This window comes from Mustela erminea, chromosome 8 (assembly GCF_009829155.1).
Source record: "Mustela erminea isolate mMusErm1 chromosome 8, mMusErm1.Pri, whole genome shotgun sequence".
Taxonomy (NCBI): Eukaryota; Metazoa; Chordata; class Mammalia; order Carnivora; family Mustelidae; genus Mustela; species Mustela erminea.
The window spans coordinates 31,692,991-31,821,910 of record NC_045621.1 but is presented as its reverse complement, the minus strand read 5'-3'; the positions used below and the strand labels follow the sequence as shown (position 1 = coordinate 31,821,910).

Below are 128,920 nucleotides of genomic sequence, written 5' to 3'. Positions count from 1 at the left end.
AAAAGAGGCTCACCGTCATTAATCATCAGGGACATGCAGATAGAAACCACAATCCAAATTAAAATGGCTAAAATTTGAGAGACTGGTTCATACCCAGTATTGGTGAGACCAAGGCGTGGGACCTCTATGCCGCACTGGTGGGAACAGGAGAAAGTTATATAGTAGCTACCACCAAATGTTCATTAGCAGCTGAGTGGATAAATTCTACTACATCTATATTATGAGTATTTCTTTCCTTTCTTTCTTTTTTTTTTTTAAGTGAGTATTGCTTGGTAATAAAAAGGAACTGCTGGGTGCCTGGGTGGCTCAGTCAGTTAAGCATCCAACTCTTGATTTCATCTTAGGCCGTTCATTGTCTTATGGTCATGAGATCGAGCCCCGTGTCAGGTTCCGTGCTATGCATGGAGCCTACTTAAGATTCTCTCCTCCCCCTCCACCGCTGAGAAAAGGAGAGGGGGATGAACTACTGAAGAAGACGAATGGTTCCCAGGGCGCGCTCAGCAAAACAAACAGACCCGAGACTACCTGTGATTCCACATGCGTGAAATGCTAGAAAAGTCAGACGCAGTTTGGTTGGCTAGAGCTTGTGGAAGGGAAGGGACTGCAAAGGGTACAGAGGAAGCCCTTGGGGACGATGGAAAGAAGCTATTCCCTAAGAATTTTATACAACAGATATAGATGCATAGGGTAAAAGAGCATGAATTAATTTTTTTTTTTTTTTTAAGAGCATGAATTTTAGAATTGGTATGTCTGCTCAGAGTGGCTTACTGGTCCACTGCTATGAAGGAGATACTTTGCCCCGGTTTCAGGTTTGCTGTGGGTAGTCCTGGTTTGTGGGCCACGTGATCACCGCGGTTGAAGTGAGTGGGGCCATTTGCTCCGTTGGCAGCCAGCCACCTGGGTGTGTGTCGCTTGGTCAGAAACTACTTGTAATGAAAACCCGCTCATCCCTGATTGTTGATCCCAGCATGAAAGGGGAAAGATCAGCTCCATCCATCATGGGGAAGTTTCTGCCCTCTGAAGCAGGAAACCGTAAGAAGAAACACCACGTCGGGAACGTGAGAAGAGACGAACCTCCAGTCTGGGCCTTGAGGTTCCGCAGGAAGATCACGTTACGCTTGTCCTGGCAGAGGCGTTTGGACTGGAGCCGGGGCAGTCGGTGGGCTCTGCCAAAACCTTTGCTGGAGAAGACACACGCCTGCCTTCTTAAGAAAACCCGGGAGCCGTATCAAGAGGGAAATTAGAATTGGTGTCTTGTGCTAGCTTACAGAGAGCTTCCACTGAAGCCTGATGTTCCTGCATCGCTCTTCGGTTTACAAAGTCCTGATGTTCCTGCATCGCTCTTCGGTTTACAAAGTATTTTCACATATGAACTTGTTTCAGCATTATTATTATTTTTTTTTTTTTTTAACAATTAGAGGAGGTAGTCAGAAATAGGAATTCTCGCTGATTGATGAGATGAGAACCTTAGCCCTCAGAGAGATTAATGATGTGCCCGAAAGTCCCATGGGTAGTAAATGGGATTGTGACAATGAGTACAGATTCAGTAGATTACAGTGTTCTGTGTCATTTTCCTACTTTTCCAAAATGTTGAAATTTGAGTTTTCTTTATAAAAAATTACTGAAAACCACAAAAAGTTAAAAATATTAACTACTTTAGGAAATTGTACAAAGTAAAACCTTCCCAAGCTAATCTACCTACCCTTCCTCCTCCAATCTCCTACTAAAGTAACTAACCCCTGCTAATAATTTAGCTTGTGCTCTTTCTGACATTTGTCTTAGTTTAGACCGTCACACCCCTTCTCCCCCTGACACACACATGCACGTGCTCTTGGTTTTTGGGTCATACACTACTGATTTGCGACACGTTTTGATTTCTATTTTACATGGTATGTCTCACGACATTTCACTTAGCATGTCCCATTTTACTAGGTCAGTCCCTCTAGACCCAGCTCCTCGTTTTAAATGATGCACTACTGTATGGCTGTCCATAATTTGTTCAGCTTTTCCTCTGTTGACATTCTCTTGTTTCTAACTCTGTAATTACAGTGACCAATGGACTTCCATATGCCTCCCCCTAAACCAGCACTAGCTTGGAGGCCACAAAACCCCAGCCCTACTGCGGCTGGCAGACACATTCTGAGAGGCATGGGGTTGCTTAGATAGTTCTTAGATGTGACTTCTGCACTCGAGCAGTGTCTTATCCCAATAGGTCAGAGTCCTAGATGTAGCAGATGCTCAATTACTATTACCTTTTGAACAGGAGTAGCCCAACTAGGAACCAGCTTGCCCAGCTGCCCTTCTTACCTTCAGCCGTTACGGAGCTCATCAGGTAGGTAAAAGAGCTCTGCTTACGATCTTGTGTCTCAGTCTTAGCTTCCGTTCATGCTTGATGTTTTCTGTAAATACCACAAACCCCAAGTTCCTGAGTTGGCTCTTTGGTCCATTTTATCCAAAATTGGCAGACAGTTGCCTTAAAGGGACACAAGTGCCTTAAGTGAAATATGCCCTGAACACAACAAAAGCACTGGACACATCTGCTGTCTTCCAGGTTGTGGCTTATAAGGAGCTTGAGTAATATTACTTTTAAAATAAATAAATAAATAAAGGCTGTCATACATAGTGAAATTTGATGTGGCAGTACACCTCTGGGACAGTCAGCAAGCAGCTCCCAAAGGCCCCCGAGCAAAGTCAGCACGAGGCAATGGGCCTCCTTGGATAAAGGGGGAGGACCCAGGCAGCCAATCCTTCACAAACAAGCGGGGCTGCGGGAAGGCAGAGCAGACCCAAAGTGATTTTAGTTGCCATCACTGCCCGCTTTGTTGTCAAGTATCATAGTCTCTAACTTTCTAGTAAACTGAAAAGGATAATTGCAGACGTGACAGCCCCACTGTGGGTTGAACAAGTATCTCCAGCAAGGAGTTCAGTTGAATTGTGTCTGGCTAAAGCCCTGTACGACTTTTCCTCCCCCGTGTGACTGATGGCAGCGTGCTAAGAATATGGTCACGTTCTCCATTCAAGTTTTACACTCGTCTGTTTGGCCTCTGTCATCTCTTATTTAAGGGGCAGGAGTTGATTCTCCATTAGAAAACATTTTGAATTGCCTCCCGACCCTTGCTGTAGGAGGAGGCCCTTGTAAGAGATAACCACTACAGTGTTCAAATTACAGGACTTCCCAGCCATTCAGAGCAAAGCTGTCTTTAGGACAGAAAAGTGAAGATATGAAGGAAAGGCACTTGATACCAAACCTCGTATCAAAAGAAATTTCCTGCATTCCACAAGGCACAACTTTTTTGTCATGAGGCATGAAAGTATGTCTGAAAACACCCCACATGCTTCGGGCCAGCTGGAAGGCAGCTGCAAAGGGTGCAAACCTGGTAAACCCGAACGTGAATGCTGGACATAGAGCGAGTAGAAGGCCAACCAGAGATGGACGGGTGTAGACATTTCTCAGGTATGCAGAACACCTAAATGGAGAGTTTGGTGGGGGGGGGGGGGGCAAGGCAGATGAAGCAAGGTCAGCCAGATGGAAAGGCGCCCTGTGAACGAGCTGCGCGGTAGGGAAGAGAAGGACCCCGTAGGAAAGATGCCTTCAGGAAGTCACTAGACCCAACCTTCTGCAAAGGCCCGTCTCCAGGGGAGTCGCGGTCAGCCTGTCACGTCTCTTACAGAGGAGACGGCCTCTAACCATCCACAGAGACCTGAAGGAACTGACGGAACATTCCCAGAGCTCGCTGAGGCCAGCCACAGCTAGAAAACCTCAGATGTCACAAGGCAATACAGAGAAGTCCCAGAAGGATTTTGCCTCAGTAGTAGGGAAAACCAACTCTAGACCAACCGCCGCTCCAGTTCCACCTCTTAAAGCTTAAAAACAAGACCCAAAGAAACTATTTGCAAGGAATGAACTGCATCCCAGAACAAAGCTTAAGAATATTTACAGAATCACTAAATATCCACCACCCAACAATGTCAAAGTCACAGTATTTGGCATCCGATCAAAAATTACCAGGCAAGCCAAGAAGCTGGGAAATACAACCAATAATGAGGAAGGGGTGGGGGGGAGAATCAGAAACTGACAGGGCAGAGATGATAGAATTAATAGAGAGGATATTCTTATTTTAAAAAAAGATTTTATTTATTATTTGACAGAAACACAGCAAGAGAAGGAACACAAGCAGGGGAGCAGCAGAGGGAGAAGGAGAAGCAGGCTTCCCTGCTGAGCAGGGAGCCCGATGTAGGGCTCGATCCCAGAACCCTGAGATCATGACCTGAGCCGAAGGCAGACACGTAATGACTGAGCCACCCAGGTACCCCAAGGGAGGATATTCTTCTTCTTTTTTTTTTTTTTTAAAGATTTTATTTATTTATTTGACAGAGAGAAATCACAAGTAGACGGAGAGGCAGGTAGAGAGAGAGGAAGGGAAGCAGGCTCCCTGCTGAACAGAGAGCCCGATGCGGGACTCGATCCCAGGACCCTGAGATCATGACCTGAGCCGAAGGCAGCGGCTTGACCCACTGAGCCACCCAGGCACCCGGGAGGATATTATTCTAACTGTATTCCATCTGTCCAAGATGCTAGAGGAGAGACGAACACGTTGATAGAAGATACATATTTTCACCTTCTAGACATAAAAACTAGGAGGTAAAGGAATAAAGCGAAAAAAAAAATAGTACCAATACCTACATAATAACTGCAGAATTGACTTCATGAAAAGTTGACATTACGCTATGGTTTTCCATTCACCACAAGAATAACTTTCCAGCGATGTATTCTTACTGGCACCAACTTAAGATGGCTCACGAGGGCGGCTCGGTGTGCCCCGGGCATCCTTTGCCTCCCTCACAGCACCGCTCAGCGGGTCCCCATGTGACCGAGACACACCGCAGACCCGAATCCCAGGAGGCCCCAGCCCTTTCAGATCGCGGCTGCAGGTCCAGCGCCTGAAGGCGGCGGCCGCTGAGCACCCTGCCCCGGCCTCAGCCATTTGATGCTGGCTTTGTCAGGAGGCACGTTCTTTGAACACCTCCACTGGGGTCCCCCGGCAAGGGGACCCCGCTGTCCTAGCAGGGAGCAGCAAGGCCAGCAGCTGTGCTTGAGTGTGTGCATTAAAGGAGCGTCACAGCCGGAACTCCTCACTGCATCCTTGCTTTTCTTGTTTGTTTCTGCATGCCACATAGACAGGCGTGGAAAAGGAAAAAGGATTTTTGGCTTCATAGAGCTCCCTTGTCTCATGTGGCTACAGTTTTAAAATGTAACATTCTATTCATGGTCCGCATCCAACTCTTATTCTTCTTCATATGCGTCCTGTAAATAGTCAAGTCTGTACTACAGGTGCGCCCCGCTGTCAGAGAACAATGGACACATGGTGTACCCCGAGCAATCCATTGAAGAGCCTTATGTTTACAGAAATGAAGGATTGCCATATGATTAAAAATGCCATTTATAACCAGCAAATCCCTGGGTGCACTTAAAATTCAAGTTTAAAAAAAAATCGAAACAGCTTTTAGGCAAACATCGATCCTCTAAAACTAGATACATCTACGCCACTTGGTTCTGGTTAGCCTCTCATTAGATCGCGGATAGAGGGATGTGAGCGAGCACATACACAGGTCTCTCGAAGAGCCAGGATCAAGGTCAAATACTTTTAAATCAAGTTCCACAGGAGAAGTTTGGGGAACTGAACCAAGAGAAGAGGGGGAATGGGGCCAAGGACAGGGATGGAGTTCCTAGCAGCTGTCACCTCTGCTGAATGCCGAACAAGAGGCCCCGGGAATGAAGCTAAGCCTGAGGGGCCAGGTCCAAGATGGCGGAAGGGGAAGGTGCCCACTGCCGACTGTTCAATATTGGAATAAGAAATGGTGGAGGAGATTAGGAAATCACCTCTGGGTGTCACCTCTTCTGGAATGGTACCACGGGGACATAAAACGGACTAAGGGGTTTTCTCACCCTTCCTTCCTGTTCTTGTGATTGGGTTCTGCAGGGTCAAGCCCCTGGCTCATCCCTTGTTCCAGCACCACACACAGTCGCCAGCCCCTGGGATCGGTTTGGATTCTCCTTCTAAGAGCTGCAGGTGTTTGGGGGAAGTGTCTCTGGCAAGCTGCCCCTTGCCATGGAGGATCCTCTCCTATCTACTTCTCATCACGTCCCTGTGCACACCCCATCTGCTCCGTAAGCCTGACTCACACACTGCCTCTCCCCGGAGCCTTCCTTGAGCTGCTGCGGGCCCCGGGCAGGAATTAATCTCACCTTCCTCCCCTCTTCTCCTTTCCCCGAGCCACAGTCCCCTCTCTCCTGGAAGAACTACACAGGGCAGATCAGGTCCCATCCAACATCCTATGTCCATGGTACCCAGCAGAGCAGGTATTAAAAATACAAATAGGCTCCTGGCCCTGACCTTGCCAATGAGGGTCAGCTCTCTGTACCATTTCAAGTAGCAAATCTGGGATGCTTAAAGACAGAATATATCACTGTAACCGTGTGAATATGAAATCGGGTCATGTTCATCTGGCTCAGCAGTGGACTCATTCATGAAAACCTTTAAGTTACCTTAACTAGCAACACCCTAATATTAACTTTTCAACACACAGTAACGTTTATCTCTGATGACACTAAGGTAAGCCGATTCTTTTTAGCATCAAGGAGTTATGGGAGGTGCTCACTCCTCTTCCTGTTCACATCGATGGTGGCCATGAGACTCCCCAACACCTGCACGCGATTGAATTAGGACAGCAACATAAAATTAGATAGCCTGTCGTTTCTTTTTGCCACTTCTTTTCAACTCAGGTCCACTGAACCCTGAAACTCAGGTCCACTGAAACCTGAAAACCCTGAAAAGTCCAGGGGAAAAATCCAAGGAAGCCCAACATTGGCCTTCGAAACATTTAATAAGAAGTCATAATCAAACACAAAATGATTTTATTTTAAAAAGAATAAATTTACATACAGTACATAAGCAAGACAGCTGAAAGCTTCCAAAATAGAAACCAGGAGCATATGGCCCCGAAACACCACATGCTTTGATTACACCCGGGAAGCAGGAGATGCCTACTTGGGGGAGAAAAATCCCAGGTTACAGTGCGACCCTCAGGCATGTTGTAGAGTGACTTCGGCCACAGTCATTTAAGGGTTTTTAGTTCAGGGTCCCATCTGTGTTTCCTTCTGCATATTCTGTTGTGGTGCAGGCCTGAGCAAAACCAGTAAGACAGCTGGTTCTAAGGACGTTGCAGGAGGGCCTGGCCCAGAGTGGGAGGGGCCTGGGAGGGCCAGCCCGTAAGGACGAGGGCATGTTCTGCTGAGCTCCTGGAGGTGCCAGTCGTCTTGAGGGCTTTGAGGGTTCCAAATGCAGGGTTGGCCAGACCCCAGGTCCTAAGTTTATCTTGGATACATCATGGTGAGTTTGACTTTTAAGTCTTAATCTCCAAGTCTCCAGCAGGAGAAGGGCTCTGGACCACGAGTGAGGCTACGCCAGCAGGGGGCAGTCTCTCCCCAGAGAGAAAATCCAAATGTCTCCAAGGAGCCAGTAGGCCTGCTCTTTGAAGGGACAGGGGTCGGGTGTGTGAGAGAGACCTCAGGCCTGGGAGGGTATAACAAGTGCCAGAGGAGGGCCAGTGAGCAAGAGTAGGAAGCAGGTAGTGACTTTTCCAGTCCGTTCCTGCAGAGCAGTGGAGCTCAAAAACTAAAATGGTCATCACTGATATACACTCTTTTAATTTTCCAGTTGCAAAACGAGATACTTTAAAAAACTGACCAACCACGACAAGCCCTTGGGTCGTTCTTTAAGATCCAAAGCTAATCATCCTCCATCCAATCGTGTAAATACAGCCTTAAATACATGATCACAGCTGATTGCTGTCCTATTGTTGGGACTTAAAAGGACAGCATTAAAAATCACACACACACACACACAATTGAGTGAATTGCCAACACCCACTGCTGTGACAATTACAGCCCAAAAGATGTAAGTGGAAAACCCTGATCCTTTTGCTAATTAGCTTCAGAAAAAGCAACTAAAAATGATGCAGGAACATGCCTCGTCCGCGGCATGGATGGCGGGGGCTGGCCCAGGGCAGGGATGCCTGTACGTTGCCCCCCACCCCCACCATGCTCCATCCTGTTGCCACAAATACTAGGCAGAGTTTGCTGTAAGAACAGTCAAATAAATGTCCTTTTGATTCCTGCCTCCTCTAACCATGAAAAATGTCAGAAGGATTCGAGGGAAAAGCAGAATGGTTTCCTCAACATTGTTCTCGGTAGACTGGAGCACTGAGCCAAATAGCAAAGGGGACCTCGAGAGAAAGCTCAGGGGCCATGTTTGAAATCAGGACCAATGGGGTTTTCGGTTTTCACACTGGAGGCAGACGGAAGAGCCCAACCCTGAAGTAAGTGCCCAGAAACCAGGTGCTGGGATTCGAGTCCCTGGTTTCAGTGGCCCAGGTACCACACTGCAGAAGAGACTTCCTAACCACGCCTTTCTGCTAACTTTTCAGAGGACCGTCGCTGCGTGCTCCTGGTCCTTCAAAGCTGAAGATGTGCCCCCGGAGGGCGTGCTCCCCTAACACGGCCTGCCTACGCCCCGTGAGGACACACGCAGGCTGAAAGGCTGTGTTGTGTTTGGTCAGCTTGTCTTCCCGAGAGAGGCTGACCCCGCTCTTGCATTAATTACATTAATTGCATTAATTAACACTGCCGCAAGATAGGTACTGGGGAGATGGAAAGGGAGCCCCCGATTCTATTTAGTAGGTGAAAAAATCGGTTTACAGAAAGTAACAGGAATGCAGGAGCAAGGTCCGGGAGGCCACTTCCCTCCTTGTCGGGGCCCAGGGAGCGTTCAGTTCACGGGCTGTATGGGGCCACTCTTACAGGCAGATGATAGTGCCTCCCCAGTTTGTAGGGAAGCATGAAACACCCAAATACGGGCCGAGGGCTCACCCCAAGTCATGGTGAAGCAGGAGAGAGCAGGACACCCTGGGAACCCCGATGTACAGAGGTGCGGGCAGCTAGTGGGTTTCTTGGATCAGAAGAGTGGGGAAACACGACCAGGAGTTCTGCAAAACGCACAGACACAGACAAGCAGATGCCCCCAGAAAGCGGGACTCCGGAGGGAAACAGGCTCCTGCCCACGATCTCCCACGGGTGCTCCTCTTACCACCCCATGGTAAATGCTCTTGCCACCCGTGTGGGCACAGTCGAGTCATAACAAAAATGTCCTCCTGTCCAAGGAAGGCAGTTCTACACGACGCCACCCTTTCTCCGGACCCTAGTTCCAAGTTTGGACATGAGGCTCTGTGCCAGGCAAGGTCATAAAGGAAGAGAAACACCTGACCTCCAGCCTCTCAGATCATTCCTGTCTCTCCTGGATCGCCCAAACCAGGCCGCAGTTCCTGCCGGCCCACAACTAGGCCCAAAGTCCGTGTAACAGGGCGGGAGGCCCTTAAACAACAGACTGCGGGGTTAGCCTGGCTTCCCCTGTGTCCAGATGCCTACAGACTGATGGTCCTAGGACACAGTACTTCCTTTCACACGGCAGCAACATTGATCTCAGCTATCAGCAAAACGGACATGTAACTTAGGAGTTCTTTTTTTTTTTGAAAGAAAAATGTATTGTCAAAACTTGCCCACCTATCCCTTTCCTGTTTGGGCTCCCTGGTCCAGGGGACTCCCTTCCAACTCTTTGCGGTTCAGAGCAGTCCCAAAAACCTGTGCAGCATGGGCACAAAGGTCGTAGCACAGAGTCCCACAGACGTGTAGGTGACGAACTTATAAGGCACTTCGATCTCTAGTCTCTGCCTGGCCTCCTTGTTCCTGGTGACCACCTTGAAGCAGGAGTACAGCACCTGCAGGGAGAGGTTTTGTACCAGCTGACGCACTAGAAGGATCAACACGATCCCCACGGCAAATTTGGTCAGTCCCAAGACCAGCATGTTGGCGGTGAGTGGCGGGATGTTCTGAACGACAGGGAGAGCCTCGGTGGGCGCGGACGCGAGCTGGAAGAAGTGATTGATCCAGAACCCGAGAGTCACCCCCGCCCCTGCGGCCAGAATGGTAGTGGTGTCCGCTCTGGTGGGGCTGTAGCAGTCAGACACGGGGTAGTTGTAACACAGGAAGAAGGGCACCACGATGACACACACGGGGAAGAGGGGGCTGGCCGAGTCCAGGCGGTCGATAAGGGTCCAGGCGGGGTAGGTGAGGACGATGAGGACCGCAGTGACCAGGATGCCACCCAGCACATCCTGTGGGAAGGAGAGGAAAGAAGAATGTAAGCCCCCGTGGTCCGGCATACCCATGAGTCAAGTGCGGCCGCTTTGACGTCGGAAGTACAATTTTGGCATTGCTTTACTGGGCATTGCTTTGAAAAGTATAAAGCTGCAAAGATTTGAGAATGGGAAGAACACCTGTGGTGTTCACGTTGTGTATTTTCCAGTTTCCTCGTCCTGTGGACAGATGTTTTCATAACGCGCAGCTCTAATCCCATTTTTCCTCCATCTTCTATCATTTAACTTTGGGTCGCAGGGTTGTCACAATCTTTGCAGGGGTGGTGTCACCCTTCCTTGGCAGGCCAGGGGTGCGGGCTGGCGGTGGTGGGGGGGAGAATTAGCTGCTGGGGGCGCCGTGTGCATGCCACCAGCGGCTGCCGTCCCTTCTAAGGTACATTGATTGGGGGTGGTTTGGGAAGACGTTCTGGATGGGGTACTGCCAGAGCGCCACCTGCGCTGGCGCCATTTTCAGAGACGGAATTTCAAACAGCACGCAGGCCGTTTCAGTGAATGGCTGTACCAGGCTTGTCTTCACTAATCCTTCTTTAGGACATTTTAGATTGCAGTCTTCTTCCTTCCGTTCCTCCCTTTCTCCTCCCCCTGTGCCCTGCCCCATTCTATCCCTCCTTTCTTTTCTTAAATGCCTATTTAAACATCTTTAGGGGCGCCTGAGTGGCTCAGTTCCTTAAGCAGCAGCCTTCGGCTCACGTCACAATCCCAAGGTCTTGGGATGGAGCCCAGCACTGGCATCGGGCTCCCTGCTTGGTGGGGAGTCTGCTTCTCCTCTCTCCTGGCTTATACTCTCTGTCACTCTTTCTGTCTCAATCTTTCAAATAAATAAATAAAAATCTTAAAAAAAATTTAAAAGCTGGTGGACTTTTTTTTTTTTTTTTCCCTTTTACTAAATGCCATTGTTGGGTGTCTGCTGCTGTGTGTCAAGCAGAGATCTGGACACTTACAGGCTCCCCGTGTACCCCTCCTCCGCCGCCCCGCAGTAGGCCGGGACTGCACCTCTCGCCTGCAGGCTGTGACAAACCAAGAAGCCTGAAAACATTCTGTGGATGAAGCAGTAGAAGGGAAAGGGGACTCTTGCTCACGCAATTGTATGAATGCAAAATGGCACAACCCTCACGAGGAGGAAATTTTGATTGAACCTCTGACCTACAATCTCTCTCTGGGACTTGACCGTAGAGATACACCTGCCCACATCCAAATGAGGTGTGTATTTATAAGTGGTCCTTGTGGCAGTGTCTGTGCTAACCAGGGACGAGAAAAATGGCGCGTTCCCCTGAGAGGGACCGGTTAGATGTTACCGTGGTATCATCGGTCACGCAGGGCAATATGTTCTGTCACTGTGACATGGATGAGGAGGTTTCATTCGGGACATAGGATTTTTTTAAAGGACTTGTTTATTTGAGAGAAAGAGCAAGAGAGAGAGAGCGCGTGCGCGAGCGCATGAGCATGTGAGGGAGGGGCAGAGGGGGAGGGAGAGCATCTCAAGCAAACTCCACACCGAGGACAGAGCTGACGTGGGGCTCCATCTCACAACCCTGAGATCACAACCTGAGCTGAAACCAAGAGTCATAAGCTCAGTCAACTGGGACCCCCAGGAGCCCCTCTGATGTGGGATTTTTAAAAGCACGGTGCAGTGTGTGTGGATGCTACCGTTTCCATTTTTAAAAAGACGGGAGAATATAGAGATACATTCTTTCATGGATACGCCAAAAGTTCACTTGACTGGCAGAGGACACAGTGGGCAAGGAGACTCTTCACAGGATGCCCCCGTGTGCATCTGGACCTTTGTCATCATGCAAACACATTGCCTCCTTTAAAAATTTTAAGTGAAGGGCGCCTGGGTGGCTCGGTGGGTTGGGCCGCTGCCTTCGGCTCGGGTCATGGTCTCAGGGTCCTGGGATCGAGTCCCGCATCGGGCTCTCTGCTCAGCAGGGAGCCTGCTTCCTCCTCTCTCTCTCTCTCTCTGCCTGCCTCTCTGCCTACTTGTGATCTCTCTGTCAAATAAATAAATAAAATCTTTAAAAAAAAAAAAAAAAAAAAAAAAAAAAAAAATTTTAAGTGAAATAATTCAGTCTCCCCTCTACCAACAGGATCTGCCTTGGATTCCCATATGAAGTGGGGATCCCAGGTGAGCCCAGCTGTGTCCCCCACAGGGGCCTTGGTATATCTGTGAACGGGGGGAGGGGGAGAGAAACCACCCGCCAAAATGTCACTTGCTGAGGACTGAGAATACTTTGTGTGTTCTAAGGGACACGTGTTTTGAGGGAAGGAGGAGACCCAGGTACAAGGAATTCATTGAACTCAACACCCCAAACAAGCCTTTACTGTTAGTGGGGAGAGAAGATTCTACCACTCAGAGGGTCTCCTGGCAGCCCCACTGATGTCCCATCTGAGCTCTGAAGAAGTCAGGACAAAAGAGTCCTTTTGTCTCAATTTATAAAACTCAGACCTGAAGAAGGCTGTTTTGGGACCGCTCTGGCCAAGGAATCTTCAAAGGGGAGAATCCATCCGTGCTCACACCTCCAGGCCCCAGCGGCCCATGTGAGCACTGGAGGATACCCCTTGGCAGGACATGGTTCACGACGGCCCCTGAATCTGTCTCGGGCACGGACCACCTGGACCTGAAGGGGCGGTGGAGGAGAAGCTGGTGACGGGCAGGCCAGCAGGGAAGGGGGCTGACAGGGCAGGGCCACGGTACTCAGAGTAACACACGCCTCTCCTGGACCCCCTGTGGGGCAGTCACTGCCAGGATCAGGGAGCTGCTGAGCCCCGAAGGCAGTGGGCAAGCCCAAGGTGCTGGAGCTCATGGACCGGCCAGGAAGCAAGGATTGCAGCCAAGCCGTCCCAAGACCAACCTGCTGACAGCAAGGAGGCACGAGGGGGCTCAGACCCATTCAGGAGTACCTGCCAGTACTCCAGAAATACTTCGTGGGGGGCATTTCAGTTAGGGGTGGGGACAAAATGCAGTTTTGCCGGGGCAGGGGGTGAGGCGTGGAGTGATCCTGTAGGTGTTCGGGGAAATTCGCATGATCCATATTGCTACTGGGGTGCCCCACTGCCCCTGGCTACGGAAGCTCAGAGCCCTGCTGGCTGTACCCCCTCCTCCCTCCTCTCGCAGCCCCCCCCCCAACTACATTCCAGAGACTCCTCCTTCAGCGGAATCCCTGCTCTGCTGTCGCCATCCAGAGCTTGACCCTTCATGTCCCCTCCTGCCTGCCACTCTCCCTCACCCAAACCTTCACGGACTGTCCTGAAGGCTGTTTCAATAGCAAATGTTTTCCGATTTTTCCATGCTTTGCAGTCACCCAGAAGGATTACTAAAATGCAGATTTCAGGGGTACCTGAGTGACTTAGTGGGTTAAGTCTCTGCCTTCTGCTCAGGTCCCAATCCCAGGGTCCTGATATCCGGCTCTCTGCTCAGCAGGGAGCCTGCTTCCCCCTCTCTCTCTGCCTACTTGTGATCTGTCAAATAAATAAATGGAATCTTTTTTAAAAATGCAGATTTCAGGGGACTGAAGTGGGCCCAGGGGTCTGCACTGAACACCTGCCCTAACACTGAGGCAGCGAGCCCAGATAAAAACCCTGAGAAATACCAGCTCACAGATCGAGAGAGTCCAGCATGATATGGGTTTGATTAGTCTATCATTCTAGGGCTTTCACTCACTGCTTTCCCATTTGAACTTTTCCACTGCACTCGGATAGAGCTGCTTGCTTTCCCCAAATGTGCCTGGTACAATTCAGTCACCCCAGGTTTGCATTCCTTTTATGTCCCGTACACTTTAACCATCTCTATCAAGATCCTATCAGTGCATCTAAGGCTTGGCTCAAAAGCTATTTCCTTTCCAAAATATCCTCGTGTATCACCGCAGCTGGAAATAACCTCTCCCTGAACTGAATGCCGGGGGCCTTGCTCAACGTCACTCAGAAAGCCCTTCCCTTCTCTTGCCTTTGCTGCGGTCCTGCGTCCACATGCTTTCCCCTGAGCTGATTACAAGACTCTTCAACAAAGGTGCGTTCTCTTGCACCTTGGCATTGTCCTCACTTCTACAATAGAACCCAACACATAGCAGATTCCCAGTGGATAGTGATTAGGAGAATTTAATGCCTTTCTCTTATCCTGAAAATCCCTAATCGGTAATACCCACTGTTTTGATACATAAAAGAAAATTTGCCTCTCTTCCTTCCTTCTGTCTTTTTTGCCACTGCAGTTACCAATTCCCAGACATCTGGTTGGAATATTCTTCATAAGCTAATTCTGTTCTTCTTCAGTGCATCAGGAGACTAGATGCTTTTGGTCCACAGCCCTAGCATTTTCAGCAAAAATAATCTTTGCCAATATGGCTGTTGGCGTGGAGTTTTTTTCCTTCCAGCCACATGGTTGGATTTTCTGCCATAAAAGGTGATATTGTAATAAAGACCTTTAGTTTTTGGGTTTTTTTTTTTTTTTTTTTTTTTAAGAAAAATACTTGAATCATCTCAAATGAGCTTTCCCATTTGGGGCTCTAATGGTCTAGTAATAAAATGATCCCAAGGTCTCTAATGTTTGAAAATTCAAGAACAACTTTTTATACTATTCTCAAGCTACTCAAACTACAGGGACTGACAAAACTTGCTATCTCAGAATTGCATCTGCTGTTCTGATGTGAGCACATTCTGAACAAAGAGGGGATTTCTTTGGAACCTCTACCATTCGGCACAGTACACGGGGCTAGAGGGAAAACAGTTCCCAGGTCTCGGGGAAGGCGAAGATGGGCTGTGGGCAGAAGTCAGTGCAGAGGGCACAGGGCAGAGGTGGGGAGCCAGCAGCCAGCCCTGGCACAATGCTGTCCTGAGCAGGTGGATGTGACAGGCAGGGCCGAGAGAAGAGAGGGAAAGGCATGTGCGGTTTATGGGGAGATGTGGGCGGCACAGGAGATCGGGGAAAGGGAATGGGACTAACACACGGTAAGGAAAGACATGACAAAAATGGCAGAAGAGATATTCCTTACTTCGAAAAAAAAAAAAAAGGTTTAAAACATTTTTCACAGACTATAATTGGACTGTGAAGTGTACAAAATATTCACCACCTTGATCCAATTATTCCACTCCTAGGAGTTGTTCTAAAAAAAAAAAAATCAAAGAAAATAATAAAGCTGTTCACAAAGATTTGTGTAGAGGAATGACTCTCATTGGGTTAGTTCAATTCATACCAATTAGTCCAAAAAGTAACAGTGCTCCACGACAGAACAATTCAGGAACACAATCAAGCAAAAATAGCACAAGGAATGGGGCATGCATCATAATAAGAAAAATAATCTAGAAAGATATAAAATCAAGCATACTATAAGATAAAATATGTAATAATATGCAATAAATAATATGTAATAATATAGCATGAATATTTGAGAGGATACATTTCTGGAGCCTTATTTTTTATGGTTTCAAAGTAACCCAAAGTGAGATAATATCAAGCGGAATACATACTTTGCATAAAGGATGCTCGTAGTTTTATAGAAATACATACTTGCATGCATGGGTAAAATATCAGAAGGAAATCAACTAAAATGTTAAAAGCAGTTTTTTTCTGTTGGCATATTACAGATGATGATTGTCTTCTCTATGCTTTGTAGTATTGTGTAAATTTTCTGGTCAACACCTAGTATTTTATTATAATAAAAATATAATCCAGGTGAAGAAATCAGGATGTTAAAATCAGACTGTTTTGAAATAGATGAAGACAGAAATAATTAACTGATGCTTATAAATGTTCACATGATGCTAAGAAAGGAAGCAGCCCAAGCACGATATGACTGTCTGCATTACCATTCCTCCAGGATGTAACTATGTTTAAAATAAAGCCCGTGAGATCCGTAGTCAGGGCTTCCCTGTCGAGCACATTGTTCGAAATATAATGAACCTTTAGTTTCATTTACCATCCTGGGTTTGAACAAAACCTTTTCAATTATTTGCAAAAAGTCATTACACGAGACTAACATTTTCCAAGTTAGAAGGCAGAAGGACGACTTTTGTACCTATTCCCATTTTCAGTTATAAAACTTAGTACTTAGATAAAAGCTCAAGATTTATTTTGTCTCATTACAGAAAACAAAAATGAAGATTGGCAATCTGGAGCATTCAGGAAAAGAATGCTAATCAAGCTAGCCCAAAGCACCAGGACAAACTCCAGCCAGTGCTTATAGAAACACATAAAATTGTCTTTTTATTCTTGGCCAAACAGAAACGCTCCTCCTGGTCAGCACCTCCAGATATTTCAAGGCATAGGCCCCCACCCTGCGAATGGCCAGCGTTTATGAATTCTGACCCTACAGCGCAATCCCAACGGCAGCTTCCTGCCGCAAACTCACATTCCATCTCCAAACATCTTCACTGAAGAATGCTACTGAGCAGAACAACACAAGGTTAGCTAACTAGAAAGAAGCGGGGAGAAGAAACCCATTCATTCGATTGTTAGGAAAGAATGCATTCAGATCTCGGAACTATTTATGCCGAGAACTCTACTCTGGGATTCTGCCATCTTCCCCTCAGCCAGGTCCCCCGCTGAGAATGTGAAGGGCCCTCTGCCCTTGGCTGCCTTCACAGAGCAGGCTGCAGCCAGGAGCGGAGGAAAAGCCAAGACCGCTTTTTTGTAGGCACAGTGAATGCCCTCAGTGCGGGCAGACCCCGACGTTACAACAAACTGGGGGAATAAAAAACCAAACTCCTACAATCATTCTAGAAAATAACGTTTAGTTATCGATCAGCATTTCCTAGTTAGCACACTCTGAATACGTCCTCATTTCCATGCTGGCTCACAGTTAGTTCAATTTCTGAGAATAATGCAGATGAGATTCAGCAGAAGCCAAATGGCAAGAGGGAGGCAACACTGTTCATGAATATGAATATGAATGATTATGGAGAGAAACCTACATGTTATGTGATTAGCATTTGTATAGGGGAGAAAGAACGAATGCATAAGTTCAAAAATATTAATTTCCCATTGAAACACACCAGCGTTCACAGGGACCAAGCAAAAGCAGGAAGATTGACCTCGCCACATGGTGTGAACATAAGCGGTCAACTCTCCAGATAGTCATGGCTCTTTGAGGGGGAGCTCTGTCGCTGATTCCCCCCGCCTTGCCACGACTGTCTCCTGAGCCACCTGACAGCCAAGCACAAATCTAGGACTAAGGGTCACGAGGCATGGAAATCTATGGCCATAAAGAGAAAGCTCTGAAAAGGACCTTTTGAAAACTCACCAAGCTCGGGAGTAACTATGTGAGACAGAAGAAAGCAAGCCACCTTTCACCTTCTGCAATTTTAAAATAAATGCTCACTTTCTAAATGAGCACATTTAAACCCTCATTAGAAATTATGTTAATTTTCTTTTTAAAGAAAATGGTTTTCTGTAGGCGTGTTAAGAGAAATGACATAAAACTTGGGCATGAGGCAAAAACAAAAAACCAAAAAACCCAAAAAACCAAAACCCTCCTTTCAATGTCATATGCCGGAAACGGCCACCCAAGGGTTACAGACGGGCTGGTACTCTGCTCACTGTTTACTACTGATTGGATAGAGGTCTCGGACTTCATGATGGGACCGGCTAGTTGCTAGATTTTTGTTTGTCAGAGATGCAAATAATTTCTGTCCAGTGGAAAGGATAACCTCAAAGTTGACAGTTTGTTGCCCTACAGGACAGTAACCAATTTTGTATATAACCCAGCAGTCTCAAAGTAATATTTCTTTATTAAATTATCTATAAATATTTCATGCCATATATCTTGTAGTTTCCTTCATTAACTAATCAGTTGAATAAAATCTTTGACACGTATTTTTTGTTTGGGCAAGAGTTAGGATTATACCATTTAAGATGATACCCAGGCAAGTAAATAATTATTTCCATGTTTATTCTTTTGATTAATTATCTTGGATGACTGAATATGTACATTCCCTATACCGACCACCACTCTTACCTCATTTTACTTCGTCTATCTCTTAAGTAAACAAGTAAAAAAGGCTGGTTCCGTGTTTCCTAATATGATGATGTAATAAGATACTATTGCATGCTTCTTAAAATACTAACATTAGCTAAATAGATACTTAGGTATGTATCTCTGAACTTCAGTCCGCATGCCATGTGATTTAGGAAACAATCACTTGCTTGTCTAGGCTTCACAGAATCTAACAAGTCCAAACAGCAGATCTTCACGGAGCAGACAAAACTCCCCCACCCATAATTCGCATTAATATGCACAGCTCTAACTATAATGAATCACAAGGCTTGGCAGGTCACTGGGATTATGATAGGAGATCAAGCAAGCTTCGAGACAGGTTATAACATCATTTTTGACAACTGCTAAGCAGCCTGTTAGAATGACAAGCATAGGGAAGGGCAATCTGCTAGAAGACACAAAAGGCACTGTCAAACATTTAAGCGATTTTTCTCCAATCTGGGTGGGCAGAGGGGCCTCTGAGCAACAAGAGAACAGAAGAAAGTCATGTTCGATGTAATATAATTGAACAGGCCCATGCAGGTTGAAATTTAATGGGCATTGTCCCCATATTTGCTAGGATATCGTATAGAGGCTGTTATGGTGCTTTTCAAATTGTATCTTGCATTAGAATCTGCTGTGAGGCTTCCTAAAAGGCATTTCTGATTCAGTGGGTCCGGGTGGGGCCTGAGAGTCTGCATCTCTAACCAGCTCCCGGGGATGCTGAGGCCGCTGGTCAGGGCCCAGTCTAACCTTGCTCAACCCCTGAGGCCAACGTGGGCTTTTCTCAGTGAATATAGCAGGTCAGGGCTGCTGGAGGGCTTCTTTGAAACACACACAAAAGACTAAAACTTCTGGATTATAGGAGTACCATACTTGAAAGTGAGAGTAGAGCTTTTCAAAGTCCTAAGGTGATCCTCTGATGTAGAAACTCTTGTGTATAAAGATGTACGAGAGAGAGATCTGAGAATTCTTTGTTGGTTTATTAACGGGGTGCTCACAATTGGAGGGAAAGAAAATGTGTCCCAGTCCTTTGTCACTGACCTTAGGAAATACTGGCTTGAATTCTCGAGTCCTGACTCCCTGTGCAAACACAGAAGTTCTAGGCATAGCCTGTGGCCCTTGCATCACGGTAGGAACTAGAGATTAGGAGCCTGGAAAAACATGAGTCTTGCTTTGCAGACTCTCCTAGTGATGTCAAATACAGCCCCGCAGTGTCCTTGATGAAGCTGGACGATCCCAACTACGGGATTTCCACTTCCTCGTCACTAAGTATGTGCTAAGTGAGAAGGAGGCAAAGCCATGTCACTTTATGAGAAGTGAGAGCCAGGATACAATGAGGCACAAGACTGGTATATGGGCGACCCTTTGTTTTCACAAGTGTGGGGAGAGCTCGGGGTATGGTACAGAAAACAATCTATGCACATGAAATAATTTTATGGAGGTTTCCATCTTTTTTTTTTTTTGTTATTTAAAGAATCAAATCGGGGCACCTGGGTGGCTCAGTTGTTTAAGCGACTGCCTTCAGCTCAGGTCATGATCCTGGAGTCCTGGGATCGAGTCCCGCACTGGGCTCCCTGCTCAGCAGGGAGTCCGCTTCTCCCTCTGACCCTCTCCCTTCTCATGATCCCTCACTCTCTCTCTCCTCTCTTAAGTAAATAAATAAAATCTTAAAAAAAAAAAAAAGAATCAAATCAATTGCTGCACTTACAGGAACATCTGAGTGCATTAAAAAATATGATACGTTAAGTATTTACTTCCTTTCCCATGTGAGCATGTTTTAAGGAACATTCCCACCACAGACATACCTTAAACACGGACCCCAGTGGTGTTTTGAGATCAAAATTAAATTCTGGAGCTTATGCTGATTTTCAGAGGACAGGATGCAAGGCAGCTCCTTGACTCCTCTCTATCTGTCTGCTGTGGCCCAGTTGGATCTGTCAGATCAGCAGCAGGACAGACTTGGGTCATAAGACCAATTCTTGGGCAGTTTTATGGCTGTATTGGATAAACACCCCCTTTGCCCTTTATGGCTAGAGAAACACTGCTGTGGCTCTCTGCAGGCAGCGTTGTCCAGCTCAACTCAACTCTTCGAGGTGAGCTTCTCATTTTGAAACAGCACTACAGAGAAGGGTTGGGTGTATAGTAACTCTGTTGAGAAGTAGCTTCCCTTTGTCAATCAGATTTGGGAGGTAGGATTACAGCAACTAAGAGGAATTTTGTTAATCAATGGTTTGCCAATTTGATTGATTCTCAAACAATAAACGGATAAGAGATGTAAGCTCTTTGAAACTCACGTATCTGTTTCATTGCCAAAATCCATACTAAGTGTTGCTCCTTGAAGAAAAAACACAAAAACCCGAAACCAGACAGTGCAGGGGAATACTAAGAAATGCAAGTACCCAGTCAAAGAAGTTACTGTTCATGACAGTAAAGTCTCAAACCTCCCTTCCAGGAAATCCTCATATAAATAATAACAGAGCTCAAATATTTATTATGCATCCATTCAGGAGCAATCATGTGCTTTTATTTTCAACTGGCTACTACACACCAAGAAATATAGGAGGATAGAGGGAGAGTAAAATGCAGTCTCTGTGCATTAAACAAAAATAGCTTTACAGTTTTTGTCAAAAACAGTATTACAAGTGCATGGCAGAGGCCTCTGTCCATAACCACCCCCTGACACACATGATTTCACAACTAATGGAGCCATACTCTGTAAGCTGTTCCATGGAGTTCCAAAGCTTTCTTTCATTGACAATATGTCATACACATCTTTCCATGATTACAAGAATGTAATCATGAAAGCATGACTCATTAAAGCATTACTCCAATGGCTATAGAACACTCCACTCTGTGGAAACACTATATGTTACTTAACTAGATCTGATCGATGGACATTTAGTATATTCTCATTGTTTGCTTTTAAATGCATTAATAACATCCTGGAGGGGTAGTACAGAATGGTAATTAAAAGCATGAATTCTGAAGTCAGACTGCTTGATTTTCAATCTCCGTCTAATCTCTTACCAACTACAGAACCTTGGTCAGGTTACTCAACCTCTCTCTGCTTCCTCTGTAAGCCTGGGATAACAATAGCACTTCCCTAGTAGGGTTGTTATAAAGTAGTCAACTGTCCTGTGAGGAAGTCAATGCATGCAAAACATTGAGAATGGTGCCCAGTAGGTCATAAGCACCTTATAAATGTTTGCTATCGTTTTCACTTTTACACTTGTGTGATTATATGCTTTAGAAAAAACTCCTAGAATTGGGCTAGAAGCCCAGAAGATGAAGAATGTACACTTTAGACATCCATATATTCTGCAAAATGCCCTCCAAAAAGCCTATACTGATGGGTTATCCATAGCTCTAAAAATAGTCCTCCTTGCTTGGCAGATATGAGATCTGAAAACTCACTGTTATCTGACCAAGCCAGTTATACCAACTTAGTCCATATTGTGGGCACATGGAAATGGCAAGAATCCAGTTCAGGGACACTGAAGGAGAGGACACAAAGAATTCTATACCTAGCAAAAATATCCTCCAAAGAAAAAAACAAAAGTGAAACAAAGCCTTTTCCAAAAGAAACAAAAACTGAGAGGAATTCATTATCAGCATAACCATGCTGGAACAAACACTAAATAGACTAATGGAGGCAGAAAGAATGAGATGCCACATGGACAAAGAGAACTGTAGGAAGGAATGAAGAACAGAAAGGATAAATACACAGACAAACCTAAATACATGTTCACTATGAAACAGTATAATTAAGTTCTTGCGGGCTTTAAATCTACGTAGAATTGAATTTCATTTAATGACTCACTCCTCCCAGCGAGTGGGGAGGTACTCATTTGCATTTGACTCCCATAAATTAAGGATGCGTGTTGTAATCTCTTGGGTAACCACTAAAAGAACTGTGAAGACTTTCTAATAAGCCCATAGAGGATCAAAACCGGGAGAGTTACAATACTTGACTGAAGTTGGTAGACTTTTACCACCTCACATCAAGACTTATACAAAGGTACAGAAAAGAGAGAGATGGCATTGGGATGAAGACAAACACAAGAGAGTGGAGTGTATAGACATAGAGAGTGTCAACAGTCATTTGATTTATAACAAAACTGATGCTTCAGTAAATGGAAAAAGGGCAATCCTTATCAATGGTGCTGCGCATACTAGGTATTTCCGTGGGATACAGATGAATCAAAAATCGATTCCAAGTAGACTGCCCATCTAAATAAGAAAAGCCAAATAATACATCTTCTCAAACACAAGAGAATATCTTCAAGACAGCGTGGTAGGCCAAAGTATCTTAAACACCAACACAAAAAAATTGTAAACATAAGTAAAATTTGATCATTGGGCTATGTTAAAATTAAAAATATCTCTTTACCTAAAGATACCACCAATAGAGCCAAAAGGCAAGCCACAGGATGGGAAAAGAAATTTCAATACTGTACATATATCTGACCAGTGACTCACCAACAAAGACAAGCAACCCAGCCAAAAAAAGAAAAGAAAAGAAAAGAAAGTCAAAGATAAAAGGCACCCAACAAAGGAGGCTATATAAATATCCAATAATCACATGAAAAGGGGCTGAATTATTATTCATCAGAGAAATCAAAATAAAAGCACAATGAACTACCATCGCACACCCAAGGGCATGACTACAATGTAAATTGCTGACATCAGGAGGGTGGTGAGAGATGCAGAGAACTGGACATCTCATAGACCACCAATAGGAGTGAAATTGGTGTTAATTCTTCAGAAGACACAATGGTATATCCTAAAGCTGAGCCTACCTGATGACTGAGCAATTTTACTTCTACATTTATACTCCTAGTCAGACGTACGTACTTGCTCTAAAAGCCACATCAGAAGCGCCTGGGTGGCTCAGTGTGTTAAGCCTTTGCCTTCGGCTCAGGTCATGGTCTCGGGGTCCTGGGATCAGCCCCACATTGGGATCTCTGCTCAAGGCAGAGGCCTAACCTATTGAGCCACCCAGGCACCCCTGCACTATTTTTAAAGAACACTACCCCCAACATGTTCAATGATTCTTTAGGATAAGTACCTGGAAAAGTTATGCATTGTACCTTTTACTGCTTTTGATACACATTAGATCAAAAGGTCCCCTTATGAGAATATCCTATTACTTAACTCCTTATCATCGCTGATTTTATTTTTCACCAATCTCCCAAGCAAAAATTTAAAAATAACATGTCATTTTCACCTGTCCTTCGTGACTTCTATTACATCCCTGTAAATACAGGTGAGATTGATTCCTTATGCTTATTGGACATTTTTATTTTTTTTCTTTCAGGAATTGCCTGTTCTTGTGATTGCCTGTTCTTGAGTCCTCATAATAATTGTTTGTCTATCATTTATTACATTTATGTTTTTAATGACGAATTTCTTTTTTAAGATTTTACTGATTTATTTGTCAAAGACAGTGTGCATGAGTAGGGGGAGAGGTAAGCAGAGGGAGAAGCAGGCTCCCCGCTGAGCAGGGGCCCAATATGGAACTTGATTTCAGGACCCTGGGATTGTGACCTGAGCTCAAGGCAGATGCTTAACTGACTGAGCCACCCAGGCATCCCTTAATGATGACTTTTTTTTTTTTTTTTTTTTTAAATATACAGAACTTTAGTGCATGTAGTCAGCTCTTTTAACTTTCCTTTGTGGATTGTTACATTTCACATCATGACTTTTTCTATTTTAAGCCTCCATAAATATTCATTAATGTTTTCTAATCTTTCTGGTTTTTGAGACAGTGTGATGACTAGAAGAGGCTTCCTGGTTGAGACCAAGTTACCTCACCTTGAGCACCCTGGATTTGCTTCTGCCCCTACAGCTCTGAACTACTGATAATGTGTAGGATTCTTCTTTTCTAAGGGGTACGTCGGTCATCTGAAGGTGAGTAGTTTACTGAACTAAACTGAATTTATTTTATGATTGAATTTGATTTAGAAATAGGCTCCATCCTCAGCTTTCAGGGGGTTAGCTGAGGATCACAGCAGATCATTCTCCCTCTCCTTCCCTTTGTTCCACTGGTAGGACAAACCAGTAACCATGTAGAAAGTTGCAAGGAGAATAAAGTGTGTCGGCATGTGCATGTCAACATTTTCTGGAATGTCACAGCAGCAGTGAGCATTATGGGAGAAATATATATATATATATATATATATATATGCACAAGGGGCCAAAGAATATCTTTCAAAAATCCTGTAAATAGAGGTACCTGGGTGGCTCAGTCAGTTAAGCATCCACCTTCAGCTGAGGTCATGATCTTAGGGTCCTGGGATGGAGCCCTGCATCAGGTTCCCTGCTTAGCAGGGAGTCTGTTTTGCCCTCTCCTTCTCTGTCTCCCTCTACCTGCTCGTGCTCTCTCTCTCTCTCTCTCTCTCTCAAATGAATAATAAATGAAATCTTTTTAAAAAATCATGTAAATAAATGGGAAGGTCTGACTCATTTTACAAAAGCTGATTGCACAGATTTTGAAGACTGTGGGTTTTCTGAGAGGCATTCAATTATAAGCTTATAAAAACACTTCACCCTTCAATGAAACTGTAACACACTGTATCATCACAAAGGCAAGTACCTAATAAAAGAAACAGGAGGAGACTGGGCTTCTGCGGAAGGTTTAATCCAATCTCTTCCTCTTATATTACGAGTAACTGGAACTCAACGTAAAGCACAAGTGTATCCGTGTAGTCCTAGATCTCAGTGCTGGGCTCCGTTCCTGGATGGGGTTGTTTGTATTTATTTGGCACAAGTGAAAGCATTCTCAACACAATCTAGACTTTAAACATTTATCCAAACTCCCTCTTTAGCAACCTGGGTTACAGGGACACTTTTGGGATGCTGTCACTGGGGTAAATGACCTTTCCCCATGGCCACCTTGCCTGGCCCCCTCTACTTCAATGGACCATCTCCGCAGCTGCCGGCCCTGTCCACTTGGCTTGGCTGCCCAGCCATTAGTCTCAGAGAGTCAGGCTAATTGTCAGTTAATTGTCACGGGCCCTCAGGTCTGACAACCTACAACACTGGAACAGCTTCTGAGGCCAACCAGTTTCTTTTGCAGCAGAAGGATGACCTGACTTCTGGTCCGAGGCCAGCCGGCCCCATTCTAGTCCATGCCTGCCTGCTTCATCGCTTTACGTTTTTGCTCACAGCCCGCAGGGACCTCTGGGCTCTGCAGGATTCTAGCGCGTGGGCGTGGACCACCTTCTGTCTTTGCCTGTCTTCTGTGGGCTGCATGCAAAGGTCAGGCCGGCTCCCCTCCTGGATTCGGAGCACTCCCGCCTAGCCTGCTCATCCAACACGCACAGAACAGACAGAAAACTGAGCCACAGCTGTGGCTTTTTGGACAGTGTTGAGAAAGCAGATGAAAAATTAATTTACCTACATTTATTGTTAGGAATACATATTGCAAGCAGCTCTTGCTGGAAATGCCCTACCTTCAGTTTGATTAATGCAGAAGCATATAAAGGTCATCAGTTTCCCTTTATATCATCCTAAGGAACGGCTGTCGGGGCTTCTACAGTGGTTAACAAATAATGATTGATTTCATCTTAAACAACAACAACAACGCAACAACAGCTTTAAAAACAACAGAGGTTGAATGTTCTACCCTGAGTCCTTAGTAGGAAACCAGAAATAATTCTCTATTTAATAAAAGTATAAAAATAAGTCTCTCCAAGGTAAAGAATGGCCAATGTGCATAGTAAGGGGATGCTCAGAAACACAACCAAATCCCCTTTTTATCTCAGTAACTAACTTATCCTACAACAGAAAGTAAGGCTTGGTTGGTTATAGTTCATACTATAATTAGCTTTCTTTTCCATATTAAAAAAGGGAGTTTGGAGTAAGGGGTTTTTTATTTGTTTGTTTGTTTTTAAAGTAGTTTCAAAGAACTTGGGAACAAACAAAAACAAACACACCAGGACTGCTTTAGTCCAAAGCCAGAACACGGTTTTTTGTATGGGCTGCAGATAATTTAATATTTGAGAAGTCTTTTCAACGTTCTCCAACTGCAACCAAAACTAAAGCAATAGTTAGGGGAACAAAATAAATGAGTAAGCCAATAAAACCCAGTATCTATATAATTATCCACAGATCAAACAATTTAGGGACAATAAAATAGAACAGCATTTCAGCTAATTCAAGTTCAAAATAATGGGACAACCATTCACTAATCTAACAACAACAGCAATTCTGGCTAATTTTACTGTTAGCATATTGGGGATAATTGCCTTATCAGTCAAGAGATTTGAAATCAGAGACGCCTGGGTGGCTCAGTTGGTTAAGCTGCTGCTTTTGGCTCAGGTCGTGATCCCAGGGTCCTGGGATCGAGTTCTGCGTTGGGCTCTTTGCTTTGCCGGGAGCCTGCTTCTCCCTCAGCCTCTGCCTGCCACTCTGCCTGTTCGTGTGCTCGCTCACTCTCTCTCTCTCTCTCTGACAAATAAAATCTTAAAAAAGAAAGATTTAAAATCAATTCTGTACAAGTTGACTTATTTCAGGCACTGAAAACTGAGCATGAAACCTTCTTGACTTGCTCTAATCCTCCTTTCCCCACGTAAACAACCATAATATGTCAGTTTTTGAGTCCCTGAAAGAGCAGGAAAATGCAATAAAGTCAATGTAGAAAGGATACCAGTGGGGGGCTTTGTCTGCTCTCTTCTTTGGGCAACACACCCATTTCATTTTGGAGAACGGCCCCTCCCACAGGCCAACCCTAATCCCATACCTAACCGTCACTGCCCATGGTGGCCCTTGCCCCCACAGGCTGGCTCCTGACCCAGCGGGACCAAACCACTGTCCTAGGCCCCTCACAGAGCTATTGGTGCAGCAAATGGGTTCACTGCCCAGGCCGAGCCATCAGAGACTTTCTTGAAATGTTCCCTACTATAATCCTTTCAGGAATAGAACAAAGAACTGAAGCCCAGAGCTCCTTGGGTCTCGCCGCAGACAGAAGGCAGCCCAGGAGCATGGATCCATCATGTGAAGAGATGTACAGAGAAGCTTAAGGAAGAGTGGGGGGGACTTCTAGCAAAGATCTAGACCTCAAGTCCTGTTCTCCCAATGGCGACTGGACTTTTGCCCCTCCTACAGTGTGTATCTAAAAGCGAATACACTTTCCTTTAAGCTTAAGTGAGTTTGAGCTGGCGTCTATTATTTGTACTCCAGGAGTCCTGATCCATGCAGACGGTTACCTCTTGGGTTTGGGAATTCTCAGGAGTGAACTTACTGAGTTGTCTTTCTAGTCCCTGTTCCTGGGGCACTGCCTTTGCGGCCAAAGGGGTGACTTGTGGGGTCATGTTTCTGCTCTGGAAACTGTTTCTCTCTGTGAGCCTTACTGGCCCAAGGGTAGCATGCAGGGCAATCAAGGTTTCACCTCTGGAAATTAAGGTTTGGATTTGAGAGGTTGTGGGGTTCTTTGAGCAGTGGTGCTCCGGAGGGACAGGAAGGCATTCTCCGAGACACTGTGGTTCTGGCTCCTCCAGAACTTTAGTCACTCTGCCCCATCCACACTGAGCTCCATGAGCTGCCCCAGTTGAAGACATTCACACTGAGCTCCATGAGCTGCCCCAGTTGAAGACAGTCTACCCTGTCTCTCTTCCTCCCCTACCCCCTGCGCTTCAGCCGGCTACAACTGGTTTTGTCTTCAAACCAAGAGAACATGAAATTTTACACACAAAAAATTGTTTCTATAAATTATTGGTTAGGATATTTTTGACCATGGGAAACATAAGACTTCAATAAAAATCAGCTTGAGCAATAACGAACTTTTTACCTTGAACAACAAGCCTCGAGGCAGTAGCCCCAGGCGTGGTGAATCAGCAGCTCAAGGATGTCATCAGGGCCACCATGTTTTATTTCCATGTTTTGCCAGGAAGAGGACTAACTTCTCTCACAGGTTAGTCCACCTAGAATCCCCGGATGGCTGCCACCCACAGTTAGCGCTTCCTGGGTCATCTTTCCCATTGAGCAGGGTAAGGAGACACTCCGAACATCCTGGCGGTGGTGGGTGGTGTGAGAGCAGCTCCAAGGCATTTTTAAGAGTCAGAACTAATTCAGCTTGATGACTGCCTGGCTGTGGGGCGTGGGAAGGGAGGAGCTAGGGCAGTGCCCGGCTTTCTTGCTGAGGCATCTTGGTGGATGGAGACACCCTTCTCTAAGGGCCCTCCAGAGCCAGTTTGGCAGGACAGTGACACCGTGTGTGGGTTCTCTGCCTCTTCAGACTTCGTTCAGGCCTGTCCAGGAGTCAACTGGGGCCTGTCCCCAAAGCCTTGACATCAGAGAGCAAACCAATCACCTCTGACAAGGTGTAATTTCCTGAAGGGGGAGCTAAGTAAATTTCTGTACTCCTTGAACTGCTTCCGCTTCATGGGCAACCATTTACATAAAGCAGGCAGCCCCAGAGGAGGGCATGACGTCCCCGCTGTGAGTGTCCTGTCCCAGCTGTGTGCGATTAGAGGAGCTCACATTACGGACGTGGTGGGTGTCTACATGGCATCCGTCTCCACCTGCTTTTCACCTTCCTGCTTCAGTTCGGTTCAGGCGCAGGCTTGTGGCCGGTCCTAAAGGATAATTAGTCTAATCTCGGCTCTCCACCCTGGCTGTGCGCTGAAATCTCCTGAGTTCTGAACAAATACCAATGCTTACCATATAGGCGTGTGTGCATGTGTGTGTATGTATGTGTGTGTCATTTCCACTCCTCAGCTACTGTGAATAATGCTGCTGGTATGAACCTGGGTGTCCAGATGCCCCCAGGGATATTTTTAAAAAGCTTTCCATGGGATGTGGAATATGCAGTCAGGGTTGAGGACCATTAGTGCGTGGCAGTCCCTGGCGACCGCAAGGGGTCTGGGTGAGAGGCCTGCCACCTTCGTCGGCCCGATGCAGCTGCTCCCTGCTAATTACAGTACTCAGCAGAGCCCATAATCAGCAGCTCCCACATCTGTCAGCATCCACGCTCAGACGCCCAGAAGGGCGAGGCAGGTTTTGTTTACTTCCACATCTCAGTGACCGACTCCCACCCGGGTACCCCACAGGAAACGACTGAGTTGCTGTTGAAGGAAGAAGACTTCCAATCCCTCGTTCAACTGGATCCCCCTATCAAAGTCAACTGCCCCCCTTCTGCTACTAGAAATGATGTGCCATCAAACCCTCGGCCATGCATCTGGCCCCACTCGGGCCTGGGCCTGAGTCAGGGTCTCAGACCTTTATAAAATAAAGATGCCCATGTGGAAGGAGCCCCAGGGGGTGGTGGGGGCCCAAGGTGGGGTGTGGGTTTCTTCTGGGACAGATGTTCCGAAAGGAGCAGCTGTGCCCATTCCTTGCAGCTGAATGAGATGCTTAAGTAATCTTCCCCACAAATGCCGGCTTCTCTAGCCCCGTAACCCACTTGAAAAAGAAAAACGGACACGACGCTGTGTTTTTCCTTGAGGTGGGTTTTCCGTGCTCTCTACTCACGTCTGCAGCCCCACGTCCGTGTGTTTACACCGCTTTTCATGTCGGCCTGAATTCTCACAATCCTTTTTTTTTTTTTTTTTATTACAGCCTATGGAAATTAAAAAAGTAGCCCCAGATAAAAGAAATGCCAGAGCACCCGCGAGACTTCTGCCTGGTTCCATTTTTAAGTCTGCGGACGTATTTGGAGAGAACCTCTTTCTAATGCGAAGCAGGAGTGTGGCAAATCGAGAATGCTCTCCTCTCTGTTCCCCTGTGGGCTCAGAAGCCAGATGCGCCGCGTGACGGGACCCGGACAGCAAGGACGCGGCTTGGGAGGGAGACGAGGAGGAGGAGGAGGCCCCTAGCTGCTTCTGCAGTGTCTTCTAGATCTGGTCAGGCCACGGTGAGGATGGGGCAAGAGAAGCAGTGAATTTGGGGGCAGAGCTGGTCTTCATTGAAAATGTGGATTTTTCTTTTTAAAAGATTTTATTTATTTATTTGACAGAGGGAAAGAGAGAGAGTGCAAGCAAGCAGAGCAGGAGGCAGAGGGAGAAGCAAATTCCCCGATGAACAGGGAACCCGACGTGGGGCTCGATCCCACGACCCTGGGATCATGACGTGAGTGGAAGGCAGCCGTTTTAACCGATGGAGCCACCCAGGCGCCCCAGATGTTTTGTTTATCGTAGAAACTTTTCGCGTTCATTTTGATTTTTGTAAGTACTACATTTAAAAAAAAATTTTTTTTTTTTAAAAATTTATTTGACAGAGAGAAATCACAAGTAGACGGAGAGGCAGGCAGAGAGAGAGAGAGAGGGAAGCAGGCTCCCTGCCGAGCAGAGAGCCCGATGCGGGACTCGATCCCAGGACCCTGAGAGCATGACCTGAGCCGAAGGCAGCGCCTTAACCCACCGGGCCACCCAGGCGCCCCTGTAAGTACTACATTAAATTGCTTCCCCGGGTCATGGAGCTCTCTGGCACACCTTCCATTTCGTGTCTCACTTCCCGCACCTTCCCAGCCCTGACTCGACTGGCTCCCAGCTCCTCCTTGCTTTTCCTTGAGTTAGGCTGTGTGTTTTCATGAGGGAAGCAAGATGTCTCTCTCTGAGTCTTGTGCAGCCATAAGCTTGTTTCCTCTGGGCTTACTTCCTCCCAGGCTTCTGCCCCTGCTCATTTCGACGAGCTCTTGTGCTGCCTGTGTTCGCCTCTGCTGCTTCTGCCCTTCCAGGCCGCCCCGCCGCCCCTCTTGGGACCGCCAACACCAGGAGGAGAAACAAGAGGGTGGCCTTTCCTTCCCGGGTCTGTTGCTAACACAGTTTTTGAGCTTCGTATGGAGAGTAACACAATTAGCAAGGGCCCGTTCCTCTTTAGAGATGTTTCTTAGGCCAGTTATGATGAGGAGTACGGCCTTGTGGTAGACCACGGGCAGCCTTGTGCGCTGGAACGTCACGGCAGCTGGCTGACACACCAGAAGTTGAGCTCTGAGGTAATGTTAACTGTGCTAACCAGAGCAGCCCTGGAAATCAGAGTTCGGTAAACGGGTAGCTGAACCTTTACGTGCAGGCGGGTCTGTCTGTGCCCCCCACCACCTCCGGCCCAGAACAGTATGGAAGGAAGCGAGCCCATGATTCTGGGCTCTTCTGACACAACAGGACTCCTTCCCTGAAAGGTCAGCGAGATCTTTAAAAATCCAGGCCTGAGGGTCTCAGTGGGGAACCCTATCCACCCACCTGCCTCCTTGACCCTGGGTGTTTTACCTGCACTGTTTCTGCTTCATCAGTAAACCCACATGAACCTAAATGACTGGGTCACTGTTGCCATTCTAGCCGATCTTCCAAGTCATGAGGGTCTAGGCCAGCTCAGCCTCCTTGATATCATCTTAATGATTCATTATTGTAATTAGGCCACAAAATAATAATGACTTACCTCAATGGCCTGAAGGGAAATATAATGACACACACAAACAGCTTCAGAAGTAATACAGCATGAAGAACACACTGAAACAGGGGCCACAGTGTCATAGGGACAGTCACCCGAAGGCCTGACAGCAGGACTTACCAGCACCGTGTGCATCCCGGTGTAGAGTCTGCTGAGACACACCAAGGTGGAAAACACCACAGCCATCAGCAGTCCCAGAGCAAAGGGATACTGTCGGGGGAGAAGGGAAAGCAAGGCCATGAGGTCACGCTTGCACAGTTTGATGCTGTGGGAGGAAAAGTTTCCCACCCAGTGACTGCTAGTCTCAACCTCAGTTTCCCTAGACCAGCAGTCTCAGGGTCTCAAACCATTTGAAAAGTGGGAAAAAGAGCAAAGAGAAGGGGAAGACGTCCACAGCCATGGCTCTGGGAGGAAGCTTCTCACCATATAAACCTACAAATCAGACACAGTTAGGACTTGGCATTAGGTCTCATGACCACAGACATGGTGCTGACAGTTTTCGTGAAATAAATCATTCTTTATTTCAGACTATTCTTAGCATAACATGCATGAAGGGTACAGTATGGAGCGAGGGGCAAGGTAGAGGGACAGTCCCATCACCCGGAAGTGCAACTGACAGCTTCCCCATCGAGGGCTGGGTGAGTAAAGCTTCCCAAGGAAGCCCAGCCCAGGCTAAGAACGGGCACCTTTCCATACAGATGTTGAGGCAGAAATCCAGACTCTACTACAACTCAACGTTTGCTGGTGGGTAACAACAGCAGCCAGAGGACTCAGGCTACTGCTGAGTCCTATAGGGATATCCTGCTTATAAATGAAGACACAGAGACGTAAACAATGTGCTTCAAGCTTGAACACCTGTGCTGTCCCATGGTGAAGAGAATAAAGGCGACAGAGAGCTGTCTGCATTATGGGAAGCACTCTAGAGCCCCACGCTCCTCCCTTCTTCACACAACCCTATGAAGTGGGTTCTATTATTAGCTCCATTCCACAACCGAGGAAACCCTTAACCTTGACAGTTACTGTTAAACTTAAGCACAAAGACGCTTTCCCACCCATCATCCCATTTGATCCTCAAAGCAGCAGCTGGCTCCAGAGAGGTCAAATGATCTGCCCAAGGTCACACAGCTCGTAGAACGGAAGAGTAAGAACCAGAAGCCACCTCTTCTGAATCCAAGCCCAGCACGTTCTTTCTGATGCAAGATGGAAGAAAAGTCACACATGGTCGTAGGTCTTCTCTTAACATTTATCGTTAACTGGGTCTCAGAATTTAATTTAAGAAAAAGTGTTAAAAATGAATGAGTGAATGCATTCAGAAATTAGAGTTGGGGCATTTGCCTGAACACACAGTCATATAAATAAACCATATTTAGGACTGTTTACAGCAAATAACCACAAAAGCTAAATATATTTATCATTAAAAATTGAATAGGAGAGACGTCTGAAAACTGCTGCATCATATGAGCTGAAAAGAGTTTTTTGAGAAGGACCAGGCGGCCTTGAAATAAGTCTATAAACGGTGTTGTTGCTGTGTTCTTGCAGTCAGCTGCTACTTGGGGCTTTTTTCCTGCATGAGGCCTCTCTGGATGCTGAGAGCAGCCCAAGGGGACCTGCCCTGGGCCCCCCATGTCCTTCTGGGGCAGATACCCCCTATGACATAGCTCAGAAGTCTGCATTAACTGAACTCAGACAGTGCTGGAGATCTCGGACATATCTAATCCTTGCAAGACATGTAAGTAAGTTACGATAGAAGATTATACCTAGTTGGGCGTATTCCTTAGACTTGTCCCATTCTCATCCAGGAAACTGAGGTCTGACCCTATCCCCCCCCCCACCAGGTGAGCAGGCATAAGACTACAGAGGGAGAGCCAGGACCCAACCCTAATCTTGTCCTTGTCCCCTAGTTCTGCACCACCTGGAGCACAGAATATCCGTGTTTCGAGGGTAAAGGGATGAGGCGAAACACTACTGTCATTTACATACAAGACAGCTAGGTTGAAGTCTAAATTGTTCAGAGAGTAAAGGGTAACACTTACGAAATGAAACTCACTTGGAGCAAAATTTGTCAGACAAGTGAAACAAAACCTCAGTGCTGTGCGAAGTAACTTTTAAAAAGTCTGACTGTAACTGGCATCTAAGCAGATATTAATTAAGTGAAATTCTTCTATTTGCAACATTTATCAATCTGCTGTCAGGGAGTCCTCTAGAAAACACGGAGCCATTGTTTCTAGTGGTTGAGCCCCAACCAGGGGCAGAGGCATCCTTGGGAGTCAATCTGGGACACACTCTTTCCTGCCCCAGGCCCTGGGGAGTCTAGCAGGAGGATTTATCTGGGGAATCATCTCAGCCCGGGAGGATTATTTACGAGGATCATCAGCTCCTCGCGTCTGCTGCAAACAGAAGAGGAGAGAATGGATGGCGTGCTGTCTAGTCGGGCAGCTCAGAGTGACGGTGCAATTCTGGGGAGACTCCATACCTGGATCCCAGGACTGTCCATGTTGTCGCACTGTGGGGGTGTTGTCACCGGGGTATCACTTTCACTATAAAGCACGGCCTCATTTGGACGCTAAGCCATATGTCACTTTCTCTATGAAGAAATTGTCACTGATGGCTCAATACATTTCGATCCCCCATAGTCTTCATTTCGTAAGCCTCAAAGTCCCTCAAAAAAGAAAATTCTGAGGTAAAACCTCTCTTTGCTGCCTCCCTACATGGATGAGGTTACATGGGGGTGGGGCGGGAGAGGAGTCAGGCGGCCTCACCTGGTATCTGTCCATAGTGGAGAGGAGGAGGGTGAAGGATATGACGGTGGCTGCCATGGCGTGGGTGGACGGCATTCCGTACTCATCAATCACCCTCTTCTCCAGCTTCACCACCGGAGGGGAGAGGGGGCGGGGCCACTTCAAGATGTCCTTGGCCACCTGGCCGATGTACATCACCAGCTGAAAAACCAAAGGACCAGGGTGAGTCCAACCAAACAAGTGAGACCCTCAGAGTGCGTGAAGAAACCAGGGAGTTTTGCTGCAAAATCTGTGGCTGACGGTACCATGGCAACACCCCAAAACCCAGGACAGTTTTCAAATCAGACAGCCTTCATTTTTAAGTTTTAACCAGAAAAGTGACTGTTCTCACAGAACTTCTGCTTTAAAAAGTTGTGAATTCCTGATGCAGGTAGGTAACATACTGGATACAATTTAATTTCTTTCAGTCATCAGAGGCATCAGTAAAATACACGGCATGAGTATTTTCAACCCTACAATACAGAAAACTCACGCTACAGTTATTTTTCAAATGATGTTTCATGATGGCATGAACAAAAAGACTGCCCCCCTTTCTTTTTCTTAAAGCACAAGATAGAAATCAGAATTTGGCTTCTCTGCCCTTCAGAGAGGAACAGGAATATAACCACACCTCATTCTGTCAGGGAACTTTACAGGATGATTTCAGGATCAGTGATAAGGAGGGAAGAGCACTCATTTCCTCACATCTGCCTTCGCAGCTCCAAGTGTGGTCTGAGGACCAGCAGCGTGTGTGCCACCTGGATGCTGGTTTCAAAGGCAGAATCTCAGTCCCCAGCCTCCTGGACAGACCGAGTTAGAACCCCTGGTCACAAGACTCCTAGATGGTTCATGGGTGCACGAGAATTTGAGGAGCCCTGTTTGACCCTGTGTCCTTGCCCAGGCCCCTTGTCATGGACTTTAATCATAAACCTTCCCATCATCTTTCCGCGACTCTATTGATTTTACGAGGGCTTTATTTAGCTCATGATGGATGGAGTTACCTCGCTTTGGAACAAAACCCACGATGAAGGACTATTTCAAAATAACTTTCATTAGTCAGCCAGAGTGCTTTGGGGTTTCCACATTCTCTTCCTTTCTTTTAACTCATTTAATTCAGAGCATTAGTCCAGCATACACACATTCCCCAGAAGGCGCTACTGCTGTTTTGTGCTCTGCTGCCATTTTGCTCAGGTTAAGAAACCAAGAGCCACCGTCTGTGCACAGCAGGCCAGATCCACAGGCTTTAAAGCCTCAGTGACAATCACTGAATTCCATAGCTGTGATTTCTAATCTGACTTTGAAATCCAACCTCTTTACCATCCCCTTATTACCAGGAACTACTGTCCTGGAAACCAACTCACTCTTTTATGTTTCCGCCTCCCTCCTGTGAACCTGTAAAAACCACATCAGACTGACAATGATGTGTGGAGTTGAAAAACTCGCAGCTATCACTGACGACCAGGAATGTCTCAGAAGCTGCTTGAGGTGGATTTCTCAACCCTGCCCCTTCCCCACTCACCGGCTGAAATAAAACACTACAGGCATCTTAACTCTGGTTTGCTCAAAAATTCTTAAAATCCTCAGACAGGGACCCTTAGAATCATTAGGTGAAGACAGCCAGGGAGGTCTTCAGACACAGTTTTAAATTTCCTTGACGTTCACAAATCCCTCTGACTTCACTTCTATTTTGCCTTCTGTGTTTGAAGGATGCTTTTAAGAATTAGGACAATTGTTCATTTCCTTTCAACAATATTACCACAGCATCACATTGTATCTGATCAATAAATTTCAAGTAACGATTACGGTAATGACAGCTCTCTTTAAACAGAAAATAGGGCTATATTCTTCAAGTCATAGGAAAGGAGGACCACTCATGGCTTGGGAAGTACTGTCACTGTCTTTGTATTCACTAGAGTGAAGTGATGATGTGCTCAGGCCCGTGTTAAGTTCCCATCCTTAAGTGGAGGAAACCATCGCATAAAAAGAAGACCTCATCATAATGCAAATATGCTTTGAAAAAATTATCTAACAAATTCTCTGCATATGTATATCTGCAGAAGCATAATGAAGAAACCGAAACAAAAACAAAGAAAAAAGAAGCATATACTATATAATTCTGTTTTTATAAAATTCTTGAAAGTGGTTTAACCTTATGGCACAGAAAACAGACCTATGGTTGCCAGGAAAGGAGGAAAGAAATCACAAATGGGCATGAGGATACTTTTAGGGTGATGGATATCTTTTTTAATAATTGTGATGACTCCAGGGGTATGCCAAATATTCCGACTCAGACATTTTTAAATGTGTCATGTTTGCGAACACACTAAGAATTATGGAATTGGACATTTTCATGTTCTTTTGTTCTTTTTTTTTTTTTAAAGACTTTCATTTGTTTATTTGAGAGAGAGAGAGAGCGAGAGAGCACACAGAGGGAGAGTGAGAAGGAGAAGGAGGCTCTCTGCTGAGCAGGGAGTGTGACGTGGGGCTCGATCCCAGGACCCCGGGATCCTGACCTGAGCCAAAGGCAGATGTTTATAACTGACTGAGCCACCCAGACACCCCGGAATTGGACAATTTTCAATGGGTGAACTGTATGGTGTGTGCATTATACCTTGATAAAGCTGTTGAAGACATGCAATTTACTGTATGTCAATCACATCTTAAAATGTGGCTATCATAGCTTGGGTTGCCATAACAACCAAATATAGACTGGTGGCTTATAAATAATGGAAATTTATTTCTTACATTCTGGAGGAGAAAAAGTCCAAGATCAAGGCACCAGCAAATTTGGGGTCTCATGGGGCCTCCTTCCTGGCTCACAGCCAGCCATCTTCTCACTGGCTACTCATGTGGCAAAAGAAGTGAGGGAGCTCTCTGGAGTTCCTTTTAAAAGGGCACTAACCCTATTTGTGAAGGCTACACCCTCATGACCAAAACACCTCCCAAAGGCCCCACCTCCTAATACCATCCCATTGAACACTGGGTTTCAACATGTCAACATTTTGAAAGTTTTCTCAAGAATGAAGAGGTGTTTGTGGGGTGGGCCTGGCTGTGAGACACTATATGGAAGGCCATCTGGAGCTTCAGTCCACTTGGTGGTTTGGGGAACAGGTGTAGGCAGACCTGATCTGTCCTCTGGGGTCATGGACAGAGTGGGAGCAAAGACATCAAGACTAGATGAAAAGAGACCAGGTAAGAGCATATTGCAAAATCCAGGTGAGAGATGAAGGTGGGTTCAAGGTCAGCAAAAGTGGGGCAGCAGACAGATTAAAAGAAATTTTTGTTTTAAACTGGAAGAATGTTGAATAGGTTTATAAGTCTTGGAAGAATGGCAAGTAGAAATTATTTAAATAAAAAGGAGGGGGAAAAATCCTCAGAAATCAATGGACTAGGAGCCCAGAGGTGATTGTGTATGTGGAAGTCTTTAAGTTCAGAACAGCTAAACCACTGGTCCTCACAAAGAACATATGGTTTCCCTGGAGACACACTTGGTTAGCTCGAAGATGGTGGGCACTGCCAGCATGAAGAAAGAAGTTCGGGTCACAGTGTGCCATTCAATGCACAAGATGGTACCATTCTAGAACATCGCTTTCTGTTTCTAACGTGACTCTTGAGGAACTCCACCATTCGTGTAGGTGAACACCTATCTGTAATCCTCTGAATGGAGGGCCTAAGTCTCTGTTACAAGTCAACACCAAATGTTTTCTTGCAAGGTTTGAACATGCAATGAAGGTTCTGAGAACATAAAAACCAAGTAAATGAAAGAAAGACTGAAGTTTGATTTAATTGGAACTGTATCTAGAATTGCTCACCATTTAGAGAAATCGGGTCACCACTGGAAATGCTGTTTGTTACATTTGAGACTCTAATGCCACATGCCTATGTCCACGCCACCATAGCTGACACACAGGGACCCTGTTTATAGGTTCAAGGATCCTACTACCCTACGTGGACAGGCCTAGAATTTGCTTATTTTAAAAGCCACCCTCTTATGACAAGGCAGATTTTTAGGAATTATGCAAGTAAGTCATGTTTTCTATGAATATCACTTAAAGAAAGCAACTACAATACATTTAGGGTATAAAAGGAGGTAATACTATGCTCAGTTTAGGAAGACAGACACAAAAGACTACATACAAATGATTCCATTTATATCCAGAAATATCCAGAATAGGCAGATCCAGTGAGACAGAAGAGAGATTAGTGGTTGGCTAGACCTTGGAGACCAGATGTCTGTAATCAAGGTGTCAGCAGGGCCACACTCCCCGGGGTTCTAGGGTAGAGTCCTTTCTTTGTCTCTTCCAGTTTCTGGTGGCCGCACCCCCTGTGATCACATTGCCTCTTCCTCTTCCTTCTGTCTACTGCTCTTCGTCCATCTCAGCTCTCCCTCTGCCTTTTTCTCATAAGGGCACTTACCATTGGATTGAAGGCCACTCACATATCCAAGATAATCTCATCTCAAGATCCTTAACTGAACTACCTCTCCCACTACTCTTTTTCTAAAAAAGATAGCATTCACAGGTCCCATACACTAGAATGCAAACGTATCTTTTTGAAGACTACCATTTAATCCACTATATTCAGCAAATAGTGTATGAATGACCAGGCACTGTGCTGGACTGGGGATCACCATGAAGAACAAGATAGACCAGATCTTTGTTCTCAGGGAGTCTATGAATCAAAACATGAGCAGGAAGTATGCTTAGCTTCCTTGCATTTCATTTACTTCAATAAAACAACATTGTCCTGCTTAAAAAAAAAAAAAAAGGAAAGAAAGAAAGAAAGAAAGAAAGAAAGAAAGAAAGAAGAAGAAAAAGATAAAGAAAAAAGAAAAAACTCCGCTCGGTCTGACAGAATCATAAAGTCTAATATATAAAAACTTTACTGCAGATATAAGCATCACGTCATTAGGGAATTACAAAATAAATCAATGAAATATCATTACACATCTACCAGTACAGCCCAAATCTAAAACACCAAGAACGCTAAAGGCTGGTGAGGGGGAGCAACAGGAATGCTCATTCTTTGCCAGCGGGAATGCGAAATGGCAGAGCCACTTTGGAGAACAGTTTGGGGGCTTCTGACAAAACGAAACAACCTCTTACTGTGAGATTCAGCAATCACACTCCTTGGTATTTAATCCAGATGAACTGAAACTTATGTCCACACAAAACTCTGCACATGAGTGTTCATAGCAGCTTTATGTATAAGTGCCGAAAGTTAGATGCGACCAAGATGTCCTTCAGTAGGTGAAAGGATAAATAAACTGTGGTATACCCAGACAAAGGAATACTAGAGCTAAAAGAAGCGAGTTTCCGAGCCATGAGAAGACATGGAAGAACCTTAAGTCCATACTACTAAGTGAAAAAAAAATCTGAAAAGGCGACATACTATAGGATTCCATCTATATGATATTCTGGAAAAGGCAAAACTTTGGAGGAGTAGAAAGATCAAGGGTTGGCAGATACTGGAGGGGACGGAAGAGGACTAGGGAGAGCCCAGGAGATTTTTAGGGCAATAAGACTACTCTGTATGGTACTGTAATGGTGCATGGAAGTCATTAGACATTTGTCCAAACCCACGGAATATTCAACATCAACAGTGAGTTGTAGACTATGGACTTTGTGGGAATATCACATGTCAGTGTAAGCTCCTCAATTCTAACAAATGTACTGGTCTGAGGGGGCGATGATCATAATGGGGAAGGCTGTGCTTGGCTGAGGGCAAGGACTATATGACAACTCTCTATATGTTTCATTCAATTTTGCTATGAGCCTAAAAGTGCTCTAAAAAATCAAATCTATTAAAAAGAGCACTATGGCAGGGGTGCCTGGATGGCTCAGTCAGTTGGGCAGCTGGCTCTTAATTTTTGGCTCAGGTCATGATCTCAGTTACTTGGGATGGAGCCCTGAGGGGCTCCCCAGCCAAAGGGGACTCTGCTCGAGGATTCTTTCTCCCTCTCCTTCTCTTCCTGCCCCTTGGCAGCCCCAGCCCCGACCACATGCTCTCTACAATAAATAAATCTTTAAAAAAAAAAAAAAAAAAGAGTACTATGGCAGAAGAGAACTATTTCTCCATTTAGTTTGCAGTTCAAGAGTATAATGATTAACTTGACATGGCTGGCCCTAAATGGAAGGTTTCACTCTGTATTGTTGAAGGGTCCTCCTACCTAAAGGGACCAAATTAAGTTTCATCATCCATCATGTTCCTTTGGGCTGAGGCCCCAAAAACCTATATGTGAAGGAAAAATCCATGAGACACAGCAAGGCAGGAAGTAATTATAGATCATTAACGCCTTAGAAAGCTGTCTGGGTCCCCCGTACGGTGCTGGGGCCCTGTGGCATTTGGTGACAAGGAATTAGTCTTTTTTTCTTTTTTAATACTTCTGCCCTGATTACAAGAGAAAGGAAATGTATAGGTGAGGGGATAAAATCTAGTTTTCTGGATAGGCTACTGTTGATCCCAAGCAGACAAAAGGCTTTTTCTAGGAAACCATTTCTGTCAACATAAAATACGTCTTGCCTGCATGGAAGGACTTGCAGCTTGGCGTCTAATCTTAATATCTGGGCTCATCTGGGGCACTCAGAGAAAACAGTGCATGCTCTCTTTGTGTGGTTGTCCTTTCGTGTTATTACAATTCCACTGACAACTCCACTGTGTCTAACACATCTCACATTAACAAGATTTTACTCTTCACACTAGTTAAATAAAACTCAGATAGTTTTGAAAATAGAGGATCCTTGCAAGAACATTATTACTAGTAAGGCAGTTAATCATTCTTTTTTATACAATGAGATTATCAGCTCCCCCATCTGTCCTCCTCCTCTGGAAGCATCCCCATCCCCATGGTGTAAAGGCTCCACTGTTGTTATAATAAAAGCTAAATTCTTACGTTCCCCCAACCATCCTCCGTCCAGAAGCACACTTTGATAAACTTTAACATCTTTCCTCCTTCCTCCTATACCCATAGCTCACAGTAACATAAAATTACAATAACAAAAACTGTGTTCCTTAGGTCTCATGGGGCAGAGACATTGTGAGTCACTGGGATTTATAGCTCACCTATCCACAGATTTATTTTTAAGAAGTCAGGAATTGAGTTATATCATTGTTTAACTGCTGGAGACGAGAGAACACTAACATGTAATCCAAAGACCACAGTTTCTCTGGCCATACATACCCATCTTGTCCAACCAAATTAAGCTCATTCCTCTGCTTCTCATTACTGATCTGATGATTTGGATGAAGAAAGACCAGACACCCAATCATTCCACTTCTAGTTATGTACCCAAGAGAACTGAAAACCTATGTCCTCATAGAGACTTGCCCATGAATGGTCTTATCATCATCCTTCACAATAGCCACGAAATTTAAACAAACAACCTAAACATCCATCCACTGATGAATGGAGAAACAAAATGGGGTATATCCTTACAATGGAATATTATGTGTTCATAAAAAGCAATGAAGTACAGAAACAGTCTATAATGTGGACGGACCTTGAAAAGATTATGCTAAGTGAAAGCAGCCAGATGAGAAAAGCACAAATACTGTATTATTCCATGTATGTGAAATGTTCAGCATAGGCAAGTCCGTAGAGACAAATTAGATCAGTGGCTGTCTGGGGCTAGAGGGGAGGGGAGTGGGGATAGGAGGCTTCTTTTAGGGAAGATGAAACTGTTTTGAAAGTAGATCGGGGTAAGGATTGCACAACTTCATGAATACACTAGAAACCACTGAATTACATTCCTTTAAAAAGTGCCTATCATGATATGTGAATTTCAAAACATTTTGAAAAGAGAGAAACTAGACATCAAAATGGGTCCTTGAAACACCTCTTCTCTGTGTCCTTGAAGTCCTTTGCTGCAAAGTGTTACTGACAACGCCTTCCAGTACCGATTCTAGAGAAGCCCTAGGGGGATTACTAATATCTTTGCTTCAGGAGCCCCGCCCAGCTCTGCCCAAACCGGGTACTGCAGGGCAGCCAGGGGGTGACTACCAAGGCCACACAGAAGGCTGCTGAAAACCCACCTACTCCAAAGTAGGAGTAGGGGACTTACTTTAAAGCATTTAGCTGCGGAAGCTTTCCAGATCAACACTTTTTACAAGAGGCTGGCCGCACTGGGCTGTGTTCCTGTTGACCCTGGGTACTGTCCTCCCTTCTCCCTGGAAGATGCAGGGATGGGGGTGGGGTGGGGGTCTCTGTGGCAGCTTTAAACAGCTCTTTGTTATGGTTATTTCAGAACATTCTAGAAGCCCCTGCCTACCAGCCAGCATGAGTTGTTTTCAGCTAGTGAATGTCGTCTTGTACTTGTGGCATGGCTTTATTTTATAAGCTCATTTCCAGTGTGTGCCGTGTGTGTGTGTGTGTGTGTGTGTGTGTGTGTGTGTGTGTGTGTGTGTGTGTAGTGGGGGTGGGGTGGGATGGTGAGTCACTGAGAGAAGCAACTGTAATTTCAAACTAATAAGATTTCATTCCATGCCTGAAGCACCAAAACAAAGAAATTACAGAGCAAACACCATAAATCACTGAAGACTGACAGAAAACTGGTCTTTACATATTCAAGGTCCCTTGGAAACGGAGATATAATAACTAAAGCATAAATGACAGGTGAGAAAAATAAAATAATTAAGTTACAACATTTGCTGGTTCTTCCTAATGCTCCATTTTTTTTCAGGCTCAGATCTGCTTCTGAACTTTTTGAAGACATATTAAAGGCACAAAGATTAGTAACTAAGTCATAGACATATGAACACCTTTAGAAAAATTACTTACAACCAACTGAGCCTCCTTTTCATTATTAAGAAGGAGCTGGGTTCAGTAATAACCTAATATTTGTACAGTGATTTTTTTTTTTTAGAGTGCGTTTTCAGAGATCTTATTTAATATTCTTATCATTCCTACTTTACAGATGGGGAAACTGAGACGGTGAATGTCTCACTAAAGATAACATAATCTGTGTAGTGGAGCTGGACTTGAATTTTGTTTTCTGATTCCAAATCTTATGGTCTTCTCACCCTATTCCACCACTAAGCATCTGACGATTAACATATTCAAACAGATATCTTTCTTTAGGAGCCCAAATTCCATGATCCTAACCCGTTACACGCATGTAGCACACAATAGAGGTCACTTGACTACCCTGGGACTAAGAGATTATGATGGCACCGCTGACAAAATTACCAAATTCATAGCTGTACCATTCCACCAATGAACCATCCAGCAGAAGGCTGGGACCACAGCATCCTTTAAGCACTACTGGAGAGATGTCACCTCCAAAATGGCACCCACTGACAGAATGGGTGTCTTCAGTTCTAATAATTATAGAGCACATACAAAAGCTAAAATCATGCATAAACCCACACTCCTTCAACAAGTGAATCACAAAAACCTGGAAACTAAATATCCATGACAGACCACTGGTTAAATAAATTATGCCACAGTTCAAAAAGCATTATGAAATAGACAGTTAAGTGAAAAAAAGCCAGAGTCTGCAAGAGTACATATTGATCCTATTTGTATTTTTTTAAAAATGTGTTTACATATAAATGCATGTAGGTGTGTGGGAAACAGAATCACAGGCTGGGGTAGAACTGAGGTCTGGGGTGGCTACCTTGTACACTATTTGAGTTTTTCATACAAATAAAAATACAAAATAAAAATTCCCTTCAGATAACAATGCAACCATGGCAAAGAAAATTCCTTTTTATGAGACTCCTCCCTCACATTTTTAAGTATTTTCATTGTCGGCCCTGCTGACTATAGAAAAACAAACTGCAAAATAATGTTGAAAGATCAAAACCTTTATTTTTATAGACCCTGAAAGCAAAAATGCAATAGATGTTAGTCCCTCACCATGTTCAACTTTCTCATCTGATTAAAACCACAAACTACTTGCATCTTCAAGCATGCACTAAAATGCTGTGCGTGTAACCCAGCCAGGCAGCCTAGGCTATAGCAAAAGAAGAAGAAAAAAATTCTTAGAATTTAAGCTGGAAGGAAACTCCACCTTCAGTTGTGGCTGACTGACGACTAAGCCCAGACTCTTCCTGCTCTTGCCTGCATCAGAAACAGTAAAGCCTGCAAAGGGACTTTCCCACGGGGTGGAAACCCAACAAATTCAGGAAAATCACCCCAAGCAATCAAAACCAAGAGCCTAAAAGAATTCTTTGGCGATCAGCTTTACCAATCAGCCAAGCATCATCCTTGGTCTCTGTGGGGCAAGGACAGCCTGAATGACTAGCTTCTTAGTATTTTCATGATTGAGTTGGCATTGTTTTAACTGGAATTTGTCTGGACCTCTGTTGTGACCCTTTCTGTGGCCCTCCTACCCAGCTAGGTTTGGGGTCCCCCCCAGGTCAAACTCTCATTAGCATTTTCTAAACGACAGTCAGTTACACACCACCTTCTAGATTTTGCTGTATTCATGGACGTCTCATGTTATTAAATACTGGTCTTCAGAGTGGCTTACTCATTTCTAATAAAACATTTGTGAAATCAACCTGATTGTTGGTTATATTTTACAACATAAGTAGAACTCAGATATACATATTTAAAAAACAAACAAACAAACAAACCTCCCCTTCTGACGTACTAGGCACTCTGGGAATCACAGTTACATAATTATGAGGTTGCCGATCGCCACTAATTTTCATATGATTACCTCTAGATTAGGCTATGCTTTTTTTTTTTAATTGAGAACAAGAGAGAGAGAGAAAAAGAGAGAGAAAGAGAGAGAGAGAGCATGCATGTGTGCAAGCAGGGGGAGGACCAGAAGGAGAGGGACAAGCAGACTCCCCACTGAGTGTGGAGCCAGATGGATGCAGGGCTTGATCCCATGATCCTGAGATCATGACCTGAACCAAAATCAAGAGTCGGACACTGAATCGACTGAGCCACCCAGCCTCCCTGGCCCCTGCAACAAGCCTAGGTCCTGAACGCACGCAGCATACAAGCAAGCAAACAAGCAGTAAATATGCATGTATCCATCACTAGCCAAATTCTTGTTTTCTGAAACCTGAAGCTGGAAGAGACGGAGGTAAACATGTGGATAAATTTCTTGCTATCAAACCTCATGTCACTTGCCATCTGGAACTCAGGAACCAAATAGATTTGAACAAATCATAACCCTTTGTACTCCACCTTGCTACCTGGACTTGGCCTAAAATGCATTACTTCCTTTTTCATGTTTAAAATTCACACAACTCTCAGTTCTTCCCCACTCAATAGAAGTTTCACCTTCTTTTTTTTTTTTTTTTTAGATTTATTTATTTTAGAGAGAGAGAGGGAGAGAGAGTGAGCGAGCATGAGCAGAAGTGGGGCAGAGGGAGAGGGAGAAAAATCCTCAAGCAGACTCTCCCCCACTCCCTGACCCCAAGCATGGGCCCTGAGGGCTCAATCCCAGGACCCTGAGATCTTGACCTGAGCCTAATCAAGAGTCAGCCTCTCAACCTACTGAGCCATCCAGGTGCTCCAGAAGCTTCACCTTTTTATGCCGTGCTGGCCACATCCTTGTCACGATGGTAAAAGTTGGATTAAGGGGATTTGCCTGTATCGGGTGCCTTGTCACCAGCCCGCTTCCAAAGTGGCCATTGTGGCCATTAGTGATTCCCTTCCTTGACCTTGATAACATGGGCTACATGTTAGTAAGTGATTCTACCCTTAGCAGGTGCAAGGCAACATCAGGGCTGAGAATGGGAACCTGACAGCAGGAATTCCATCCCCATTTTCCAGAAGCAAGATCCCACCAACATCAAATGGGCTGATGTGCTAAATACCTCATAGAGGCCACTGCTATCTTTACCATCTTACGCAAGGCAGGTGCTCACTTGAAAGGTGAAGACAAAGGATTATCATCCTGAACCCCCGTGTTGATATCACAATGCTCAGAAAAGGAGATAACTGTGACAAGGACAACTGCTTGAAGACTGTCAGCAATACCATGTACAGACCTAGTGCTCGACCCTCCTGGCCGAGGTTATCCATGACGACCTTGGCAATGTAGAGGAGCCCAAGGCCATGGTCCATGCTATCACTGCTCATGGATCGTGATGGTTCTGTGATGATCATGGGTGAGGATCATAATGGCCCTTCTGGCATGCTGTCATGTAATGTCCATGATCATTACTCCTGAATCCCTAGTCCTGCCAAGGCTGTGTGCAATGTCATTGCCAAGCTGAATGGGAAGCTCACTGGCTTGGCCTCAGTACTGTTACCATTTCTAATATTAGCTTCCAGAATGAGCTATCATCTCCCTCCAGAGCTCTTGTGTTTATCAACAGCAAGCCAGAGCTTTTCAGCGCAGAGCATTAATAATAAGCTGCTGCTGCCTTTCCCTAAATCCCTACTTGCTTGTATATCCATCAGCTTGGGAGCCATTTAGAGGTTACAAATCAACACTGCTAACAGCAGCCTATATATGGCTCATATGGTAAAGCAAATATAAGATATGCTCTAGCAAAAAGTCAGGAAAGCACTGTTTTCTATCTTCAAAGGACTCCGGGAAGTCATTCTCTTATTTTTCTCCAGAGATATAATGAGAAGGGGAGACCAGTAGGTAAATTTAAATTATGAATTTTTGAAATTTTTAAAAAAAGATATTATTTATGTATTTGACAGAGACACAGTGAGAGAGGGAACACAAGCAGGGGAAGTGGGAGAGGGAGAAGCAGGCCTCCCGCCCAGCAGGAAGCCTGATGCGGGGCTCGATCCCAAGACCTTGGGACCATGACCCAAGCTGAAGGCAGATGGCCAACAACTGAGCCACTCAGGTGCCCCAAATTATGAATTTTTTATCTCAAAGTTTTCCCAAAACATTTTCACGTACTACCCTAATTCCTGATGATTTTTTAAAACTTAATTGAGCAAATCTCCTACCTCACCTCGGCCAGTTTCTCTGTTTTATTCATCTTTTACAAATGTTCCCACAATTCTATCAGTCGTGTTCTAGAAGTGGGCCTAGCAAATGGGAAAATTTATGAGAGTGACACAAGGAATGTCTGTCTTCCCAGAACCTTCTTCAAGCTCAGGCCAGGGTAGGGACACCCAGTAACTTCTGCTTCACCGTAAAGCATCTGTCTTAAAAATTGCTGGTCATAAAAACAAATGTTCTTACATGTCCCCTTTCAACTCCACCCAACCCCAAACATTTAATAAAACAAAAACAGCTGTGTAGACTAAAGCATTTGCCTTTCTATAATGTGTGTCAGAATTTTCTGAAGAAAAAAGAAATCAATTGGAAAAAGCGTAGGTACTGTTTTAATGGGATTCAGGCTCACTAGATCTTGAGATATCTTTAGCCTCAGAGGGAGTCTAGTCTTAAATTGGAGACAAGAGAAAAAAATCTATGTTCTACGGCAGCATCTGTGGAGGAGGGAGTCTCTGGGTGTGGGGAAGTTGGGGTGGCCATCATGCTGATTTTGACAGACCCTGAGCCTAATTTTAGGCTAACAGTCTGATATTAGACCCCTAGTTTTCCAGGCTTTCCTCACACATTTAGTCAGAGTTGGGTCATTTCAAGTTGGCTTCCTGTAAAAGAGAGGGTCTTGAGATTTGAGAACATTTGGAGCTAGAGGTTGCCTCGGTGGGTTTGACAGCCTGAATTCCTATACAACTCAGAAAAGCTCTGAATGGTGGTCACACAAGAGAAATTTAAAAAAATAAAAAAATTAAAATAAAATAAAAAAGAAAGCTCTCTTTCTGGAAGGATTAAAGACTTCAAGGAGTCAAGCCTGCAGCCTCATCCGTTCAAGTTCTGAGTGCAATCAGCTGCGTCTCGGCTTGCCTTTCCCAGGACCACTGAACTGTGCTGCACAGAAAGATACACAGTTAATGGCTCGGCTCAGGGAACTCCTGCTGTAACCCGAAGGGATTACAACCCTCTTTAATCAGGAAAACAGTGTGCTAATGGCCCTTCTTGGAGGAAGTTCAAGGGTTAGGGGCCGTCTGCTTGCCCAGATTTGTTCCCTCCATATATGTCCAAATCTTCCTCAGCAAGGAATTTAACATCGAGCTAACTGGAGTGAGAACAGTGGGTGACAGTCCCCAGAACTTCAGGTCTGGGTGCTCTCTGTCTCTAAAGGCTGGTACCGCCAACGACATTTCCTCATACTCGAACAGCCACACCTTCCCGCGGAAGGCGCGCTTTCTTGATAAGGTGCCTTCTTGTGCTGCAGTCCCTGAGCAAACGAAATTACCAGTTAAAAGGCTGGAAAGGAAATGGAGAGCTAAGGAAATGCATAAGAATAAAAATTCAATATGCAAGCTAACAAAATTATGGAAGCCCTAATCATAGGATGTAAGGAGGAAAATTCACTTAGGACAACGTGGATGATGTCAGTTTGGGGTGAGGGCAGCCTGGCTATGTATCTACTCAATGAATCAGGGAGAACAGTCAAATGGTCTCTTCTATTTTATTCTTTTACACAACGTTTATTTCCACTCTCAGGCTGACATCACTGGCTGAGCTATCAGCACGGGGCAAAGCCAATTTCATACTCTTATTCATGTATTTATTTGACACACAGAGAGAGATCACAAGTAGGCAGAGAGGCAGGCAGAGAGAGAGAGAGAGAAGCAGACTCCCTGCTGAGCAGAGAGCCCAATGCAGGGCTTGATCCCAGGACCCTGAGCTCATGACCTGAGCCAAAGGTAGAGGCTTAACCCACTGAGCCACCCAGGCGCCCCTCATACTCATGTTTGAACAACTATCATTATTTCAAATAAAAGAGAGGGTCTTGAGATTTGAGAACATTTGGAGCTAGAGGTTGCCTCGGTGGGTTTGACAGCCTGAATTCCTATACAACTCAGAAAAGTTGTTCAAACTTTTGTTTGAACAACTATCATTATTTCAAATGACTAGGACCCACACACTCAGGACTCTGCTGCTCCCCTCCCCCACTATCATAGCCCTGGGAACAGCAGCTTGCCATCCCACTTACGAAAGTATCTGGTCCTGGTCTAAGACTTAACCTTACTCCTGGGAAACATCTGAACCTTGGACAGCCTCTTCTAGAGAGGGGAGAGTACTTGAGCCCCCACCCAACATCCAGGTGGAGGTTTTCATGCCTCAGGCAAGAACCCACTCAGCCAGACACACTGGGTTAATTCCTCTCCAGGTGACATCTTTCTGCCAGCCAAATGGTTCAGACCGACTCTGAGCCAGCCGGACGTGGGAAGGTAACACTGTAAGTTTTCATGTCAGCCGCCGGTACCCTGATCCTTCAGGATCTCTGCCAAGAGACCTCTGGTTCTAGTGAGCTCTATGGAAGGGCTTGCTTGGTGTAAACATAACAATACCAACCCCAAAAACACAACTCCCACCCCCTAAAAACTGAGATGCCGCTGCATCTGACAAGGGGTGGTAGATGTGGAAATAGTCTTGAGCCTGTCATCTCTGAAAATCAAGTTTCCTTTTCATTTCGGCTGCAAGAATGTCTTTCTTCCAAAAAACTGTTTTGTTTTTGTTTTTGCTCTTGTTGTTTTGTTTTTCCCCCTCATGTCCTGTCTTCCCTGCTTCCTCTGCCTCTCCAGAGGGAGGCTTCATTACAAGGCTTCTCCAGGCAGAGAAGAATTGGCCCTCCTCCCCTGGAGCTAGACGACTCCCCAGAAGCACAGATCTATGAGCAGGAAGGGACAGACTCCCAGAGGGTCCCCCGCCTGACGCCTGCTCTCTGCAGGAGGCAAAGGAGGGAGTCTGGAGGAGGACGGGCATGAGCGACACAGGCTCCACTGATTTTCCAGTTGGCCAGTGAGTGATTAACTCTATTAGGGGGGGCTGGGGATCACACAGTCAGCAACCCCCAAATGGGACTGCAACCAGCGCTATAACCTCCCGGTGACCCTTTGTAATGGGAGAGGCTTGAGAGCTGGTGTCTGCTTTCTGGGCCAGCAGGCACATCCATGTTCTTCTGGCTGAACCCTTGTCCCTCACTTGCACCAGCCACGGGAAGGCCACAGTCCATGCAGTGGTGGGCAACACAAGCCTTTGTGCAAAGTTCCACAAAGCATCTTAGAGATTTGAATCACAGCCCAAGTTTGCTTCGAAGATGGAAAAGACCCCCTGGAAGGTGGCTTGGAGCTTTTAAAAAATCTTCCCATCTTCTAGCTTCTTCTTCGGGTCTTGCTTGCCAGGTCGTTCAGACTTCTTGAGAACCGCGGTTTCCAAATGAATTCCAAATGAATACAGACATTGTGGATATAGAAAGACCACTGCTGGGGCGCCTGGGTGGCTCAGTGGGTTAAAGCCTCTGCCTTTGGCTTGGGTCATGATCCCAGGGTCCTGGGATAGAGCCCCACATCGGGCTCTCTGCTGAGCGGGGAGCCTGCTTCCTCCTCTCTCTCTCTCTCTGCCTGCCTTTCTGCCTACTTGTGATCTCTGTCTGTCAAATAAATAAAATCTTTAAAAAAAAAAAAAAGAAAGAAAGACTGCTGCTAAATGTGAAACATTCCAGATTTGCCATAATTTGCACGTGAGCTTTAAGTAACTACGTGTCAAGTCAGCCCTGTGCCCCAATGCTACCATCTGGGAAAGACCTTCCCTGACCCCCTTCCCTAACACGGCTATCTCTCCCCACACCTTTTTATGTTTCTTCATAGAATTTTACCCTGCCTCGATTTAGACTATGTATTTTTACTTTCTTGGTCCCACCCTTACCCTGAGCAGATGCCCCGCCTTACTCGAGACACGGAGTCTGGAATAGTGCCTGGGTCAGCGGGGGATCCTTGCCCTTTCCACCTGTCTCAACCTGGAAATCTCTGCCCCAGCCTCCCACCTGGCTGGCTCCCCCTCATCCTTCAAGCCTTGGGTTAAATGAAACAGCACAAAGCGGGTTTTTTTGTTTTTTGTTTTTAGATTTTGTTTATTTGACAGAGATCACAGGTAGGCAGAAAGGCAGCCAGAGAGAGAGGAAGGGAAGCAGGCTCCCCGCTGAGCAGAGAGCCCAATGTGGGGCTCCATCCCAGAACCCTGGGATCATGACCTAAGCTGAAGGCGGAGGCTTTAACCCACTGAATCACCCAGGTTCCCCCAAAGGGCTCTTTCTTGATCTTTCAAGTAGGTCTCTGCTCTCCCCCTAGTTGTGGCCCAAATGATAATCAGACTATCTCGACTGTATCAATTTCCTTATTTCTATTTTGCCTCCATGGTAATCCCAGGAGGGCATCTGTCTTGTTTGCTGCTCCTTCCCCAGCACTTAGGCTAGTGTCGTCAGATGTTGGTTAAAGGAATAAATGAGTGACTAAGATTCGAGTTGTTGCCCAACAACGACAGGGTAAGAAAGTGACCCTCTTTTTAAAAAGCAAACGAAGTCTGGTTTCTGATTTGACTATTTATGAGGTCAGAAACAAATAGAATTATTAATCTCATACTGAAAACACCTTGATGGAACCTCGACCAAATGTGGGTCCTAACTTTCCAGCAGGGACACTGGAGAACCATTCCAGATGGTGTGGAGGAATTCCACTTGGAAAGCTCTCCAGGGCACTACCCCAGGATTTTGTAGATTTTGAGAGTACCTTAAGTACACTGAACTGTTCGATACTTCTTTGCAGGTCTGTCCCCAAGAGGGGACAACTCTTAAGTCATCTTTGTAGAAACAGCCTTTATTTATTTTACCCAATTATTTGAGTAGCTACTATGTGGTAGCTTTGAGGGACAATAAGGAGCCATCTAGGAGGGAATGCACATACAAGATCCAGGTGACTTTTCTAAAGACGAAGCCGGTGCTGAGTCTTGCAGCAAACAGGGGCTGGGGACATCATGAGAGACAGTGGCAGTTCTGGGAAGGAAGCATAAAGCAGAGCAGGGCATGCCTAAAATGCATACCCTGAGATGGGAGTGTGGGTCATCACCAGGATTTCTGCAATTCCAGAGAACGGATAGGAAGAAGGACTAAAGGTAGAGATTTAGGCAGGAATCTTGTAAAAGGCCTTACATGTAGTTTTAAGGTGTTTGGACATTAATGTGTTTTAAAGAGTGGTGTGTGGTCAGATTTGCATGAGAGGTCACACTACATGCTGTGGGTGTGGGGGGGGAGGGGGACATTTAAATCGCTGGAAGGAGATTCATTAGAAAGTTAATGCAATAGCGCTAAATAAAGATGATGCAGGCTTGCACTGAAGGCATATTTCCAGAAATGTGGGAAATATAAAATTACAAGGACACAGTATAGAACAAAAATCTTTACTAAATGAATAAGTGCATTGCTCATGGTTCTCTGGAGAATGGCTCTGCTCACTGCTTCAGGAAGCGGATCAATCTGAGACGTGAGGACCCAGTGGACATGAACAGTTTTAAGGCGGCTCGTGTTTATTTTATAGCTTTTCTGTTTCACAGCTCCCTGTGTGAAGGGAGATCATTCGGATGTTTTGATTTAAAGGTCCTACTCTTTGGATCTACCAAGAAGCTCATGAAAAAATAAAAGTCAACAAGTCGAGCGTATCGGTAAGTAATTTAGGATTGTAGCTTGTAGCCAGTGCTCTAGGACAGAACTGAGAATCTACATACAATGCTATATAACACCTTCTTTGATACTGTGTAACTTGTAGGCTCACCTACTGAGGTGAACAAAAAATTGTAGGATTGATTACTCCAGATCTGATCCTACATCTCATGAGATCAAGGTCCCTGAATTAACCAGCATGTTGAGTAGAACACACATTTGATAAAGCTGAATCAACAGTGCACATGACCTAATAGAATTAGTTTTTCCACATATTATTTGAAAGTGATACAGCACTCTTTAAAAATCCATGATCTCTGTGAACTATTTATTCACTTAGAAACAGTAATAAAACAAGTTAATAGACTGTCTGCACCCCATGGAGAAGGGGGTATTAGAGAGCAGGTTCTCAACGGTTCTCATGAATGCTGTGAAAGCCAGCCCTAAAATAAAGGGGGAAAACATACAGAAATAATGCAATGTTTGGTTGTGGAAGATGCTTTTGTAGTTACATTTGAATATACAGTTGGTCCCTGAAACAGCATAGGGGTTAGAGGCACATGGGGAAATGTGGAAAATCAGCGTGTAACTTAAAAACGCATTTTCTTTTTATTTTAAGTAAACTTGATACCACACGTAGGGCTCAAAGTCACAACCCCGAGGATCTCTAGAGTCCCGTTTTCTACTGACTGAGCCAGCCAGGCACCCCTCGAATGTCATTACTAATAGCTTGTTGTTGACTACGAGCCTTACAGATAATAAAAACAGCTAGATAACACATTTTTTTTTTTATGTTCTACGTGTTATGTATGGTATCCTTACAATAAGTGAGCTAGAGAAAATGTTATTAGGAAAATTGTAAGAAAAATGCATTCACCTTTATAGTGGTAGGCTGCAGTTACTGAAAAAATCTGAGTGTACTGGACCTGCAAAGCTTAAACCCATGCTGTTCAAGGGTCAACTGCCTCTCTTATAATCTAATCAATCCTAGCTAATGCTTGTGATTGGACACTATAAAAATAAAGTTAGGAACCTATTTCCTGTTCAAGCAGCAATCTTTAGATCTCTATCTGGTTTCCACCACTAGCCCAAGTGAGGCTAAATACCAGCCTGAACAAGAGGGCCCCGTTTCCTCATTTTGTTATTTGCATGTTGCCTTAGTTAGAGGAGAAATTCAAATGCCTTCCTGAAAGTTTTTCTGCAACACAAAACACTGTATGTGGCATAAGGGCAACAAACACAAACTAAAATTTGCCACAAAATAGTATTTGGAAGAAAACGGTAGTGCCGCCCCACACAGGTATTTATTCTAAATACCTTGGAATACCTTGGAATTCTCCAAGCTTCTTCATTGCCTCCATCAAACAAACAAAAAAGTCCTAAATGTGGATTCAGGTAAGGAGAGATTTATTGGAAAGGATTCTTGCAAGAAATGGAGGGGACTATGGCAATCAGGCAACCTCTCTGACTGGGAGATCTATGAGCATTCAAAGATTAGTCAGAGAAGGGCCTTCCTTTACTAGGAAGGAATGAAGACGTTCCCCGGGCATGGAGAGGTAGACAGGACAGTAGGTCAGAGCATATGGACCCTGAGCTCAATTTATTCTCAGGGGGGCCCTTCAGGAGGGGCTATGTGCTGTATGGGGCAAAGGTGGGTCAAAGTTCAGGGGTGTGGGCAGGGAGAGAAGTTCCAAGTTTGGTCAAGTCACTTATTGTCCAGACTGGTCAGGGGAGACAGGGTTCAAATCATTGACAAGGCAAAAAATGGGAGTTGAAGGGTTGAGTCTGGCCTTGTCACAGGTCGATAAGGGGGAAATGTGAGTGTTGTTGAAGTCACCTGGGGAAGGGTGGGTCCTTGTAGTGAGTCATTTCCTGGAACACAAAAGAGGGGAGGATTGTCTTCCGTGTTTCAGGTAAAATTCAACAGATATGCTCTTGGCTTAAAAAGAAAAGAAAGGGAAGAAGATATTGAGAACTTTACCTAAATGGGTTTTGCTTTGTAGGAGAAAGTGTAGGTTTAAAAGGATTTTGGTGAAAGTACTTTGAGATCAGCTCTGAGGTTGCAAACCCATTTAAGGCTCTCAAACCATCACCTTAGATTAAGAACAAGCTGAAGAAAACTGCCAGGAACTTTCAGAGAAGCTGACTTGCAAAGTGAAACCAGGACTTGAGTCACTGGGTGAAAAGGTACAAGGTTTCCTTCAGAAGAAACCAAAAGATCCAGTCTTGACCGAAGGTTTAGAGGTCTTGAAATCCTGCTCTTTTTATCCCATATATGTGGTAGTGACTCATTATATGATTGTTTTTCTTTGAACTTTCCTAAGAGATGCCTTCGCCCATCCATGAACATTCTCTCTACCACCCACAGGCTAACCCACTGGGCCCATTCCAAAGACTCTTCATTTCCTCCAAAACACCCTTTATTTTAGGCTGGACACAGTATGAGGACATGGGAAGGTGGCCGGATTGGGCAGGATTATCAATATCACATCCTTCATTTCATCATATGTAAATGTAGGTATTAAGTATCTTATCAAAATGATGTTAGATTGAGATAAAAATATGTTTGGGGTGGGGGGAAAGGAACATATTTGGAAGTGTTATGCCATCTGTGGGCTTGTAGGCTTCTTTTTTTTTTTAAATATTATTTTTAGAAACAATGACTGACTCACGGAACTTCTATTCCATGTGTGGAACCTAGCAACATGCTTCCAACATCATATTGTAGATAAAGAAATGCAACAGTTCCTATTTCTACAGCATTTGCTTGTGTCCTGTGGTTTCACACAGCAGGCATAAGATCAAATTACACTCCGGCACCATCTCATCATCTTAAGAGACAAGCACATTTTAATCTGCTTTTACTCACCCAGGGGTCCACCTGGACGTAGCTGAGGACCAAAGCACTGGTAGCAATGACTAATGCATTAAGTTTATGGTCACAAGATCCCCAAACAAAAAACTACAGGTAGACACTCAAGCCTGATGTCTCTCCAAGAACCCAAGAGGCAGATGTTTTAGGAGTCGCCTTCATGCTTGTCTTCCCACTTGTCTCAATGTCTGGTGTGTAAATGCACATACTCCCAGCGTTTCAGGTTGCAAAGGGTGAAAAATGGCCAGGGGACCACAACAGAGAATTTATCCAGGGGTTTTGCTTTGGGTGCCTGTCCATTCACCTTGGCTTTTGTAGGGTAATCGCAATCACAGAAGCTGCTGTTCCATTTTTCAAGATTACTTTCTGAACCAGGATCCATCTCATGAATGGTGTTTAAGGTTTTAATCTTAAAGATGACCCCCTAAGAAGGCTCTAGGTAGTTTTATTTTATATTGTTTCATAGGTTTTCTTTAAACTATATTCCTCATGAATGTATACAATTACCCAAGATCAATGTTCATAAGAGAGCTAGGTAACCGATTAGCACACCTTCAACACTCTTGTAGGTAAGGGAGAGGTTTTTTAGCATAGATGAGCACCTGGTTTTCTGAAACCCAGGTTCTTGACAGTTTCAATTATTTAATCCATTCAATGTTAATCATACCCTTTTAATTGCCCCCCCCCCCCCCCCCCGCCCCGGGGCGGGGGAATAGTCAAACATTCTTTGTAGATTAAGCAAAATTTTTTTAAGCATAAAATTCAGTCTTACACATTTGAAAAGCTTTCTACAGTACAAATTTAAGTTTCTGAATTTCTGAATCCAGGCCCCAATAAGCAAAAGCCTCAAAGGAACATTTAGCGATTTGGGAATGCTTACTTACCCAAGTGAACAGAACAAGTTTCTGGTTTTTTTGTTTTGTTTTGTTTTTGTTTTTAATGAATTCCAATGAAACAGTCACCTTGTGAGTTTTGTTGGCTACAGAAAAATGGAGACTTTCAATCCACCCCTCTCCATCCCCTACCCCCCGCCCCGGCCCCGGGTCCCCTCTTTCTAGCTAAATGTTTTTTCCAATTATGTAGTCAAACACTGGAAATTGCTCAACCTTGATCTGTTTCACGGCCCCTGCTTTACGAAGCCCTCTTGGGGTGTGGTCAGGCGGGGATGGGCAGACTTCCCACGGGCAGCCCCTCTCCCACCCGGGTGGATTGTAGCGTTACTATTACATGCAGATTCATTTTCTCCTTTGCCTGCACCTTCTATTATGGCCTCATAAAAGAAATCAGCTTTTATTTCTTTCACTGAGCCTTTATTGGTATAGCCCTGTTAGTTTAAAAGGAAGCCTGCTTACGGCTGCTCACAGCTTGTTAATTTCCAAGTTAAGAGTTTCTGGAAAAACCTTCAGAACGTCATTTCCCATCCTCTAGAGTCAAACTGCTCTGTGTTTGAAAAACATTTTCAAGTTGAACAAAACATTTTTTCCCCTCTGATTTCAGTGCCTATGAATGCCAGAAGAAATTTAATTTTGAAAGAACAAAAACCAACATCTTTTTCTAGTTAAATCTGCGCATATGCCATACAATGAATTCATACGTGCCACAGTGCGCACGCGCACACGGAAGCTCAGAGCTAGATTTGCGCGCTTGATGTCTGCCATTGCCATTGTGCCCAAACCAGGAGGAGTCTTGAACCTTCAGTGAGTCCCTCTGTCCCTCCTCGGCCCGAAGGCCAAATGGTTCGCAGGGACTCAGACTTGGAGTGGCTCCACTAAGGACCCTTTTCATAGGGAACCACTATAGCTCTTCATGGGCAACCCCAGAAAAACCAGTAGGAGCTAACCCAGTCAAGGTGTAGGGGGTGTCTCTCCAGGGAAATATTATGGGGCCAGATGCATTGTCAAAGTCAGATCTTAGGATTAAAGACTGTTTTCTGGAAAGACCATCTGCATCAATATTTTTTATAATTGCAAAACTCTCAAAATAAGAGGAGCCCTGTGGTTATTTTGTTCAAGTCCATATTTCATAGATGGTCAGGCCCAGAAAGGTCATTTGAGGAGCTACTAGTAAACTTTGGACTACCATAGGTTGCATACCTCGAACAGGCGGCAAGCTAGGAGCCCCTCTCAGGTTGCCAAAACCCACGCTGTGTTAAATAGGGAGCAATTTTCACTTGGATTAGAATCCAAGTCTCCTACCTCTTAGGGCAAACAAACCATCCTCTCATTCAATTATTCCTTTTAAGCTGAAAGATTCCTGAGTCATCCCGACCCGGTTCCCTCTTTTTCTTCTGTATTCATGCGTGAATGTTGAGCCCTTTTTAATGTTCTAAGCAGTACGCAAACCCTATGCTGTGGTCAAATATTGTGTGGCTGGGGCGGCAAAGAGATGGAAGGGGTGAACTGGCCCCCAATCAATAAAGGAGGTAGAATTTAGGAAACTTTTTCTTATTTTCTACCTTTTTGTATTAACGGAGTTTGCTACTTATAAAATGAAAAAAATAAAACCGAGCATGTTAAATACATAAAAAAGTGGAGGTACACTGAATGTATTTAAGGGAAAAGGCTAGTGCTGATGGCAGTGGCTCGTGGCCAGGATTCTGGGATCAGAGAGTCATGGGTTCAAACCCAGTCTCTGCCCTCACTGCTTCTTTGCCTTTAGGAGGAGAATAACAGCAGTGCCTCTAGTGTGCTCAGTAATGTCTGTAAGTCCACTGTCTGCACCTAGCAGAGTTGGTACTTGACAAATGATGGCTGTCACCACGCTGAGCCATCATGCTCTTGAAAGCTGGCATAGAGGCTGTGCTCCTGGGAGGAGCACGTCGCTTACGCTTCTGAATTTTCGGCCGTCATGTATTCATAAGCACTCATACTGTGGCTCCTTGAAAAGTATATATTCTCTCCACCTCACAGGGGACAAGATAAGAGAAAATGGGCTGCACCCAGAGGAAAGACCCTTGAAGACAGTGCTGGAGTGGGGCTCCGATGCCAGCAGATGGACCAGAGTCAGAGCTGGGGCCTCTGGAGTCCATCGGGCCAGCAAGCCTCAGTCTCCCAGATTAACCTTCAGATGACCGAGGTCCGACTCCCACCAAGCAGGCCTAGTGCCTCCTGGCTGCTGTGTGTGCCTGCAGAAGCCACCAGAGCAAAAGGGCCTGACTGGGGCTGGTGGCAGCTGGGCCGCCCACTGGGGAGAGCCTCCCACGCTGTCTGCCCTGGGGAGAAGAGGCTACAACTGCCTCCTCTGGGAAGCTCTGGTGCTGCGCCGGTGAAAGGGCCGGGAGGAGGAGAGAGGACAGCCAGCAGGTTAGTAAGACTGGGTTTGTCTAGCAGGTCTCAGTCTTCCAGAAAATTCCAGAGGCCTAACTAAAGCATGACCTTCCAGCTATAAACAGGTAGAGCACTTAATTACCGAAGGCCTCTCCTTCCCCTTCCCAGCAAAGGTGAAATTTCCCGACCCTCAAAAGCTCTGGGAGAGCTGCTGAGGAAAGTAAGACTCCTCATCCTTGCACTGAGGGGCCCATAGGCGTGGAATGCACCGCTGATGAAGGTGCCCGGAGACCACAAGCCTGGGAAACACAAGGCACGCAGGGCATGGTGGTGACAAGAAAAAGGCTAGCCTTCCCCAGGAGGTTGTCTCCTCAGGCAAGGATAGCCCCCAGAGGGTCAAATCACCATCTCCTCGTGGGTAAAGGGCCACTCTTGTATTCGCTCCTCCTTTTCCACTGGACCGCTCTGCACGCTAGGGCAAGGACGTGGAGAGTGGGCCCAGGTATGACCAGCCCACGGGGTCGGCAGGCAACGGACTTCAGGCTTCCAGCCCTGAAACAAAGCTACCAAAGCCCTTCTCCACCCTCCTGGGCTCCAGGCCTTCTGGAAAAGTGGAGCAGATCTGAGGCACGTGGTCTGACCAGCGGGTTACTCACAGGGACCCCTGCACAGAGAAGTGAGGGGTGAATGGGAAATCTGTGACAGGGCTGTCGTACCCCACAGGGCACTTGTAAAGGAGACATTCTAACCTCACAGGCCCAGAGTGTTTCCCGAAGAATTGCATTTGGTGGGTGGGTGGTGAATGAGCCAAGTGCAGCCACAGTTCAAGCAAGAGGAGAAGGACCTGGAGTCTGGAGCTAGAACCAGGGATGAGCCCTCCCTGTGTTACTCACTGGTTCTGTCCCTTGGGTTAAGTCACTTAACCCGTTGGATTTCGGTATTCTCATCTGCAAAGTGGGGTTCATAGATATAAAAGTTCTGGCGTGGAGAGGAGGGTCTATAAGCAGACCCTAAGCAGACCCATTTCAAGAATACAGCTTTGTAAATGGAATTGATTGGTAGGAAAAAAAAAAATGAGTTTTGTTAAGATTTAATTTGAAAATTTTATCTGAAAGACTGCCCCCCACCACCCATGGCCTGTGGATTAGGTGACAGGGAGGGAATCTGGGACAAAAGTCCCATCCAGGAGGGTACTTTGTAAAGCCCTGCAGGGACTGTCCCACAGGCAGATGGGCACAGCAGCCCCCGACCCCCTTCCCTGGGCCACTCCAGTGAATTCGGAGAGTCCCAAATGCCTTTTGCTCCTCCCTGCCTGTCTGTTTCTCAGTTTCTGCTCTGGACAGGACTTGGCGAATACGATTTGTTTGTTTGTTTGTTTGTTTGTTTTGGTTTGTTTGTTTGTTTGTTTTTTATAAAAGACTTGAAATGCTTCCAGGAAACCAAAGGGAGCCGATAAGGACTAACCGCACACAAAACTCTATGAAATATTTAGTGTTTCGCATTATTTTAGGAGCTCCATAAAGCTTGCCATTTGCAACAATGTGGATGGAACTAGAAGGTGTTATGCTAAGCGAAATAAGTCAATCAGAGAAAGACAATTATATCATCTCACTGATATGAGGAATTTGAGAAACAAGACAGAGGATCATAGGGGAAGGGAGGGAAAAATGAAACAGGATGAGACTAGAAAGGGAGACAAACCATAAGAGACTCTTAATCTCAGGAAACTGAGGGTTGTTGGGGGGTTGCGGGGGAGGGATGGGGTGGCTGGGTGATGGACACTGGGAACGGTATGTGCTATGGTAAGTGCCATGAATTGTGTAAGACTAATGAATCACAGACCTGTGCCCCTGAAACAAATCATACATTATATGTTAATTTAAAAGAAAAAAAAAAAGCAGCAGCTCCATAAAGGCATCCTATCTCCAGGCCCCTGGGGTTTCTAACAAACAACTTCATACCTAACTAAGCTCTAAAGCCATCACATACCCACAAGATAAATTAAGTGGCACATTTAGAAGGGGATACTTGGAAAGGGGGGCCACTATCTGGAAGGATTACAATTCTGCTCAATCAAAACAGAACCAAACTGAATCCAGTACTGCAGTCTTAAGGGGCAGGGAGCAGGGACAGTACTGGAGGGCGGGGTGGCAGGAGGAGTAGGGAAGAATGTGGGCACATTTTCCAGGCATCATATGGGGGGGTCATTTCTCCAGTAATGAGAATGACCCACGATCCAAAGAGAGACCCAAACTATCTGTTCACCAGTTTTAAGCTTTTCTTTTTTTTGAACCCAGACTAAAACCAAACTATTTCCTTACTGCGTTTCAAAACCAAACCAATAGAGTTTGCAAAAGAAACCCCCTAGAGCCATTTACTTAATATTTAACTAAAACTAAATTAAGAGATGCTACTTCAGAGAAACTGGGCAGCATCTCTGCCGCCTAATTCTGCTTCATTCAATGCAAGTTAGCGTGGGTTACAATCTGGCCAGTGTTGAATACTTTTCAAGACTCATTAATCTCAGGCAAGAACCAATTTTACGAGCAGGGCAATCTTTTGAAGTGAACGGTGGTAGTGGTTTAAACAGAGGATTAGGAGTTAATCACATTTAAAGTCATCTCTGGGCACTAAAAGTGACCCTGGACGAGGGGAATGAATTACAGGGACTAGGCGGCCGTTCCCCTCTTCTTCCTTACTCCCCTGTGGGACAGCCAGATGGCAGCCTGCCCACGTCCAGAGACAGGGTTCCATTCTGCCCACTGCGACAGGTTATCACAAAGTTTGCCTCTTAACGAACTGATGGGTCAGCTTTATAAAATATTACTCTAGACTCCATGGCCATTAGACACTGTCTAGATCACGGGCACAGTGTAAGTGTAAATTTCAGGTCTTTGAACCACAGATATCAGCCAGCTAGTGTTCAGTAATCAGCATGTGAGCCACGTGAAATGCATCATTTCAAACTTCAGCTCTCCAGTGTGAATATGACTGAAAAGACTAGGAACAGAAGGGCCTGGCAAAAAGAAATCTGTTCAGATTCCTTTTATATTTGCCAAGCAATTAAGCATTTTCCTTTAAAGTGTTCCTTCGATCCTGTTGAACACAAACAGCGGGCAGCCCAACAATTATTCGGCAATGGATTGGATATGGATGTCAACTGCACTAACACTGACGGGATTCACCGCAAAGAGACAAAATTAGTAAAGCCACATTAGCATTCGGTCTGCAAAAGAGAGGACATGGGTTTGGTTTTTGTTTATTTAAATGTGATCTGGCCCAGCACTGGCTCTTTTGCTTCTTACTCCACACCATAGCTGAAGCTCTTCTAAGGGTCACACAGCAGACATACAAAGAGGACTCAGGACCGTGTTGTGTTGCAGGCCTCTGAGCATCGTCTAGCTGAGTCCTTCCATTTGAGAGCTAGGGGCGCTGCTGGCGGGAATCCTCACCCGCCTTGCGCAGGTTTCACTGCAAGGATTATGGTTCAAGTCTTGATATTCTGACCTGGCCCGTGGCTCTGTGCCTCAATTAACTGTCTATCCCCACCCCAAAAGAGCTGTTTGGACCAAGTTTGGACTGGCACGAGATGGCTGGAATCATGAGACTTACTGAGCTGGGTCCGTTGGTCTTGAAAATCTAAAGGAAAGGCCCATTGGGAGGTGACCAGCTGGCAACAGGAGGTGAAGCAGCAAGTACATGGGGTCCCAGCTTCATTGAGCAGAGGACCACACTGTCCACAGGAGTCTGGCCCTGTGACATTCTGGCTCTCAGATTCCCTGGAATCTTACACTAAGTCCCCCTTTTCCCGAGCAACTTTGAGTGGGTCTCTCTTTCTGGGAACCAAACAACACTGCCTATAAACATCAGCCTGGTGTTCCTTTCATGGTATTACAGGACCAGATCCTTCTGACCAGACCTCAGAGCTGAGGATGGAAGTGGAAGGAGCCCCCCCCCCCCGTCCTACCCCCCACATGCGGGCCTGGCTTCCAATCAGGGATGTCAGCAGAAGCCATGGATTCTTAGAAGAGAGATGAACTCTGCCTGAAAACATTCAGAAGCAGCCATCAGAAAAACTGTCAGAATAGTTTAGATAGGGTAATAATTTCTTAAAATAGTCATACTTAAGTAAGAATGGTGGGGAACAGATCTTTTGATGTTAGGAAAAAATCTGCAAATTTTCTCATGTGCAAACGTGCTTTGTTTACAAATGAGAAGAATGTTTACAAGTAGAAAAAAAGGCAAGGAAAAACTCGAGACAAATTTTAACTTTACTGGAGTTCAGGCATCAGGAACCAGGTTTTCTAAGGGCCGGTCACTGGAGTAAGCTATTTATGGCCAGAGAAACTATGAGTCAGAAAGATTAGGTGCCTGAAATTAGGAATCCCAAATTCAAATGCCTGAAAGGGGCCAGTGTGGTCACAAAGGGTAATACAACAGGGAGTGGTGAGGTCTGTGCCCAAACTGGATACCCAGTAGAAAAGCACTGAAATTCAATTTTTGTAAAAGATTTATTTATTTTAGAGGGTGGTGGAGGGGCAGAGGGAGAGAGACAGAGAATCCTCAAACAAACTCCCTGCTAAGCATGGAGCCCAGACATGGGCCTCAATCCCAGGACCCTGAGATCATGACCTGAGCCAAAATCAAGTCAGACACTTAACCAAAGGAACCGGTGTTGTTCAGGTTTAAAGGGCTTTAAGTCACTATTAATGACACCATAAATTTAAATACCATTTCTCAAAGTCTCAAACTTCTAAAAATCTTATTTGTAAAGATACATGGTCTCTGATCCATGGAAAAAAATCAATAGCTCAGTATCATTTTTATAACTGATGAAAAATCCATTTAAAAACTAAAGCCTCTCTTTAAAAACACACATACACACACACACACACTCAAAAGGCAGAATAACAATTCACAGAGGAGTTCATATAAATGGTTAATAAAAATCTGAAAAATGCTTTCATCTTCACTAAAACTATATGAAATGAAAATTAACTGAGATAACATTTTTTTTCCACTGGTGAAATTAGCAGTGATTTAAAAATAAGAATGCACAAAGTTTATGAGGAAATGTCAAAAGGGGTACTCACACACGATGGGGAGGCTTGATACCAAACTATTTCTAGGAAAATAATTTAGCAACAGAGCTCAATGATTCTATGAACTCTGTGTGTCAGAAGAAGTTTTGCTCCCTTAGGAATAAACCAAATGTTTCCTAGTGGATGTAACTGAATCTCATTTTGGTTTGGTTAGGACAAAGTCAAAGACAAATTTGCGGCTCAACTTTGAATCAGTAAGCTACATTTCACTTCAGACTAGGCCTTTATCTCCTAATTTATCCATATTTCCCCTAATTTTGCTTTCCCATTTTACTTCCATCTCATTTTGAATGCCAAGAGATATCTTAAAAGAGCAGTATAGAAATAAGTAACATAAGAGCAGACAAAAAGGAGCTTCCCAAGGATGAACTGTGGTATTGATATTTGCACTGCTATTTTACTAAATGGAGAATAACTTGACTTAGCAGAAAGTGAGATTTTGCCTCACGTTACAAAGCCGACCACCATGCAGATTCAATGAAATGGTCTCTCATCTTTTTGAGAAACAGCAATACTGTTTTAAAGCCTTTATTTTTTGGTAGGGGTGCCACCACACCAAAGTGGAAGACAAGAGATGGGGCAGTAACTCTGGATAGTGACTCTTCCTAAAGCACGGTCTGCCATGTCTTTTCATGAGAATCTAGGTCAATAACCATTCACAGTCATCTCTGCTCCATGAAATCCAATGGTGGAATCCAAAGCCAGGTTAAATACCCTGGTAAGTGACAGAAGAGGGAAATGATGACTTGACAGATGTCTTTTAGCTAACTAAAAGGCTCGCTTGTCTAAATTTTCTGGGATGAAATACTTTGACTTGTCAAGAAAGTTACATAAAAGATACTTAAATAAAATACAGAGTTCATAAATGTCAGATGGGCAAACCTGAAACACAATCATAGCAAATATGCAATAGAAGGTAACTTTGGGGGGCACCTGGTTAGCTTAGCTGGTAGAACAAACAACTCTTGATCTTGGGGTTGTAAGTTCGAGCCCCAGGTTCTATGTGGAGATAACTTAAAAATAAATCTTAAAAAAAAAAAAAAAAAGAGGGTAACTTTGGGCAAGTGATTTTAATGCTTAAAGCCTTGGTTTTAACACCTCTTAAAAAAATTAAAAAAAAAAAAAAAAAAAAAAAAAAGAGGAGAAGCTCTTCATGTCATTTAGCTCTGTTCTAAGAACTGACAGCAGCAGCTGCCTCCAGCCCACGAGGCCCTGGATGCCAGGATCAAGTCCACTCAAGCCAATGTGATCACGGGTGAGTTATTCAGTCTTTCTAGATACCAGTTTCTGATCTGTAAAATGGGCTGGCAAGCACCACCTCTCAGGATCACAGGCAGGGTTCAAGGAGGTAAAAATACAGAAGGCGTCGTCTCACGGAAGGCGTAAGTTGTAGAACGACGCTGATGCACTCAATGTAGGCTATGGCTCAGTATTATTTGAAGCATTACTCTCCTGATCTATAAAATGATGAAAATGATACTCACCCATTGTTATGAAATCAAATAAGATAAACAACACAGATGCCAGTAAAAGCAATAGAAGATGTACTGTGTGTGGGGGTGGGGGTGGGGGGATAGTCAGGATTGCGACGAGGAAGTGCTTACTAGAACCATAAATTCTGCTAAGCTACCTCAGATGGTATGAGTCACCCCCGTGATAACAAGTAATTTTTTAATGCAATAACACCTGTTGGGATTCCATCCAAGGAAAACCGTGGAACGGACAGAAAATCTCACAAGAGGTTTAGCGCTCCTAAACACAGTTGCCTTTCCAAGCCTCTTGGACGAGAGAAGATGTTTAATGCTAGGAGCCTTCGCACTCTGCCCCGTGTCATTGGCGTGGCTGCATCCTCACTCCCTAAAGACCCATGTCCCTTCTGCCAGAGAGGCTGCCTCAGAGGAAGCTGCTTCCCCGGGGAGGGCCTCACTGTGCATCCTGCCATCCCTCCCAACCTCCCCCACTCCCACCAAACCCACCAGGGACTCCCCTTCCCTTCCTGCCTTCCTCCCAGAGCCAAACCAAGCATCTTTGATTATCTCTGCCACAGGCACACAGCTCCCTCCTCCCCACCTCCCAACGTACCTTTCCATCTAAGTCTCTTGGGCCGTGCTCTCTCTCTCCCCCTCGCCCCTCCTGTCTCCCCCCTCCTATCGCTCCCCCTCCACCTCTGCTTGTCCCTGTCCCTCACTGTTCTTGTCTATCTCCTAAAATGGCCTCCACTGTCTGCACACGGACCTACTAGGAATTCACTGCTTCGAGGATCCGACTGACCACACAGGACGTGGAACCTCGAGCCCGGTGGCCTGTGGACCTGAGCGCACAACCCATTTTTTTAAAAGCAAGGAACAGGTCACCAAAGCACAAGACAATCTACTACTCAAAGGTTGCTCTTTTCCTTTCTCAGGAAAGATCTGATCTACTCACTCTCTGACAAAAGACTGGTAATTCCACCTCACACAGGAAATCCTTCGGGCACTTTGAAAGGAAGACGTGACAACCAAACGACAATCAGAGAGTCCCCTGACTACCATCCGGTGTAAAGTTTCTCTCAGCTGCTCAGGAAAAACGGACCACTCTCAGTGGGGGAGACAGCAGGCCTCCAGCCGATGGCATACGTGAACAATTATAAAAGGGTTTAACATCATCTGCCTCCCTCAACCACCATAGAAGTTGGAAAACTGATATATATTCATATGCACACACATATAGAAAGTAAATGAATGGGAGGAAACTCAAGCACCCAGCCCCTTTGCTGCATTTCAGAAATGCTCCCTGCCCTGCCCCCATGCGCGCTCCTTGCCTTCCCAGTGGAGCCCGGACGGCCCTGCTCTGCAGGTCTCAGAGGGACAGCAGAAAGAGACATGCATGACGGATGACACCACCTTTCGCCTTTTGCAAGAAGCCTATGTTTTTGCAGAGTCTCAGGTCATACTCTCACTCATACAGGAGCTAGATTTCAGAAGAGGACTGCTTGGGAGACAGGGATGAGGAAAGGAACCAGTGGCTTGTCGGTTTAGAGAGAAAAGGAGAAAAAAAAAGTCGGGAAGAATTTGGGGCCAAATAATCATAACCATAAGCCCTGGAGACCTTAGTGGTTAAAGCTCTAGGCTAGAGGCTTCAAACCAGTCCTCGTACATGTGGTCTTCAAGGATTCTTTGTTCAGCTGATGCATAATGTTTTAAAGATGTATGCCTGCATTTAAAAAATGGGAGGCTTCCCACGAAAAACAAATCTAACAGCTCCAGCCCAGTTGCTTCAGGGCGGTCACAGGTGGAACTGAGCGGTGGCTGCTCCCCAGTGCCCCTAGTGGCCGCACCGTGACTCTCACTGACACCCCCCACTCCCTCTACTACCCCTAACCATCCCCACCACCCTCCCCACCCAGGACTTCACCCTTTGATTTCCCTTCCCCTGTCCTAAAGGACATGTGACGTTATGGTTTCTGACTGAGGGCCCTAGAACTTGGTCTACAAACGAGAAAAATAAAGCCCAGAGTGGTGGAGTCATTTCTTTAAGATCACACAGCTTTTCAGAGCAGAGCTGTGCAAGAACCCAGATCCCTTCCCACAGCCAAGTGTTCCTGAACCCCCGTTTTCAGCACAGAATCTTGAGTTGTGGAAACAGCCATGCTGGCAGTCTCGCTCTGATGCGCCCCTGCCCAGGGAAGCCGTCTGACCTCTGAACTGGCTGACCATTAAAACTCCTTCACCTTCACAGACGAGTCGCTAAGCATTACCACGTTCAAGCAGCGACGGGTAGCGTCCTCCCACATGGCAGGCCCCTAGTTCTAAGCTTCTAAGACCACTTGGAATGATCAGTCAACAGCTTCTAGTTTCGGTTTTGGGTCAGATTGTACTAAAACTGGCCTCTTGGGGGGATGCATTTTTATGCCCCTACATGGGTTCTCAGAAACGTCCTTTCTTCTCTGCACCTCACATCTTTGCTCTTCTGGGTTTGTTCCTGCAAACAGAGGTGTGCGCCAGTGTACACGCATCACAGGTTTGTCTAGTTTTTGCAAACAAAACAAGTTATGTCCACAGCTTTTAAATATTTCCAAAGTAAACCATATAAAAATTTAACTCTAAGTGATTTAAAAGAAGAAGAAGAACAACAACAACACATATGCAAAGTACTTGAATTTCAAAGCAGGTGGTTGTTGTAGGCGTCGTTGTGGTTAGTAGGTAATAAGCATACTTACAACCCATATGATGATCAGTCTTCTGGATAAATAAGGATCAATGTTCCAGTGAGTGAACGGAAGAAATGTGATGTAGAAGACTTCTTGGCCCAGAGCAGCAGAAAATCGGAACAGGTAATAGTAGAAATAATTCTTCACAATGTACTTCTGTACATAAGCCTAAAAGACAAAAGTTAGAAGACTCTGAGTTCCTCCCCAACATGTCACTGTAGGGCAAGCTTTTTAAAACTTCTGTGTAAAACTCATGCGCTCTCAACTGCCAGGGTGTTTCCATGATGTAATTACAGTAGCCCTGCTATCCGTGTTCTCAACCCTGATACAGAAGAGGTTAGTTCTTCATAAAATTAAGTAGCATCATGACAGGCTATCAGCAGAAGGCACGCCAAGCCTCAATCTTGTCTCCTTTGTATATGCAGAAGGCAAATGCTGTGAAGACACTTTCTAGGTTTAGGATTATAGTAGGTAGAATAACATAGCCAAATATTTCCCCATCCTAAGGGATCTGTGAACTTGCTGCCTTACATGGCCAAAAGGACTTGGCAGGTGTAATTAACAATGTTGAGACAGAGAGATAACATTCTCTTTGGGCTCAGTGTGACCACAAGGATCCTCGCAAAATGGGAGAGGGAGGCAGGAAGGTCAAGGAGAGGGTGATCTGAAAATGGGGAGAGGTCCATCGGGCAAGGGAGGCAGGGCACCCCTGAAAGCTGGAAAAAAGAAAGGGAAGATTCTCCCCTTGAGGCTCCGAAAGCTATGAAGTCTCAGTGATGCCTTGGTTTTGTCTGAATATGAACCATTTTGGACCTTGGACCTCCACAGCTGAAAAAGATACATCTGTGTTGTTCTGAGCCACTGAGCGAGTGGTGGCCTGACAGAACTGCAGCAGTCACAGAGAACGAACACGGGACTTTAGAAACATCACTCACCAGTGAATATTTTTAGTTTACCTTTTTTTTTTTTTTTTTTTTTTTTAATTTGAGAGAGAGACCCAGTGGAGGGAGAGGGAGAAGCAGACTCCCCAGGGAGCAGGGAACCAGACTTGGGGCTTGATCCCAGGACTTGAGCCGATGGCAGATGCTTAAGTGACTGAGCCACTGGGGCGCCCCTTGTGTTTACTTTTTAAATGGGATTAGTACAGTCAACCCAGTGGAGGGATGGTATAAGAAACACATCAAGGGGGCGCCTGGGTGGCTCAGTGGGTTAAGGCTTCTGCTTTCGGCTCAGGTCATGATCTCAGGGTCCTGGGATCGAGCCCCACATCGGGCTCTCTGCTCAGCACGGAGCCTGCTTTCCCCCCCTCTCTCTGCCTGTCTCTCTGCCTACTTGTGATCTCTCTCTGTCAAATAAATAAAAATCTTTAAAAAAAAAAAAAAAGAAACACATTAAGAACATTCAGGGTCTGCTAAAATGCAAACCTATTTTCAACCATTCCTTCCCTCCCTCTTATCCTGGCAGCAGGCAGGGGGAAAAAAAAAGACTTAAGGGGGTTAAAATAGGAATATGCAATCTATTTTAAACTGTGACAAATGTCCTTAAATTACGGTAGATTAGTAATGAGTTAACAAACAAAAACATTTTCACCCTGTTAAATCAATCTAAAAAATAGAGTTTTCATGCTGCTTTTTATGGTAGTCATAAACTTTATAAAAATAAAATCAAAGCAAAATGTCAAGGATGAAAATAGGGAGAAGATGCAGACCTATGGCAGGGGCAATGGTGTAAAGGGACTTTGGTAGGTCTGCATTTTGGCTCTGCTTTGTTTTACACCAAGTCTGAGGTGCTCAAATCCTGGGGGAATTCAGAGAGTAAGATGCATATGCATTTATTCTGCAAACACTCATTCTGTGCCTATTGCAACTGAGAACCCGTGCGTGCCAAGGATATTCAGATGAGCCAGGCACAGTGCCTGGCTTCCAGGCGCTCTTGTTGGGGGGGTGGTGCCAGAGAGTACTGTTTGGGGGAATGAAGTTTTAAAGGACCAATATGGTGTTTGAGGCTTTGAAAAAAAGCCAAGATTACTTTTATATTTAAGGAATAAAAAAAAATGACCTTGGAAATTGCACGAATTTTAACTGTACTTGACACTGTTGGCTGCCTGCCAAGTATGCATTCCTCTCTTCTAAAAGGTTCCCAATTTTATTCCAACATCTCCACCTCCCTCCCACCCCCTGAGTCCTGTGACTCAGGGGGAAGTTGACACTGCTCTTAGCTCCAGTCATGAGAAGTTCAAGGCTTTGGCCTCAAGCCAAGAAGTGCATGGCACAACCCAGAAGAAAGTCACTGGTCAGGGGCAAGCACATGCTTTTAGCTAAACACTGCATGTCTCTTCAGGGACAAAATTTACTTCTAAGTAAATCCAAGTTAGGATGGCGACAGATCCATCCTAAATAGGGAAGACAATAATGCCCACAATGAATGAAATAAGGAAGCGTACAGAGTTTCATCTCTCTGCCAAGATATTAGGGCTGGATTTGCAGAACAAGAACCAATAAAATAAAATTGTGACAAATAAATGACAAGCTCCTTTCCCTCTCTGATAGGAGGACCTAATCCAGCGGCTTCTGTTTTATAAGTGTACATCCTACAGGCCCGTCCTTGAGATAAAACCTGTAAAAACCCCTTTGTACATAAAGATTTGTTATTTTAATCCACCAACTACCAGTATACCCAGGAATCTGTCCTGCCTTGAAGCTTTACAGGGAGGAATTTCCCAGACTCTGAAAAGGGTCCAACTCCTCCCTTGTGTCGTTTCATGATACCTAAAGGTTATAGGACGTTATCAACACTCAGCAACGACCATTTCCCTACCCCAGAGATCTCTACCTGAGACCAAGTTCAGTACCTTAATCCTGGTAAATAACTGGAAGACTGCCAGGGACGACAGCAAATCACTTTCGTGTGACATACCACTAATTAACATCTTTCGACTTGCTGTTTACAATCTCTGAGGAATTCTCTTCTTTGGAGGAGAGTTAGATATTCTTTAAATCTTCTTAGGAACAGAAGAAGCAAAAGTGAAACTAAAAATATCAGCGCATATATAGGACACCCGAAGGAGTTTTTAGATAACATCTCTGAATATGTAATTAAGTAGTAGCAGGAGAGCCAATATCGGTCTCCAAATTCTTGGGAATTAGATGAACCTAAATAAAAGAGTTCTTGTCTTTTCCGAACCAGAATCTACATTTCCCTTGTAGGAAATCTCAGTGTAGGACTTCAGTATATCTTTGGACATAACAAGAATGCCAGTGCCTGTGTTGGTCTCAGTGGGAACAATTAGAGGGAGCGGAAACAGGGAATGGTAGATAAAGCCAATGGCAGAGAGGAGCAGAGTTGAAGCTGGGAGAAGGGAAACCAGGTCCCAGGACTCTCCTCGATTTCTGGAGAACCAGCCACACGCCAGGGCTGACACGCCAGACTGTGGGCAGCGTCTCTGGACCACGAACCCAGGAGGCAGGAATTAGCAGCTAGTTTTTACACAAAAGGTCATAAAGGCATTGGATATTTAGGTGGGTGGAGACCTATGAGTAGAAATCGACTATTTCTCAGTAAGCTGCTCATCTGTCACAAAGCCAAATGAAGAAGTTTCTAGTCAACAGGGAGGATAAGACAGAAAGGCCCACATATCCATTACTACTAGTGGCAAACGTCCTGGACATTCCTATTTGCATGTTTTGTTTATTGCTTTAGTTTTCGGGAACTTAGAAAACAAAAAGTGTTTCCACAGGTGAAAACAATTTTTCCTTTCAGGGCACAATTTTCTCTAACGCAGGCTCCCAAGATGGGGCTGTTGGGAACGGCCTTTGGGGGGAGAACAGCTGTTGTGTTTTGCTGCCACGTGTTCTCAGCAAGGCTGCTTTCAAGGCATAAATAAATCAGAAGGAAGGGGAACCACACGGGGTGACTGCAGGCTCTTAGGGAAAGGGCACACATTACAGGATTTCTGGACTTGGCTCTCCCCGCGCCCCACCCGCCCTCCACCCCTGAACACCTTGAACGGTGTTTGGTTTTCCAAATACACTCTGAAGAGTCCTACACAAAAAGGAAATCCGGCCAGGTCAGCACCGCTGGATGCAGTGAGGGCTGACCCAGACAGCAGAGGAGCGACTGACCGTGGAGTGGGCCTGGCAGCTGGCCCAGCCTTTGAGCTTTCAGAGGAGTACAAGGAATTGCTTTTAGCCGAAACAATATGTGACCCTGGGGAGGTGAATTCGCCCTTCTGCACCTCAGCAGCCTCAGCAACAGAGGATGGAGTCTGGTTAGCTCTGTTGCCTTTTTTTTTTTTTTTAAAGATTTTATTTATTTGAGAGAGAGACAGTGAGAGAGAGCATGAGCGAGGAGAAGGTCAGAGGGAGAAGCAGACTTCCCATGGAGCTCGGAGCCTGATGGGGGACTCGATCCTGGGACTCCAGGATCATGACCTGAGCCGAAGGCAGTCGTCCAACCAACTGAGCCACCCAGGCGCCCCGCTCCGTTGCTTTTTAATATACGAAAAGCAATTACAGGTGGGGAAAGGCCCCTTAAATAAAATGTCATCCCAGAGCCTATTCTATAAAATAAGACTGAAAGACTGGACTAACTGAAAGTGAGGGGGAAGTATAAGGGACCCCTAATTTCAGGCCAGGCCACCTTGTACCCCCAAGTCTTTCTCTGGAGTGTCTCCTTGAATACAGGTCGGAGATCAGCTTGAAAACCATTGACCTTCATCTCTGTCAGACCTCTCTTACCTTTCTGTAAGGAACCCGGGGCCAGAAGGACACAGGCTATGGGTCTGCCGACCTTGAGGTCTTTATTTAAAGGATTTCATAAACTCAGGATCAATGTCCTTGTGAGGTCATTTTACTTATCTTTTTTTTTTTTTTTCTCCAGATCAGAGCTGTAACTGTGTTTTTGAAAGGTCAAGTTTGAGAGAGTCCTCTACTTCAACAGAGCCCGAAGGGATTCATGTCTAGGGGCATGCCGTCTGCGGCTCTAAGCAGGGCACTTTATTTTACTTTTTATTATTTATGTGACAGAGAGAGAGAGAGAACACAAGCAGAGGAGGCAGCAGAGGAAGAAAGAGGCTCTTTTCTGAGCAGGGAGCCCACACGGGGCTCGATCCCAGGACTCGGGGTTCATGACCTGAACCTAAGGCAGACGCGTAAGGACTGAGCCCCCCAGGCACCCCAAGCAGGACACTTCAAATGGAAAGTAGCAGGAAGCTCATCTTCTAGGGCCGAGGGGGCTCACATCTATATGGGGTACGGCCTGGTCTTACTTAAAAAGAAGTTAAAGGTCCAAAGCTCTTTTATAAAAACACATTGAACAGCAGCATTCCCTTCACGGAGGCTTTGCTTTAGGGAAGTTTTACACCCTGACGAGAAAGCAGCCACTGAACACAGAAGCCGGGCAGAGGGAAGGCCACAGGCCCCCGGGATCAGGACCACAGACTCTGGAGCAAAGGACTCACATGCACGACTGCATGTCTCACACCAATGCCATCATCTCCCAGGGCCTCAGTTTCCCCTTCTGTAAATGGGAATAATAGGAGCACTTACCCCTTAGGGACACTGGCAGGATTCAATCAGTGTTGCTGATAACGCCCGCCAAGCCCTCGGCACAAAGAAGTGACTGAGCGGCCCGCCATGACCGGGACGGTAGCAGGAGAGATTTCCCAGAAAACACTTCGCCGTTCTAACGGGCATGCGCCTCACCTGGATCGGGGCCGCGCGACCTCCCGAGATCCCACGTGATCCCGGGGCTGCCATGTTGTGCAGCTGCGAACTTTGAGTAGAAAGGCCAGCCCACTGAGGAGTTTTTAAAGACAAAAGTCAAGCTCTCAGGTTGGCAGGTGTAAGAGATGCTCCCCGTGGGGTGCCTGGGTGGCTCAGTGGGTTAAAGCCACTGCCTTCCGCTCAGGTCATGATCTCAGGGTCCTGGGATCGAGCCCCACATTGGGCTCTCTGCTCAGTGGGGAGCCTGCTTCCCTCTCTCTCTGACTGCCTCTCTGCCTACTTGGGATCTCTCTCTCTGTGTGAAATAAATAAAAATCTTAAAAGAGATGCTCCCCCTGAAACAGCAGCCAGATTGAATAACCAACTGATTATTAAGAATGAAAGAAAGAAAGAAAGAGAAAGAAAGAAGCAAGCAAGCCCGCAGGCATTTGGGCTCCTTGCCTTCATTGGAGAAGGGTTTGTATCAATTCCTGGTCGACAAATCCAAAATTAGTGAGGGAGTCATGAAGTTTCGAAAACACGCCTCACCTCTCAGGGCATCCCAACAAAGAAAAACAAACCTTATTTCCCTAAAAAGAGCTTTTGCCGCGCTGTCAGAATCCTGTAGGATCCTGGCTTGAAAACTAGGTTCTCTGACCTCTGCAGGCCTGAGAATCTGTCCTTGGGTTCTCCGATACAAAGAAGGTAGCAATTTGCTTTTTTTTTTTTTTTTAAAGGAAAAATTAAAAACTAAGAGGAAAGTATCCCATATCCTATTAAAGCCGATGGTCTTTGGAAGTTCTGAATTTTTTTTAACACAACTTTGGAAATTCTTTGTCATTTCTCCTTATATCCGCATTCCCGTGCATTCAGCCTGCACACTCGTCCTCATTCATTTCCGAGGGTTGCCACCCGGCACCCGCTTGCCCAGGATTATTTTTCAAGATTGGCTATTTCTTCATGTGCTTGGAATTGTGGGGGAAGAGGGGCATCAGCCTCTGGTGTCCAGGTTTTTAGCCATTTACGGAGACTGGGGACTCCTCAGAAAAATACCTTCCATGGTTAGGGCAATGCCTCAAATGGCAATAGATTCAGGACTAAAATTCCACCTAGTGTTGCTGTCATACCCTGCATATATTCAGCCAGAATTTCTGATCTAGAGCCCAGAGATTGGGAAGGGTGAATTCAAGGAACTCAATGCCTCTTTCAATAGAATCTATGATTTGCAAGTTTTGTGTCCTGCCATCTAGCTCTGAAAGACTAGGCTTGGGTGGACTTGTCCTTACACCCTGGAGGAATATTTATAAAATAAACTCTCTCAAGCTATCATGACACACAACTACCTAGCATGTTAACACACCATGTAGAAACCAAGCAAGGCCCAACATTTCAAAAGGAAACTGAAAATGGTAAATCTTTTCTCCACAGAGGCCATGTCTCTGTAGATTAGTCATTCATTGCTTGCTCTTTGGTGATGGAAAGTTGACAATAAGCAAGATTTTTCAGTCAGCAATGTGAAGAAATTAAAGCAAATAGTGTGATACAAAGTGGTATGTGTGTTTTAGGGGTTGCTCTTCAAGGAGGACCCCTTCGAGCTGAGCCCCGGACAGGGAGGTGAGCCAGTTCCTTCGGGGTCTGAGGGTCAGAGAGACGGCTTACTAAGACCCTGAAACAAGCAACCAGGTCTGTGCGTTGGAACATGGTGGGAGAGAGAGAGGTAGGGAGAGAGACAGAGAGGTGCAAAGCAGGAGCGGGGTCAGGCCAAGCCTTGGGGTTTTAGGCTGGCAGGAGTGGTAAATTGCTGAGACAGTTTCATATAAGAGCATGATCTGATCTGCTCTGACAAGACTAAAACAAATTTTGGCTCAGAGAAGTGAGAAGAAGCCCTGCTTTAACTCTTTGGTGTTTTGATTTCTTAAACGTTGTGGGAAAATATCATTCATTAGCCGCCCTGAACTTAAATGGGGGGGGGGGTGTTCCCATTGTTTCCACAGTCAGGTAGACTGGTGGTGTCCTAGATTCATGTCTGTTTACCAATACGCTCCCATCACTTTTAATTACTCTTATTATTATATTTTTTAAGTTCAGGGAATCAAGACTGTCCAACCCACAGAGACAATTAAATGATGATTACTTAGCAAGCCTAAGAAAGATTGGCAGTGTCCCTTGAAGGGGAAACAGAAGGAACAAGAATGAGCTAGGGTTTCTCCTTTCATCTTGAAGTCCAGATAGAATTACAAGTTGGGTGAGCTCACCGATGTCTGCTCAGGGCTCAGTGATTAAAATTGCAGGATGGTGACACTGAGAGTCAATAAAATGGAAGGGCAGCTTCCTTGAATAAAAGAGCTTGAAAGAGAACTGCCCACGAACCCCTTTCATCTGCTTGGCTGGCATCTGCTGGGACCCCTCAGTCTGTGTCCCAGAATAAGAGAGTGGCTGGAAGGGACTGGACCCGATGCAGTATTTGACAGCAGGTTCTAGTGGGGTTTGAACTTTGTTTTTTTCCCTCCTGCCGATCCATCACCTTTCAGCCCATCCTCTGGGGATTTGATGTCTTCTTTTTCTTTTCCTCAAAAGTTGGCTGTCATCTTGGGCACCAGCAGAAGAAGTGGACCGATAGGTATCACAGATTGTGAAACTCTCTCTCTTTCTCTTTTTCTTTTTTCAAGATTTTGTTTATTTGAGAGAGAGAGTGCACAAGCAGGGGGAGTGGCAGAGGGAGAGGAAGAAGCAGGCTCTCCACTGAGCAGGGAGCACCAAGCAGGGCTCGATCCCAGGACCCTGAGATCATGACCTGGACTGAAGGAAGACACTTCACCCACTGAGCGCCCCGGGCTCCCCAGATTGTGAAATTCTTGAAATTGTGACAGTGACCCACCAGGGCAACAATGCCCCGCCTGAAGCTAGAAACGGGTCCTACAACTTGAAAGAACGCAGTCTCATCATCACTTCCAGAACCCTGTGCCTGACACACACGATTATCTGCTTCGAAGCAAATTGAAGAATCAGAGAGAGAGAGAGAGTGAGAGAGTAGGACAGCGTTTTGCAAAGCTGAGAGATGTGGGCCTCTACTCGGAGAATTCCCTCCCCAGGCAGTTAAGAGCAGCAGAAGTCACCACAAAGAACAGAAATAACCATTCCCATTTTTAAGGGGGGGGAGAGGGAGAACCAGCTGCCCTTTAAATTCTCAAAATGTGTTAAGAACTTAACTGTTTTTCAAAACATTTTGGATCTGCTAAAACCTGAAACACATTGTACCAAACATTCTTCCGCTTAATTGGTAAGCCCTTGCGTATTCAGGGGGGATTTTTGGTACAGATGTTTCTGATTCATTTATATTAACTTATCAAAATGACGTTTGGAAGAGCTGTATGTGCAAGAAGGAGTCTTATAAACTTGGAGTTCATTAGTTTTAATCCGGGAATTTCATCCCTCCTGCCCTGATGCACACATTTAGAATGTGGACAGGCTGATTTAGTCCTAACAGGCAGCATGAACTCACCCATTCCTAAGTCCCTTCAGAAAACATTTTCTACAGCATTAGAAGGCACCACCAAAATGTAAGAAAATTACTTGGGTCCGTGGAAGGCTTTCTTCTTGGTGATCTTTTACTTCTAAAGACTTAAAAACGTATTTTAATCAGGCAAAAGGAAAATAAAGCCTGACCATTTGGCCACCGAAGTCAAGGGGGTTTTATCCAGAAGCTTTCGTGCTCCTTTCTTGTTTCGCTGGGCAAAACAGGGCATGGCGTTTTTAACTTGGAGTTTTCTTTGTCCAAGTCTACCGTTGTAGTGCGGGCCTGTGTGTCCATGGAGAAGGCAGAAAGCAAAAAATCCTTCTCTTTGCTGCCCCTCCCCACTTAAACCCAGCCCTCTACTTCTAGAACTCTCCCGGAATCCAAGATGGTGAAGACAGTACTTTGGAACAATTTTTCTTTCTTGGTCCACATCCACTCCCTGGGGCACTGTCAGTAAGGGGCAGTGGGCACAAGAGGGAGTGGGGTGGGAGAGATCCAGGAAAGACTGACGGACCTGGGGAGCATGCTTCCCCAGAGACTGGCTCCCTCCACGCTCTCCCTAAGCCTTGTGTGTGTGGGAGGGGAAAATCCATCAATTTCCACCATGTTTTCAAACTGCAGTTCCCTCTGGAAGGTTCTCTCTGAGCCAGTTTAAAGCCACTGGTCACAAAAATAAACTTAGGAAAAGCTTTGAAATTGTGTGCACACCCTTGAAAGGACATGAAGAAGAAAGCCACGCTGGGTCGGAACAATGGTCCTTCCTACCCAGCTTGTCCCTGGCACACTCTGGTTTCTTTGTGCCTTTGGAAGGCTGCTCATGTTTTGTTTTCATCTTGTTTCACTTTTAATATTTTTGAGTTAAAGTTCTGGGCTTTTTTTTTTTTTTAATAGATCACTTGCTTTTTGTGTTTTTTTTTCCCTGATTATCTGATTATCGCTTATGTTTTTTTCTGATTAACACATTTTACCGGGGAATATTTGGGAGTCCAAAAACTACATAAAAATAAAGTAAAGATGCCCCCTTGTCCCACCCCTGAGACTCAACCCCTTGGATATCTCCACTGGTCTTTTTCTTACTTGTAAATGAGATCATGTGGTGACATGTATTCTAACAAAATTGAGATTCTGTTCTTAAATTATTTTTTGAAGATTTTATTTATTTATTTGTCAGAAAGAGAGAGCGCGCACGAGTCGGCGGGGGGAGCAGCAGGCAGAGGGAGATGCAGGCTCCCCACTGAGCAGGGAGCCTGATGTAGGGCTCCAATTTAGGACCCTGGGATCATGACCTGAGCCCAAGGTAGATGCTTCACCAACTGAGCCACCCAGGCCTCCCTTAAATTCCCTTAAATTTTTAAGTATTATTTATTGTATTGTATTTCCCTAGGTCCCTAAATATTATTTAAGATCACGATTTTGGCTGTCAACTTTTTAACTTTAACTTATTGATTTGACAGAGAAAGAGAGATCACAAGCAGACAGAGAGGCAGGCAGAGAGAGAGGGAAGCAGCCTCCCTGCTGAGCAGAGAGCCTGATGCGGGGCTCGATCCTAAGACCCCGAGATGATGACCTGAGCTGAAGGCAGAGGCTTAACCCACTGAGCCACCCAGGCGCCCCAGGCTGTCAACTTTTTACAAGTGCTGCCTTCATTGTGTTCCAGTTTCTCACTCACCCATTCCCATGGCAGATCCCCACGCAGACTGACGCAGCAAACAAGTCTGAAGCTTGGCCTGTGTGCGTGTGAGCAGGAATCTCACCAGCCACCCGCTGTACGGAGTTCCCTGCCCACTTCTGCAGGGGCACCTGGAGGCACCGTTCCAGGAGCCTCTCTCTTCATTCATTTCCTAACCCGACCAAATAAGCATCCACACCTATGACATTCCCTGCAACCCCCTTGTTTATAATTTTTGGTACTACTGTTTGCTTGTTTTGTCTTCCCAATGACTTAAATTCTCTTTGCCAGATTATGCAAAAGCTGCAGGGATGCCCTTTAACGCCATCCAAGGGCTACAATGTGCACTGCTGAAAAAATAGAGAATGAGGGTACATGGGTGGCTCCAGTTGGTTAAGCATCTGCTTTCAGCTCAGGTCATGATCTCCCCTCCTGGGAATCCAGAGGCATGCGTCTGGCTCCCTGCTCCAAGGGGAGCCTGCCACTCCCCCACTTCTGTGGCTGCTCCCCCTGCTTGTGCGCTCGCTCTCTCTCAAACAAATAAAATCTTAAAAAAAGAAAGAAAACAAAAGAAAGAAAAAATGACCTGGAGATGAGCATGAGCCACGACAGTCCCTATGCTGAGGAAGAGAAACAGTTCCATAATCCATCATGCAAGAGGTAAACCCAGGCCTTCCTGGCTCAGAAAGTCCTAGGGTTTGCACGCAACCCAGAGTCCTCCCTCATCAGCTCCAGCCACCTCTGGTTGAGGTAAATGGATCTAAATGGAACCTAAGAGGGGCTGGGTGTTACCCAGTCTTAGGTCCAATGACAGATCTGCCGGGACCGCTCTGGGGAGGTTTGAACTTTCTCACCTGTGCAGGAAGTATGTTCTCACCTGTGCAGGAAGTATGGCCTCACCTGCGCAGCAGGTGTGTTCTCACCTGTGTGGTGCGTTTAACACCAGCTCCCTTGCAAAGATGTTTGGAAGAGGAAATGAAGTCCCTTCTATAAACCACATCATAGCACATCAGACACTCAGTATATGTTCAATAAATGGTAGTTGTATTTGCATTGCTTTTTTAACAGTATAACTAATAAGAAATTGTCAGAAGTATCCAACTACAGTGGAATACAAGGAGGGAAAGAAGTAAGATGATTTAAAAAACAAAGACATCAGGGGCTCCTGGGCGACTTGATTGGTTAGTCTGTTGACTCTAGATCTCAGCCCAGGTCTTGATTTCAGGGTCATGAGTTCAAGTCCTGTGTTGGACCCCATTTTGGGCATGGAGCCTACTTAAACACAATAATGAATAAATAAAATCAATTCAAAAAATCATAGAGGAGGCAAGTAAGATGTCCCAGAAGGATGACTGTGACTGTGACAGACAACAAAGGGAAGACAGGCCTTCAGCTGAAGGGGAAAGCATGAGGAGAGCCACGGGGGCAGCCAACCACAATGTCCCCAAGTGGGACACGTCCAGTAAACCAGAGTGTAAGGTATTTACAAGGGGAGCTGCTGGTAGCTGGGCCAGAAGAAGGCCAGAGCCAGAAAGAGGAGTCCTAAGAACCTGACAAGGAGGTTGGGTGACAGGGGGCCGCAGAGATAGAGCCAGAAAGTGACCCATCGGGGATGTACCTAAATGGCCACCATATGCTTGCAGTCCTGTCCTTTCTGATGAGTTCCCATCTCTTGCAGCTGCAGAATGTCCAAGAGTTATTCACAGACAAGCTGCCTGGGTCCACCAAACCCCATCCCATGCTGTGCTCTTAGAGGGCATTACACCTGGCCTCTCTGTGCCCCTGCTCCCCACAGACCCATGTGAGCCTCCCTGTGATCCCATTTTGCATCTGAAAGAAAAGCTGAACCCTCTGAGCGTCTCCACAGGCCATCAGGGAAGACGAAGACAGCCTGGTTTCTGCTTCTGGCCGTGGCTTACTCATGTGGGATCTGATGATACAGTTATTTAACAAGAAACCACAGGAACAAAAACAATTTGATGAAACCCAGAGAAAGTGACTTATTCCATGGACAGCGACAGAATGACATGGGCCGGGTGATGCCCCACCCTGAACAAAGCCAGAGGCTCCGGGTTTCAGCTCATCTCTGTCACCAGGTCCACGGTTCATAGACCCAAGAACATAGAACTCGCTGAAAACACCCAACTCGCTGAAAACGTAGTTCTCATTTCTTTTCACGGAACACAGTTTCCAGTACGCACGGCATGATCAGAACCGATGACCTTGATGCATCGGAGATGGTCAGAGAAACATGGGTGTGCAGCCCTGATAAGCCAGGGAACCAGACCAGGCTGAACACTGCCCCCCACCACAACCCGGCGGCATCTCTGTTGCTTATCCGGGGCCCAGCATACAGCGGGGAGAGCGCAGATCTGAAGACAGAAGAGAGGAAAAAGAAAAAGGTTGGGGGGCGGTGTATCCTCCCACCCAGATTTCAGAAGGGTAGTCGGAGGCCCACGTAGCCAAGCCCCGTCCACTGCCTCGTGCAGACACATGCACGCTTCCCGCGGCTTTCCGGGCGATGAGGGGCGCCTTCCCCACTAAGACAGTCCTCCACGCGCTGCCTGAAACGGAGGCTGCTCCGGCTAAAATCATGCCTCAAGCCTCATCCGTGTCCTTCTTCTTGTTTGAAATTTAGGATTTGAGGCCCCACCCTGGACCTACAGAATCACCACGACTTTTAACCCGACTCCCCACGTGATTTGCACGTGCATTAAAAGGCGAGAAGATTAATGTTTGGGAAGCACTGATCTATACTCCTGAGAAAACAAATAAAATGTTTGAATGTACTGAAATTACACTGTTCTCTCTGGGCCCAGACACCATGAAAGGGGAAACAGTTTGAAAAGCACAGAATCCTGCCATGAAGACCAGACAAATGTGTTGAAACAGAAAGTAGACTCGGGGGGGCGCTTGGGTGGTTGGGTTGTTAAGCATCTGCTTTGGCTCAGGGCATGATCCCAGGGTCCTAAGATGGAGATGGTTCTCCCTCTCCCTCTCCCGGTGCTTGTGTTCCCTTTCTCGCTGTCTTTCTCTGTGTCAACAAGTAAATAAAATCTTAAAAAGAAAGGAAGGAAGGGAGGAAGGAAGGAAGAAAGAAGATTGGGGGTTGCCTAGGGCGGGGATTGAGGGGAGAGAGTGCTAATGGATACGGGTTTCTTTTTAGGGTGATGGTAATGCTCATAGACCGATGGTGGTGATGGCAGCGTAGAATATAGGGAATATACTAAAAATGAGTAAAATCGGTGAACTGCATGGTATGTGAGTTATATCTCAATAAAGCTTCAGAATCGAAATAAAAACACTCAAGAGGTTTGGAAATACCAAACTAAAAACTTCTGATTTCTGTAACAAAGACCATGTGGAGAACTGGATCTTGAAGGGTAACTCAAGAGAGACTCTTCCAACATTCCTGCTTGCTGGTTTTGACACAGAAGCACTGAAATGGTTAACTTGCTCTTAAAAGATTCAGTGCTACCCTTAGAGCTAGGCCACCAGGGCCCATGCTCTGGACTCTGTGATTTGGACGCCCCATTCTGACCCTCCTTGAGCCATGTCCTTTCTCACAGAGCAAGGGAAGAGGTCTAGACTTCTAGATTGTTCTCCAGGCACTTGGAACCCCAGCATTCTTGGCTGAAATGCCCAAGCACCTGCCTACAGGGCATATGCAGGTGTCCCCTGGAGGTCTGTCCTCCCTAGTGTGAATGGGAGCACCAGTGTGCACTCCTCAGACCTGAGGGCTAGCCATTGGTGGTGGGGGAGGGGGACATGGACAGCCCAGGCATAGGGTGGGGGGGGTGGTAAGGGAGGTTGGTGGGTATGGTGGGACGGAGAATCTTGTAGTCCTGGATGGGTGAAGGGCTGGCTTCCTGAATTTGCAACATTCCAACCTGGAACTCAGGGAGCCTAAGAATTCTAAACATGAACCTGGCTTTTCAGGTTACAGGAAGATATATACGTCAAAGTAGGAAGCCACAACATATCATATTTAATGCATAAATTAGCTAAAGAAAAAACTTTAGAATATGTTGTTTATGGGATCTCTGTCTCCATTTGTGACTTGTCCTAAAACACTGCAATTTTAGAGGTCGGTTATTTTTTTCTTCTAAGTTTATCGAGCAGTGAGTATTTCTGGTTTCCCCAGCATGTCAGATTTTATAGATAAATATAAAATATTCATTAAAGGCTATCTCATCTTTTCATAACTTCATACATAATAAATACCAAGGATTTATTTTTGCTCCGAAACACTGCAAGAAGCTTTAAGATAAGAAGCATCTTAAATGTGTTTGTCTTCATGTATGCCTCCTATTTGCAAAACCTGGTGGTTAAACGAAAGAGGAGGGGGGCCCCCAGGAAATAAAGAGCAATGAAAACAGGCACTCCTGAGCTGCTTTTCTTCTTCTGAAGAATAGAAAAGCCCACCACTACCCTCCCAGGAGCAGCATAACTGGAACTTTGGGGAGGGGGAAAAACTTACTGAGTTTAAGCACAAGAGTCTATAGAGCCTCTCATGGCTCTCTGATTCTTCTTGACTGGTAGTTTGGTGACAGAATCCTGGAAGGGACCATTTTGTTCTTGTCACACACAACCCACAGTCTGAGCCGGAGAAGCAACCTTATTTTCGTGGCCTCCAAAATATTCTGGTTTTGGAATTACTTTTATTCCTTGTGAGCTGTGAAGCCGAGGCCAAGCTCGTGACTTTCCTCTGCCCTCCCGGGAGTGTACAGATGTCACCCGTGCCTGGTACCAACCAAGTTGACTCCCACTCAGATGTATTTCCAGAACAGGCTCCCCTGTCCCTTCTGCCTTTCCCCCAATCCTGTCATCTGGATTCCTTGTGGGAACACTGCAGCTTTTTCTTTGTAGTGAAGATTAAGTTTAAATACAACAATTTGTATAGCATATGTTTGAAAATTTCAATCATTTTGGAAACTAGGGAGCTAGGGGACATGGGGGATACGATCTCAGATAAGACTGAATTTGTAAGTTGCCATACAGCTGCTCCATCCAATATGGCAGCCATATGTGGCTAATTTAAATTTAAATTTAATTAGATAAAAAATCCAGTTAGTTGTTCTAGTCACATTTCAAGTGCTCAACAGCCCCATGTGGCTAATGGCTACCAATTTGAACAGCACAGATATAGAAAGTTTCCATCCTCACAGAAAGTTCTAGTGCATGTCCTGAATGAACAGGAAGCATTTTCATGTTTTCTCTGTAGTTCCCGTCAAGCCTTCTCTCACTCACTCTGCTGTTGGCACTGTGATTTCTTATCCTGTCACATTTTTGCAACTTAATGCAAATTATTCTTAAATTCTCAAAGTAGATAGCGGTGATATATTATCTCCAGAGATACGATATCTCTAGAGCTATGATATATTGTCTCCAGAGCTGGGCGGTTGGTTCATAGCTTTGTGAATAAATGAAAAAACCACTGAACTGTACATTCTAAAAGGGTGAATTCGCTGGCATCTCAATTTAAAAAGTAAGGCCTAATTGGCCAAATATCAAGTACTAATTTCATAAATCTTCCCTGTCAGATCTACTCAGAGCAGCTCAAATGACCTTATACAAACGTAAATCCGTAAATCTGAGAGAACCCATTCATTTGGGAAAGCTAACGAAACAAACAACGGCTCCCCCCTGCAATGGCTCCCCAAATGTCTCCCTGTTGCACTTGGAAGTCCACATGCAGGTTCCTGGTCAAGGCTGGAGATCTGACTGCTGTGCACCTTTCCGGCCTCTCCGGAGGCTCACCTCCCTTTTTATGCTCCAACCACTCCGGCCTTCTTTTAATACTTGTTCCTCGAGCATGTTACAGCCTCGAGGCCTTTGTACTGAGCCTGGCTCTGCCTGGCTGGTTTCTTCCCATTTCTGAGATGTCAGCCCCTCAAAGCCTCCCCTTAGAGATGCCTTCTCCAGTCCCCCGCCCGGTGGCTCCATGGCAGGACCCTGTTCCACTCTCTTCATAGCTTATCCCACCTTGGAGTTTCTCACTCTTAGACCTGCTTGCTCATCTGCACCAGACGGCAAGCTCTTTGAAGACAGCAAGCCTGACCAGCGCCTTCCTGTGGGACCCCCAGCATCCAGCACAGTGGTTGTTTTCCGCCTACCCCCCAGCAAGCATCCGATAAACACTTCTTAAATGAACAGAGTAATGAGGACTGAGCCTGCCGTCAGCATACACTCTGAATGGAAGGGGCCTTAGAACCATCTAGAAGTTCTTAATAGCCACCCAGAGAACTGAAGAAAACACACATGCCTGGACCTCACCCCTTGAGTCAGTCTGATCTACCAGATTGGGAGTGAGGCCCAAACTGGTTTATTTTTTTTTTTAAAGCTCCACTGTTTGATCCTATTGTCTTGTTTTCAGAGGAGGTGACTGAGACTCAGGCCTGATGGGGTTTCAAGCTAGTCAAGCAACAAGCCTAGGTATCAAGTCTGAGAAGCTCAACTCTCCAGGAACAAATCTACACGAACTTCGGATCCCCTGTACCTGTGAAACCTCTGTGGCTCACGGCGAGGAGAAATCTATTCCAAATCATGGACTGGGAAGACCTCTTGTAACAGGCCACCTCAAAGGTTATCACAAAGTAGCCACATTAGTCCCGAACTTGCCACTTTCTCTCCCACGTTCCCCTGGCATCAAGACTTCCGCCCTGGCAGAGCCGTAACCCAGGTCACCTTGGCTGCTCTTCTCCAGAGTCTGACCCCCAGAGGGGGATATAAAACATGGGACCTTGGCAAACAGGAACAGCCTCCACTGAGAGCCAGCACGGATATATTTTTCCTTCTCTCCGTTAGAAAGATAAAAGCCACCAGGTTCTCCCCACTTTCCCTTTAAACTCTTAGCAGGTTTAAGAGAAAACTCCCTGATTTGCATTGACAAAAAAGGCCTGAGGTAGAAAAGATCTCATTCCTGGAGGTTCCAAAGGGACCTTTACAGAAGAGTGTCAAGTAGAGCAACGTGTCCACAAAATGAATGCCCTGTTTTGAAATACCCGAATGGCCTTTGGCACCCTGATCGGAAGAGGCAGGGCAGCCCCGTGGCTAAGCACTGGGTTGTTTCTCCTTACCCTGCCACCCACTAGCATGGTGGCCCTGGCTCTGTGCCTGGGTCTGCAACTCTAGAAACTACAACATCAACCATCCAGAGTTGCGAAAATGAAACGCATCAATGTGCACGGAATGTTTAGAACAGTGCGTGCTGTGTAGAAAGTGCTGAGTGAACGTCTGTCAGCTGTTGACGATGGAAATGACCGCTCACCTCTCCAGGCACTCAGCAATCACCGCTAGGCCCTGGGTTCCCACGCACACCTGCTGCCACACTCACTGGTGGCGAGGATACAGTTTTAAAATCAATGTATCACTCTTCTTTTTTTTTTTTTTTTAAAGACTTTATTTATTCGAGAGGAAGAGAGCGGGGAGGAGAGGGAGAAGTAGACTCCCTCTGCTTTATATTGAATATTATATCATTTTATATCAAATATTATTTTGTGAAGGGGTGAATGATTCCTTTTAGATCAAAGCATACAAGATTGCCAATATTTGATAATTATTGCTCTACAAAACAGCAGTTCTTTGGGCTCAAACCATGAATACAGAGGTTTGCATTCTGAAGGAGAAATTCTGCTGCCTCAAGTCCGGGTTTGAAGTTGGAGAGCTGCTCATCCTCCTCCTGGCCAACAGGGCCCGGCAGAGCAGAGGTCACAGGAGAGGGCCCTATCTGCAGAATTATGGCCCAGAGATATGCTCATTCTAGCCCACATGTGACTGGCTTTTAAAATATTTGTGGGCAGGGGTGCCTGGGTGGCTCAGTCATTAAACGTCTGTCTTCGGCTCAGCTCATGATCCTAGGGTCCTGAGATTGAATCCTGCATTGGGCTCTCTGCTCAGCAGGGGAAGCCTGCTTCTCCCTCCCTCACTCCCCCTGCTTGTGTTCCCTCTCTCGCTGAGTCTCTCTCTCTGTCAAATAAATAAATAAATAATTTTAAAAAAAAATTTTATTTATTTATTTGACAGACAGAGGTCACAAGTAGGCAGAGAGGCAGGCAGAGAGCAGAGAGTCCAAGGCGGGGCTTGATCCCAGGACCCTGGGATCATGACCTTGAGCCGAAGGCAGATGCTTTAACCCTCTGAGCCACCCAGGTGCCCCAAATAAATAAAATCTTTAAAAAACAAAACAGTGGCCAGAATTTTCAATCCCCCTACATTTTGTTCTTCTTTTGAGAATTGAAGGCTAATAACAGGATAAGTGCCCATAGGCCTTGTGAGGAGACTCACCAGGCCTCATACAGGGCTGCCCTGTGTCCTCCATGCTCAGCCGCGACCTCGACTTGACCATCCCCGCCTCTCACCTGACCCAGGTGGGCTTCTCGGTGCAAAGTGAACTAACCCAATTTTTCATGTGTCTCACCCAGAATGCCCAAGATGGGTTAACCAGGAGCCCCTTATCTTCTCTGCAGACCACCCTCGTCCTTCCTGGTCTTTCCAAGAAGGGGCGCTTGGTTACGAGCACCACGTGGGTAGAAAGGGAGGGACAGGACAGAGAGCACAGCTGGAAGGCTCCGTCGGCAGCAGTCGCACACCCAACACCACGTCTGCAGAATCTCCACAGACGGGGCTCCTCCAACTCTTCTCTCTAATCCAGCCCTAATGTTCAGCAACCTTCACTGTCAGGAAATTCCGCCATAAATAACCCAAATCCTTCACGCAGCTTAAACCCATTTCCTCTTTACTCTCTGCTCACTGGAGATGGGGAACAGCTGGTCACCGTTCTCTGTACCAAGTTCTTTGTCAACGGGATGATTGGATTCTGGCTCTGGACCACTGTCATAATTAGGAGTCTGACCAGTTCCATATTGTGCCGTCTGCAAAAGCATGTCAAGCGGGAAGATAAAATTTTGAGCATGCTGTGCTTCAGAAATGTGCCATCAGGAGAACATGAGCCCTTGCCATGCCACCGGGCTGTTTGCAGTTTATAAATTTGTGGCTGTGAGGTCTCTCACATGGAGACAAAAAGGATGTCTTTCAGAGGCTTGCTCTGCATTGTGAGCATTAACATCGAAGGGTGCCAAGATTCTCCAGAAGCCACCACAAGTGACAACTCACACAGTGAGCGTGTGTTAAGTGCTGCCCGTGGACCCCAAACCTGCATTGTTTCAGGTGCTCTGCATAGCAAGGCACTAAATTTAGCTGCACAGCAGGCTAACTCGCCCGAGGGTATGCACTTAGCAGTGCTGGTTCAAACCCAAGTAGCTGGAGTTCGGAGACTGGGATCCCTTCACCGTGTCTCCATCCTGCCCATAAACTGGGGCTGGCATGCCCAGGCAGCTCACGGCAGGGAGTGCGGTCTTTTTGTTCCAACAATCACACTTGGCCTTGGCCGACGGTGCCCAGGAAGTCACGGCAAAAAGCGAATTCCCAAGTCTGTGCTCCAGAGCCGACCAGGATCAGGGTCCAGGCTCTGCTAAATGCTACCTGGTCATTGTGGACATCGGCCCGCCTGCCTCAGGGCCCTTGGCAGTAAAGTGGGGTGTGGGAGGCGCACCTCTCCCCCTGTCCAGCTCTGTGTGTCCTCATGGCATGATTTCTACCTGACATGATCTGCTTCCCTGGTTGGTATTGTGCCTCCTTTCACTAGTCTGTGAGCTCAGAAGTGCACAGGCTTTGCCCGCCTTATTCATCACTGTGACCCCAGTGCCCAGCCCTGCCATGGGAAGCCCTCAGTAGTATTTGGAGAATGATTCAGGTGTCATTAGGAGGATGAAATCAATTTACCTCTGTAAAATGTAATAAAGATGAGAGTTCTTCCCACTTCCCACAGTTGGCTCCTTCAGACCTCATAATCTGCTGTTTAACTTTGTCCTATGTGTGTGACTTGCCAACTTGGCTCCTTCTGTGGTTGTGCAGTGATCTTTCTGATCTTCTCTTCCACCGTGCGGCCCTGGCCTGGAAACCAGGGTTCCTTGCTGTCCCCAGCAATACCTCCTGAATGTCCTAATAACTCAGCTTGTCAAAGCATAGCATCAGAGACATCATGAATTGCTTACTAGATTCTGCCCCATCCCCTTTGGCTTGTTAGCAGAACCCAAACTCAGGTTGAACCTCAGACAACAGGGCAAGTCAATCTGGACAAATCTCCTCTCTCCTTTCTCAAGCTCACTTGCAATTAGGGGTGGCCATGTCATCCACTCCAGCCAGTGAGAAGTAAGGAGGTGGGGAGGATCTTCTGTTTTCCTCATAAAAACAATAGAGACAGCTGTCATTACCTCCACCTCCTTCCTAACTTGAACATGGCTAGATGCCAGGAGCAACAGCAGCCATCTTAGCATCATGAGACAAGAAGCCTGCAAGCTAAAGCTGGAGGAGCTAAAAGAAGCAGCATGAGTCCTTGATGATATTGGGAAGCAGCTGAAAAAATGTTGGCATTCACCAACACTGGACTTACTGCTACATGAGAAAAATAAAAATTTTAAGCAACAATTAGGGCTTACTGTTACCTATAGCCAAAAAAAAAAAAAAAAAGAAAAATCTTGACTGATCTACTGTGTCTTTTTTCACAACTGCAATTCTTCCTGTTTCCATATTTTCTCATTTATGTCAATAACATAGTCATTATGCTCCAAATTCTTCAGGCTCAGAATGCTGAGTTATCTTTGGATACAAATGGCAAAGAAGGTATCCATCTCCAAGTCCTGCAAATCCATTCAAAATGTCTCAGTCAAATCAATAAGGATGTGCACACAAACATCTATTATAGTGTTTAGGTAAGTGCAACAGGGTAAGTGCCTGTTAGCAGAAAAAGTGGAAATGATCTTAGTTGGCTGGCAAGAATAAATCATGACAAGTAACAGATAGAAAATGGGATATTATGTAGACGTTAAAATATTGCGAACAAGTATTTGTTGATGTGGGACAAAGTTCTAGATATGTCAACTGGAAACTCAGATTAGAAAAGAGTACTTTTTGGGGCGCCTGGGTGGCTCAGTGGGTTAAGCCGCTGCCTTCGGCTCAGGTCATGATCTCAGGGTCCTGGGATCGAGCCCCGCATCGGGCTCTCTGCTCAGCAGGGAGCCTGCTTCCCTCTCTCTCTCTCTCTCTCTCTCTGCCTGCCTCTCCATCTACTTGTGATTTCTCTCTGTAAAATAAATAAATAAATAAAATCTTAAAAAAAAAAAAAAGAAAAGAGTACTTTTTTGGTAAACAGTATTTTTAAAAAGATGTATATAATATATGCACAGGAAAAGTGTCCAGCAAGTTATACCCCAAAATAGTAACAACAAATATCTCTGGGTGATCTGGGTACTGAGACTGACCATTTCATTTCAAGCTTTTGGTTACTTATAGTTTCCACAGTAAATAGACAATGATCATGTAATAATAAAAAAAAAAGTTTGTCCTTTGGTTTTGGTGCCTCTGACTCATCCCAATGTCTCCCTTCTCTAGTCATTACCAGCATCCAGGGAAAACAGTCCAGTGGTCCCCACCTCCTGTCTCTCACCATTTCAGCCCCCAAATTAACCTCCTCATCATCTGCATTCTTCATCCATCCCCCTGTTTACAGTGAACAGGGGCGAGTTCTATAAGATTAAGCCCCCCAGTCCTCAGCCTAGAATTCAAGAACAGATTAAGCAGCCAAAGAACCAACTTTATTTTCACCTCACTCCCCTGCTTTTGGGGGTCTGGTTTCCTAACTGTTCCTTCTACGTAGCACATTCATTCCCACATTGATCCGTGGTTCCCTCCTTCTGGAATGGTCTTTCCATCTCCTCTGACAATTCATATCTTCTTCATTCTTCAAAACCCAACAAATCCTTTCAAGCCTCATCTCAGAATGAGGATCCTGGGCCAGTGCATGGAGGAGGCAGGTGACGGGTCCATACAAGGTTGGTGCTGGGAGGATTCCAAGAAGCCAGAGCTCATCAGCCTTTCCACCTCCACTCCCCACAACAGCAGTAGATTTTCACAGCCCAACCCCTCCACAGTGATTCTACTTCCTGTGCCACTTCAGAATGTCTTCCACCCTAAAATAGTTAATGCTCTCCTGGGCCAGGTGTTTGGCCAGGAATTGATAGGAATCTTGACCCCCCACATACTCAAAGTTTTACCGTATTACTCAGGCACACAAGGTCTTTTCCCATTTTTAAATTCTCTTAACTTATGATACTCTAGTCTTAAGCATGAAATCTATACATCACATACTGTAATTAAAAAAAAAACCCTCCAGGAATATTTTTCCATATGACATCACATTTACTGTTGTCTAAAATCTGAGACCGCCAGCTGTCCTAATTCAAAATTTGGTAAGTTTTGGATTCTCTTCATGGGTCCATCAGAAATCTTAGAAGCAACTTCTTTCAAAATGTTCACTTAGAGTTTTCCAAAAGGAACAAGGAAGAATCTGAGAAAGGAAGATCTTGTCAAACCGAACCTTGAAAATCTTTGAGATAAGTCTTTTCCCACCACACGTTATGTTCATCAATGTACCCATCTCCCAGATAGCCTGACAGCTCTTCAAGAGCAGGAAAAGTGAGGCAAATGCCTTGCTGAGTGCTCAGTGTACAGTTCAAGGTCTGGCACACTATTTCTTCGTGTATTAGACTGAGCACTGATAGCATTATGTCATAGCAAAAAACACTCCATGGTATACTTTCTGTAACTCAATAGGTTCAGAGGAGGGGGAGCAGGACCTGGGAAAGCATTTTTATGGCCAGGGATTGGATACTACAAACTTTCAAAAGGAAGAAACATAAAACTAAATGTACTTCAAGACAATTTAATGTACATTTGGCCATTTTAATGTACATTAATTAATGTACATTTTAGGGTAGAAGCCATTCTGAAGTGGCACAGAAAGTAGATTTGATGACCTGTGTGGTCCAACACTCCTCTTGCCCCACCATAAGAGAGGAAATCTATTCCAGAAGACCTGCTGGAAAGAAATAGCAGTAGGGTCATTAGGACGAGTAGCAGCATCGGTGGTGTAGACAGATAGCGTCTTGATGCCAGACACAACGTGATGCTCGGCACTTCCAGTGATGACCCGATTCATATCTCAGAACACTAGGAGGTCTATGTGATTATTTCCCCCATTTCACAGATAAGGAGAGCAAGGCGGTAAAACTCACATCATATGCCCAAGGTGACGTGGTTTGGAAGTCTAAGAAATAAGGTTCCATCTTGGTCTATTTACTACACTGCCTCCCACCAAAGCACTACACAGGCACGGAACACACAGACCTTTTACCAGGGCCCTGGCAACCATGAAGGGCTGGCCACAAACAACATCCCTGTAGCCCATAGCTCAAGTTAACACCACCAAAACCAGTGGTGAGAAACCTAAGAACAACAGAATTACTGCGACACCTGTTCCTGGCCCAACACAGATCTCTCAGGAACCACCGTGGGAGGGGCAGTAGGAAGGACCAGCCATCACTGGGGCTCCTTCCCTCCCTCTCTGCTGGCTCCTCATGCATCCTTTCTGTCAGTAATAAAATAAACCGATATTTTTTTTAAAAATGAAAGAAAGAAAAAGATTCACAGAGCAAAGCCAAGGATACTTTGATTTCATGATGCGGTACTTCTACCTCACAAGACAACTGATGTGCGGACGATATATTTTCAATTTTAATTCTGTGACTCTTGAGGGGAGAAAGCCTGACCATGGTCATTTTCCTTGGAAGTGTGGGTGTTTTAGAAAGGTCCCTACATGCAAATGTGCCAATTCCTTGGCACAATACTGTGATTCAATGTTTGGTCACTCTGAATTCAGGGTTGTTCGCTCAGGCTCCACTCTGAGGGATCATGCCAGGCTCGTGGGTGGAGACGTCGTGGCTCAGAGTGCTACCAAACAGTGGTGGCGCGGAGGGAGAAGGAAGCCAAGGGCCCCCTGCGTCACATCTTTCCAATGTGGTTTCCTAAATCGCTACACACTTCAGAGTTCAAATACTACTAATTCAGAAGCACGTTGCAAAAAGAAACTACTTTTTAAAAAGACAGCTTGGATTCTTAGCTGAGGGAAACTCATTTTTTATGTTCAAGGATCTTTACATAATTAAGCAAATTTTATGATGCATATCCAATGTTCATGGACACAGAAAGCTGAACGGCGTCATTAAGTTGTCCAGTGTTTTTCTGTGCTTAAAAAAATGTCACCCAACAAAGCCAAAAAAGGTGAGAGAAGGGGGCTGGAGGAAGAGGCTTTTAAAATACACCACTATAAAAAGTCTATTAGATAGTATTTTTATCATAGCTGCTATAAGCAGTAAATGTTTGCTATTGATTATATCATGACAATGACTCAGTATATTCCATAAACAGAAGTTTGGTTCAACAAAGAAAATCTCTTTTAACTTACCTTTTGTAAGATTAAAGGGCTTTAAAACAAAACAAAACAACCCACGTATGATTCTCTCTCATTAGATACAGAAAAAAGAGTCAATACAATTCAGCCATAATTCATGAGTATATCACTAGGCAAACAAACCCTACCAGGGAGGGAAACACTACATCAAATATAATACTTAAAGGTGAAATATTAAAACCATTCCCTTACACTCAAGAACAAGACAAGAAAGTGGACCATCACCACTTCTACTCCACATAATACTGGAGGTCCTTGTCTCTGCAGTAAGGTAGAAAAAAGAAAAAAAAAAAAGAAAGAAATGAAAGGAATAAGAATTGAAAAGAAACACAAAAAATCTGCTTTTTGACTGTTTTCATAGCAAACACAAACGAGAGACAATTTGTTAGAATTAAAGAAATTTGGAAAGTTTGTGAAATACACAAAATGCAACTGCGTTCCAACACAACAGCAGAAAACCAATTTCAAAGTATTATTTTAATAGTAACAAAAACCTAAAGTATCTAGGAATAAATCTAGCAAAAGAGGTGGAAGATTTTAATGGAAATAATTATAAAACTCTGCTGAAAGATATTTTTAAAAGACTTAAGTAAACGGCAAGTCCTAACATGTTCAGGGATTAGAAGAGTCTGTATCATAAAGATGTTAATTATCTCCACATAAACCCACAGATTAAATATAACTCAAATTAAAATTACAGTAGGGGCGCCTGGGTGGCTTTTGGGTCAGGTCATGCACCCAGAGTCCTGGGATAGAGCCTCACATCCAGCTTCACATTGGGCTCTCTGCTCAGCAGGGAGCCTGCTTCCTCCTCTCTACCTGCCTCTCTGCCTACTTGTGATCTCTGTCTGTCAAATAAATAAATAAAATCTTAAAAAAAAAAAAAAACACTGGCTATTTTAAAAAAATTACAGTAAAATTAATATTATGTAAAAATTATTTTACATTTCTTTAGGGAAGTAAGGAATTTTGTTACTTTTAAAAAGAAAATATCCATTCATTTCATTTTTGAAATTAGTAATTATGCTTTATTTTAAAATGAAAACTGATAAATTATATTATTCAATTAAGAACCACACCAAACAACGCTCAATGGTGGCTGTGATGTCCCTACGCTACACTGAATCCTATTTTGGGTCCCTGTACTTTTTTTGGGGGGGGTTGTCCCATCACTTTAAACACTGTCATCAGATTAAGAGAAACTAAGTTGCAACACAGAGCAAGCCCAGGATACTGCCTGCTGGTGACTCAAGAACTAAAACCACTCACAAGTGTTTGGATCTATGACAATAAAAAGAGATCTTCCCAAACAACTTTTAAAGGAACAACAAAAACTACCTGCCAAAAATCGCCTGACCGGGCGGCGGGGTGTGTGTGTGTGTGTGTGTGTGTGTGTGTGTGTGTGTGTGTGTGTGTGTGGTGTGTGTAGGGGGGGGAGGGGGGTCCTGGGAGGGGTAACTGCCGCATCTGCTTTTCTCAAGACTTCCTGGACTCTCTAATAAGACAACTTTGGCCAAGGAGAGAGGAGATCTTTTCGGGGCCAAACTCTTTCAGTGCATGAAGAAACTCCCACGAGTGTGTTTTAAGCTCAGGCATTTCATGCGGCTGTTTGGACAGGATAGGAAAAGGTGTGCTGTAATTTCATGTGGGGTCTTTACCCAGACAGGGAGGGAGCCGTTTTGTTTCATTTAAGAAAGCTTTGGAGTACTTCCAGTGGTTTAATAAATATCCCCTCAAGGTAGGAACACAAGCAAAACTGCTGATATTCAGAACTTTGTTGCAGAGATGCCCATGGTAATTTAAAAAAAGTTTTATGCGGAACAACCTTAGTAATCTTAGCAACGAAAATTCCTCAAAACTACAAAACATCCTCAGGGGAAATTTTTTTTTTCAGTAAAACAAAAATAGTTTAATTCTCTCTAAACATAAAACCACTACTTTTTAATTGTATAAAAAATGCAGAATATAAAAGCATGAACAAAATAAAAAGCATTATTGAAGAAATATTTAAAGATATTCAGAAAGAACCACTGGTAACATTGGATTCATTACTCCAGATCCTTTTCAAAAACACATTCAAATATAAGCTTATGTAGTTTTGAAATTTGGGTTATATTACAGATATTGTTTTTAAAATTTGTTCTTTTTTTTTTTTTTGCATTTCCATGTCTAGAAATATATGGAATTTTAATTATTTTTAAGATCTCCTTTGGATGTCATTATTTAGTTTTTCCCTTTGTAGAACACCGTTGAAAAAAACCTTTTCAGTTAGATATTTGAAAACACTTTCGGGTGACGAAAACTACCTGTGGGAGAAGGGCATTCATCTACTAAACAGACACAATGGGTTTACTACTTGGCAAATGGCTTGTTGACCTTGTGGTTGACCTTGAAACCAGAAAAGGCAGCCATTAAAATAGGAGTTTGTGCTTTCATTCAACTCCCCTGGCCATAACTTCAGCCATGGCCCTTTTGGAAAACAGTTGAAATAAAGAAGAAGCTGCTTTACTTTTTATATATATTTGAAGGGACTTCCCTTTTCCAATTTTTAATTTAAAATTAGCTATTCTCAATGAAAAGGCCAAAGGAAGCCTCAGAAATTATATATTCCACTAAAAAGTCTCTCCTGGTTTGATTTCACTGTAGTTTTTACTGGACCAGCTGAGGCCACATTGCCAGAAAATTATGGGTGAGAAAGCATAAAGAAGGGTAGACCTCAGATGACTCTTTGGAGATGCTCATGGTTCAAGAAAGGCAGGATTTGTAGCTGCCAGGAACACTGTGGCTGAAAGGAGATGTTCTGTGGTGTGTAAAGGGGAGGTTGAACATTTTCAGCATGTTTACAGATTGAGAGAAAAAATAATTGGAGGAGAGACTGAAGACACCATATGTGAACTTGACCTACTGGCAACACCCTTTGGAAGTGACTTCCCAGAACAAAAAACAACAAAAAATATTAAATGCAAAAACCCTGCAGCTATAAAGCAAACGAGTTGAAATAAAGTTAAGGATAGATGTGCTTTGAGACCCCCAAATACTTCTCTGTTTCTCCTTGGTCAGGAAACTAGGGTCAAGGGCAGGGTTACAACCCAACCCTACAGCTCTGGAAACAGATTTAGCAGCATGACTGGCTCACACTCAGGAAGATCTCCCAAATTCTGCTTTGTGTTTCCTGTGGGGTACACAAAGAGTGCCTTCATTAAAAGCCGTGGGAAGGGTAGCAGGACCAATTTTTAGAAGGCAGTAGTATTAATTTTTTGAAAAAGAAATTATTTTTGAAATAACTGTAGATTCACAAGCATTTGCAAAGGAGGGGCAGAGATGTACATATCCCCTTCGCCTGTTTTCTCACAATGGTTCCATACGACATAATTATAGCACAATATTAGCGCCAGGAATCTGGCATTGGGACAATGTGTATATACATTTATGTGCCATTTTACTACACCTGTGTAGACTCCCTAGACCCATGTGACATCACTGCCATCAAGGTACAAAACTGCCCCGTTATCAGAAAGATCCCTCTTGTACAACCCCATTATTGTCATCCTCTCATTCTTAACCCCTGGCAAACACTAATCTGTCTTCCGTCTTTATAATTTTGTCACTTCAAGAATGTTGTATATAAATGGAATTATACACCATGTGATCTTTTGGGATTGGCATTTTCACTCAGCAAAATGTCTTTGAGATCCATCCAAGTTGTTGGGTATATCAATAATCTATTTTTTTTTAAAGATTTTATTTATTCATTTGATAGAATGAGAGAGAGAGAGCACAGGCATGGGAATCAGCAGAGGGAGAGGGAGAAGCAGGCTCCCCAGTGAGCAGGGAGCCCGACACAGGGCTCCATCGAAGGGCTCCAGGATCATGACCTGATCTGAAGGCAGACGCTTAACCAACTGAGCCACACAGGTGTCCTTCATCTATTCTTTTTTACTGCTGAGTGGTATTCTACGGTATGGATGTGCCACAGTTTATTTAGCCATTCATCTAGTGGGGAGATTTTGTCTATTTCTAGGTTTTGGCTATTACAAACAAAGCAGCTATAAGCAATCATGTACAGTTTTTTGTGTCAATAAATTTTCATATCTCTGGGATAAATTCCCAAGAATGTAATTGTGGACTGCAAGGTAAATATATATTTAGTACTAACTTTTAAAAATTAAATACATAAGCTCTTAAAGTTTAAATAAATAAGGCCATTATCTACGCAGATAGACTTGTCTAACCCTGGAAGTACTCAGGATGAGTGTGGGAAGTCCCACTTCCATCCCTACAGTGCTACTAGGGAGGTAAACATGAAGAAATCAAGGCTAGACCATTTATAACCCAACATGTTAGAAAAATTCAGATAATTCTGTCAGGGTCAAAATTTTTCGGATGATAAAAATATGACTGAGGCATTAGATGGGGTTAGATAGAGGCAAAATTAAGTGATCAATGGACATTTCCAAAAGTGATGGTTATCAGAATTAACGTTACTGAGTGAATGTTGGGGATAGTAATCCATTCCTTCTCTTTGAGGACACGTGTGGCATAATAACAGCACAGCAAGAAAGCAGCCCAGAAGCCACCTTGGGAACCAACCAAGGCTGGGAGAGCTCAGAATTGTCTGTCACCCTTTGCAGTGCCCAACCGAACGAATTCTTTTACTGCCTCACTATCACACCATCACAATATGGGGGTAACACCCTCGAAGCTACTGCCTTCCCTGCTCAGGGTTGTCAGGGATGCAGGCTTTCCCTAACCTTTCAGAACCCCCAACCCTTGCCCCACGCTACTGAAATATCACAAGCATGTCACAGGATGGGAATGATGGGCTTTCTGGACCTGGCAATAAAAGGTAGAAGAACAAGGAAACCCAGCATAACTTATCTAAGCCCACAGATAACTAGAGGGAAGCTATTACTTCCTCTGTAACTCCCTTCTCCTCAGACTCCAAAGGTTTTCTCTTTACAAGGAAGGATTAGTCACTTATTGGTTGTGAGCTTATGTTAATTGATGTATAGTGGAAGATTTTGGTGCACAATGGATGAACTAAAAAAGGACCATCCAAAATCAGGAGGAAAAACACCTCCACTAAAATCACAGTGGGGGAAAAAATAAATAAGTCTCTGACCAGACCATTCACAAAAAGGGTTAATACAAGTATCTGGTAAACAGAAGAAAAATATTCAACCTCATTAGAGATGAAAGCACTACAAAATTAGAATAGTGAGATGCTTTCATTCTGCTATCAAATTGGCTGATCACTTTTTAAAGGATAATGTCACTAATGGAGGACAAAATTCACGGATGATGAAAATATGCCAAGAAACCAGACATTTACAATGTGTCTTAATACCGGCCTACAGCATACTTTTTATTTATTTACTTATTTTTTTACAGATTTTGGTTTTTTTCTTTGAGAGAGAGAGCTTGTAAGCACAAGCAGGGGGAGTGGCGGAGGGAGAGGCAGAAGCAGGCTCCCCACTGACCAGGGAGCCCGACGTGGGACTCGATTCCAGGACCCTGGGATCATGACCTGAGCTTAACTGACTGAGCCACCCAGGAACCCTACAGCATAGTTCTTAATTGTAAAGAGAAAAACATTTACCTGGAAGAAACCACTTAACGCACGTTTAAAGGTGTTTGAAGTTAAAATCACTGGTGATGGAATAAATCAGCATTTTGTGCCTCTTGATATGATGCACTAAGAATACAATATCTTGCCTGTAGTGTGCCCCACCTCCGCCCCACCCAAACTACAGAATCTAAGTGTCATCATGAAGAAACACTGAACAAATCAAAACGACATTATACAAAGTGGTCTGAACTTTTTAGAAGTCAAGGTGAGGAAATGCAAAGAAAGACCAAAGAATTTCCAGAATGGAACAAAGTCCACAGACTGCACACTCTTTTCTGTGCTGTGGCTATATATGATGCTAACATTAGGAAAACATGGGTCAAGAGCACATAGGAATTTTTTCATAGTGTTCTTACAGATTTTCAAAAATCAGAAATTACATCCTAAAAAGTCAAAAATAAAAGATTTCTGAAATAATACTTAAGAATGCCTGGGGGGCGCAGTTAGGCGTCTTGTCTTCAGCTCAAGTCATCTGCCTTCAGCTCAAGTCATGATCTCAGGGCCCTGGGATGGAGTCCCGCACTGGGCCCCCTGCTTGGCTCCCTGCTCCTCCTAAAGGGAGAAGCAGGGATCTGCTTCTCCCTTTAGTTCTCACTCTCTCTTTCTCAAAAAAATTAGTAAAATCCTAAAAGAGAGAGAGAGAGAGAAGAAAATTTCCTTAAAAAAGGAGTTAAAAAGTACAAAAATTAATTTCAAAATATTTAGTAACTTCCTACCCGAAAATCATCAAAAGATCAAAATTCAGAATATAGGGGTAAAAAAAACTCCACAAAACCCAACTTCTAACAGAGCCACTTTTCACTTGTCATGTCTTTAACAAAATCTTTGATGTATATTTCATGGCTACTTTGTAAATCACCTTTCAGGAGAAGGCGATTTTTTTTGACTTCAGAAAAATGTTATCATGTTTACCTAAGTCCCTTCTCCACCAATTAAATCCTGGCTTCTCAGCTCCCAACATTTTACCCAAGGAAACTTCTTTTTTTCTTTTTTTTTTTTTTAAAGATTTTATTTATTTATTTGACAAAGAGGAAGAGATCACAAGTAGGCATAGAGAGAGGGGGAAGCAGGCTCCCCGCTGAGCATAAAGCCCGATGCGGGGCTCGATGCGGGGCTCAATCCCAGGACCCTGAGACCATGACCTGAGCCGAAGGCAGAGGCTTAACTCACTGAGCCACCCAGGCGCCCCTCAAAGGAACCTTCTTATTTACCACCATTCCCTCTCCCTCGTACCCACAGGAGCCCTTGCTTTGGTGGGCTGTTTCCTATAAAACCCTTTGGGAACAAAGATTTTGCCATTTAGAAAAATCAAAACATACTTGAGAGGGCATTTCTCCAGCAGGCATGCATACCAAAGAAACAGCATTCACAGAAGCAAGAATAATTCTGATGGTTTGTTTTGTTTTATTAAACAAATGGGCATAAAAATGCCAGTGAGCATTTGGGAGCCTGCAGGCAATTATTCAAAATGGTTCAAGGAAACCATGACTCCCTTTTCAGCCCTCCTTTCAAGATCTCAGGTGGTTATTTCCTTCTCCTTCCGGCCACCGGGCCTTGCACTTAAGGATTGCTTGCTTTGATTTTTAAAACACTTGGCTAATTAGTTCATACTGTGTTGGAAGCAGGAGTGAGGAGAGAAAAACATGGGTCACGCGGTCTCCCCTGGATTTTTCAATATCTCATTTTCTTTCTACGTGCCGTGTATCTCACCAGGCAAGCAGATAATAAAGGCCAGTGGATGCCCCCAATTTTAGCATTTTCATAGATTTCTAACACAGATAGAAACACTCAAAATGTGTTGCCAGGAAACCGTGACAGTATTTTCTCCCAGGAAAATTCTGTGCCAAACAAAATGCAAGAATGCCTTTGTTGGAGACATAATTCTTATCAGGAAAACAGAGGATTAAATAATTAACAAAAACTGTAACAACAGACGTGCAAGTGCTTTTTTTAAATTTAAAAATGTTGACATCTTAATTATAAGTCAAGATAATTAGAATTAAACAAGGCTTGCTGTCAACAGCTTTCCTAAACATAGTAGCTTAATCACATTTTTCAAAAGTTGACAGGTGTCTGTTTCACCCTCACGAACTTCTAGCCATCCCCAAACTCCCTTCACAGCGTCCAAATGAAGAAAGCAAACTCATAAAAAAAAGTTATTCATTAATCAAAACCTTTCATCAGTTTCCCAGATTAAAAGGAAGGAGCTAACACAAAAACAAAAACAAAACAAAACAAAACAATAACAACAAAAAGTTAGGCTAAAAGAACACATAGCCAGGTAAAGTCATCAGGGATAAAATGACCCCAGTTGTGATTGTATTTCTGCCAAGAAAGAAAAGGTTGAGTTTAGCACAGCCTTACATGCTTCGTTCAACAGGTGGTATTAAGTAGCTGCCATGTTTGGCCCTGGGGGTGCACAGGAGAAAGAGGGATCTGACCCCTGCCACTACCTACCCGTCCCCATTCCCAACTACACAAAAGTGATAAAACTCATGATCTGATCGAAGTTATGGGCACGCCCTCGAAGCAGCAGGGGACCAGCGCACACCGCTCACAAGGAAAGACCCACACAGGCCTCTTCCAGGGAGAGGAGTCTGTTCCGTGATGCCTCAGGAAGCAAGGAGATGTGCTCAGAGGCCGTACAACAGTCACCATCCCTGGGCACCACCCCCCTCCGCCCCCAGCTGTTCCATCCCGAAGGCCAACAGTGCCTCCAGCACCTGCCCTCCGAAGTGGAGCCAACCACACTCAAGATGGAGCTTCTTTCTCCTTTTGGGAGTTTTCTCTTCGACTTCTTACCATGGCCGTGGAGTTGCTGCTCTCCTCGATACTGTGAGCTTCTTCTTCTTCTTTTTTTTTTTTTTAAAGATTTTTTATTTATTTATTTGACAGAGAGAGATCACAAGTAGGCAGAGAGGCAGGCAGAGAGAGAGAGAGGAGGAAGCAGGCTCCCTGCTGAGCAGAGAGCCCGATGCGGGACTCGATCCCAGGACCCTGAGATCATGACCTGAGCCGAAGGCAGCGGCTTTACCCACTGAGCCACCCAGGCACCCCGATACTGTGAGCTTCTACTTTCCTACTGCTTTCTCTGGCTGAAGGGTTCTGCCTGTGGCCTCCTTTCTCTCTCTGAAACTCACCACCACTCCACCATTTCCGTCCCTATTTGTGGGTCCTGCATTCAGACTCCCTCCGGGTGAAATGCGATTGGTGCCATCAGTCACTCTCCCCTGGGCAATGGCCCACTTGGGTGAGGTCCTCACCTCAGGCCACGTCATCAGACGTTGAACAGCCTATAGAAGGCTTCCAATGAGTAGAGGGCTGCTCCCCAATCCAATCAGTTTGGAGCCATAATGATGGGGTCCCAGGATGGGTCCCATTGTCCCAAACTATGGTATGAAAATTGGTGAAAGGAAACCTCCTTTGGAATGGAACCAGCGACCTGCAGGAGGAGCTCTCATACCCTACCACTCTTCAGCCAATTGCAGACGCAACCCAAAACAAACCTGCAAGTCCAGACCACCCCAGCAAGAGGAAGAAAGGTTTTCTCCAGGCCAAGCAACAGCCCAGCCAATGAGAGCTGTCACAACTCAGCCAATGAAAAGCCACTATACTTCAAACTTCTCGTTTATGCCAATGGACTTTTTGTTTCTAACAGCCTTCCCAACCCCCCTCTAAGCTCTGTAGAGTGTTCCTCTCCTCTGTTTTGTTGTAGTTTGGTTTTGCTGGAGTTTCCTTGTCCCAAATTGCAATTCTTTGCTCTTCCTGAATAAAGCCATTTTCGTTACAAAGTTACTGTTTAATTTGTAAGATTAACAAGACAAACCTATGCCTTAAGAAACCATTAGTGGTCTCTTTCCTCCTAAGAGTTTGAGGGTGAAGGTGCCACTCAAGGGTATCACAAAAAAATCCAAACAGATATTAAGACTTGATTTCATGTTAGCACCATGTCCGCTGCTGTTGGAACAGAACATCGTCATTTCCTTTCCTTTTTTTTTTTTTTAATTTTATTTATTTATTTGACAGACAGAGATCACAAGTGGGCAGAGAGGCAGGCAGAGAGAGAGGAAGGGAAGCAGGCTGAGCAGAGAGCCCTATGCAGGGCTGGATCCCAGAACCCTGGGATCATGACCTGAGCCAAAGGCAGAGGCTTAACCCACTGAGCCACCCAGGCGCCCAGAACATTGCCATTTCTTAAATGTTTCAGCACCAGGCTCCTCCCATACTCCGCAAATTCATCCCACACATCGCCATTCAATCCCACACTCTTTGTGATGGAGCACAGTGACACCCCAAGAACCTTTCTTATCACGATGCTCCATCACTAATTCTGATTTGACACATGGCATGGAATTGATTTGCCATCCCCCTGTTTACAGGATGAAGACCAAATTCTGCAGGAAGCCACGTTCAGGCTCCAGCCTAAAACTCTGGCTCAAGCCCCAAACTTCAGCTGGTATAACCATTCCAGTTTCTTTATGCTACCCGGGCTGGATACTTCCCATTTGTCCTTCTGGGTCCACCCTACACCCTTCTCCACGGAGGCTGACCTTCGTGTGGGGCCATAGGCAGGCTCCCAGTCTCCCTGGCTTCTGATTGAATTTGGCCCAAGGAAGGCACTGGCAGCATAGGAGCGGGTGTGTGGAGAATGACTTGGAGGTAGAGTTCCTCTACTCCTCCAGCCTGACTGTGGCTGTTTCTCTACTAAAGGCAGCTCCTGTCAGGGGTCTCTCTCTGACAGCTAATTGCTCAATGAGGCTGGCCTTACCAGAACCAATGTTCTCCTCTTGCCATTTTAGACTGACAGTCATCTGCTCCTAGATGCTAATCCTTCCTTGTTGGTTTTTCCAACACCACCTACAACTTTGTAAATGATCCCATCTTTGAATTTCCTTCAATTACCTACCTCTTTTTAGAAAAATTTAAAAAGACTTTTAAAATTTTATTTAAATTTAAAATTTTTATTTTAAATTTTATTTAAATTTATTTATTTATTTTTAAAGATTTTATTTATTTAAGAGAGAGAGAGAGAGGCAGTGAGAGAGAGCATGAGCAGGGGTCGGGGAGACAGAGAAGCAGGCTCCCTGCAAGCAGGGAGCCTGAAGTGGGACTCGATCCTAGGACCTTGGAATCATGCCCTGAACTGAACACAGACACTTAAATGACTGAGCCACCTAGGTACCCCTAGACTATATATATTTTTTAAGATTTTATTTATTTATTTGATAGACAGAGATCACAAGTGGGCAGAGAGGGAGTTAGAGACACAGAGAGGGGGAAGCCAGCTCCCTGCTGAGCAGAGAGCCCAATGCAGGGCTCTATTCCAGGACCCTGGGATTATGACCTGAGCTGAAGGCAGAGGCTTTAACACTGGGCCACCCAGGCGCCCCTAGTTTTTAAGACAGTTTTTAATTTGCAGAAAAATTTGATGCATTTTAATTAAATTCCATACTTTCTTCAGACTTCCTTAGTTTTTACCTAACATCCTTTTTTATCTATTCCAGGGTCCCATCCAGGATACCACAATGACCTTTAGCTATCATGTCTTCTTGGACTACTCCTGGCTGTGACATTTGTCAGACTTTCCTAGTTATTTACAGCCTTGGCAACTTTGAAGAGGATAGGCCAGGTATTTTGCAGGATGCCCCTCAACTAGGATTTGTCTGGTGTCTTTCTTGTGATTAGGCTGAGGGTGTGGGTTTTCAACAAGACCATTCTGGTGAAGTGCCATGGTCAACGTGTATCAAGAGTACATAATTTCGACATGCATCAAGAGCACACAGCATCACCGTGGCTTACACTGTTGACGTTAACCGTGATGACCTGGCTGAGGGGGTGTCTGCCTGGAGTCCGTACTGTAAAATGACTCCTCTGTGGCCCACACTTAAGGAGAAGGACATTATGTTTCTCCTCCCTGAAGTAGAATTTATGGATATTTCCTTTCTTTCTTTCTTTCTTTCTCTTTTTTTTTGAGGTAAAATATGCGAAACATAAAGTTTGCCATGTATTTATTTATTTAAAAGATTTTATTTATTTGTCAGAGAGAGACAGCACAGCAGGGGGAGCAGAAGGCAGAAGGAGAAGCAGGCTCCCCTCTGAGCAGGGATCCCAATGAGGGACTGAATCCCAGGACCCTGAAATCACAAACCAAGTTGAAGGCAGCTGCTTAACTGAACGAGCCATCCAGGCATCCCCAAATTTGCCATTTTAACCATTTTTTAAGGGCTCAATTACCCCTTAGTCTGTTTCCTGCTGAGAATCTTACTCTACCCAGTCTCCGTGTTTCACTCTTCACCAAAAATGGCAAGGTGCCTTTATGTTTTATCACTTAAGATTCCTAGGTAAAGAAAGGAGATTCTCATAGTTTCTTTTTTTAAAGATTTATTTATTTATTTATTAGAGAGAGAAAGTGCACATGTGAGCAGGGGAAGGGCCAGAGAGAAAGGGCGAGAGGAAGAATCTCCAGCAGACTTCCCGCTGAGCACGGAGCCAGACCCTGGACTGAGCCACCCAGGTGCCCTGAGATTTTCACATTTTCATCTGTTTGACTCTTATTGTTCTTTTAGTCCCCACTCAAGACTTCATGAGCTCCTCCAGGGATGGTGAGCTACTCCTGTTATTGTCTCCCTGGCCACAAACTTATCCTATTATTATTATCAGCCTATCATTATTATTATTATTAGCTTCATATCCTAATATTATTATGAGCCTACATATTCTATTCTTGTATTCTTTACATTGTGTCATTTTCTTTGTGGCTTTCCTCTGACAGGAATTAGATCTTATTTATCTTTGGATCTTGAAGGATGAGGACAATCCAAGAATCAGTGTAGCTGATTAAGAAATGTTGGTTGGCATATGATCTCACTCATATGCGGAATTTAGGAGAGAAAGCAGATGCACATATGGGAAGGGGGAAAAGAAAAAATGGAAAGAGGGAAAAAAACATAGAAGACTCTTTAACATAGAGAACAAACTGAGGGTGGCTGGAGGGAGGTGGGTGGGGAAGGGGCTAGATGGGTGATGAGGAGGAAGTAGGGTGCTTGTTAAGTGATGAGCTCTGGGTGTTACATGTAAGTAATGAATCACTGATTTCTACTCCAGAAACCCTATTGCATCATATATTAACTAACTAAAATTTAAATTAAAAAAAAAAAGAAATGTTGGTTGGAAATAAAGGAAGATAATATGAGATAAAAACGAAAGTGGCTTATTGGAGTGCCTGGGTGGCTCAGTTGGTGAAGCATCTGATCTCAGGGTTGTGGGATTGAGCCCCACACTTGGCTCCACGCTCAGGGCAGAGTCTGCTTGAAATTATCTCTCTCTCTCTCCTTCTGCCCCTCCCCCTGCTGTCACATGCCCTTATTTTTTATTAAATAAGTAAAATCTTAAAAAAAGAAAAAAAAAGATGCAGGGGTGGTCTATTTTCACCAAAGATCACCACAGATCACCACTAGTATGTACTAGTGGTGAGGGGCTGGAAAAACCTGCACTCACAGTTACTTATCCTAGTACCCCTGTTCTGCGGACAGCTTAGTGTTGAAGGCCATAGTATGTGTATTTCTACCCAGCAGTCCCATGGCTGGAAATTTAAATTAAAAAGACAATCAAAGACTGAAATCAGTCTTGGCAATGATTTTTTTGGATTTGACACCCAAAGCAAAGGCAAGGAAAGCAAAAACAAACAAGTGCGACTACATCAAATTAAAAAGCTGCTGCACAGCAAAGGAAAACATTAACAAAATGAAAAGGCAATCTACCACATGGGAGAAAATACTGGCAAATCATATAAGTGATAAGGGGAATTGTTTTTCAAATAATCCCATTAAAATGGGCAGAGGATCCGAATAGACATTTTTCCAAAGAAAACATTCAGATGGCCAACAGACACACAAAAAGATGTGCAACATTACTCAGCATCAGGGAAATGCAAATCAAAATGATGATGACATATCCCCTCACACCTGTTAGAAGGGTTATTATCCAAAAGGCAAAAACAACAAGTGTTGGCAAGGGTGTAGAGTAAGGGGAATCCTTGTGTACTGCTGGAGAGAATATAAGTTGTCACTATGGAAACAACATGGAAATTCCTCAAAAAACTAAAAATAGGGGTGCCTGGTGGGCTCAGTCAGTAGATCATGCAACTCTTGATCTTGGGGTTATGAGGTCAAGTCCTATGTTGGATGTCAAAATTACTTAAAAATAGAACCTTGAGGGGCACCTGGGTGCCTCAGTCAGTTAAGTGTCTGAATCTTGATTTTGGCTCAGGTCATCCTCTTGGGTCATGGAATTGGGCCCCACATGGGGCTCTGTGCTCACCAGGGTGTCTTCTTGGGATTTTCTCTCTCCCTTTCCCTCTGCCCCTCCCCCCTGCTCTCTTTCTCATAAATGAATGTCTTAAATATAAAAGAAAATAAAATCTTTTTAAAGATTAAAAATAGAAATACCATATGATCTAGAAATTCCATCTCTGAGTACTTATCTGAAGAAAAAGAAAACATTAACTTGCAAAGATATCTGCACCCCCATGTTCATTTCAGCATCATTTTCAACAGCCAAGATTTGGAAACAACTCTAGTCTCTATGGATGTATGGATAAAGAAAATATGCCACACGCGCACACACACACGCACACACACCACACATACACACACATACCCCCACACCAAACACACCACACACACGCACACCATACACATACACCCAAACACACCACACACCACACACACACCACACACACACACACCACACACAAACACACACACCACACACACACACACACACACACACACACCACATACACACCACACACACACAGACACACACACACATACCACATACACACCACACACACCACACACACACACACACACTGTAATATTCACCATAAAAAAGAAGGAAATCTTGCCATTTGTGAGAATATGGGAGGTGGAACTTGAGGGCATTATGCTAAGTGAAATAAGTCAGAGAAAAACAAATACGGTATGACCTCATGTATATGTGGAATATAAAACAAACAAAAAACCTGCACTCATAGATGAGGAGAAGAGACTGGTGGTTGCCTGAGGTGCTGGGGGCGGGAGTTGGTGAAATGGGTGAAGGTGGTGACAAAATACACCCATAAAGTTACAAAATAAATAAGTCTTGTGGGTGTAATGTACGGCACGGCAACTACAGTTAATAATGTATATTTGAAAGTTGCTAAGAGGGTAGATCTTAAAAGTTCTCATCATGGGGCGCCTGGGTGGCTCAGGTGGCTAAGCGCCTGACTCTTGGTTTTGGCCCAGGTCATGACTTCAGGGTCTTGAGATTGAGCTCCTTGAAGGGCTCCATGTTCAGCTCGGAGTCTGCTTGAGATTCCCTCCCTCCCTCTCCTTCCCCCTCGGTCCCTCCCCTGGGTTGCATGCTCTCTCTCTCTCTCTCATTCTTTAAAATAAATAAGTAAAATCTTTTAACAAAAAAGTTAAAAATAACACAAGAAGGAAAAACTGTAATTATGGGTGATGATGGATATTAACTAGACTTGCTGTGATCATTTCACAATACAGTATTTACAAATAATGAATCATTATATTGTACACCAATAATTAATACAATATTATGTGTTAATTACATCTCAATTAAAAGAGACAATCAAGATATATGGAAAGATACTTATATAAAGATGTTATTTTTAATGCAAAAACTGGAAAAAACCTAAAAGCCCAGCAACAGGCCAACTAAATTATAGTTTATCTATGCTATAGAGTAGCAGACAGCCCCTAAAAATCAGGTTGAACATTTACTGCATGATTACCTTTGGGCAGTGGTATAATGGCCATGGATTTAATTTTTTATTTGTCTTTTTCCAATTTTTCTCATCTGAACAGTATCTGTAACTAGAAAAAAAAAACCAAGGTACCTTTTCAAAGTGGCTTATTTTACCGTTTCAAACCTGAACATTAAAGAAAATCAAAACTTGAAGTTCAGCCTGTTGGCCAGTGGAGTCATAAGCCAGAATGTCCCAGTGGCCATGACTGCTGCCTCCAGTACCACCATTCTCATCCTGAACACACTAAGTGTGGTGGGTCCCAGGAGAAGGGAGCTTCCCACCTCTGTCTGCCATTTCTCCAGACCCCACTTCTCACCTGGACCCTGGACACTGGTTTGTTGTGTTTTCAAGGTTCCTCTGACTGATTATATTGTGCAGCCGCAGGTGGAAACCCATGGTTCTATTCCACTCTGCCCGTCTACAGATGAGACCCAGAGAAGTTCAAGGTGACATGAAGGTGGAGCCAGATCCAGGTCTCCTGATTGCAAAGATGGTTCTTTTTACTAGAGCAAGCCAACAAAGGAAGGGTGGCTTTTTGTAGATTGACAGACCTGGGGGTCCCCAAATATTTCAAAATAGGGATGCAAGGACTTCTCTAAATACCTCAACCCAACTGTAGAACTATGCCTGAAAAAATAGTTATCAAAAGGTATTTATGGAACACAGTACAATTTGGAAAGATCACTCCAGTCTAACGTAATGATAGGGAAAGGCTCTGCAAAGTCTGTCTTAATGCAACTATGTTGAGTAAGCAAAGATGATAAAAATCAAAATACCATTCTATCCGAGGCTGGATTTACCCCAGGACAAACAAACACTATTCTAACCAGAACTTTGCCCTTCTCCTCGGTCCCAGGATCCCTGCTTCTTGATCTTGGGTACTGCCAGGAATGTCCTCCTACGGTTACCCTTGCAAACCAGTTATCCTTGCGCTCTGAAAGCAACGTGTTCCCTTTCCAACCAACCTCTGCCCAGCTCCCAGCCATGCCCAACACCTCACACCTTCACAGTGAGATAGATAAAATCCTGGAAGGTGCACAGAAGAGAGCAGTTTAGACCTGAGCATCGAAAGACCTGCTTGTGTGAAAGTCTGGGAAGTCCTCAACAAAGCCTTTAACGCTTCAGGACTCAGATCTGTCCGTGAAAGGCAGGACTAGTGAGCAGCCTCTGAGGTCCACTCCGGCTTATTCAATGACAGCTTTGTGCAATCCCAGCCTAGCCCTGGTTTGTAAAGGATGTAGTTAATCTTTAACTTAGCAGTGCATGGTGTTACGTGAAAATTGGTCCCGGAAGTCATTACTTGTTTCTGCATTTGTCCTGTTTTAAGGATTAAAATAAATACAGCAAATGTGCGAGGTGAGAAAAATTAGATGTGTTGCATTCTGAAGTCACCCAAATGAAGAAAACACTTCTCTACTGTTAGGAGGGTCTTAAATCAGTGTCCACATGCTTCCTGATTTCTAGGCTACATGGAAAACATTTGATTTTCCATAGTTACTCTTCAATTTTAAAAAATCTTTAATCTCTTATTTTGAATTTTTAGCTCTCTCTTACTTTTTCATGATCTATAGTGAGTCAAGTCGTGTTTGGGATGGGAAGGGGGAAACCCCTACCACGCTGCTTGCTGAAGCAGCAAGATGAGTCTTTGCAAGAAATCTGCTTATCTTGCTTTTTACAGGGCAGATTTTATATTACAGTCTGCACTCATTTATTCCCCAAATTCACTGAGCTCCCACGTGAAGAAAATAATGAGCACACCAGGCAAGTTTCCTGCATTCTCAGAGCTTTTCACCCACTGGAGAAGACTGACGATAATCAGGAACCACCCCCCTCTCCAAAGGCATATTTGCATAATGTGATAAACGCTGTAATGAAGAATCACCAGAAACAAAGGGAACCTCTAAAACATGGAGTGAGACTCAAAGGTGAGCAAAAGAGTCTCTTGAAGAGCTGACCTTTGAAACTGAAGGATGAGTGGGGTTATTTGAAGAAAGGAGAGGCAGCTCAGGCCTGCCACAGGTTGGGCGGAGGTTAAAGGCCACAGGGAAGAATGGCTTGTTGGAGAGAAGTTTCCCAATTGTCCCCTTAGAGTCCTATTAAGGATCCAAGACAGGTATGAATCATTTTCCTATTGAACCCTCTCTACATTTGCAAAATATTAATCTCCCGAAGTCACCTGAAACAGACCCGCCTTTTAAAACATTCACTAGGGGCGCCTGGGTGGCTCAGTGGGTTAAAGCCTCTGCTTTCGGCTCAGATCGGAATTCCAGGGTTATGGGATGGAACCCCTGCATCGGGCTCTCTGCTCAGTGGGGAGCCTGCTTCCTCCTCTCTCTCTGCCTGCCTCTCTGCCCACCTGTGATCTCTGCCTGTCAAATAAGTAAATAAAATCTTTAAAAATTAAAAAAAAAATGAAAAAAATAAAAACATTTACTAACCTCTCATGTATCAAATGCTCTCCTGGGCTATTTTCCCCCCCATCATACACCAATACAATGACTTCTCACTGTGAATCTTTAGCTTCCTCTCAGTATTTCACCGTCTATGGTGAGAAAGGTTGTGTGTTGGACGGGAAGAGAGAGACCCCTGCTATGTGGCTGGGGGCACAGGCTTTTTAAGCAGGTAGAGGTCACCTCTCTGCAAGACATCCGTTTATCTTGCTTTTAAAGGAGGAACCTTTTCCAGAATTGAGGTAATGTTTGAGCAGTTGGAAAAGCATTCACAGGAAAATGCACCCTGCTTAGCTTCTGGAATTGAAGAAACAGAGGGGAAATGTGGGGAGAGAGCATCAGAAAGCCGCTGGGGCCCCTCCCTGTGTGTTAAACGGTACCTACGTGTGTGCACAGAAGATGCCCTGCCACATTTCAGGTATGTAACTGGTTCTTAGATCCTCACTCTGTCCCATTTTTAAGACAAGGCAAGAGGAAAGCGGAAGGGGTGGAGGCAGGTCTCAAACTCATCTAAAAGTTACTAGATGTCATATGGGACAGAGAAGGAACAATTGAAAAGAAAAGAAAAGAAAAGAAAAGAAAAGAACATTATAGAGGATTTCTCTGGAGTGGAGCACACACCCCACCCTCACTCTCTCAAATAAATTTTCTAATCCAATGCCCGCAATATGCCATCCCACACTGAAGCCAGGTCTCCATCATTCCTCAGTTAGGAGATCTGGAAAGCTACACGTGAATAAATGTCACCTCCCTGTCACCGAGACAGCTCTTCATCCCTCCCCAACCCCCGCCCCCAACACAAGGAGTGGGAATCGTCAATACATTGCTTCCTTCCTCCAGTGCCACACTGTGAGCTCTCCCAGGGCGAGGGAGGCCAGCAGCCCTGGCCCGCTAGCATCTGCAGCCTGTTCGGTCCCTCCTGCCTTGAGTCTCTGTGCACCGCGATGACAACACACGCCGGCTCCCCAGAGCCGCAGTGGGTTGTATAAGCACACTCTGAACGCCTGGAGGGGAGCGCGGTGAGCTTCTCTCTCGACAGCATCTGTTCAAAGTCCCTGGTGCCAGTCACAAGAGACCCACCCGACAGGAAGGGGATGGGGATTCCGCCCCGGTGCGGGTAGGGGTGCGGTTTGTAGATCTCTCCAGGCGCAACTGAAACCTGAAGTTCTGTCCTTAGAGCTGGAAATGCGGGACAGTGAAGGGCACAGCGGGCCCCGCTACACCCCTTGAGTGCGGATCAGGCCGGGGGGAGGTGGGTGGGGGGAATGGGGCGAAAACTCAGGAATCCTGCGGGAGTCCTCAGAATTTCTCCCCAGAGAAGCCTCTACCGAAAACGCCAAGGACATTCCCCCCGCCCTTTTCAATTACGTAACTCTTACACATTTGGGAGAAAGCTCAGCAACATAAATTTCACTCATGAAAGGAGAAAGTCTAAAGACTGTGTCTAAAGCTCCTGGTGCATCTGATGTCTGAACGGACGTGGGTGCTACTTGGCAGCCTAAGGGATGGCATCCTGGTGACTGGACTCCCCGCCCCCACTCCCCTCCGTACCCGGCGCCCGCAGCCGGGTCGCTGCCGGGGATGGAGCTCGCCGGTCCCCCGCGTAGCGGAGTCCGCGGGACCCTCAAGTCCGCCGGCTGCGGCGCGGGCTGTCCCCTCCCCCACCCCCCGCGAACACCTGACCGTGGTTACCTGCGGGGCCGCGACTCTCCGCAGCCCGTTGGCCGGCCCCCCGCCGCCCTTGCCGTTGGCCGCAGGGAGCTGCCCGAGCCCCGGCGCCCGCGCCGCGCCCTCCGCGGGGCCCGCGCCGTTCTCGCGGGGGCCTTCATCCGGCGCCGGGAAGAGCCCGCAGCGGCGCTGGAAGCGGGCGACGAGCTGGGAATCCTGCAGGCTCCGCAGCAGCTCGGCCATGGTGCTCCCGGGGCCGCGCGCCAACACCGCCACGCCGATGCCCTCGGCTCGCACTGTCCCCGCCGCTCCGGCACTCGGCGGGCCGGGCACTCGGGGCGGAGGGCGGGCGGGGCCCGGGGCGCCAGCCAACAGGTGCGCCGCTCGGGTCCTAGCGCCGCCCCGCGCGCGCGGGCGCCCAGGTGGCCGCCTCCACCTTGCGCGGGGCACGTCGGCGCTCCTTGCCCTCCCCGCGGGCTCGGAAGGGCTCGGGCGGTCCCTGGCGTCCCGCCGGCTCGCAACTGGGCGGAGGCGCACAGGTGTCTAAGCCGCGCCTCTCTTTGTGCCACCGCGCCCCCGGATCCCTTCGGGCTGGTGCAGAAGTGCCACCTAATGGGGAGCACGTGGAGACCTGCGGGAGTCCTTCCTGCCATGCGCGGGCTGGTCCCGGAGTGACCCCACTTTCACTCTTGAGCCCAAGGTGAGGTCGGATTTCTTTGCAGCTTCTAGCACCCAGGCGTCTACTCCGCTCTTTCTTTGCCCGCTTCCTGGAAGAATGAGTCCTCTAAGGAAGATTCCCAAGTTTTTTCCAAACTGTGATGCAACGTCTCCCCGGAAGCCCGACCTCCTCGACCTTGCTCAAGAACTGAGGAGGTTGAAAGTATGCCCTGAATCATCCTGAGTCCTTGGTGCTGGCTCTCGTGACTGGGCAATTGGTGAACACTTTTAGACGGGTGTGGAGGAAACGCTACTCTTCCTCAGTATTCTGCATTGGGAAAGATGATGCTGCCCCTCCCTTCTACTTTTTGTCTGCTCTGCCTCCAATTAGGAAAGGGCACTGAAGAGACACAGCAAGATCGTTCACGACCTTTAGGCCCCAAGCGAACCAGGTGAAGGGCGGGGAGGAGGATTAGACATCTCACCGCACCCTTGCCTGCTTTAAGGATCTCAGCAGAAGAGGAGCAAAGGAAACTGCGATTCTCCCACGAGGGCCTCTGCACTTCTGACAAGGAGTGAGAGGTACAGTCAAATTAGGCTGAGCTGCTCAGCCTGCAACAGAAGTGCAATCCTAGTCCTGTCCTCAGTTGACAGCCATAGGCTGCGTGCTACTGGCAGCCCATGCAAAGCCTACTGAGTATTTGGTTGCACAAATGACTATCAAAAAAACACCTGCCACTTTCCCGTTTATCCAGTTGTCCTTTTGGATCAGGATGTCTTTGGGATGTAGCTTTCAAGGATGATTTGGTCTCCCTCATGCCTTGGTTTCTGTTCTCCTTCCCAATCCTGATGGAGAGCAAGATCAAGGTGACAGAGCAATGACACTTGGGAGATACTTAGTTTACAGAAGCAGCACAGGGCTAGTGTCACAACCCAGATGTATGACACATGGAGATATCCTGTCCTGGAGGCAGAAGGCTCTTCTCCCCTACATTGCTGTCATTTACAGCCCCTGGGACCAAACTCTATCCTTTAGTTTTAAAAGCTAAAGTTGGACCAGTGCAGAACCTGTTCTTTTTATGTGCGAATGAAATAGGTTCTCCCATGAAGACACTTGAGTGGTGTATCTCTGAAATTTCATGCTTCAGTTTTCCTTTCTTTCAATTAGACAGAAGTAGCAAAACGAGCATGGCTTAACGTAAGACCAAAGAATTGAGCATTCAGATAATGTACTTTGTCTCCTTGGAGGATCAAGTAATGGTTCCTGCTTCCTGTGACTTGTGATGCCACTGTGTGCCTTGGTTTTTTCGTGTGATCAAATAATAATCTGCACTTCTTATCTTATAAGGCTATTGTGAAAAATCTTTAAGTAAGCTCTATAAGGCAACCTGGTGAGATAGCTGTAGCCTTCTGTATTGTTCAGGAGCCATTCAATTTGGGAATGAATCTTCAGGAGGATTTGGCTCTGAACAATTTGAGTGAGACTGAAAAGCCAGGGACTTCTGGCAGTGATCCATAGGCTTCCCCAGATCCTCTCTTCTAGGGCATAGGCTGATGTTCTGAACATCCCATCTAACAGAAATCAATGTCCTCGGGAAGTGCTAGGCTGAAGGACTGCTCTAGCCTAACATTTAGTGGAGAAGTTACAAAAAGTTACAAGCCTGAAGTCATGCATATAAATAAATGACGTTGATGCAGAAAAATCACCTGTAGTTGTAGTTGTTGGACAGTTTAACATTAGTCATGCCTGGGAAGAATAGATTTTGCTGGTCCCCACCCCCTCCATCCCCAGGGTAGAAATCCAGGTATTAGCACTTTGGTTAATTGTGCATATATAATAATTACTAAGTGACATATTTTAAAGGGACAGCGATGGATGTATTCATTAAGCTGCTGCAACAAAAAGACCCCCAAATCCAGTGGCTTGAAGAGCACAGTTTTTTATTTCCTTTTCATATAAGAGTTCCAAGATGAGAAGTCTGGGTTAGTGGAGGCTCTGCTCCATGAAAGTGCACAGATTCATCTTATAACTCAGATTCTTTTCATCTTGACTATCACCCTTCCCTGTCCTCCCCCGCCCCCCTCCCACCCTGCAACCAAGCCCAAGGCCACTTTCTTCTTTTGCATGATTGAAGCTGGATTATGGGCACATCTGAAATCTGTGAGTATCCTGAGCAGCTGCCTGTGTTCCATCAGTAAGAACAAAGTCATATGTCCCAAGACAGGCTTGGAAATGTCATCTCTAGCAGGGCAGCCTATGTCCAGATTCAACTACATTTCTATGAAAGCAGGGAGGACAGATTTTTGGCAGACATCAGTTATGGAAATCAAACCAATGTTGGTGGAAATGTTGTAAGATAAAAATCTATGTTATAATTCAACCCATCATCTGCCCAATTTTATCTAGGCAGTCTGTCTTTAATTTGACACATTCTAAATACGCATGTGCAGATACAACTTTTTAAAAAGAAAGTGCTAAAAATAAGTAAAGTGAAAGGGAAACCTGTCATGTCTTGTTGAATCAAGATGAAGAAATTATAGGTGAGCCTGGTGGTGGGTATGAAGGAGGACACAAACTGCGTGGAGCACTGGGTGTGGCGCATAAACAATGAATCTTGGAACACTGAAAAAATGAAATTTAAAAAAATTTTTTAAAAATTAAAAATGAGGAAATTAAAATAAATTGATGTCAAAATGCCTTTTAAACAATTTTTTTAAGATTTTATTTATTTATTTGACAGGAGAAATCACAAGTAGACGGAGAGGCAGGCAGAGAGAGAGGAAGGGAAGCAGGCTCCCTGCTGAGCAGAGAGCCCGATGCGGGACTCGATCCCAGGACCCTGAGATCATGACCTGAGCCGAAGGCAGCGGCTTAACCCACTGAGCCACCCAGGCGCCCTCAAAATGCCTTTTAAATGAAAAGGTTTGGTATTAATTGCATTATCCCATTTTAAATTCTGATTTAGAGTTCTCTCTCTACAGAGAAGGTTACTTCCAGATATCAACCAAACCGTTCAGTTTTCAAGCTGACAGTATTTCTTAGATTAAGACAAACATCCAGGGTTGGGATTCTGTATTGGTTACCTATTGCTGCGAAACAAATTATCCCATTAAAAGTGGCTTAAAATAGCAGCGTTTATTATCTTGAAATTTCTGTGGGTCAGGAATCCAGAAACATCTTAACAGCGTCCTCTGGCTCTGGGTTCTGCACAAAGCTGAAGTCATCTCAAGGCTCAGCTGAAGGTAGATTAGCTTCCAAAAAAACGTAAGTGGTGGTTGGTAGTTTTCCATTCTTTGTGGGTCATTGGCCAGAGGTCACCATCTCTTCCTTGCCATATGGGTCTCTCCACAGGACAGCTCACAACCCAGCATCTTCCTTCATCAAACAGAGAGAATCAGAGACAGAGCAAGATAACGCAGTCATCTTTTATGATCTGATACTGGAGGTCACACCACAGTATCTTTTGTCACAGTCTACTTATTAGAGGCCAGTCCATAAGTCCAGCCCACATTCAAAGGGAGAAGGAATGAGACTAGAGTGTAAACAGTAGGATGTAAGGATTACCAGGAGCCATTATGGAAGCTGCTTACTACAGGTTCTCACACCTACTTTAACTTTCTAACTTCATCTTTACAATATCAATATTTATTGTCCCCCCCCCCAAATGATACATAGCCTTGGCCTCAAAGAGCTTCCATCTATTACCAAAATAAGATGCACATACACACACAAAAAATGTGCTATGACATGAGTCATATATCCAATGGTACAATGGAAGACCTAGGGCATCAGAAGACTAATTTCTAATAAAAAACTGCATGTGCCACAGTTATAATTCCCAAATCTGGGATCAGAATTACCTTACAAATCTGCCAGTTACAGACACCTTAAAGACACCTTAAAGACAATTGAAAGCAGAAATTCTTAAGTTAAGAAAGAGAAAAACAATGAAACATAAATAAATCCAAAGGCAGTCCATGGAAAAAATTAACAAAATCAAAAAACCAGTAGTATGGCAAAGAAAGAATAAAAGGGAAAAAAGATGAAAGCTTAAAATTAGAAATGCTAAGGAAAAATAATCATCAAAAGCAGAGGAAATTTTAAAAGTGTTTAGAGGGCACTTCCCATGCCCTTGTGCAAACAGATCTGAATATGCAGATGAAATAGATAATTTTTTAGAAAGAAACAACTTACCTAAAATTGGTCCCAGTAAAGAATGTCTAAGAGAGCAATTATCACAGACCAAGATAAAGGGGTTCAAATTCTCCCCCATAAAAGCACTTAACCTAGATTGTTTCACAGGGAAATTCTATCCAACCTTTAAGGAATGGATAACCTCAGTGCTACTTATTCTAGAAGAAAGAATTTTTCAAAATTCCTGTTATTAAAGCCATTATGATATTGATCTTAAAATTGAAAGAGCACCAAAAGAAAAACAACAGAATACTCTCACTGGTGAGTGGGGTTCAAAATCTTGATATCAACAGCTGAAATCCAACAGTCCATTTAAAGAGGAAGGTATTGTGGCTAAATGCAATTGGTTCCTACGATAGCATGAATAAGCGTTGTTAAATAACAAAAAAACCCACCAATATTATCCATCATATTAATAGTGATAAGAAGAAAAGTCATATGATTTATTATATACATTGAATTGTGTTTCCCTGCCTCCAAAAGATAGTTGAAGTCCTAGCACCCAGTACCTCAGAATGGGACCTTCTTTGGAAATAGGGTCGCAGCAGGCGTAGTGAGTTAAGATGAGGTCATACTGGAGTAGCACAGGCCCCTGATCCAATGTGCCACGCGTGCTTCTAAGAAGACAGGCACACAGGGAGAACACCATGGAGGATGAAGGCAGAGATCTGAGTTACACAGCTGTAAGGAAGATGGCTGGCAAACCACGAGAAACTAGCAACCAAAGGGGTTTGGGAAGGACAAGCCCCTACCAATACCCAGAGCTCAGGCTTCCCCCATCTAGAACTGTGAGTTAAAGAATTCTATTGTTGCGGGGCGCCTGGGTGGCTCAGTGGGTTAGGCCTCTGCCTTCGGCCTGGGTTATGATCTCAGGGTCCTGGGATCGAGCCCTGCGTCCGGCTCTCTGCTCCGTGGGGAGCCTGCTTCCCTCTCTCTCTGTCTCTGCCTGCCTCTCTGCCTACTTGTGATCTCTGTCAAATAAGTAAATAAAATCTTAAAAAAAAAAAAAAAAGAATTCTATTGTTGGAAGCCACCCAGTTTGCAGTACTGTGACAGCAGCCCTGGGAAACTTGGACAGGCTCGTTTGGACACATGCAGAAAAGTTATGTGACAGAAGTCAACACGCGTTCTTGTCAAAACCCCTCAGTAAAATAGAAATGGGTGTCGTGTCTGCGTTGGAAGGTACTTGTGTTTGGTTGGAAGAGAGAGTTCCCAGATTGAGTAATGGAGTGACGTGAGGAAGAGAAATTTCATCCTGAGGTAAGCAGGGGGACGCAAATGGCAATTAAAGTTTGTGGTAGATATGGGGTGCCTGGCTGGCTCAGTGGGTTAAAGCCTCTGCCTTCGGCTCAGGTCATGATCTCAGGGTCTTGGAATCGAGCCCCGCATCGGGCTCTCTGCTCAGCGGGGAGCCTGCTTCCCCCTCTCTCTCTCTGCCTGCCTCTCTGCCTACCTGTGATCTCTGTCTGTCAAATAAATAAATAAATAAAATCTTAAAAAAAAAATTGTGGTAGATGTTTGACGTCATGCAAAGCTACTGGAGAGCAAACGAAGAACCTGTGAAAAGCTGTGTTACCAGATGGTGACTGGGGAGGCTGGCTAGGAGATGAAGGGCAGCTGAGGCAGGGAGAAGCTGGGGGTGGGAGCTTCGTCCCAGGATCCTGTCAGGAATTCAGATTTCCCAAAGGACTGTCTCAAGTGGGATTTTACTTCATTGCATAGACAAGCAAATGTGAATCTACGGTTTGTTTTTTTGGATACAAATAGTCACATTCCTTACATAATGTTCTCAGTCTTGCTTCTTTTACATATTATATAACTAGAGATTGTTCCGTATCAGTGGAAGAGGCGCTGTACTTTACCAGTCATCCACTGATGAACATTTGGGGTGCTTCTGAACAACACTATTCTTGACGTGGATGTCATGTTCAGCTCTGGTCCAGTGTTCACCAAGGTGCCAGACAGAGCAGACTCTGGTCCCGGAGTACCTTTGGAAGCCCGCAGGACAACCGTGTGGGTAGAGAAAGGGACCAAACCTGGTCTGAAAACCCTGTTCCACCCAAGGTGAACTGGGTGGGTATGTTCTCAGAGCAGTAGAGAATCTTCCCAGTAAAGGCAGTTATAGGATGACTGCTCGCCCTTGTCTACCAAGGTTATTGTAGTGAGAGCTATATTATTAACGCAAATAATAATAACCTCCATGGATCGAATAAGTACTGTGTTAGTTTCCTAGGGCTGCTGTGGCAAATGACCATTATCTGAATGGCTGCAGACAACAAACATTTATTCTCTCCGACTTTCTGGAGGCCAGAAGTCCACAACCAAGGTGTGGGCAGGCTAGTTTCCTTCCTGGGAGCTCACAGGGAGGATGTGCGGCATGCCTCTCCTTGTTTCTGGTGACCGCTGGCAAACCTTGGTGACCCTTGGCTCATGGGAGTACTGCTCCAATTTCTCTGCCGTCGAATGGGTTCTCCCAGAAAGACAGTAGGTACACTTACTAAGATCAGACACTGTTCCAGGCTGGGGGGGTTACATAAGTTTAACAACAACAACAACAACAACAACAACAAAGTCTTTGGATCATGAAACTTATACTTTGGTAGGGAGCACAGCTAAAAAGAAATCAAGTAATATGTAGTTTTAGGGAGGGGTAGGTGCTGTGACGAGGGACAAGGGGCTGGGAAGGGGAAAGACATATTTAGGTAAGCTCGTTACCTCTGAGACTGGATATTTGTGTAAAGACCTGAAGGAAAAGAAGGGGTCTGTCCTACCAAGACCAGATAGGGCCATGTAGGCTGTCATAAGAAGTAATACTCCCACTCGACAGATGAGAAGACTGAGGCTTGGAGAGAAGAGACATGCCCAAAGCTCACAACTGATACATGGCAGAAGGAGGACTCAGTGCAGGGCCCGGTCGACTCCAAAGTGCCCTCTTTCTGTTACTACGTTCACATGCTCATCCCAGAATCCATCTTCACTCTTCATGTTTGTATTAGAAAGCGTTTCCAGTGTGAATCAAGGGCTCAGTATATACTCATTCAATGAATGGTGATCAAGAGTAAAATCTCACCATTTTGAGAGTTTTTAGAGTTTACAACTCATTTTCAAATGGTTACAACTCATTTTCAAAAAGGCTACCACTCCTGGGGCACCTATGTGGCTCAGTGGGTTAAGGCCTCTGCCTTCGGCTCAGGTCATGATCTCAGAGTCCTGGGATCGAGCCCCACATCGGGCTCTCTGCTCGGCAGGGAGTCTGCTTCCCTCTCTCTCTCTGCCTGCCTCTCTGCCTACCTGTGATCTCTGTCAAATAAATAAATAAAATCTTAAAAAAAAAAAAAAAAGTCTACCACTCTGAGAGGGGAGTAGTTTTCTCTTCATTTTAGGGGAGGCGCCAAGATGTGATTTTCCCCCAAATTACAAAATGTATTAAATACTTTGTGCAGGGTCTGCGCAGACAGGCTCCCCAGGGAAGGCAGAAAAATGAATGGGAGGGGAGGCTACTAGTCAGCCTTGAGCTGCTTGGCTTGGCCTGTCCTCCCCCCAGACCCACCCGCCCAGAGCCAGAGCTGGCTGGCCTTAGGCTGGACACTTGACCTAACTGGGACTCCCCAAATGCTTTCTTCTTGGGAATTTGGATTCCAAGCCTCCTGGCAGCCTCTGCTGAATGAAAGAGAAGAAAACTTGGAAACCAGAGCTTACAACATGGCCCAGATAACTCCACCCTGTGCTGTGAGGAAGAAATGGGGCAGGTGTGCCGGGAAGCAGGCCAGGGGAGCAAACCACCCCTGAGACGGTTCCAAGGTGCCTGTTTCAGTCACTGTGAGGTCTTTTCCTGTGCCATCCTTGAATTCTTTTTGTTGTTTTTTTTTTTTTTAAGATTTTATTATTTATTTTTTATTTGACACAGAGAGAGATCACAAGTAGGCAGAGAAGCAGGCGGAGGGGGAGGGGGAAGCAGGGTCCCCGCTGAGCAGAGAGCCCGATGTGGGGCACGATCCCAGGACCCTGAGATCATGACCTGAGCCAAAGGCAGAGGCTTAACCCGCTGAGCCACCCAGGCACCCCAATCCTCGAATTCTTGGTATCAGATTCCCATTTCTGTTCCTCCCACCCTGAAGAGGCCTAACTCGGACATCCAGGAATTGGCAGAACATGGAAACTGAAGATCTCGGACTCAGACTTGAGCAGTTTCCCACCTTTCTCTGGAGACTGGGCATCGCCAGGGGCCCACCCAGCTCTCACTGCAGGAGGCCGCTTCTTAGTGCCATGGAAACCACAGGTCCCCCAACTTAGCTCAACCTACACACCCACCTGCCCCAGGCCCCTGGGGTGTTGGAGAGGGCGGTACCATCTGGGCTTCCTAAGATAGTCTGGAATTCAGTGAATCTATGGATAATATTTCCCCTCGAAATGAATCAAATTGCTTCCTGGGCTTTGCTGGAAATCTAGTCAGTTCATATTGGGGAATGCATTCTGAGATCCAAGCAAACTTTTGGCACACCACCCTTTCAGAATTTGCAAACTGCTATGTAGGATGAGGGCTGGCAGGTCTTTTTAAAAGCTACTGTATATCTTTGTATGCACATTATGTAAAGTACCTGAGGATTAATAGCCTCTGGCGACTAGGGATGACCGTTTGCTGATAAATTGACCAAAGCCCTAGGCTCTAGGACTCTCCTTGGTTCCGTGCACACCCATCTTGTGTGGTTCATGGAGCTACTCTTTTCTTCCAACTAATGAAAACCGTTTTCTCTGTGTGGACACTTTCAATAAATCATCCAACATAAATTCTCTTGAGGGGAAAACAAAAACAAAAACAAAAACCCTTTTGGGCTGGGAGAAATGTCAGCTTAAAAACTTGCTTTGAAAGAAAACAGTTGCAGGGGATGTTCCTGCCAAGAGGGGGGCTGGAAGAGGAGCGGCCCGTGCGCATGCTCTCATCAGGGGGAATGAATATCGCATAAGAGTTTGACTCCGGTTGAATCAATCCATATCATAAAAAATACTTCTTTTTTTCTAATAAGTTTTGATGGACTTTGAGCATTTTATGAGGAACAGTGTAAAGTTTAGCATGCTATATCTAAATACGGGATCCGAGGGATGGGCGCTATCCCTCCTGCCAAGAGGTTTCGGTCCTTCTCTTTGTTTGGCTTATGCTTTGATAAAACATGTCAAAACACTGAAAAAGAAAAATGAATAATTTCTTCCAGTTCCATCAGGCTTGCATTGGGGTGGCTCAAGCTCATGTAATAAGTGCCCCAACTTAAGATTAAAAAAAAAATGTATTTGACTCTTCACAAGTGGTATATTAGGGATGGTCATTCTTATTCCTAAAGAACATTCCCTATGAATATCACTCATTGTTGAATCATTTCCAATAGTCAGTTTCCTGGACATTTTTATAATACGATTCAATGTACAAATTCAGCACATGTAACACTTTCTAAGGCTGTGTTTATTACATAGATCTGGGTAGAACTATCCCACTTGGTTATCAAGATTTTAAAGCCTCTACATAAGCTTCCAAATCCAAGGCAAGCATTTTTAGTTACACTTCATGCATATATTCATGAATCATTTACAAGGTTTATAAAAGCTGGTCAGAAAACTTCACAGATATTCACCTCCAACACGGGGTTTAACACACAAACCAAGTCCCAGAATAATACGGGACAGTACGTACGGCATTTTGCTATTTACCTTTAAGATATTAAGGTACGCAAACTATGTATCTGTGTGTGTGTGTATGTGCTTGTGTGTGCACATACAAAGGAACAGAAGATTCGGGATAAAAACACCCACTTGCTGATGCATACCTCCTGGCATAGGAGAGGAGCAAACAGGAGCTTTCTGTTGTAAATTTACTCTATGGGATTTGTTTCAGTTTTTCACAGCAATGAATTACTCTTATGACTTAAAAAGATCTGTTTTTCTTTTAAAACTCTTCTAACAGGGGCGCCTGGGGGGCTCAGTGTGTTGAGCATCTGCCCTTGGCTCAGGTCATGATCTCAGGGGCCTGGAATGGAGATCGGGCTCCCTGCTCCATGGGGAATCTGCTTCTCCCTCTCCCTCTGCCTGCCGCTCCGCCTGCGCATGCTCTCTGTCAAATAAATAAATAAAATCTTAAAAAACAAAAACAAGAACCTCTTCTAACTGGTCAGACGTGGCTAGTGAGAGAAGCGCTTTTTCTAACACTTACATAAAAGAGATTATTGTGAGTAATTATACCAACGAGGTGACAGTCATGGAAAAGTGGCCACAAACCACCAGATAATCACAAGCTCGTCTTTCTCACACAGTTAACCATTCCCCTGTCACACTCACCTGATTGACAATAAAACATTTTGAACATGTGGTCTAGAAGCTTTTGGATTTTCGATTGGGTGATTTAATAGGTCATATTGTGGAGTGAAGGACTATGGGCAGTGAGCGGGGAAGAGGGGGGCACACAGAAACCCTCCGGCTCTCTATGTTCTTTATTGTTGAGGGCAGCTTGATAATGATCCTTTAAACCCAGGCATCTGTAACTATGTCTAAAATGGGCAGGTGACCAATCTGGAACCAGCCTGAGCACACGGGACCAGCACCCACTCTCTCCAAAAGCATCTCCGAGCATCAGGCCTGCCAGGATAGATTCTCGGATTCAAGGCCACGGCCCGGCTTCAGCAGACAGGCTCCCTGAGCACAGTCTCCAGACAAAAGTCAGAGCTAATCCACACACAGGAAGTGACGTCGAGAGCCTTCAGAATCTGGCCGTGATCTTAAAAATGGGCTTAATGGCCAACCTTTAAAAAACATCAGATGACTGTGTGAACAGTAGACATTTTAGCCTCTCTTTAAAAACTGGAATCTCTGGCACACTTGGATGGTTCAATAGGTTAAGCAGCTGCTTTCTGCTCGGGTCATGATCCCAGTGGCCTGGGATCGAGTCCCACATCAGGTTCCTTGCTTGGCTTATGCCTGCTTCTCCCTCTGCCTCTGCCTGACACTCTGCCTGCCTATGCACGTGCTCTCGCGCGCTCTCTCTCTCTCTCTCTCTGACAAATAAATAAATAAATAAAATCTTAAAAATTAAAAAAAAAAAAAAAACTGGAATCTCTGATATCACTGGGCCAAGCAAGATTCCTTATGGCAACATTTACCTGAGCTAAGTATCTGGTGCTCTCCCTAGATGGGGAAACATGCTGGGGTTTTCTTCAGTTCTCCTCACTCTATATTATTTTGCACCCTCCCCTCATTGCTCATTTCATTGTTAGTTTGTTCCCTGAAGCATCTGGGTTTACAGTCACAGCATATAAATCACGGAAGGCCAATGCTTCTCGTTAACAATGCTGTCCATGGGAATACTGTCTCTCAAGGTTGCTACAAAAAGAAATCACCATCCCTTACCTGAAGGAATCTGGAATGCGGTAGGGGAGACAGGACAGGAAACTGTGTCATTAAATCTAGTAATAAATGTGGCTCCGAATCTTCTCACCTTCCTTAAGCATAGTTGGTAACAGTAAATGATCCCATGTTTGACTTTCCTCATTTGAACTTCATCCGTCTGGACGTTTGTTGACTTCTATTGAGGGTATGTTTACACTTGGGCAATTTTAATAAGGACATTGTCTTGCTCAAATAACAAACACTTATCTCCCCAGAAAAATTAACCAGAGTGCTAATTTATAATTTCGCTCATCATGCTTTCTCATCGTTGGCAGTCTTCTTCCCTGCGAATTCCCTCTCCCATTGCCAGTAATTCTGGGAGGCAGAGTGATCTGGCATATCCCTCATTCATATCCAGGCCTTTCATTTATTCTTTGATCAATTCTCTTAATTCTCTGAGCCCACGTATAATCCTTTGTAACCACGGGAACTATCATTTCATAGCCCACCTTTTTTTTGAAGGGTCACAGAATTTTCTCCAGATCCCCCCATTTTGTCTGATCTGCATCATCATGGACTCAGCTACCCCTACATCATCATTTGGCTAATTTGCTCCATGAGGTGAGATACAGAGCTTTGTTGGGATCATGGACACACACGTGGCTGACGGGAAGTGCAGAAGAGTTGTTTTCGTGGTCCTCGAGGACCATGACAGGAGGCAAACGGAGTAACCAATCACACTTTGATTCCCGAACAGTGGGTGTTTCCTATGAGCTCGACAGTCTCAAGTACGAACAGCTTCTCCAGTGGTTTTTATTGTTGATGTTGCGTCTCAGGGAAAGACCAGTGTATTCCTTGGTTAACAAATGCCGTTAGAGACTTACCAATCCACATTCTGGTCACTAACTGACTTTATGAACCATGGTAAATACCATTTGTAGACAGGAGCTCATTGGTATCTGTGGGTCTGTTGAATCGTAGGAAGAATAGGGGAGAGTTCTTTCAGTTGACTGGCAGGCTGCTTCCACATATGTGAGCTTTTAGTTCATAAGAGACAGGAAGTTGCCCCCTTTTCTTTAGTGGGTGTGAAATCCTCTTCCAAGTCTGGGTTAAATAGATTCATGGGGCGCCTGAGTGGCTCAGTTGGTTAAGCCACTGCCTTCGGCTCAGGTCATGATCCTGGAGTCATGGGATCGAGTCCTGCGTTTGGCTCCCAGCTCTACAGGGAGTCTGGTTCTCCCTCTGACCTTCTCCCCTCTCGTGCTCTCTCTCATTCTCTCTCTCTGCCTCTAAAAAAGAAAATAAACAAAAATAAATAAATCCTCCAGTTCTTTTCCCGGACTTGGTTAATCTTCACTTTGGTGATTGGTTTCAGGGGAGTAACATAGCAGGATGTGTGCCAGTGCGGTGGGTCACTGACGGATGAACGGTGAACATCCCCCGTGTCTTGTGGCCCTCGAGGAGAAAGTGCCAGAGCCAGAGAATCCTGGGGCAGGAGTGCCCACAGCCCCTGCTGGCACCTGCACAGCTCAGATTGTGGGCCTTTGCTGGCCTTTGCTGTGTGGAAGGAAGAAGAACAATTGTTAGGTTATTGAAGTTAATACAGTCTTACCTTAGAGATGCGGGTCTTTTCTCTGATTTTTTTAAAAAGAATACTTCTGAGTGCTCCCTTTATCCCAGGGCTGGAAATCTCCAAACAACATTTCCCAAACTCACAGTCAGAGGCCCGGTTTAGAGCCCTCCCATGGGAGCTGCTGGTGTGAAGCTGAAGCAGGAGTCGGCTTGTGCCTGCGGCTCCAGCAGCCTAGTGGGGAGGGCTCCACAGACGACAGATGTTGAGGTCTGGCCAACAGCTTCTGGGTGCCCTGCTGTGAATCACCCACTTCTCATGCCTCCCCATCCCAACCCTGCGATTCCAGGGGTGGATTCTTGATTACAGCTGGAGTCCCAAGAAAACCAGTGGTATCGTCCTGGTCTGACTCTGAAGGCCCAAGAACCAGGGGAACCCATGATGTAAGGTGGCATTTCCCACCTTACAAAAGCTTGGAGAAGTTCCTACTACTCTATGTGACAGATGAGAACACTGAGATTTGGGAAGGCTAAATCACTTGCTCTAAAATAGAACTTGAATCCAGTATTAACTAGCATTATCCATTCTCGATCGGCCTAACCATTGACGAGCAATCCCGTGCTTTAGGGCAAAAACGAGTTTCTTTTTCACTAGGCCGCTGGTGGGGGTGGGGGTGGGGGGGATGTCACATTTAATCCCTTTTCCCAGCAAAATCCCTTTTCCCGACCAAACGACTGCGTCACCAATGTTCTGCACTGACGTGGTGTATAACTTTTGGCACAGGGTGAGGAGGGCACGATTGGACTAGTCCATTCTGCTGGGCTGTCGGGCCAACAAAGAGAAATCCGGTACGGATCCAGCAGACAAAAGACAGAAGGCGCAGCATAAAGAAAAGCAGAAACAGAACGGTGTGGGAGGAAGTCAGGCAGTGATGTGAAGGGGAAGTGAGGTCACAGGTTGAGGAAAGAGATGGAACAAAAATGGCCTGATTCTGACCTGCAGAGGAGGCCCGAAACAGGCCCTGTGTGGACGAAATTGAAATAACAAACCATTTACTTCTAGACAATAATCCAAATATTTTTCTGATTAGTAAATTTAATTATGAAGTCAGACTGATAAAATTTTACTAAATATTAACTTACAAGGAAATATGTGGTTACCAAGTGCTAGCACAGGCATTGAACCACATGGATTTGTCTTAAAAAAATGAAAGTGAAACCAGTTGTCATCTTAAGAAGTAGGATAGGTCTCCATGCAGTGGTTAAATATTTTAAAGAAGAATTCCAGAAGCACCACTGGGTGTTTAGCAGATACACAGGGTATGTTCATTTTTTAAAACTTTTTAAAAACATATTTTATTTATTTATTTACTTGACAGACAGAGATCACAAGTAGGCAGAGAGGCAGGCAGAGAGAGAGGGGGAGGCAGGCTCCCTGCTGAGCAGAGAGCCCGATGCGGGGCTCGATCCCAGGACCCTGAGATCATGACCTGAGCCAAAGGCAGAGGCTTTAACCCATGGGTTCATGACACCATTAAAATGAATTAGGATCTTTTTTTTTCCTCAGATGATTTGGCTCTGAATGCCTTCATTTCGCAATATAAATGGGGCACCTGGGTGGTTCAGTCTGTTAAGCATCTTTCTTCAGCTCAGGTCATGATCCCAGAGTCCTGGGATGGAGCCCCATGTCCTCATCAGAGAGTCTGCTTCTGCTTCCACCCGCTTGTGTGGGTGTGAGCACGTGTGTTCTCTCTCCCCACCCTCTTCCCTTCCCTCCCCCTAAAATCTTTAAAAAAGAAAAAAAAGAAAGAAAGAAATATAAACAAAGAAGAAAAGCTTCATTGTATCAACTTTAATTAGGTAGACAAATATTACACTAGTAGATTATCTACCTCTGGGATATTATTTAGTAAGACTTGTGTGGCTTAAGAGAAAGAGTAGCCCCTCTAAAAATTATCCTAAGGAAGAAAAACCCATCTGATGACAGCAGCAGAGTTCCTATGGCAGCTGATCAACTAATGGGTCCTCAAACTGGCAAAGAGATC

At 45.1% G+C, this 128,920-nt stretch overlaps 1 protein-coding gene across 6 annotated transcripts; it reads right to left on the bottom strand.

Annotated features, from left to right (window-relative positions):
- Positions 1-7,863: 7,863 nt before the first annotated feature.
- SGPP2 (sphingosine-1-phosphate phosphatase 2) lies at positions 7,864-113,329 on the bottom strand. Of its 6 annotated transcripts, XM_032354952.1 has the most exons (5): positions 113,111-113,329; positions 68,282-68,440; positions 34,385-34,564; positions 31,746-31,835; positions 7,864-10,230 (listed from the first exon to the last, which is right to left on the bottom strand). In XM_032354952.1, the coding sequence occupies exons 1-5, from the start codon at positions 113,327-113,329 to the stop codon at positions 9,679-9,681; spliced, it is 1,200 nt and encodes a 399-aa protein (XP_032210843.1). In that variant the 3' UTR covers positions 7,864-9,678. The 6 variants fall into 6 exon arrangements, with proteins under 6 accessions (XP_032210843.1, XP_032210847.1, XP_032210845.1 ...); XM_032354956.1 differs by lacking the exons at positions 68,282-68,440; positions 113,111-113,329 and adding an exon at positions 46,355-46,437; XM_032354954.1 differs by lacking the exons at positions 68,282-68,440; positions 113,111-113,329 and adding an exon at positions 46,181-46,289.
- Between the last annotated feature and the right edge of the window lie 15,591 nt (positions 113,330-128,920).

What these genes read in the sequence shown, in the direction of transcription:
- SGPP2 (XM_032354952.1), bottom strand. Translation starts at nt 113,329, where the DNA reads ATGGCCGAGCTGCTGCGGAGCCTGCAGGATTCCCAGCTCGTCGCCCGC. An exon ending in GGAGAGTCGCGGCCCCGCAG is followed by an intron (nt 68,441 to 113,110) that starts GTAACCACGGTC and finishes TTTGTCTTTTAG; the next exon opens with GCTTATGTACAGAAGTACAT. An exon ending in CCGGGATGCACACGGTGCTG is followed by an intron (nt 10,231 to 31,745) that starts GTAAGTCCTGCT and finishes TCCTTCCCACAG; the next exon opens with GATGTGCTGGGTGGCATCCT.